At 42.9% G+C, this 127,058-nt stretch overlaps 7 protein-coding genes and 5 gene segments (V, D, J or C); 8 read left to right on the top strand and 4 right to left on the bottom strand.

Moving 5' to 3' along the window:
• Positions 1 to 6,338: 6,338 nt before the first annotated feature.
• Positions 6,339 to 7,271, bottom strand: LOC101528401 (olfactory receptor 10G3). The gene has a single exon (XM_004584900.2). The coding sequence runs from the start codon at positions 7,269 to 7,271 to the stop codon at positions 6,339 to 6,341; it is 933 nt and encodes a 310-aa protein (XP_004584957.2).
• A 10,926-nt stretch (positions 7,272 to 18,197) lies between these two features.
• LOC101535763 (olfactory receptor 10G2) lies at positions 18,198 to 19,203 on the bottom strand. Its single transcript, XM_004584671.2, has one exon. It carries the CDS (start codon positions 19,153 to 19,155, stop codon positions 18,199 to 18,201), a length of 957 nt encoding a protein of 318 aa, XP_004584728.2. The 5' UTR covers positions 19,156 to 19,203; the 3' UTR covers position 18,198.
• Positions 19,204 to 25,830: 6,627 nt separating this feature from the next.
• LOC131480480 (olfactory receptor 10G2) lies at positions 25,831 to 26,794 on the bottom strand. The gene has a single exon (XM_058665397.1). It carries the CDS (start codon positions 26,782 to 26,784, stop codon positions 25,831 to 25,833), a length of 954 nt encoding a protein of 317 aa, XP_058521380.1. The 5' UTR covers positions 26,785 to 26,794.
• A 22,536-nt stretch (positions 26,795 to 49,330) lies between these two features.
• On the top strand, positions 49,331 to 50,257 carry LOC101528634 (olfactory receptor 4E2). Its single transcript, XM_004584901.2, has one exon. It carries the CDS (start codon positions 49,331 to 49,333, stop codon positions 50,255 to 50,257), a length of 927 nt encoding a protein of 308 aa, XP_004584958.1.
• A 3,221-nt stretch (positions 50,258 to 53,478) lies between these two features.
• LOC101528870 (olfactory receptor 4E1) lies at positions 53,479 to 54,426 on the bottom strand. Its single transcript, XM_004584902.2, has one exon. The coding sequence runs from the start codon at positions 54,424 to 54,426 to the stop codon at positions 53,479 to 53,481; it is 948 nt and encodes a 315-aa protein (XP_004584959.2).
• A 24,371-nt stretch (positions 54,427 to 78,797) lies between these two features.
• LOC131480579 (T cell receptor alpha variable 4-like) lies at positions 78,798 to 79,743 on the top strand. The segment is given in 2 exon segments: positions 78,798 to 78,885; positions 79,361 to 79,743. Coding segments are annotated over 2 exon segments (336 nt in total).
• A 7,015-nt stretch (positions 79,744 to 86,758) lies between these two features.
• On the top strand, positions 86,759 to 87,845 carry LOC131480573 (T cell receptor alpha variable 5-like). The segment is given in 2 exon segments: positions 86,759 to 86,922; positions 87,086 to 87,845. Coding segments are annotated over 2 exon segments (396 nt in total).
• A 3,525-nt stretch (positions 87,846 to 91,370) lies between these two features.
• LOC131480563 (T cell receptor alpha variable 5-like) lies at positions 91,371 to 93,439 on the top strand. The segment is given in 2 exon segments: positions 91,371 to 91,522; positions 92,042 to 93,439. Coding segments are annotated over 2 exon segments (579 nt in total).
• Positions 93,440 to 96,818: 3,379 nt separating this feature from the next.
• Positions 96,819 to 102,912, top strand: LOC131480481 (uncharacterized). Its single transcript, XM_058665398.1, has 3 exons — positions 96,819 to 96,976; positions 97,138 to 97,497; positions 102,569 to 102,912. The coding sequence occupies exons 1-3, from the start codon at positions 96,898 to 96,900 to the stop codon at positions 102,910 to 102,912; spliced, it is 783 nt and encodes a 260-aa protein (XP_058521381.1). The 5' UTR covers positions 96,819 to 96,897.
• A 3,968-nt stretch (positions 102,913 to 106,880) lies between these two features.
• Positions 106,881 to 108,314, top strand: LOC131480565 (T cell receptor alpha variable 5-like). The segment is given in 2 exon segments: positions 106,881 to 107,549; positions 107,708 to 108,314. Coding segments are annotated over 2 exon segments (444 nt in total).
• Positions 108,315 to 112,231: 3,917 nt separating this feature from the next.
• LOC131480482 (T cell receptor alpha variable 5-like) lies at positions 112,232 to 113,045 on the top strand. The segment is given in 2 exon segments: positions 112,232 to 112,481; positions 112,645 to 113,045. Coding segments are annotated over 2 exon segments (447 nt in total).
• A 3,070-nt stretch (positions 113,046 to 116,115) lies between these two features.
• On the top strand, positions 116,116 to 121,292 carry LOC131480483 (uncharacterized). The gene is made up of 3 exons (XM_058665399.1): positions 116,116 to 116,305; positions 116,432 to 116,896; positions 120,985 to 121,292. The coding sequence occupies exons 1-3, from the start codon at positions 116,203 to 116,205 to the stop codon at positions 121,290 to 121,292; spliced, it is 876 nt and encodes a 291-aa protein (XP_058521382.1). The 5' UTR covers positions 116,116 to 116,202.
• Positions 121,293 to 127,058: the final 5,766 nt, after the last annotated feature.

A 127,058-nucleotide genomic window follows, 5' to 3' on the forward strand; every position in this document is an offset into this window, starting at 1 on the left:
CAATGACTGGAGCTGAGCTGATCTGAAGCCAGGAACTTCCTCAGAGTTTCCTACATGGGTGTAGGGTCCCAAGGCTTTGGGCCATCCTTGACTGTTATCCCAGGCCACAAGCAGGGAGTTGGAAGGAAAGTAGAGCATCTGGGATGTGAACCAGCACCTATATGGGATGCCGGCATTATAGGAGGCAGCTTCACTTGCTATGTCACAATGCTAGCCCTGAGAAAGGGATCTTCCACTTGATGGTTTGCTCCCTAAATGGCTACAACTGTTGAGACTGGGGCAGATTGAAGCTAGTAACTCCATCTGGGTCTCCTAGCTGGATGGCAGGGGCCTAAGCACTTGAGTCATCTTCTGCTGCCTTCCCAGACAAAATAGAGGTAGATGGATTCGAAGATTGGTGACTTCACCCCATTAAGTCACAAAGCAGGCCTCTACCTGCTGCTTAGTAAAAATTTAAAAGCAGTGACCATGAAGGGCTCCAGTATCTTCCAGTCTCCCATCTCTTTCTTGCCAGAATGGAATGCATGAGAGAAATCTAACCCCTCACTCACCTCCATTCTGTTGCAAAACTGTTATGCACTAGCAGGCAGGAGTCTTACTGTCAGGAAGTGGCAGTGATGCAGGGTGGGTCGATTCACCCCGGTTGGCACCTTCCTTTTCTGGCATCATTCCAGTTGCCATCACCATTGCCACTGGTGCTTTACCAACTGACATGATTACTAAGTGAGAACAGGGAAATGAACCCAGAGGATATAATTAGCACAGAGCTTGCAAAGTACAGATTCCCTCATTTGTTCCATTCCACTTGGCATCTGGAGATGCTGGTCCACAGGGATGAGGAGAGGTATCTGACACATCTCCCTAGCATCTTCAGAAGCAATTCCATCTTGTGGCACCTGTGTGAAAGGGCCAGGAAAGGCACAGAGAGTGTCTCCCCTCCCCATCTGCTCCATATTTTATCCTTTCTAGAAAGCTGTTGGCTTTTAGAAGCAGTGCAATGGACTTGGTTTTAATTCTTAGAAAAAAAAAAAGATGGATTTTCAAACATTTTATTTATTTATCTATCTATTTATATTTGAAATGAGGGGAAGAGAGAGATCCTTCATCTGCTTATTCTTCCAAAGCCCACAACAGTCAGAGCTGGGCCAGACTGAACTAGGAGGCTTGATGGCTTGATGTCTGAGTCTCCTTTGTGGGTGACAGGAACCCAAGTACTTGAGCCATCACCTGCCGCCTCCCAGGATGTACACTGACAGGAAGCTGGATCAGAAGTGGAACCGACTTGAACACTGGACACTGGAACTTGGACACTGATGTGGGATGTGGGTGTCTAACCAGTAACTTAGAACCTATGTCAGAATTCTCCTGGAAAGTAGAAGCAACAAAACTCTCTCTTCTGCTTCCCCTCCCTCTCTCCCCTCCTGTCTCTTTAAATAAGTGTAGATAAACCAGGATGATTCTGTTGTGGGAATTGGTTCACACAGTCGTGGAGACTGAGAATCGTATCACATGCTGGAACAGCCTGGAGAACTAGGGAAGCTGGGGACTGCTCAATCTGAGGAAGGAAGGCCCCAACATCGGGGAGGTGGAATGTCACTCTGTGTCCAAACACAAGGTCAGAGGTGCTGAGGGACTATGGGGGTAAGTCCTGCTATTTGAAGACTAACAGGCCTGGAGTCTTCTCCAGGAGGAGAATGGTGTCCCAGGTCCAGGAAAGAGAGAAGTTGCCACTCCTCTGAGCCTTCAACAGCCTCAGTGTGTCTGGCTATGGTGGATACCTGCCACGGTTCACTAATTCAGACTGCTGTCAGCATCTCTCTTGTGATTGGCCAGTCTTTCCTGGAACTATCTTCACAAACAGAGCCAGAAATAATGCTTTACCAGCTGGCCCTTTATCCACTCAAGTTGACACCTAGAATTGATCGTTGTTGGACTTATGAGCTCATTTTCAAGTTTCAGGCTGGAAGGGACAGGCTCTTTGCAGTAGGTTTGATTCACTTTCTTTTGTCCTTTAAGTAGTAATTGCTTTTCTATAAGAGGAAAGATAAATAAAGCCGATTCTTATTGCACAACATATGTGAAAATAAATTTCAGATGGAATAGAGATATAAATGAGCAAAACAAAACTATAAAAATGTTAGGAGAAAATTTAAGACACAATAAAACATTAGGATGGGTGATGAACTTCTTAAGCAAGACAGACTCCTGGGCTCCATAAAAGGGAAAGATTAGTACACAAAAAAATCTTTGGATTAAAGAGACTTATAAATATAACAAAAAATGCAGGTGGAAGAAATATTTATACTTACATCATTAATAGATGAATTTTCTAATGTATGATGATCTATGAACTGTTAAGAAAAAGCTCAATAGAAAAATAAGCAAATGATACAGAAAAATTATAGAAGAGGAATTCTGAAAGGATAATAATTCTTTTTTTTTTTTTTTTTTTAGGTTTGCATGTTTTCCTTTATTTATTTATTTTTTAATAATCCATTTTATTGTATTGTTGTTGACAATCTTTACATAGTTAACTATAGTTGAAGGAAAAACAAGAAAGAGAGAAAAAAAAAAAGGTTCAGGGGGATAGGGAGGTGGGCAATGCTATTATGTCCATATTGTTTCCATCATGTATCTGAGGAAAAAGGGGATATTGAGGGAGAAGCCCCACCCGGTTTCCCACCCACCCCAAGTCCCGGATGTGGGGCATGCTCTGAGATATGTGCTCAAGTGGAGTTAATAGTTCTCCAGTTATGAGTCACTGCCAGTTTCGCTCGATGAGGTGGTCCACTGATTGATATGGTCCATCATGAAGTCTCCATTTGTCCCATATTTCGCTGCCAACATGTAGCTGAGATGAATGATTGTCCTATTCTGTCTTCTGTCTTTTCTTGGTTAGAATTCTGAGTCCAGCAGTTCAATTGGGGAGATCTCCAAAGATACTTTGAGGTATTCCCAGATTAGTTGCTTGTATGTTCTAGCAAGCACAGGGCCCGGCACAGTCCATCACCCCGATCAGCTGGTGGTTGCAATTGCTGTGTTGGTTCTGTTTTCAGTCCCGAGTTGCACTGGAACCAATGGGTGTTGCAGTCCAGTCTGGTTCGGCCCTTACATCAACCAGTGGGAGCTGCAGCCTAGTTGGGGCGACCCACAATAACCCCCACCAGACCGCCCCCTACCCTGGTTTGCCAGTATGTGTAGCAGAAGACCAATCTGTCCCCCATCCCATTTGGCTCTGGTACTTGTCAATGGGTATTGAAGCTTAGTTTTATCTAACCAACTCAACCATCCAGCCCTCACAGATGTTGTTGAGTACCTCTCTATCTAGCCATCCCAGCCCCCGTCCTAGTTTTCATGCCCTCCCACGGGAATAGTGACCCAAGAAGGGGGAACCCACTTTTTCCCTCCCAGGTCTCTCTGTCCCGGTTTATGCACTCTTTAGGTGGTCCTGTGATTTGACTCGACAGAATTAGTCCCCAGTGCCAGCTTCTGCCAGCTGATGCTGTGGCCCTGATCTTGTCCACATGCAGCGCACAGGTGTTGTAGCCTTGCTTAGTCGTGTCTGTCTCTATCCCAGCCAACACTCTCCAGTGGGAGTGGTTGTCCAGCGAGGGGACCAGCTCCTTAACCCCCCCGCCAGCTCTGCCCCTCCCTTCCTGGATCTCACGTGTGCTGGATGGGTGCTGCATTCATATCCAGTACAGGCAACCACGCCCTGGCGTTCCATAATGTGTATTGGTTTTGTCGCAACCAAACCCGGCCCATTCCACACTCTGTTCTGGTGATCGGATTTGCCAGAGGATGACATGAACTGATTCAGCCTGGTCTGCTCCTGACCCATGCCGAATGCGTGCCAGTGGGAAACTTTCCATGGCCTATTCTGGGCTGTTTCCAATCATGCTTCTCGCGCTTACCTGCAGGGACTGTGTCCTGCCAGAGGAGTTGCCCAGGCTCCTCCATCAGAACCCCTCCCAATGCCAGATTTTGCGCTTGCCAGGGGGTTCTTGAGCCAACCCTACTCAGTTCACCTCCTGTCCTAGCAGGAACAGTGGCTTTTCCTGGCTGGCTTTCACCCCATTCTGACTCTTGTTGTTAGATGTTTCAGCCCAGCCATGGCTCGTCCATACCCACATACAGCTCACACATGGCTCAGAAGGGGATTGAGACCCAGCCTAGTCAGTCCCACATCTACCCTGTTTCTCCATAACACCAGATGGTGCTGGGATCTGAACCAGCCTGGTGCATCCAATCCCAGCCCACACTAGTGCCTCGGGTGACTGCAACTGTTTCCTAGATAGAACGCAGCCCCCATTCCAGCACATACACCCCTTGGTGGGAACCTCATCCCAGCTGTGGCATCCCAGATTGGGACCGTTCCTAGCCGTAAATCACATACCTGCACGTGGTTGCTCCGAGGACCATTAGGTGCCAGCCTGCTACACAAGCCGGAGCTTATCTTTTACTTGATAGGTGTTCAAAGCTCAGCATTATTAAGGGATTGGAAGTTCTTCAAAGGAAGAGTTACTGGCATTGGGAATCTTTAGGATTGGCTGAGATCCCAGAAACAGTGGGGTCACTCTAGAGCTATCTCAGCAGCGATTCAGATGTCCAATACCCCAGAGCTCCCCGGCCGGGCGGCCAGCAGGCACAGCCTGGCGCCAAATGGCGAACTGGCCGCCCGGGCCCAGCCCGCCATGAGCCATGGGCACATGGCGGACTGGGTTCGGGATCCGAGCTAGACGTCCTCTCCCGCAGCCCTCGGCTCGCCTCTGGCAGCCGGAGGTTAAATCCCGCAGGCCCAAGGTTGCGCCCCTCCCCAATCCCGTTCACCCACCACCCAATGAGGGTGGTGGGTGGGTCCCGGACATGCCCAGTCACGGAGGCCTCCCCCCTCGGTGTACTCACCCCAGAAGGAAGCAGGCCTCGCACCCAGGCATGTCCGGGCCCAGCCCGCCATGAGCCATGGGCACATGGCGGACTGGGTTCGGGATCCGAGCTAGACGTCCTCTCCCGCAGCCCTCGGCTCGCCTCTAAGGATAATAATTCTTAAAAAATATGCTCAATTTCTCTATTATCCAGGAAAATTAAAACAGAAATGAACAGATTGGTAAAAATTAGTTGGTATGATTCAGTCTGGGAGGGCGTGTGAAAGTGGGATTCTCCCTCTTGCACACACACACATTCTACATTACATGACCATGCAGCTGTATGCATTAAGAGCATAAACTGATACAATTTCAGAAAAGTTGCAAGTATTGGCTACTAATATTGAAACTAGGTTCTCCCCAGCTGGAGGCAACAGCCTAGGCAAGTGTTACACTGCTGGGAGAAAAACAGCAAGAGCTAGTGGGCATTCTGAGTCTGGTTATTGCCAAATTTGTGTTAACTATACCTGTGTGGCAACATAGTTGCTTCTTTTCTTTTCTTTGCAGGCGGTGATGTCATCTTGCTGTGCCACAATGCTGGCTCTTACCCTATTTTTTTTTCAATGGAAAATTTCATATTGACTTTAACTTTTTGGTGTGGGGCAATTAATTATTTGCAAAGACTTGACTCCATTATTCCTTTGAGATTATTTAGTCCACTTTAGTTTGTGAAAGTGCCAGTTTAAGAGAAGGCTTGTTTTCTTTTTTCTTTTCTTTTTTTTTTTTTAAAGATTTATTTTATTTTTATTACAAAGTCAGATGAACTGAGAGGAGGAGAGACAGAGAGGAAGAGGAGCTGTCAGGATTAGAACCAGCAGCCATATGGGATCAAGGCGAGGACCTTAGCCACTAGGCCACACTGCCGAGCCCGAGAAGGCTTGTTTTCTTAGCAGACAAGTCAGGGTAAACCTGTTAGTTTCTCTTCACACACCCGTGGTGGCTTTAGGAAGTCCCCAAAGCCAGGTCTGTTAAGATGCATATAGTGGGCACCTGTAATTCCTTATTCAGCATTTGCTCCTGAGGCATGCATTGAATTGGAATGGGACTGAAGAACATTCCTCAATTGTACGAAGTATGGTTTATCACCAGTGAGAGTACAGAGGCTTGAGGGCCACTTGAACACCTCTGGTGTGCTAGTCCTTTGGCTGTGCAAGTGGCTGTCTTTTGCTGCTCTCTGGGTGGCATTAGTCTCTCTCTATTATATTGTAACATTTGAGAGCTGTTTATCTGCAGGGGATTGTAAAGCATCACTAGAAAGTCATGTTTTACCCTAACTGTATTTGATCTTGCCTTGATATGATGTGGCCACTTAAACGAGGAAAAGCAGGAAGAAAGAAGTCTCACTGAAATTTAAAGATTACAACAAATTCCAGCTGTGAAGGTTTCTCCACGGTGGACAGACACTTTCAAATCTCACTTGGTCCTTGAACCGCCCATCCTCCTCCTCAGAGCCAGCTTCACTTCCTGGTTCCGCAGCGTGTAGATGAGGGGGTTGAGGAAAGGCGTGATGGCGGTGGGGAACAGGGCTGCAGCCTCGCTCAGGGGGTTGTTAATCTCAGGCCTCAGGTAGACAAAGGCACAGGGCACGTAGTACACAGTGACCACAGTTACGTGGGCTCCACAGGTTGAGAAGGCCCGACGCCGCCCATCAGCTGTCCGGATCCTCAGAATGGCCCGACTGATCTGAATGTAGGAGAGAAGGATCAGGGAGAAGCAACTGGCCACCACCACTCCAATGTCCACGAAGGTCACCAGCTCATTGACTGTGGTGTCAGCACAGGCCAGTCTTAGAACTGCAGGGATGTCACAGAAGAAGTAATCTACTTGGTTGGGCCCACAGTAGGGCAGGCGGAAGGTGAGTACAGCCTGGAGAGCTCCATGAATGGAGCCAGCCACCCAAACCCCAGCTACAAGCAAAGCGCTCCGCTGAGCAGTCATGAGCACTGGGTAGTGCAGGGGCCGGCAGATGGCCAGGTACCTGTCATAGGCCATCAAGGTGTAGAGGAAGCACTGGGAGCTGCCCAGGAAGTGATAGAAATAAAGCTGGGTGATGCAGCCACTGAATGGGATGGGTTTGATGCCTGGGGTGAAGTTCATCATGAGGCGAGGGACGATGATGGACGAGATGCTCATGTCAATGATGGAGAGGACACCAAGAAAGATGTACATGGGTCGGGCGTGGAGCTGTGGGTCTGCCCAGACAGTGATGAGGATGATCAGGTTCCCCAACTGTGTCAGGATGTAGATGAGCAAAAAGAACACAAAGAGGAATGTCCTGAGTCTGAGCGGGTAGGGAATGCCGATGAGGATGAACTCAGTTAGCAGGGTGTTAGTGACGTTGTCCATGTTCCCAAGAGAACTGACCTATAGAACGGCCAACGTAAGTGTTAACGTAGAAGAAAGAGGGAAATAAAGAACCTCAGAAGGAGATTGTAGAATAGGGGGCAGTGGTAGAGAAACTTCTTTCCTTTTTTTTTTTTTTTTTAAAGATTTAGTTATTTTTATTGCAAAGTCAGGTATACAGAGAAGAGACAGAGAGGAAGATCTTCCATCCGATGATTCACTCCCTGAGTGAGTGCAACGGCCGGAGCTGAGCTGATCCGAAGCCAGGAGCCAGGAACTTCTTCCAGGTCTCCCACGTGGGTGCAGGGTCCCAAGGCCTTGGGCTGTCCTCAACTGCTTTCTCAGGCCACAAGTAGGGAGCTGGATGGGAAGCGGGGTGGCTGGAATTAGAACCGGCGCCCATATGGGATCCTGGGGCGTTCAAGGCGAGGACTTTAGCTGCTAGGCCACTGCACCAGGCCTGAGAAACTTCTTTTTAACATGGAGAGTTGCAAGTAGGGAGGAGCTATGTTCTACAGCCAGAGTTTTGTTAATAGAATCTTATTGGAATATAGTCACCCTTGTTTACAGATGTGTCTGTAGCTGCTTTAGTCTTAAAATGGAAGAGATGAGTAGCTGCATTTGGATTGCAAATAGCAGTTTACATCTTGGTTGAAAGTAGAGCAGTCCAGACTGAAACCAGCACTCTGATTTGGAATGCTAGTGTTGCAAGTGTCAGCATAACCCAATATGCTACAACAATAGCCTATTTCAAGATCTTTTTCATTTCCCCTTGTATCTCCAAAGGGATTGAAATCAGTATATTAGGCCAGAAACAATGGCTTCATTGGCTAATTCTCTCCTAATAAGTGCTGGGATCCCATATAGATTGTCCACAAGCTCCCTGCTTGTGGTCTGGTAAAGTAATGGAGGATGGCCCAAAGCCTTGGGATTCTGAACCCATGTGAGGGAGCTCCTGGCTTCAGATTGGCTCAGCTCTGGTTACTGCAGTCATTTGGGGAGTGAACCAGCAGATGAAAGATCATTCTCTCTGTTTCTCCTTCTCTCTGTAAATCTACCTTTTTAGTAAGAATAAATACATATTTTAAAAAAGAAATCAGTATGTCAGTACTCTCATGCTAATTTGTAGCATTATTTACATTAACCAAGCTATGAAATCCATCTTAGTATTCTCCAGTGGGTGAATGGATAAAGTACACATTGGGTGTATGCACAATGTAATGAATTCAGCCATAAAGAAGAAGGAAATCTTATCATTTGTAGCAACAAGGATGAACCTGGTGGGTGTTAAGTGAAATAAGTGAGGAACAGAAAGACAAGTGCTGCATGATCTCACCTTATGTATGGAATCTACAAGAGTCAAACTTCCAGAAATACAGACATGGCCACTAGAGGCTGGGATGGGGAATAGGGAGATGTTTACCAAAGGGTACAGAGTTTCAACTAGACAGCAGGAATGAGTTTTCTAGATCTATTGATGATCTGTATAATTAATAATTGTATGTTTCAAAACTGTTGATAAAGAGTTTAAATGTTCTCACTACAAAAATGTAGTAAGTATGTGAGGTGATGGCTATACTTATAGTTTGATATAATCCACAGTGCACATATATATCAAAGCATCACAATGTATTCCATTAATTAGATATAATTATTATTTTCAGTTAAAAATAAAAGTTTAAATTAAAAAAGAAATGCTAAGGAGTTTCTGAATAGAGAAAGCCCTCATAGCTTGAGGTGAGACAACAAAGAAAATGAGATTATTATTTTTTTTCCCCCTGAAATGGCTGCATTTACTCAAGAGCAAAGTGAAGCTGACAGGAAAGTCTGGAGCTCTTGAACTGGGAAGCAGTCTGCCCCGATCAGAGGACTCTGAAATAGAGGAAGCTGGCCACTCTTAAGTAGGAAGAGGACCTCATGCTCCTGCTGTGGCTGCAACCCCCAATGTGAATATTGCAGTGGATGGATCATCAGTTTGCCCCAATTATGGATCTGGTTGGGGCCAGCATTGTAGCAATGCAAGTTAAACCACCTCTTGAGATGCTGACATCCCAAGTCCGAGTGCCAGGTGGGACCCTGCCACTTGTGAGAAAGAACTCAATGGAGTTCTGGCCATTTGGCTTTGGCCTGGTCTAGCCTTGGTTGCTGACTGCAGCAACCAAGGTACTAGTGGAGGGAATATATCTCCCTCTTTCTGTGCCACTCTGATTTTCAAACAAACAAATAAACAAACAAACCTTTAAAAAATAATAGATGTGGTCATCTACTTGCCTCTTGGTTCTGAGTGAATCTCACAGCTCCTTTGTCTTTTGACCTCCTCACTGGGCATATGAGTGTGGGACTAATACCATGCACCCAATTCTGTCAATAGTGATCAATAATAGGTAGTTATGTTCAAGAACATCGACATTAGACATTAACTTCAAGCCTGCTGCATTCATACTCTATCCAAGTTTTGCTCTCATCATCTAATCATGCTTTTTATAAAAGAAAAAAAGGAATAAATACTCCCATTGCATGACATCCTATTTCAAATGAATGAAAGATGTATGGTGATTTTATTCAGATTTAAACATTTTAATCACAGAAAAGCAGTGATAGGTGAACCTGAAAAAGTTGAAGGGAATATTATTCCAGATGGTCAAGCTACAGACAATGGCCTCCCTTTCTTATTTCCCAGCTTCAGGAAGTACAGAGGTCTAGGTTCCCACAGTTGACACTGACTGACAGTTATCCTGGGTTGAAGGAGCTCGAGGTGAAGGTGGGGGATCTGCTCTGCCAGAGTTGTCATGGAATGCAATCATTTTCAGGGTCAGCAAGGTCTGATGTTTGACTTTTCAACCTCAGAAGTCTGATTTAGTTAGGTGTCCCTGGGATAATCATGCTCTGGGAGACCAATTCACATGATTCAAATACCTGAGAGAATGATTCACAAACCAAACAGCCAATTCATCAATCAATCTCTCACTCCCATGAGTGGTGGTTGTACTACCCAGGGTACCTGCTTGACAATGTCAAGGTCCCTGAAAACTAAATTAGGCATATGAGGTTTTTTTTTTTTTCTGAATTTTGAATCAGATCAAAGGGAATTTATAGAGAGCACACTTTTTGCTGTGATGGGTCCCCAGGAGCTACATCTGGTAAATCACAGGACATCTTTGTCTAAAGGGACACCTCAATTCTCCATTGAGATACGATAAGTTTTCCTTCAGGAAACATTGGGACATGTCAACATAGTTTTATTCTATTTTCTTCCTGAGTCTGAGTCTGAGTCTTTTTAAAATTGTTTTTGTGATTTCCAGTGGCTTTTAGAGAGAGGGAGAGATACCCGGGGAGAGAGCTCTTCCCTAAATGATTGCAATAGCTAGAGCTGAGCCAGTCTGAAGCTGGGAGCCTGGAACTCCTTCCATGTCTCCAACATGGGTGCAGGGCCCAAGAACATGAGCCATCCTCTGTTGCTTTCCTAGGCATTAGCAGGAGCTGGATGGGATGTGGAACGGCCAGTACATGAACAGGTGTCCATATGGGATGCCAGCACCACAGATAGAGGGTGCCTGCTACACCACAGGTGGAAGATGCCTGCATGAAAGTATACAAACCTCCTCCAATGGCTTTTTGATTATGAACATATTTTTTATAATTTTTAGAAGTTCCCTAATTAGCTTTTTGTCTTTGGTTTTCCATTTTATTTTCATGCTTGTGTTGGAGAATGTTCTATCTTGCATATGTTATTTCTTTTGTAAAATTTCTACTGATGAAAATTTCTATCCAGCTGTAGTGTGCTGGTTCATTTACTCAACAGAGAAAACAGTACTTCTTAATCTTGTCCTTGGATTTTGGAGTCATCTCAATGGGAGGAATGAGGGGAAGGAATGTAATCCTATCGATAATACTGAATGTCCTTACTATACGTGATTTTGTTCCAGTTGCAAGTATTCTTTCCTGTTTTTGCTTCTTTAACTTTTAAAATAAACTCTTTAAACAATTAATTTATTTAAGGTTGGGATGGGGAGGGAAAGAGAAAGAAAGATTGTAAATTCACTTCTCAAAGGAGAAGATGGAGTAAGCTGGAACTCAGGGTGGGTCTCTCATTTTGAAGACAGGACCCAATTACTTCAGCCCTCATTGCTGCCTCTTAGGTCTGTATTTGCAAAAAGCAGTCACTGGGAGTGAGTTAATTATTGAATTCAGCTATTCTGATATTGGAATTGTGGTGTCTTAACTTCTTGGCTAAATGCCTACCCTGTTAGTTACTATTAAGAAAATTTCCGTTTGTTTCTGGTCTGCTATGACCTCCCCCCACCCCTTTGCCACTGCCATTCTCAGATCTGCAAGCACGAAGCTTGATAGTCATGGTTGACCAGCCCTGCACTTACTCTTAGTCATTAATACCCCAGATACAGTTATGAGACCATTTAAATACATCTTCTCAAGAACAAAATGAGAGCGAAAGGAAAGAGGGAGAAAGAGAGACACACAGAAAGAATATGAAGAATCTCTAAAAGAGCAAAAATATGACAGTGATGATACATGAATGGACTCTAGCGATGTTGAGCCATATAGTAAGGATGCTAATTGCCTCTGTGTGATGTTCTCATGATGTTTAGAAGTTAAGTAGCAAGAATTCTGCAGCTGTGTAATGCTGGGTGAGGACTCCATGTACTTCTTAGGGCTTTCAGTTCAGTATTCTTTCCACATTTTATATTGCTACATTTTTTTCAATATAGTATTCTTTTTACATCTTTACATTTTACTGAACCAAACCAAAGTAATTTTATAAATCGTGATCTGAGTAATGAACTCGCAAATTTGAAGGGTCATTCTGTGAAAGATTTTATTTCAAAATACACATGTAAGAAGAGTTATTACAGGCTCTAGAATCAAGCCAGGTCAAAGTGTGCTACCATGAGCCTGTAAGGTTGCCCAACTTTCTTTGGTGTCTGACATTCTATGGCACTGAGTGTGATTTATTTAAAAAATCATCACATCATTGTGTGGTATCTTGGAAATGTTTTCATTTTTATAGTAATTTTGCCTGTACTGAAAGTATTGAGGCAATGCACTCATGATTTCTGATCTGATATCAAATATAAAGGTCAGCTTGTACAGGCATGCTTGAATAAGATATGGGAATTACTAGTGGATCATAGACAGAATAGAAATATTCATTTTTGATCATTAAGGAGTGTTAGTGGTTGATTTGTTGAAAGAATTAGAAAACTTTTTTTCTGAAGCAAAGAGCCCAGGCTTGAACCCATTTCAGTGGATTAATTTTGCTTCATTTTGGTTCAAAGCTATTTCAAACTGTACTCACCCATTCTGCAAATGATTATGTAGAAAACTTTAAGTACATTGATTTCTGAAAATCAAAATGAAGTGCACTTTCTTTTCTTTTTTAAAGATTTTAAAAATTTTTATTGGAAAGGCAGATCAGATTTATAGAGAAACGGAAAGAGAGACAAAGGTCTTCCATCACTCCTCCAAGTGGCCACAATTGCTGGAGATGAGTCGATCTGAAGCCAGGAGCCAGGAGTTTCTTCTGGGTCTTCCATATGGATGCAGGGTCCCAAGGCTTTGGGGCATCCTTTGCTACTTTCTCAGCCACAAACTGGGGGCTGGATAGGAAGTGGAGCAGCCAGGACGCAAATCAACATCCATATTGAATCTTGGCACCCTTTCACCATTGAGCCATCATGCAGGGCCCCACTTTCTTTTTCTTTTCTTTCCTTTTTTTTTTTTTTAAAAAAATAAAATTCATCTCAAATATTTGTAAAACAAATGTAATCTATTGCAATTTTCTAAATTTTACGGTAGGATATGTAAAGCTGAAAATGATCTGGGCCTGGTGCAATGACGCAATTGGCTAATTCTCCCCCCTCAAGTGTTAGGTTCCCATATGGGCACTGGTTCATGTCCTGGCTGCTCCACTTCCCATCTAGGTGTCTGCTTGTGGCTTAGGAAGGCAGCAGAGGATGACCTAAAGCCTTGGGACCCTGCATGTATGTGGGAGACCCAGAAGACTCTCCTGGCTTCAAACACTGTGACCATTTGGGGAGTGAACCAGTGTATGGAAGATCTTTGTATCTCTCCTTCTCTTTGTAAATCTGATCTTTCCAATAAAAATGAATGATTTAAAAAATAAACAAAATGAGCTAAATGTAAGGATGAGTAATGTTGAAACAAAAAACATATTCATATATGATCACATAAGAAGAGTTTGTAACAGTTCCCATTAAAATATGAAACTTTTACTAACAGCAGATTGTTTATTCTAACATACAAATCAAATCACAGCTTTAGTCAGATATAGTTTTCCAATTTTGGGCCAAGAATTTATTTTCTAGGGAGAGGGAATCTGGCAAGGACCAAGCAAGGATGGAGCAAAAGCAGAACCATGGCAGAACACTAAGATGTTTTTCATTTCTGGTTAAGTGTTAAAGCCAGGCAGTGAGTGAACTTCTGATGAATAACTTTGGAGGGAATGAATGTGCTGGAGAGCCAGTGTCACCCTGCTATGAAAAGGCTAAGAGCCTTTTCAAAACAATCAAAACAATTTCTGTGAGAGCAGAGAATCTTATTGAATATTTGTATTACAAAGATACTGAAAGTAAAATGACTGAGAGTGGAAAAATCTCTTATGTAGTATGTGGACCCAACATCAACTTGTATCTGAAACTGTGTCTGTGAGGCATGTTTCTCTTTTCAGCACCTCTTCTCATTAGTGATCACGCCCTACAGATGATGTTGAACTCTGGAAAGTGGGATTGGGGCAGTGGTCTGTGCTACATGGGGGAGAGAAATTCACCCTTACCTGCAGATGCCAGCATCCTCTGAAGATTTTTTTGTAATTTGAAAGAAGGAATCCAAATCTGTGGGGGGAGATTTTGATAGCTCACAGAGCCAGCAGGAGCTGTTGAGGAGCACTTGTGGCTGAAGATCTGACTAATCAATTCTGACTGGACCAATGTAGCAGATCCAATTGTTGGACACTTGACTGTACTTGTCTGGTTACTCCTAGAAATTCTCCTCTGGTTTTCTTAAGAAAAGGGAACCGAGTTGCAGCTTCTACTGATGGTAAGCACTCATGTTGATCTCTTCCTCCTTTTTACTTCCTTGGTTTTCCCCAGAGCCAACTGTATGTGTGAGACCTTGAGCTTTGGGAATATTGTAATCGCACCCCTGCGATAAGACCAGCATGCACAGTTCGCTTCCTGGGAGACTCCGTTCGTTTACAGCTTTTTTTTCCTTCCACTTTTGTGACATCTGGTGGGATTAAGTCAGGATCTGGATAACTTCAGATCAGTGGGTTTCTTTCTCTCCCAAAACAAACTTGTAAGAAAAGGGGAAAAGCTAATGGGATTTCTGTGTGTCAAGAGATGTTTTCTTTCTTTTTTTCTTTTAGAGAGCTGTTTTTATTTTATTTTATTATTATTTTTTAAAGATTTATTTATTTTTATTGGAAAGGCAGATATACAGAGAGGAGGAGAGACAGAGAGGAAGATCTTCCATCTGATGGTTCACTCCCAAAGTGAGCGCAATGGCTGGAGTGTAGCCAATCCGAAGCTAGGAGCCAGGAGCTCTTCCGGGTCTCCCAAGCGGGTGCAGGGTCCTAAGGATTTGTGTCGCCCTCAACTGATGTCCCAGGCTACAAGCAGGGAGCTGGATGGGAAGCAGGGCTACCGGGATTAGAATCGACGACCATATGGGATCCTGGTGCATGCAAGGCAAGGACTTTAACCACTCTGCTATCTTGCCAGGCCCAGAGAGCTGTTTTTTATTTTTAAAGTCAGAGAAAGGGAGAGAGTACTTGAATCAAACTCTCTGAAATAGGATGTGGTCACCCCAAATGGTGTCTTTAAAAAAAAACTAATTAATTAATTAATTGGAAAGTCAGACTTACAGAGGAGAGACAAAAACATCTTTCATCCGCAGGTTCACTCTTTTTTTCACATGTTATAATTTTTTATTATAATATTTTGACGATCTTTACATTGTTGTTTAGGGTAAAAAGTTACAAGGCCTAAAGGGGGTTCATTCTTCAAGTTGCTGCAACAGCCAGAGCTGAGCCGATCCAAATCAGGATCAAGGAGCATCCTCTGGTCCTCTCATGCAGTTGCAGGGTCCCAAGGCTTTCGGCTGTCCTCCACTGCCTTCCCAGGCCACAAACAGGGAGCTGGAAGAGAAGTAGAGCAGCCAGAATATGAATTGGTGCACATATAAGATCCTGGCGCATGCAAGGTGAGGACTTTAGCCACTAGGCTACCCTGCCAGGCTCCTAGTTGGTGTCTAACTGCTGTGCCAAGAGATGCTTTCTTATTGATACATTCGTATTTTGTAAAATACACAAGCTAGATCCTCATAGACCAAGTAGAACAGATTCCCAGGGTCAGAAGGACATTAAAGGTTATTCAATTCTATTATAATCTGATATATACATGTATATTAAAGATTTGATTACTTTGTGTTGTGTGTGTGTGTGTGTGTGTGTGTATGTGTGAGAGAGAAGGAGAGAGAGAATAAACAAAATCTCCCATTTTCTGGTTCAGACCCCAAATTCTTGCAACAATCAGGTCAGGGCCAGGCTGAGGCAGGAATCAGGAACTCTATCTAGGTCCTCCCCATGCATGCTGGAGTCCAAAGACATGGGCCGTCCTCTGCTGCCTTCTCAGGCACGATACAGGGAAGCAGAGCTCAAATGGGATGCCAGTGCTGCAGGAAGACCCTTAACCTGCTTTGCCACAGCATCTACCATATAAACCACACTTTAAGATGTATTTCATTGGTTTGGTTTGTCACTTCCAGCACAATGCTTGCTTTTGCCTCCTGTAGGAAATTGGGACCATTCTCTTTCAGATTTATTTGTTCATGTAAAAGGCAGAACAATAAACAAAAGAGGGACAGAATTAGAGAAATTGTCCATTCACTAGTTTACTCCTCAAATAGGCACAACAGTGAGGTCTGGGACAGAGAAAGTCCAGGAACCAGGGACTCCATCTGTGTATCCCACAAGGAAGATGAGAGCCCAAATACCTGGGCCATCTTTGGCTGCCTCCCCAAACACATTATCAAAAAACTGGATTAGAAGCAGATTTCGAGACTTGAACCAGTGCTCTGACTCAGAATGTAAGCACTAAAATGTGCTGGACCCAAACTTTTTTTTTTTTTTTTTAATATCAGAGCAAGGTTTTCTGGTTTCCCTGGCGATCTCAGCTCTTACTCTCAAATTTGTGGTATCCTGTTTTAGAATTTTTCGGTATTTTTACTATGCATACCACTACTATGATCAAGATGAAGATGTTTATTATTGTTTAGTGAATGCCTGATGTCTTTGGGATCATTACAATGTAAATTTATTCAATCCTTTTTTTTGGTCTCCCCCCCCCCCAATCCTTTTCTAAAAATACCAAGGAACATGGAAACTTCCTTATTTTACAGATGAGACCAATAAACTTAGTGCTTGTGTAAGACAAAGCTACATATTTAGGACGAGGCAGAACAGAGATTCAGAAGTGTGACTCTAAAATGTGTGTTCTTCTCATTCCATTCATCATATTTCTCTTATAGACATGAGAATTTGGTAAGAGAACACTTGGTTTAAATGTAGGGATATTTACCAGAAAAGATCTAGGTGACCCAAGTAAAGACTTTCTTTATTGTCTCTCCACAATGTGATGACCAAATAGCCTCCCAGTGGCTAGAAGCACCTAATCAGTTTCTTGATGATGCTAGCTGAGGCATTGCTCAGAAGGTGAACATTTTCTTAATGTGGATGAAAGAAAGAAAAAGAAAAGGAAGGAATTAGGGAATGGAAGAAATTTTACTTGAAATATGTTTCAGAAAGGAAATTGTTAATTTTAAGGGCCTACTCTTGTATATGGCAATCAGAATGTGTGTGTGTGTGTGTGGTGTGTGCGTGTGCGCACGCACAGGTACTTTGTGAAGGGAAGTAATATACAAGTTTGGGTTCATGATTGTTTTTAAAGATTTGATTATTTATCCAAAGGCAGAGCAACAGAAAGAGGAGATAGAAATAGAGAGGAGCTGAGTCACGTTGAAGCTAGGAGAAAAACTTCATCCTGGTTTCCCATGTACTTTGCAGATACGAAAGGATTTGGACCATCCACTGTTTTCCCAGGCACATTAGCAGGAAACCAGACTGCACCAAGTAGGACTGCACTAGGACTGGGTCAGAACTCCATCCCATTTTGCCACATGGGCAGCAGAGGCCCAAGGAGTTGGGCTGTCTTCTGCTCTCTTTCCAAGTGCATGATCAGGGAACTGGATTGGAAGCAGAACAAGTGCCATTGTTACAAACAGTGCTGATCCCTGGAGACTATCTTAATCAAAACCTCAGCGGGAAGAAAGTATGGAGAGTGTTCAAGGAATGGCAAATAAATTAATGGATCTGGGAGAGAAGAGAGAGGTAGAAATGTTAGGAGATAAGATATATTTGCATTAGATTGGTGGTGTGATGGTGAGAGTTGCTAACTGCAAGTTGAAAGTGAGAGGGTGGAAGGAGACACGAATAATTGATGACTCAAATCAAATGCAGGGGAGGACTAAATAGTAACACTCAGGGTAAATACCCTGGCACGAGCAAAGCAATCTTGATTGCAAAGAGGCTTGGGAAACCCAGAGGGAAGCAAATGAAGGAAGGGCATTGCTGTCCCACTATGCTAGTTTCTCCCAAATTTGGTGGGGAAATCCCCCATTATTAGGTAAAACATTCACTTTTCATGGTTAACATGGGCACAAGACATAGTTCCTGCTCAGATATGCAGCAGAAAGTATAAAATGGTTTTGTACAATTGAGACTGATTGTAACGCCACAAGCTTCTTCTTAGTAGAATACCATTCATTTCCACGTAAAGCAGCCTTTGCTAGCTGGATGTGAAAAGAATGGTGATGCAGCGTTTCCCTGAGCCTAGTGTTACTTTTTCTCATTCACAGCTCCTCTACCTGCTGCCATCCTCCTTAGAGCAGACTTCACATCCTGGTTTCTCAGGGTGTAGATGAGGGGGTTCAGTAAGGGAGTGACAACCGTGTAAAACACAGCCACTGCCCCATCCAGTGGACTCTTGGAGCCTGGCCGGAGATAGATGAAGATACAGGGGACATAATAGACTGTGACCACAGTGAGGTGGGAGCCACAGGTGGAGAAGGCTCGGCGCCTCCCATCAGCAGTGCGTATCTTCAGGATGGCATGGACTATGTTGGCATAGGAGAGCAGAATGAGCATGAAGCAACTGGCAGCCACCACCCCAATGTCCACAAAAGTCACTAGCTCATTGACAGTTGTGTCAGCACAGGCCAGTCTCAACACGGCAGGAATGTCACAGAAAAAATAATCTACCTGATTGGGTCCACAGTATGGCAGGCGGAAGGTCAGGGTGGCTTGGATGGAGCCATGGATGGAGCCAGCCACCCATGCTCCTGCCACAAGGATGGTGCACAACCTCCCATTCATGAGTACAGGGTAGCGCAGGGGTTGGCATATGGCCAGGTACCTGTCATAGGCCATCAAGGTGTAGAGGAAGCACTGGGTACTTCCCAAGAAATGAAAGAAATAGAGTTGAGCCACACAGCCCCCAAATGGCACAGCCTTGCTGGCAGGAGTGAAGTTTAGAAAAATTCGAGGAACAATGACGGAGGAGAGCCACATGTCCAGTAAGGACAGTACACCGAGCAGAATGTACATGGGGCGGGCATGGAGCTTGGGGTCAGCCCACACGGTGAGCAGAATGAGCAGGTTTCCCAACTGAGTGAGGATGTAGATGATGAGGAAGACCAGGAAGAGGAGGATTCTCAGTTTTGGAGGGTGAGGCAAGCCCAGGAGAATGAAGTCAGTTACCATGTTGTCCAGTGATGTGTTTTTGGTCTTTCCCATGTCCTTCTGTAGTCTCTGCAGAAGAGTGGTGAAGTCAGACCATGGAAATGACTCACACTGAAGGCACCAGAGAACACCTCTTAGTGACGATCAACATCTAGAAGGCAAACGGAATAGAAATAATTTGTCATCTTACATCTTAGTTTGCTTGGCAGGAAAATTCTCAGAGACTTGTTAGTTCTGAGCTGTGCTGAGGTGTTTGTTCAGTGGAAGGCACTACCCAAGTGCTGGGAAACCAGGGCACAGGGTGTCTACACAACAGTGTGAGTGTGTATGGTCTACGCCCCAAAGGAGATGCCTTGGAGAAATGGGTATTTGTAATACTGAGTAGGTTGAGCAATTTCTCCACCATCACTAGTGGTGTAATTGCGCTTTGGTTTACTATCCTTGGAATGCCTTGTCCTGTGCTCTACAAGAACTTTTTATGATGTGGCCCTTGCAAGCTGCTACAGATTTCCATCTTTCAGTTTCTTAGAGCTCCATGTCCTCCTCCCTTCTGGACCTGTGGGCGAACTCCATCACATTCACACATGGTCTTGCCTCGAGATTCACTTTGCGTGTCACCTGACTCAGAAATTGTTCTCCTCCCCTAGAAGACAATGTCCTGGGAAATAGGACTTGCGCGTTGTAAGAGGTGGTTGCTATTTGCTACAATGGAGCTGTTTCTTACATGTTTATTTCTTCTACTAGAGTTTAAGATGTTCCAAAGATATGACCAAGTCTACTTTGTTCTGTGCTGCATCCATAGCCACTGTCTCAGTACTTGGTAAGAGTCAGATTATTGGGGCACATTGATGGAAAGCATTTGGCACAGTGGTTAAGCTACTTCTTGGGATGCCAGCATGCCATATTGGAATGCCTGATTTGATTCCTGTTTTTGCTTCTGGTTCCAGTTTCTTTCTTGTATGTACTCTGGTAGTTCACAGATGACGGTTCAAGCGTTTAGGTCTCTATCACTCCTGTGGAAAGCCTAGGTGGAATGGTGGGCTCCTGGTTTCTACTTTACCTAGCCTGGCTATTGCAGGTATTTGGGGGAGTGATTGATGGACAGATCTCTCTTGATGTTCATGTCACCCTTTCTCTTTTTCTCTTAGAGTGTGTATTGTTTCTCTGCAGTTCAAATTGCATGAAAATAAATAAAAGATTTGAAAATACATGTTTTCTAATTGGCCAACTTTGTGGTTATGTGAACTCCTATTTACCCTGTGTCATTCTTGTTTGATCACGTTTGTCATGCTTTTGTGCCTCTTCATCACGATAGCAGGACAACGGATTAGCTTCCCATTTAAATCAGTGTGAGACTATACTCAGTGCGTATGAAGCCCAAAACTTCATGTATGCCTTCCATTTGCTCCAGAAAGTTAGTTACATTGAATAGCCTAAACTATTTCTTACTTTTTGTTATATGGATTAGAACTGCATTGATAATTATAGGAGTGGAACTTGAATTACGCCTTTGCTTTAATGGGCTTTATCTGCCTTCCATACTTGGGATTCTCACAAACCTATTCTCACTGTTAATCCTGCACCTGACCAGAATTTTTGGAGGTTTCAGCTATATAAATTGAGCAGTGAAACAAATTTAGATTCATCAATTAAAAAGATTTAAGTATTCACATCTTGGGTTATTTGACATAAGTTTTGAAGCTTTCTGCTTTAAATACTATTTAGTACTGATAAAGCTCCTCTTACACATCAGTTGTAATATAATCAAATTAAAATTGCATTGATTGTATTATGTTAAAATTATATGAGTAAGGATAATACAAAGCCAGTGGCATCACAAATAGAATCAACGTTTAAAATGGAGAATAATTAGATGCAATGGATTTAGCAGCAAAAATTCAAGGGAGATGCTCCTGGGGACAGAGTGGATGAGGGTAGAATAGAGAGGCGGGGTAAGGGAGGGTCAGATGGGAATTCAGTGGTGTGTTTGTTGTGTTCCCTTTACCAAGGAGGTGCATTCACTTTGAGCCCTTCACAGGTGATGCTTCTCACTTCGTAAAAAATGAGAGAGTGTAACAGAGGAGATTTGGCCTCTAACTGGCATGTATGCATGGAGCTGGGGATTTGTAGAGGACACCTAAGGGTTGGAGTCAACCCCATTTAGCACAGATATGAATCACCCAGCGTAGAGGGCTGAGGAATGAGCCAATGTTGTGTTCTTCATGCTTGCTTGCTTTCAAAGCCAGCCTTGGATTCTAGTTCTTTTAGTTCATTAAGTAGCCTTAGAAAGGCAGGACAAGCAGCATTAGCCAGATTTGCATCTTGGGCAGAGACAGAATTCACATGTTCTTTTTTGAATTATCCCAGTTAAGTATTCTTGCAATCCAAGTTAGAAGAAAAAGTATGTGCTTAAGAAAAGAAACTTGAGGGCCTGGCGGGATAGCCTAGTGACTAAAGTGCTCACCTCGCATGTGCCAGGATAGTATATGGGCACTGATTCATATCCTGGCTATTCCACTTCCCTTCCAGCTCCCTGGTTGTGGTCTGGGAAAGCAGTCAAGGGTGACCCAAAGCCGTAGGACCCTGTACCTGTGTGGGAGACCCAGAAGAAGTTCCTGGCTCCTGGTTTCAGATCAGTTCAACTCTGGCTGTTGCAGCCACTTGGGAAGTGAACCAGCAGATGGAAGATCTTTCTCTCTGTCTCTCCTCTGCAAATCTGATTTTCCAATAAAAAATAAAGAATAAACAAATCTTTAAAAAAAGACAATTGAAATGAAGACTGACCAGCCTTCAAGTAGGCTCAGCCTTTATGCTCATCACTGGGGAAGAAAGGGTCTTATTACAGAGAGAGCAGTGGTCAATCTGGGACAGCTCCTGAATTTGTCACCTCCCTCACATAGAAAAAAGCTATAAGAGAAGTCACAGGTGTTCAAAATTCTTCTTAATGTGAAGAAGAAAGTCTCCAAGTCTGGAGAAAGGTCACATTAATTTAAAATTAATATGCCCAACATGTTCGCTCTGGGAATAGAGGATGAGTTGAGGAAGGCAATGGGTAAAAAAGATCAACTAAACAGTGTTTTTGGTCAAATTGCTAAAACATTTGAGGTATGGGAATCATACATTTGCCCCTATTGTGTATGGACCCAGAATCAGGTACATTTTTCTTTGTGAACTCACAGTCACAGGATCAGCATCTCAGAGGATGTTCCGCCCTCAGGTGAGAGATTCCAGAAGGTGAGGAGGAAAGCGTCCTTCAGAAGATCCCCCTTGGCTTGTGGTAATGCAGTGCCAGATTGCTGCTGGATGGTAGAATTAAACTTCCCAGGGGCTCAGCTCATGGGCTGGTTGAAGAATTGATGAGTTCTCTGCTTCTTAGAGGCTATTCAGGCAATATGACTTCTCTGTTGCAGATCTTGAAAGGTTGTGATTCCCCTGATCCAGTTTATAGAAGCACTGTCAAGGGATTTGAAGAAAACTAACCACCTCCTGAGAGTTCTACCCGGGAACTTTTTCCCACATGAGAGCTATGCTCCCTAGGTCCTCGTTAATTTTTGCTTTGACAGCATGAGGAAGTCATTTCTACATGCCTAGAAAATGAGCCTGATGATTTGTTTAGGTGTCCTCTACTTTCTGTGATTGGCTTCTTTGGAGTGATGTGGAAATCATACGCTTTACCCATATTACACAAACAGGTGCATTGAAAAGGTCCTGATTTTCAACAATTGAGCTAACTTCCTTTATGTGTCCCATCCTCTCTGGATAATGAGAGGAAAAAGTTCCCGCAAATTTAGCTTAGTTGAGTAAATATAGTTATGCTTATTTATTTATTTAATATTAATTAATTTATTAAACCTTTATTTATGTACAGGTGAGAGAGTTACACAGAGAGAAAAGACTTTAAAATTTATTTGTTTTGAAAGTCAGAGTTAAAAAGAGAGAGAAATAGAGACATACAATCCATCCACTGGTTCCTTCCTCAGATGGTCACAATGACCAGTTCTGGTCCATGCTGAAGCCAGAACAAGAAATTTCATCTGAGTCTCCCACATGGATGATGTGAGACCAAACATTCGGGCAACTTTCCCAGGTTGTTAGCCAGGAGTTGATCAGCCAGGAGTTGGAGCAGCCAGGATATGAATCAGCACCCGTATGGGATACTTACCTGGTTTGCCACAATGCATATTCTTCAGTTTTTTTTTTTTTTTTTTAAGAATTTTTCAGCTTTTACCAGCATCCAACTAGCTGGAATCCAGCCAGTGCCTACTCCTAGTTTAGCCTCTGGTCCAGAAGCCACTGCACGCTGTAGTGGTGACTCTGCCTTGACTTCAGCTGCAATACTGTCTGTCCCCAGGCCTCTCTGTCTTCCTGAGAAAGTATACAGGCACATCTGATTTCCTTATTTCCAATTTCTGGAAAACCAGTTTTCTGTACTTATGTCCCTTTGTACCTTAAACTGACAGCTTCAGTTATCCTAAGGATTGACAGTCTCTCAAGCTGTACCCCATGACCCACACTGTTATCCCTCTTGACTTTGATTTGCTACACTTTAGGTTTGGTTTCAAATTTGGAAAAACTCAAACCCTGGTCTATAGCCAATCTCCTTCCTTGCTCTCCCTCTGTTTCCATTCTTTTCCCTTCACAATCCTCCAGGATTTGTACGGATGGGATTTTTCTGTTTTCACTTGATTCTGTGTGGAGGCTTGGTAGATTCTATGCTCAAGAATAGAATTGCTTGATGTGTTGCAGCAGGCGACTTGCTTGATGTGTTGCAGCAGGAGATGAAGTACCTCATTAACATATCCTGAGTTTTAATGCAGTTATCTTGTTGAAGACCTGAAAAGCTAATTTAGGCCACCAGCAGCTAAACAGGAATTCCTTCTTTCTTATTTATACCTACAGTAACATCTTTATCCTAGTCCTTCTAGCAGTACTGGTCCAGTCTTCCCAGAATATGGATACTCCCAGTGTCTGGGGGAAAGGTCCTGTTTGCAGATGTGAAAACAGAAGAGCACATCAGGATGTATACATGTGTTTCTTGTTTTCAAAGATAAACAAAAGGTTAGAGGAATACAGGGCTGTTTCCTTCTATGTCTGGAATCAGTCTAAGGAATTGATGGCTCATGTCACCTTGTGAGATGAAATATGTGGCAGCTGTTGAAATTTCCCTGTAATTGCTTTGAAAATATTCTTATTTCTCCACATACCCCTGCCCCATGGTCAATCCAAGGAGCCAAGGGTTTCTGGGTTCTTGAAGGTCAGTATAATTACTGCATTCTCTAGCAGAGAAAAAAATCTAAGAGTTTGGGTAGAGAAGTCTTGTGCTGCCAGGGTGATGGTGTCAGGATGGTGTTTTACCCTGTCTGTCTCAGTGCCCTGGGCTGGTTCCCTCCACGCCGTCACCTCCTGAATTGCAGGCATAGGAAGGGAAACTTTTCTCCACTCACTGTCACGGCTATGGTCATGCTTCCTTGTCACCAACACTGCAGCCTGGGCTGACATTGCCGTAGCTCCTTGGTGACCTTCTCAGTTGGAGGCTCTCCAATCAGCCCATATTACCCAAGAAAATTTATTTGATTTCCACTCCAGTCTCAAGCTGGCTTTTGTCTTTCATTCTAGCATGATTGACTTTTCTTTTGGGAGAACAAAAATAAATATATCATGTTATACATAACATATCTTATGCTCACAACAGCATTGGCTAATATTTTTTCCCTTTTCTTTTAAGTTTTTTGGTGTATATTCTAAGTTGCAAGCACATTCTGATCCTATTCAACCTTTTCATTTTTTTAAACAAATTACACTTGTTCTGTTTTTAAACATTTTCTTTATTTGAAAGGCAGTCAAAGAGAAAGAGAGAGAGAGAGAGAGAGAGAGAGAGAGAAAGAGAGAAAGAGAGAGAGTCACTCCCCAAATGCTCACAAATGCTGTGGCTGGCTCAGGCCAAAGCCAGGAACCATCCCTGTCTGGCTCTTTCATCTGGGTGGCAGTACTAGGGTCATCACTTCCAGCCTCTCAGGGTCTGCATTAGCAGGAAGCTGGATAAGAAGTGGAGGTGGGGCTTCGGCTCAGACACTTTGCTAATGGGATGGGGCCAATGTGAGGGTTGGCTTACCCACTGTGCCGCAACACTTGCCTCTGTATTCAACCTTTGATGAGACATTTTATTACTTCACAGAGTATTCAGAGATAATAGATGAAATATACTCATTTATTTCTAAACAAAAGATTGAACAAATGCACTAAGAAGAAAGGGGTAGAGTTTAAAAGCTCAGAAGTTTCTCCCAGGGTTAAATTCAACTCGCTTTAAATCAGTAACAGTTCATTGAACATTTACAGTCTACCATAGTAACTAAAAAGAACAATCATGTTGGTGATGTAGGGGTCCCTGAGCCTATAGTTACTTTTTTTTTTTTTTTTTAGGATTGGATTGTTTAGTTGAAGGACAGAATTACAGAGGAAGAGGTCTTCTATATGGTGATTTACTGCCCAGATGGCTACAATGGCCTGGGCTGAGCAGAAGCCAGGAGTCAGGAAACAGGGGCTTCATCTAGGTCTCCCACGTGGGTGCAGGGGCCCAAGCAGTTGGGCCATCATCTGCTGTTTTCTGAGGCAATTAGCAGGAATTCCCATCAGAGATGCAGCAGCCATGATTCAAGTTTGTGTCCATAAGTAATGCTGACCTTGCAGGTGGTGGCTTAATCCACTATGTCACAACATTGGCCCCTGCAGTTAGTTCTCATTCATAGCTCCTCTACCTGCTGCCATCCTCCTTAGAGCAGACTTCACATCCTGGTTTCTCAGGGTGTAGATGAGGGGGTTCAGTAAGGGAGTGACAACCGTGTAAAACACAGCCACTGCCCCATCCAGTGGACTCTTGGAGCCTGGCCGGAGATAGATGAAGATACAGGGGACATAATAGACTGTGACCACAGTGAGGTGGGAGCCACAGGTGGAGAAGGCTCGGCGCCTCCCATCAGCAGTGCGTATCTTCAGGATGGCATGGACTATGTTGGCATAGGAGAGCAGAATGAGCATGAAGCAACTGGCAGCCACCACCCCAATGTCCACAAAAGTCACTAGCTCATTGACAGTTGTGTCAGCACAGGCCAGTCTCAACACGGCAGGAATGTCACAAATAAAATAGTCTATTTGATTGGGTCCGCAGTATGGCAGGCGGAAGGTCAGGGTGGCTTGGATGGAGCCATGGATGGAGCCAGCCACCCATGCTCCTGCCACAAGGATGGTGCACAACCTCCCATTCATGAGTACAGGGTAGCGCAGGGGTTGGCATATGGCCAGGTACCTGTCATAGGCCATCAAGGTGTAGAGGAAGCACTGGGTGCTTCCCAAGAAATGAAAGAAATAGAGTTGAGCCACACAGCCCCCAAATGGCACAGCCTTGCTGGCAGGAGTGAAATCCAAAATCATTCGAGGAACAATGACGGAGGAGAGCCACATGTCCAGGAAGGACAGTACACCAAGCAGGATGTACATGGGGCGGGCATGGAGCTTGGGGTCAGCCCACACGGTGAGCAGAATGAGCAGGTTTCCCAACTGAGTGAGGATGTAGATGATGAGGAAGACCAGGAAGAGGAGGATTCTCAGTTTTGGAGGGTGAGGCAAGCCCAGGAGAATGAAGTCAGTTACCATGTTGTCCAGTGATGTGTTTTTGGTCTTTCCCATGTCTTTCTGTGGACTGGGCAGAAAAGTGATGATATTAAAAAGGAGTTGGCTCAGTAAAGTTGTAAGAGAATGCTTTCAGCTGACAACTGATACCTCTAATTAAAAGATGAATAGAATTGTTTGTAAGAGTATTTTTAGACAAATGGGTGATGTCACAGTAGGTTACTTGATTTACTTGGTAGGAAAATGCCTCCTAGGACTGGCTAGTTTTTTGACGAATGGAAATTCCTGTCCAATGGGAGACATGGACAGTAGGATTTGCCACATCATGGATCACAGGACTATGGTATGTCAGGGAAGGACCAATAATCCCAGTCAAAAGGGGCATCTGGTGAAGGTGGCTCAAGCAGCAGAGAAGCATGGAAAAGTTCCTGATAGACATTATCTCCAGTTTCCCTGCACTGCTATCATTACAACGCTTCCTCTTTGACCTCAACTAAAATCCCATCTGTTCACTGTAGCATGTGACATAGTCATCACCTGGATCTTATTTTGCATCTCATTGCACTCTTAGCATTGCTTGAAATTGTTCATGTTCAGATGCCTGGGTCTGCTCGAGGCTCTCCCAGTGCACACTCTTAACTTAGAACCTGCTCTGTGCCTTTTTTCCCCCCTCTCCCTACATTTGAATAGTGCTCACTTTCCTCCAGGACCCAGTGTGAGGACCTTCACCTTTAGGAAGTGTTCCCTGTTTCCTAAGGACTGTGCTTCTACTTTTCAGACCATGCCTCGTATTATGTTGCCGTTGTCTGCTTTCTTGTCTCCCCCATTAGTCATCCCAACTAGCAAGTAAACGTAATAAGTAACCATTTTCTGAATGGCTGATTGAATGGATGTTGCTAAATCTTACTGGTCTGATGGAATGTTTCTCTTAATCTTGTTTCTCTGTGTCCCTCTGGTTGATTTAGAATAGGGACCATCTCATTAATCATACATACAGATCTAGTTTCATCATTACAAACTTCATGGACCATCCATGCATCATTTGATTTATTGATTTATATGGTGCTTGTTTTCAGGTTGAAATTTTTTGGTGTGGTATAATAGGATTTTAAAAAGACTTTTTTTTTTTTAATTACAAAGTCAGATATACAGAGAGGAGGAGAGAAAGAGAGGAAGAACTTCCATTTGTTGATTCATTCCCCAAGTGGCCTCAATGGCCAGAGCTGAGTTGATCCAAAGCCAGAACCCGGGAGCTTCTTTTGGGTCTCCCACATGGATGCATAGTCTCAAGGCTTTGGGCCATTCTCGACTGCTTTTCCAGGCCACGATCAGGAAGGTGGATGGGAAATAGGCTGCTGGAATTACAACCAGTGCCTATATGTGATCCGGGTGTGTGCAAATCGAGGACTTTAGCCACTAGGCTACCATGCTGAGCCCGTAATAGGAATTTTTTATTGTTTATTATTACAGCATTGAGTAATAGAGAATTGGATCGTTAAGGTACTTATGTTTAATATGTATTTCTGCCTATTGAACAACAACTCTGTCTATGGACCTTTAAAGATTTTTAGATTTCTGAACTAGAAAAATGAAGGGAAGTATTGTATTTGGTTTATTCCTATTGTTGAATAGATAATGAAAATTTTCCCTTCACCCTATAGTGTGAGTTGCATTCATTTGCCACTTAACTGCTAAGTACAGAAATAATTTAAATGACTATTGGAAAGAAATCATTAAAATGATAATCAAGTCATTACAAATAGCAAGTATCAATATGTTTAAGTTTGTAATCTCTATCAGAAATTCCCTGGAGACTTTACCCTGATTTCTTTGTAAGACAAATCGATTCATATGTTAATGATAAAGAGCTAATAAAGTGATAATAATAATAATGAATAGACCTGGATCTTTAGGCTGGGTAGAAAGTGTTCAACATTTCCTGTGTCAATAAGGAAAGGAGACCAGATTTTCACTGTGTGAGCTTCAGACGAGCACCGAGTTTATTTGAATGTGGCTGGGAAGACTATTTCTTGTGTTTGTGCCTGGAACATAGAGAAAAGACAGAAATAGTTTGTTCTAAAATTATGCATTGAATATATATTATTGCTTCATCAATACAGACATAGAATACCTGTATGAAACTTAGCCAAGTGACAGAGTCATGAAATACCTTATGAAAATGATTTTTTGTGCATTAAGCAGACAGAGCTGTACTACTCGGCAATTCTTTAGGGGAGTTCCAGAATATGGATCTATGTATCATCAAAAGTGCTGTCTAAGAACCAACCTAGCATTGAAACCACCAGCTGATTGTGGTGACGGACTGTGCCGGGCCCTGTGCTTGCTAGAGCATACAAGAATCTGGCCTGGGAATACCTCAAGGTTTCTTTGAAGATCTCCCCAATTGAACTGCTGGACTCAGAACCCTAGCTAAGAAAAGACAGAGGACAGAACAAGTCAATCAACCACCTCAGCTATATGTTGGCAGCGAAATACTGGGCAAATGAAGACTCTATGATGGACTATGTCAATCAGTGGACGACCTCATCTAGTGAAACTGGCAGCGATTCGTAACTGGAGAACTATTACAACCATTTGAGCAAGGATCTCAGAGCATGCCCCACATCCAGGACTTGGGGTGGGTGGGAAACTGGGTGGGGCTTCTCCCTCAATATCCCCCTTTACCTCAGATACATGATGGAAACAATATGGACATAATACTATTACCCACTTCCCTATACCCCCTGAACTTTACCGTAATTAACTATGTAAAGATTGTCAACAAAAATACAATAAAAAAAAAGATGCCAAAAAAAAAAAATGTGCTGTCTAGTTTATCTATTTTGCCAGTCTGGTTTTTCCCTTTCTATTTTGTGTAAGTCTGGTTCCATTCTCCCCAGGCACCTGTAGGAAGAAAGCTCTTTTACCACTCTAGGTTTAGAGACCACATGAATCTGAGGTGGGTTTTACTGGTAGATTTGAGGACGGGTTATTTTTCCAGGCAGACTTGGCAAAGAATGATGCTTTAATAATTTGGAGTGTAGTGTGAAGGGGTTGTGGAGGAGGTCCATCTAGATTTTTAAAGTTGGATTTTTTTGTTGTTGTTGTTGTTGAGAAATAGAGAGTAGTGCTTGATGAGAGAGAGTCTTAGCTCAGATGAGGAGAAACAAAAGAAACCACACTTGAGTGCTTGCCCCACTGTTGTCCCTCATCCTCTGGCTTCCCTTGTCATTTCATGTTGGCACCTCAGCTATGGAAACTTTCAAAACCTCGAAAGCAGCTTTGGCACATTTACGTTGGCTGATTAGATCACCTAAACGTCCTAAAAGTTCCCTTGGCATAAACTGCTCTGATGTTTCTCTGTATTTGACGTTAACTAAAATCATCTTGTATAATGATCAGAGCTTACATGATCGAAGCATAGAAAAACAACAGGAGTTAAAATTTAAGATCAAAAGCATCACAAAATGTGAATTCTATGACATCATGTTTAAGAAAGTAGTGAACCTGGGCTCTCTAAGGAGCAGCTGAGGGGCTGGGCTAAAGGGATGGCACTCAGAAGGTCAAGGTAAGTGGGACAAGAACACCTTCCTGGGACTCTACAGTGCGATGGGCTCCCAGGCTGAGCTGCTCTCTTTGGAAGCCTCCCTTCACAAATCACAATAATTTGATGTGAGCACCTTTCTTCCAGTGCATTTTCACTTAGAGAATTCCAGGGGAACACAAACTGTATTGAGCAATTTGGAGCTTTGTTTGGATTTCTACTATGTTCTTTGGGATGCAGGCTCTAGGGAACAGTTACTTAAATCCTGAAGGTGAGGACTGGAGATTGGTTTGGTGCTGGCCTGGACATAGTAGAATGAGAAGACTCCTTGCCCTTGGGTCAAAACCCAACCCAAATCTGTTCCCAAACGCTTTGTCTCTGTCTTCATTGATTTGGAGTTAGACCTACTAGCAGAACCATGGCAGAATAGTGAGTAGAACTGAGATGGCCCAGACATATTCTAATCCAAAGGGTAGATTCTTGTCGCTCTAGCAAGGTGAAGTCAATTGAGCTTGTTTTGGGAAAGGAAATTGGGCCCCCTTCTCTGGAGTACACATCTGGTCTCTGTGTTTGCACAAGCACCAAAGAATCTTCCTTATGATCCCAACTCTGCCCAGTAGCATTTCCCTAATGAAAAAAGGTAAGAAAAAGAAATTAGCCATAGGTATTTTTTTTGGTGTTGTTTTCTTCACACACACACACACAAACCTCCAGAAGTTCGGAAAGAAGAAAGTTCATCCCAGTAGTTGGAGAAAGACTGGAGGAACAACATGGAGAGAAGAGATTACTGAATAGGAAAGTCTTTTCCATCCTTTTGTACTTACGGGGCTGCTAAGGCACGGAAGAGGCTGGCTGGTCTGACCAGAGTGCTCCAGTGTGTTGTGAGGTATTCCTGCAGTCTGCTCCCTAAGGGCTCTGCAATTCTTTCTGGGGCTGGTTTGGAGCACGGGTGTTCAGCTTCCCTGAGAGCATCAGCCTTACAGGACTCCTTGATAGGCGTATCCATATATCTGGAGTCATGTTCGACACTGTTTTCTTTTTTTTTTTAATCAGTTGTTGACTCTAAGCCTCTGATCAGAAGAAAATACATGTCATCAAGAGATTTGAAGAAAAATGCTAACCTCAAGGGAAATCCTATTCCGAAGCGTTTTCCTAATGAGGCCTTCCCTCCCCCGATCCTCATTAGTTTGTTTTGAGAGAGAACAGGAAACATTCCTAGAAAGTCCCAGGAACAGAGCTTGTGGGGACTGTCTCCTTAGTGTGGTCTGGGTGACCTCTGTCTGTTAGCATGCCTGTGAGATTGCAGCTGTGCTCATTTCCCTTAGAGTTCTCCCATGTGTCCTTGGCTTATGCTCAGGAATCACCTACTTGGTGAAGGTTCCTCCTTCCCCGACCCCAGCTGACTTTTCTCAGGAGTGCTTAACACCATCTGACTTGCTACATTTACTTGTGTATGGTTTGTCTCCCTTCACCAGAAGGTTGGCTGCAGGAGAGGAGGGAGTTTTGCTACTTAAGGACTCCCCAGCACAGTGCTTGGCACATTGTAGGTTCTCAATGAATGTTTTTACATCAATTAATTGGGAAAGTTGTCACACAAATCGGATGTAGTGGGGAGACCAAAAAAAGGGTGGTCCCAATATGAAACTCAAGAGTGGGCATTTGGTCTAGTGGTTGAGACTCCTCTGGAACCACATAAGTGGTTCACATGTGTCCCACTTTGGAGTGCCTGGGTTCAGTCCCCAGCACTTGCCTCTGATTCTTGGGATGCAGCAATGTGGCTCAAGTAGTTGGGTCCCTGCCACCCACATAGGAGACCTGGCTTAGGTTCTCAGCTCCTGGCACTGGTCCATCACTAGCTGTTGCTGGCATTTGAATTATAGGCTGAAGAAATTATAGGCTGTCTCACAAATGAAACACCATTTCTGGGGGCCTGGTGTCATGTTGTAGAATGTTGAGCCATCACCTGCAATGTTGGCATCCCAAGTGGGTGCCAGTTTGAGTCCTCCCTGCTTCACTTCTCATCCTGATCCCTGTTGATATTCTTGGCAAGGTAGCAAGAGTTTCACTACCTGTACCTGTGTAGTAGATCTAGATGAAGCTCCTGGCTCCTGGCAACAGCCTGGCCATTGCAGCCCTGGCCATTGTGGCCATCTGGGGAGTGAACTAATGGATAGAGTGCTCTCTTTCTGTGTTTCCTATTCTCTTTCTGTAACTCTGCTTTTCAAATAAATGAATAAATATTTTAAAATAAAGTTAATGATAATCTAAGTGTTACTTGAGAATTGTTTAGAAACGAAGAAATGAACACAAGAGTATACTAACCTTAGTAACCTCCATTGTAAAATGATGGTACTGGACAAAGATTGGATTTCTAGGTCTGATTTCTCTCTCTCTTTAAAAGTTTGCTTAGTTGAAAAGCAGAGTTACAGATAAAGGGAGAGAGAAAGAGAACCTTAATTGCCGATTCATTCCCCAAATGGAACCAGGTTGAAACCAGAAACTAGGAGTTTCGTTCAGGTTTCCCACGTGGGTGGCAGGGATCTAAATACTTAGACCATCTTCCATTGTCCTCTCAGGTGCATGATCAAGAAGTTTGGAAGTGAGCAGCCTGGTCTCAAACTAGTGCTCATATGGAGTGCTGCTGTTGCTGGCAGCAGCTTAACTGTGGGTAATAATGTCATCCGCTAAGACTGATATCTAAGATTCTTTTTAATTTTTTATTGTGATTGTTTTGGACTTACAGATAAATCTGGAGAAAATTGACATCTTAGTATGAACTCTTCAAACATACCAATTCTGTATACCTCTCTGCATTTGCTTAGCTATTACCTAATATCCTTTATTGATGTATTATAAATTATCAGTACACAGGCAGTTTTTGCTTTTGTCAGATTAGTCTCTAAATATTATCAAATTTTCATGCTTTTTTGTTAGTTCTTTCCAAATTTCAATTTGTAATTGTTGCTAGTAAATAAAAATACAATTGATTTATTGTGTAGCAATTTTGTATTTTGTAATGCGATTAAAGCGACCTCTTAGTGTCATACTAAAAATTTCCTTTTTAATTCTAAATTGCAAGAAAGAAAATATTTAGAGTTTGATGTGTGTATGTGTGTGTGTTTGGTATTTGTTAAGTTGCAACATATTGTGATGCTGTATCTGGCCACAAGATGACAGTATTCCCTTTATTAAAAACAGCTACTATTTCTCTTTTTTTTTTGAAAATTATTTATTTTTTTATTAATTACATTGCATTATGTGACACAGTTTCATAGGCTCTGGGATTCCCCCAACCCCTCCCCGTACCCTCCCCCCATGGTGGGTTTCTCCACCTTGTTGCTGTATTACATTTCAGATTCAGTCAAGATTCTTTCATTGCAAGCATATACCAAGCAGAGTCCAGCATCTTATTGTCCAGATAAATTCAATGGTTTCTTGGGGAGACCATCCCTGGTCTGAAGGTAGAGCTGGCAAAATATCATCCCAATCAATTTAAAGCCACAACATAGCATCAACAACAATTTACAACATTATGGAATTAATTGACATGGTACTGAGTAATCAATATGTTAAAAAAATGCAAGTTCTTAACCACATCCTGAGATTACTTCATTGACATTTCAATTTTAGTTTATATACTACCGACTTCTATACACCTTAAAATGGCTATAGGGTACTATTCAGCTGTCTCTTGTCTATTTTCTGGGTAGCTCCGGAGGCCCCCCCGAACACACACACACACACACACACACACACACACACATTAGAATAGATAGACAGAAACCAAAAAGGAAAGCTTAGAACCAGACAGGAAACGGTCAGCATGGACTCACACATACCTTACTAGGTAGGACACAAAGATTAGTTACTCCTCACTAAGGTATTGAAGATTTCTCTGCACACCCCTCCTAAAACTGTTCTGCACCTCAACTGTTGACATACGCCTTATTAGAGTTATAAGCCAGGTTTGACTATCCTAAAATCTGCCAAGTTCAGCAAAATTATGCTTCAACAGTACAAACTGCTAAATACTGAAAAACAGCTACTATTTCTTACTTCATGGAGTAAATAGAAGTAAATGCAGAGTGTTCATGAGTGATACAAATTAGTTCAGTACGGATAATATATGTGAGGCACTCATTAGTTTGGGAAAAAAATATTACACAAGCCTTAACTTTGGGAATAGTTTGAAATAGAGATTTCTTCCTCTACCTCTCCTTCTTGCATTCCCTTTTTTCCTTGCTTGTTCTTCCTTTCTTTCCTTCCTTTAAGCTTCAGTTGATATTTTAATTAATATCGGATTTCCTGCTATTCCTGAGATAAGCTTAGATGTTTGAAAAAGTCTCCCCTCTCTTTGTTATTGCCTCAAATAACAATCCACACCCACAAGTACATAACCTACCTCCAGCTGCACCTTTGCTTCTTTCTATCCGAGGAAATGCTCAGGCTGGGGAAACTGACCACTTTCACTTTCCTCTGTATGCCCATTTGTCTTCTCCATGTTTCCCACATACGTCTGTCCTTCAGTGTTGACCAGGGTTGCTGGGATTGCAAGGTGACGCTGGTTGAAAGTGTCCTGGAAAGAGATTCCTGCGAGGGAACCTGTGGTTGCTTAGTGGATGTTGATGGTCACCAGGGAAGAAAACTTTTCTGGGTTTTGCATCCACATTGAGCTTCCCTCCCTCACCCAACTGCAGGGTTCATCTGCTGCAGACTCTAGAAGATCCGTGACCACCCCAGAGGTAGTGTCTTGCCTGGAGTGTCCACAATCTGGAGTGTCCCGCCTGGGGTGTCCACAGCCTGGGGTGTCCTGGGCAGCTTTCTTTTGAAACATTTCTCTGATGATGGGAATTAACTCTCAATGGAATAGCAAACACTGGCAGGAGTTTTCAAAGTAACTGTTTCAGCTTTATGATTGAAACCTCTACATTGTAATGAAATAGCTCTGCCTATAGATATTTACCATATGTGGTGTGAATTATTACTAAATAACCAATAAGAACTGATGCAACTGCTATTTCTACAATCATTTATTTCTATCTATACAACTCTCCCATCGATGGCAGTTACACTATTTTAAAAATATTATTTATGTCCTTGAAAGGCAGGGTTACAGAGGAGAAGATGGGCGTGGGGAAACAGAGAGAGAAATCTTCCATTTGCTGGTTCACTTTCCAAATGGCAGCAATGGTTGGAGCTGGACCACTCTGATACCAGGAATCAAGAGCTCCTTTCAGGTCTCCTGTATGAGTGCAGGGCCGAGGACTCGGGCCATCTCCCAATATGTTCCCAGAAGCATTAAGAAGGAGCTGGTTCAGAAGTGGTCAAGACTTGAACTGGTCCCTATAACGGATGCTGGCCACTGCACAGGCCCCTAACGCTATTCTCATAATAGCAATGAACATCTAAGAATGCTGCTTAGATGACAATCACGAGTCTTCTCGACACAATACATGACAAAATGTCAAGCAGCTCACCGAGTTTAAGACCCTGGAAAGAGCCATTGTCCAGGTCAACTTCATGTACCAGACAGCTGGGTTCAATGGGCTGTCCTGGTCCCAGGACCATGAAGGTGGACCGTTCATGTGTCTCTCTTTCTGCATTCTGGATAGTTCGGAGAATAGAAGTCATCTTTCTTTACTGCTTAGTCACTTTTGATGCGTACCTAACTCTTTATGTGGGAGTCCATGTCAAGGACTCTGCCCCTTACCTCCTTGCTAAAACAAACACACTAAGTATAAGGTCCTCTTGGCTGCACCAAACCCAAATGACGAGCCTAGCAGTGAGGAGGTGTTTTATTTCCTCAGTACATGTCTGAAGTGAGTCATGATGGGGATGTTGTGATCACACTGCCACTCTTAAATGGGGCGGTCCTGAGCAAGTCACCTTCATGCTTTGGGTTTAGTTTCTTGATTCAAAATGGAAATGATAGTACCTACCTCACAGGGTCACTCTCAATTATGAATTAGGACCTGTATCTTTATTATTTAACAGATTAGAGTTGGCACTGGTAAGCTCTATGTAAGTTCAGTTATTTGACTATATACTATGTGGGAAGGGCTCTGGGGCTAGATCTCAGTGTTTCCCCACCCCAAGTTTTGCAGAAGGTAAAATTATGAAAATAACTGTCTTATGAATGGAAGGCTCCAACCTGGCATTTTTCCCTGGGATGGGTTCCTGGCTCTGCAAAAATGGTGACACTCAGGAACTCTGGAAACCCAAATGAATATACTTACGAAGAAGATGTTGAGTGTTTCAACTGGCTAAGTAAGACTGTCTTCACAATGTGCATTCCTGAGATGTAAATATGATTTTTATTATTTCCTGGAGGCTTGTAAGGCAGGCTAGAAATGAGGGTTAACGGCTTTAGATGCAGGAAATGTGTATATAAGCGAGGGACTCTAGAAAAGCTGTGAAAAAAGAATAAACAACACGGGGGTGACTCAGGGCAAGGAAGGAGAGCCAGGAGGGACTGCTAAAACAGACGCAGACCATGGCATTAAGTAACAACCAGTGGTCAATTTAAAATTTTTCTTTGTTTTCGACAAAATTCAGCACAACTTCCTGCTAAAGACCCTAACCAAGGTAGGCATAGATGGAAAAATCCACAACATAATCAAAGCAATATATGAAAAACCCAATGCCAGCATCATACTGAATGGAGAAAAACTGGAACCCTTCCCACTGAGATCTGGAACAAGACAGGGATGTCCGCTTTCTCCGCTGCTATTCAACATAGTTCTAGAGGTACTCGCTGAGGCCATAAGACAAGAAAAAGAAATCAAAGGAATCCAAATGGGAAATGAAGAAGTCAAGCTTTCACTATATGCAGATGACATGATTCTTTATATGGAAGAGCCAAAAGGCTCAACACAGAGACTACTAGAACTTATACGAGAGTTCGGTAGAGTGGCAGGGTACAAAATTAATGAACAAAAATCAACAGCCATAGTGTATGCTAACAGCCCCAAGTTGGAAAAAGATCTAACCAGCAAGATACCATTCAAAGTAACAAAGGAAAGCATGAAGTATCTGGGAATTAACCTAACCAAAAATGTAGGAGACCTATTCGAGGAAAACTACAAACTACTTAAAAAAGAAATTGAACAAGATCTAGAAAGATGGAGTAACATCCCATGCTCCTGGATAGGTAAAATCAATATCATTAAAATGTCTATACTGCCAAAAGCAATATATACATTCAACGCAATCCCAATCAAATTGCCCAAAACATTCTTCACAGAACTGGAAACAATGATTCAAAGGTTCATCTGGAAACACAAAAAACCACGAATAGCTAGAACCATTCTCAAGAACAGGAAGTTAGCAGGGGGAATCACAGTTCCGGACCTCTGGACATACTATAGGGCAGTGGTTATCAAAACAGCGTGGTACTGGCACAAAAATAGAGAAGAAGATCAATGGAGCAGAATAGAAACACCAGATGGGAACCCACAGAAATACAGCCAAATAATCTTTGACAAAAAGACAAACGACAACCCAGGCAAATGGGAAGGTCTGTTCAATAAATGCTGTTGGGACAACTGGTTGATAGCCTGCAGAAACAAAAAGATAGACCCACATCTCTCACCATATACTAAGATCAAATCCAAATGGATAAAAGATTTAAACCTACATCCAGAAACCTTCAAACTTTTGGAAGAAAATGTTGGAAACACACTGGAACACTTAGGGGTAGGCCCTCACTTCCTAAAAAAGACTCCAAATGCAGTAGAAATCGAGACCAAAATAAACAATTGGGACCTCATCAAACTAAGAAGCTTCTGTACAGCTAGAGAAACAATCAACAAAGTAAAAAGGCAACCCACAGAATGGGAGAAGATCTTTGCACACGACTTAGGTGATAGAGGGCTGATCTCCAGAATATACAAAGAGCTACAAAACAACCAAAATGTCAAAACAAACAAGCCACTCAAGAAATGGGCACGGGAAATGGGCAAACACTTCACAAAGGAACAAACCCAAATGGCAAATAAACATATGAAAAAATGCTCAAGTTCCCTGGCAATAAGGGAAATCCAAATTAAAACATCAATGAGGTACCACCTAACGCCAGTAAGACTGGCCCACATGAATAAAAGCACCAACAACACTTGTTGGCGAGGTTGCGGGGAAAAGGGAACCCTACTCCACTGCTGGTGGGGCTGCAGGCTGGTACAGCCTCTATGGAAATCAGTATGGAGAACATTCAAACAACTCAAATACAACATACCGTATGACCCGGCAATAGCACTCCTAGGAATATATCCAGAACACTTGTTTTATGAGAAACCAACATGCACTCCTATGCTCATAGCAGCACAATCAGTAATTGCAAAGACATGGAAGCAACCAAAATGCCCATCAACAGAGGATTGGATAAGAAAGCTATGGTTCATCTACTCCATGGAATACTACTCAGCTATTAAACAAAACAAAATGCAGTTCTTTGTGGCCAAATGGGCCAAACTGGAAACCATAATGCTAAGGGAAATGAGCCAATCCCAAAAGGTTAAATACCACATGTTTGCCTTAATTTAAGATGACACGATGTTATGTATAACAAGTTATGTTATGAATGTTATATGTTGTGTATAAACCTAAATTGAAATGTCAATGAGGTGGTCACAGAAGGTGGATAAGAAATCGCATTTACTTTTACCATATTGGTTACTTGTTACTATGTCAATTAATTCCATGGTGATGTAAATTTTTGCTGATGGTATGTTGGAGCTTTTAATTGATCGGGATGATAGTCTGCTGGCTCTGTCTTCAGACCAGAGAGTGTATACCTAAGAAGCCGTTGAACTTATCTGGACAATAAGATGCTGGACTCTATGTTTGGTATATGCTTGCAATGGGGGAATCTCAAGTGAACTTGAACTGTGGTTATGCAACAAGGTGGAGGAATCCACCATGGTGGGAGGGTTTGGGGAGGGGTGGGGAGAATCCCAGTACCTATGAAACTGTGTCACATAATACAATGTAATTAATGAATTTAAAATAAAATTAAAAAAAAAAAAAAAAAAAGAAAATGAAATCAGTATCTTAAAAATGTAAAAAAAAAAAAAAAAAAATAAAATTTTTCTTTGCTGCTTACTAATTCCCTTGTATTGTCTGAAAATCTTGCAGTGAAGTTGGCTAAATGTTAAGACCTAATGCTAAGCAGGTTTTGGAGAAAAAACCATTATCGTGGTTTGTCCACTTGAGATAAAGCTGACTCAAGCACACAAGCTTTGATTGTAAGTTATTCAGATGTCAAGAGGGGCAATCCCAAGATCATCTAAGGAATAGTCAGTCATATGCTACATATCTTCTGTATATTTTTTTTCCATTCAAAATTTATAAAATGAGGGCCAGCGTGATAGTGTAGCGGTTAAGGTCCTCACCTTGAACGCGCCAGGATCCCATATGGATGCCGGTTCTAATCCCAACAGCCCCAATTTCCATCCAGCTCCCTGCCTGTGGCCTGGGAATGCAGTCAAGGACAGCCCAAGACTTTGGGACCCTGCACCCACGTGAGAGACCCACAGGAGGCTCCTGGCTTCGGATTGGCTCAGCTCCAGCCGTTGCGGCTGCTTGGGGAGTGAATCATCGGAGGGAAGATCTTCCTCTCTGTCTCTCCTCTCTGTATATCCGCCTTTCCAATAAACAATAAATAAATCTAAAAAAAAAAAACCCAAAATTTATAAAATGAACTTTTGAGATGGAATTTGAATGGACAAGTTGAAGAACAATCTGACACTGTGAGTTAAGATCATTAAAGTGCTCATATTCCTCTCACCTGATACTTCCTTTTTTGAGCTCTCACTTAAAGAGATGCAGGTTAGAAATGAACTTTCGAAGCTTTGGAAGTTAGAATGTCAGGATACAATTAAATAGCAGAATGCTGGACTTATGAATATCTATGAAGGACTATACTATTGTAAAATATGGAGGAAATCAGTGTGGGGGGTTTAGGCAGGGGTAAGGGAAATACTGGAGTCAATGGGATTGTATAATAAGATAATTTAAAAAATATATAAAAATTAAAAGAATATAAAATAAAAAAGAAGCTTTGGAATTGGTGAGACTGGAGGTTTTATATGATAGTATTAATCACTTGGAGAATTTAAGGGCAACAATATATATGTGATGGACAACAGAATATTTTAAAGCTGTATTTTTTTTAAGGATCTGTTTATTTTTATTGGAAAGGGAGATTTGTAGAGAGAAGGAAAAACAGAGATAGAGAAGTCCTCCATCTTCAATAGCTGCAGTAGCTGGAACTGAACTGACCCAAAGTAGGAACCAGAAGCCTCCTCTGGGTCTTCCACATGGATGGAGGGGCCAAAGGCTTTGGGCATCCTAGGGTCAGCAGATAACTTAAATTCTGCTACCCACTAGTGAGACCCAGATGGAGCTCTGGGCTCTTTGCTTCAGTGTGGCCCAGCCCTGGCTATTTGGGGTACAAACCAGTGGATAGAAGATGTCTCTCTCTCTCTCCCCACTCCTGTGATGCTCTGCCTTTCAAATATATGAAAATATATTTTAAACCTGGAAATTTAAAAAGAGAACCAGCAATTACTTGTTAAAACATTTTCACGATAGCTGCTTTAACATCTTTGTCCAGTCATTTCAGTATCTGTCTGGGTGATGACAACAGTGGATTGTCTTTTCTCATTTATGTGGTGGTTTGTAGGTCTTGGAAAGAGAAGTGATTTTTGGAATTTGTCCCTTTATATTCTGAAACTCTGGATCCTACTTAGTCTTCCTTTATCAGGCTGTTCCCTTGTAGAGGTGTAAAGGAGGGCTGATGGGTATGTGCGTGAGTCTACTGCTGGGTCCCACTGACACCATCCCAGCCTAAGGGGCCACTGAGTCACATTGATCTGCTGCCTCTGAGTGGGAGTGATCAGCTCTTGACTGGGCCAGCTGCTACCAAGGAAGCTGATGAAGGAGAGGGCCTGATGGCTGATGCTGGTCCCATTAGCCTGTCTTCCTATTGTCCTGTGCAGCCACTGAGTGGGTGTGAAGGTTCAGTTCTTCATCGGTAGAGTGGAAGCTGAGAGTTGACCACACCACCTTACACTATCTCCTGATTACCTGGTTCAGGGGAGGCCATTCTCAGGGCTAGGCACTACCTTGTTGGGGAATAGGAGCACCACCTGCTTTTGCTAGATGAGGATTTGAATATCAGCTGCTGCTTCTTCTAAAGGTTTATTTATTTATTTGAAAGTCAAAATTAGAGAAAGATAAAGATGGGCGAAGGGGAAGAGAGATTTTCCATCTTCTGGTTCACCCTCTCTTCCCCTGCTCTCTTCTTTCCAAGATGGACTCTGTGGTTAGCACACTGGGCCAGGCAGAATCTAGGAGCCAGGAGCCTGGAGCTTTCTCCAGGTTTCCCACATGTGTGGCAGGAGACAAACACTTAGGTCATTCTTTGCTGCTTTTCCCAGGCTGTTAACTGGGAGCCTGAGGCCACTGTTGCAGGTGGCAATTTTCCTGCTATGCCACAACACAGACTTGTTCAGATCACTGACACTGGGTGGGAAAACTACAGGGCAGAACAGCTTGTGTGGGGAGAGGAGGAAGTGAGAGATCCACTTCCATGCTCACAGTCTGAAGCCTGCAAGTTGCCATGGTTTCTGCCTAGAGGGAAGGTCTGAACTGAAAGATTTTCTGGGCTTGGGCCACCACTTTTCCTTGCCCTTTATAAGGATCAGGCTCCCAGGAAATTTTAAACTGTGCTGTTGATGCCTGTGTTGTGGGGTCTTTTTTAACGTTAGCATGTTATTTTATTTTAAACATTATGTATGTATGTATGTATGTATGTATGTATGTATGTTCATTGTGGCCAAAATGGCCAGAGCTAGCTGATCTGAAGCCTGGAGCCAGGAGCTTCCTCCTGATCTCCCATGCGGGTGCAGGATCCCAAGGCTTTGGGCTGTCTTCCACTGCTTTCCTAGGCCACAAACAGCGAGCTAGATGGGAAATGGGGCCTCTGGGACATGAACTGGTGCCTATATGGGATCCTGGCATGTATAGGGCGAGGACTTTAGCCACTAGGCTACAGTACTGCCCAATTATTTTAGTTTTAACCTGTGTCTTTGTAATGAAAGTGAATTGCTGTGGGCAACATACAGCTCAGCATTTTCAAAAGGTAAATTTGACAATCTCTGCTTTTAGTTAGAGCATTTATATTGTTTAGATTTGTTAATATAAATATTTCTTGAATATTTTTAATTTCTTGAAATGTAACTTATATACAGTGAGATTCACCCTCTTGAAATATACAGTTTTGTGAGTTTTAGGAAAGTTATAGAAGTATACACCCATAGCCACTACCTACTTTTAGAAAACTTCTCTAACTTCAAGAAGAAACCTCATATCTGTTAACAATTATTCTTCCCTTCTCTTTCCAGCTCTAGAAACCACAACTCATAGCTCACTTCCAATGTGTATAGGTTCGTTAATTCTGGACATTTCATAGAAATGGAACCATACAAAAAAGTGTGTGTGTTTGTTTGAGATAAACTTGAGGCTCAAGTTCTCTATATGGGATTTGGAAGTCACAAGCAACATGCTAGTTGCTCAGCCAAACACCTACCACTGAGTTTTTATCTTGTAGTATTTTATTTCACCTCCACTTCTATTAGCTACAGCACTTCATCTTATTTGATACATCAGCATTTATAGTATTCATCTTTAATGCAGGATACCTTCCTTCTAGTTAATATTAGCCCATTGCCTGTGTAATATAAGAACTTTTCAAATAATTGTTTTCCTCCTTTCAACTTTACATTAATAAAATACATTTTAATGTATTTTATTAATTCCAAAGTGTATTATTATTGTTTTTGCTTTAACTTGTCTTGATTGTCTTTATTTATAGAGATCACCCCATGAAGATGAGAAAGTATGGGGTATATTTTTGGCTTTGGACACTTGCTCAAGTCAAGCCATAGAAGAGACAGTTGAGGATGTGTTGAGTCAGATATTTCTGGAAACTAAATTCCAGGCTGTATATTAGTAACCCTGGGCACCCACTGACTGGTACCAATTTACTTGATATTCTTGGAAGAAGTTTCACTTGGCCATGGGTGTTTGAGTCCCTGGTGTATCCCTGCTGTAGTGGTTGGTACAGTGGCTGCACAGACTGAAGTCACGCTAATTGCCAAAGGGTTGACTCTCTAATATTTAGAGGCTACTGGATTTATAGTCCATTGACAAAATTGCTAAAAAAATGAGACTAATAGCAGGAGATACATTGAAACAGAAAAGTTTTAATAATACCTCTGAGTATTCACTGAGGGCAAGTTCAATTATAGTCATTCAAGGTTCTCTTCAAAAATTCTATGTCAGACTGATAAAAATTCCAGGGCTTTCCAAGCCTTAACATCACCCTGTGCGGACTTTCATACTCTGGGATTTTATATCCAAGCATCTGTAACAGGATATTAAGAGGACACTAAGATCTTCAGAGAAGGTACGGGATAGATGGTAAGTTTTTGGGGTCATTTGGAACATGTTTTAAGCAAGCAAAGCAGTTCTTGTCTACAAATGTTACTGCTTTCACATTGAAAAACATAACTCTGGAACATAAAAGAGATAGAATTATCACAACTACTGGGTTGATTCTATTGACCTGATGATCCCAAGTTTTCCTATCTTCTTGCTGCTTCACCTACATAGAGATATAATGATTAGTATTACTCAGGTGAATGTTGAAGCAAGAAAGATTCAGTAGGCTCTTCAGGGGAAGTTTATCTCCTGAGAATGACAGATGAACAGTGGTCGTCCTTATAAACTTAAACTGCATTCCATTCTCATCTTTAAGATCATTGCAAAAAAAAAAGATAATTGTATTAGAACTAGATAGCTATGGATCTACACACATTTGTGTACATATATGTAAACATCTGATATGTCAGATGCAAAAGATAAGCCCATACACATACATACATTCAGAAAGAAAGAGGTAAAGGAAGTTATTTTAGATAATTGGCTCATGAAATTATGAGGCTGTAGGATCTAGTAAGTGAAAAGTCTGCAGAGTAGACCTGTAGGCTGAAAATTTTACTATGAGTGGATACTGCAACCTTGAATTTAAGGTAGCCTGCAGGTAGAATTTTACTTTTTCTTCTGAAGAGTAATCAATTCACTAACTACTCTACAGAGAGACAGAGAGAGTCGGGGGGCAAGCTGTTATCCACTGGCTAATTCCCCAGATGGTCAGATGAAAGCTAGAAGCCCTGAACTCCATCTTCATCTCATGTCTGGTGGTGGGGATGTAAATACTCGAGCTAACACCTGGTGCTTGCCAGGCATGCTAGCAGGCACCTGAGTGGGAAATGGAGTATCCAGCACTTGAATCGACATATATGGGATGTGGGCATCCTAGGCATCCTAAGCAGTGGTTTCATTCCTGTGTCAAATGCCTGTTTTAGAATTCTTTATTTTAACAATGGGATATGAACTCAATCTGTACTTTTAGGGCCTTCTAGTGGTTGGATGAGCCCATCCAAGTTGTGTGGGGCTGTAATTTTTACTCAAAGTGTCAGTATTTAAAAAGTTAACATCTAAACATATTTTCATAGCACCATCTAGACCACTGTCTGACCAAACAATTGGTTCCCATGACCTAGCCAAATTTTCACATCAAAATTAACCACTACAGACAAATATAATTAGGAGAGAGGATTATAGTATTTTCACCAGAAAGAAATGCAAATATTTGATGGGATAAACATGCTTATTTTGACAGGACACTAAAAAATGTATTCACATATTGAAACATCATGTGGTACCACATACATACAATTTTTAATGTCAGTTAAGCTCTATTTATAAAAAATTAACCATCATAATAATTAAGGGAATCAATGTTTATATGCTTTTCATAACAAAAATAAAGGTGAGTGACTTGCCCAAGTGTACCCAGTGATGTGATACATTAGTTCAAAAAGTATAAAGAACCAGAATCCAGAATTTTAGATGGGCCAGCTCATGGTGTGAATTCACTTGATTACTAGTTCACAGGGACAGCAATCAAACCTAAGGTTAATTGCTCTTGATTTGACACAGAGTCCTTTAAAGCATTTTTTTTTGCATTTTTATTTTCTAAATACAAAAACTTAAGCTTAATTTTAGTATTAGGTCATACTCTCCCTAGTAAGTGAAAGGTCTGCAGGGTAGACCAGTAGGTTGGAAATTTTAGCATGAGCTAGAAATAATTACTTTTCCTCTAAAAATTTTTGTTGAATGAATGATCTTTGAACACAGGATTTTAGGATGTTTTTAAATATAGTTGTATGTTTAGATACTAAGTTTTACTTTAATTGGCTAGAAGTAGGTAGGAGCTTTTGGAATGTTATGAAAAGGATCCAGGAATTAATATTGAAAGGGTGAAACTATTCCAACAGGAAACTAACAGCTTATGTCCAAATTAGAGTGTATTTTATTTGTGGTTTTTAAGATTTTGCTTTTTCCCTTTTATTTCAAGAAAGAATCGTGAAAAAGTGAATGAAGAAGCACTGGCGTAAGCTAACAGTGAGCTGTATCACCCTTGCATAATTGCGGAAAACTGGTAAGTTTTGAACTCTTAATGTGACTTCTCACTCTATTCTCATTCTAATATTTTCTTGTGCCAAGAATTTGATTTAGAGTCACTTCCTCATGGAGAACCATTGTGCTGTTCTTAGAAGACTCTCTGGCTTCCTGCCTGATGAGCAACAGCATTCTGTCTCTGCCTTCTCCTCACAGGAGTGTGAACACAGTGAGGAAACACCGGAATCTGCAGGCTTGAATACAGAGCTCATCACTCCTGCAGAAACACAGTGTGTATTTAAATATATAATTTATCTGTAAAAATTAGTCCTCAAAATACTATGCTAGGAAACCTTTTGTTCCATGAATGATTCTGTTTAAATTGAAGCATAACAAACATAAAGTGTGCCAAACCAAGCTATATTCCTTGGTGTATTTTCCTAAATAAACACATGAAATCCACAACATAAAATAATGTATTTTTAAAATAATGTTTTTATTGAAAAGTCAGGTATACAGAGAGGAGGAGAGACAGAGAGGAAGATCTCTGTTTGCTGATTCACTCCCCAAGTGGTTGTAATGGCCGGAGCCAGGAGCCAGGAGCCAGGAGCCAGGAGCCCAGAGCTTCCTCTGGGTCTCCAACGTGGGTGTAAGGTCCCAATGCTTTGGGCCGTCCTTGACTGCTTTTCCAGGCCACAAGCAGGGAGCTGGATGTGAAGCAGGGCCACCAGGACACAAAACAGCACCTATATGGGATCCCGGCACTTGAAAGGCAATGACTTTAGCTACTAGGCTACTGGGCCCAAATCCACAATATAAAATATTCTAAGTAAGGGACCAGTGTTGTATTATAGTAGGCTGGAATGTCTGCATCCATGTGAATGTCCATTTGAATCCTGGCTGCTCTACTTCCTATCCATCTCCTTGCTAGAGTACCAAGGAAACAGTGGAAGATGGCTCGCATGCCTGATTTTTACATAGGAAGCTTGGATGGAGGTCTTGGCTCCTGGCTTGGTCTGGCTTTGCACTGTTGCAGCCTTTTGGGGAGTGAGCTAATGGACAAATGATCTCTCTTTCACTGTCTCTCTTTATATATGGCTTTTAAATAATTAACATTTTAAAAGATTTATCTTATTTTAATTGTAAAGTCAGATATATAGAGAGGAGAGACAGAAATATCTTCCATCCAATGATTTACTCCTCAAGTGGCTGCAATGGCTGGAACTGAGCTGATCTGAAGCCAGGGGCCAGGAGCTTCCTGTGGTTCTCCCATGCGAGTGCAGGGTCCCAAGGCTTTGGGCCACCCTTGACTGCTTTCCCAGTCCACAAGCAGGGAGCTGGATGGGAAGTGGAACAGCCAGGACACAAACTGGTGCCCATATGGAATCCTGGCACGTGCAAGGAGAGGACTTAGCCACTAAGCTTTCCTGCCAGGCCCTAAATAAACAACTCTTTAAAGGGACTGGCACAATGGAAAAGAAGGCGAATCCTCTACTTGTGGAATCCCATATGAGCATTGATTAATGTCCTAGCTGCTCCATATGCAATCCAATTCGCTGCTCATGGCTTGGGAAGGCAGCAGAGGCTGGCCAAGTCCTTGGGCCCCTGTACCCACACTGGAGACGCAGAGGAAGCTTTTAGCTTTGGATTGGCTGAGTTCTGGCAGTTGCTGCCATTTGGGGAGTGAATCAGCCAGTTGGAAGCTTCTCTCACTGTCTCTCCACTCTATAAAATCTGCATTTTGAATAAAAATAAACAAATCTTTAAAAAATAACTTCATAAAATATATTTTAAATAAACACTCTGGAAATTGTCATTCCCTTGCATGTCAATAATCCATAAAAAGTTAACCATAATTTTGCTTTCTATTGCTGTCAATGGTTTGCACCTTGTTTGAATGCCACTCATAATCAGTCACAAAATATCTGTGATTTTTTGTCTCTTGTTTAAAAATACATGTCCTTCCTACAATGTGGGATGGAAGAAGCCCAATTCCTCCTTTGAAGGATCCAGGGTCATCGGAACGACAACCAGGATCCCTGAGCGGTCCGCAGAAACAGAAGAACAGTAAACTTCCATCGGAACTAGGGAGAGGAGCTTTCTCTGGCCCTTGCATGCTTCCAACTTTGGGTCCCCACCCTCTTTTGTAAGGACCATCAGGATTGCTCCAGAAACCCCTCACAACAAACAAACATGAACAAACAAATTAGAATAGATAGACAGAGAACAACTAGGAAAGTTTAGAAACAGACAGGAAGCGGCCAGCTGGGATGCACTTATAACTCACTGGGTGGTACACAAAGATCAGTTACTCCTCTCTGGGGTGTTGAGGATTTCTCTGCACACCCCTCCCAAAACCGTTCACCTAAACTGTTGACATTTGTCCTGTTAAAGTTATAGAGTTAGACTACCCGAAAAACAACCAGGTTCAGCAAAATCATGCTTCAATGCTATAAAATGCTAAATACTAACATAGAAATAGACAAGAGACAGCTGAATAGCAATATATAGCCATTCTAAGGTATATAGAACATGGTTAAATATAAACCAAAATTGAAATGTCCATGAGGAAGTCACAGGTTGTGGCCGAGAACATGCGTTTCTCTAGTAACATATTGGTTAATCAATACCATGTCAATTAATGCCATAATGTTGTAAATGGTTGTAAATATTATGTTGGGTTTTTTACTTGATTGGGATGATACTCTGTTGGTTCTACCTTCAGACCAGAGATGGTCTCACCAAGAAAACTTACCAAGACAATAAGATGCTGGACTTTATGATTGGTCAAAACCTCCAATAAAAGAATGTTAACTGAATTTGAACTATGGAAATGCAACAAGGTGGAGTAATCCACCGTGGGGGTGGGGGGAGGGTTTGGGAAGGGGTGGGGGGAATTCCAGTGCATAAAAACAAATGTGTCACATTATGCAATGAAATTAATAATAATAAAAAAATTGCACACACAAAAAAATACATGTCCTTGAGGTTCATTTAAATTGTTGAGTGTAGTAGTAGTTTATTTTCCTTGTCACATAGTATTTTAGGATATGAATTTCCTACAATATTCTATTCTACTTTGCTAGACATTCCAGTACTGAGCTATATAAGGAAAAATGTTCAGGGATGCAATTGGATAGAAGGAGTTACTTTTAAAAAAATTATTTATGTTTGTTTGAAAGGCAGATGGGGGTGGAGTGAGAGAGAAAAACAGAGAGGATCTTCCATCTGCCGGCTCATTCCCCAAATGGCTGCAATGGCCAGAGCTGAACTGACTGAGTCAGGAGCGTCTTTCTGGGTCTCCCATGTGGGCGCAGGAGCTCAAGGACTTAAGCCATCCTCTGCTGCCTTCCCTGGCCATAACATAAACAGGGAGCTGGATCAGAAGTAGAGTGGCTGGGACTCGAACATCTGCCCATATGGTATGCTGTTTTGTTGTGAAAGGTTTAACCTACTACTCCAAACTGCTGGCCCCTTAAAGCTGAATGATTTTTTCTTTTTTCTGTAGAGTTCTTTGGGAGATATCACTGGATGGATGCTGTAAACCAAACAAGAGTGGCTGAGTTTATTTTCTTGGGACTCACTGATAATGGGGTGCTGGAGATCCTGTTTCTCACAGCATTCTCTATCACTTATGTGCTAACTCTTCTGGGCAACAGTGTCATCATTGTGACCATAGTCTTTACCCTACGCCTCCACACCCCCATGTATTTCTTCCTAAGCAACTTATCCTTTATTGACATCTGCCACTCCTCTGTCACTGTGCCCAAGATGCTGCAGGGCTTGCTTTTGGAGAGAAAGACCATTTTCTTTGACAGCTGCATCGCACAGCTCTTCTTCCTGCATCTTTTTGCCTGTGCTGAGATATTTCTGTTGACCATCATGGCATATGACCGCTATGTGGCTATCTGCACCCCGTTACACTACCCCCACGTGATGAACATGAGAGTCTGTGTGCGACTCGTCTTTGCTCTCTGGCTGGGAGGTACTGTCCACTCTCTTGTGCAGACCTTCCTGACTCTTCGCCTCCCATACTGTGGCCCTAACGTGATCGACAGCTACTTCTGTGATGTGCCCTCTGTCATCAAGCTGGCCTGCACAGACACGTATCTCACAGGAATGCTCATCGTGTCCAACAGTGGAACCATCTCCCTCGCTTGTTTCCTGGCCCTGGTGGCATCTTACACAGTCATCCTGGTGTCTCTTCGAAAGCAGTCGGCTGAAGGGCGCCGGAAAGCCTTGTCCACCTGCTCGGCCCACTTCATGGTGGTGGCACTTTTCTTTGGGCCATGTATCTTCATCTACACTCGGCCGGACACCAGCTTCTCCATTGACAAGGTGGTGTCTGTCTTCTACACGGTGGTCACTCCTTTGCTGAATCCCCTCATTTACACTTTGAGGAATGAGGAGGTCAAGAGTGCCATGAAGCAGCTCAGGCGGACACAAGTGTTTTCATGATGGGCATTGGGATTACAAATGTAATTGTGATCACAGAGTGAGAAACCCAAAGAGACAAAGTCATTAGATAAAATGACCCTGGGGAGGGCAGATTTTAGACTTAAAGAGAAAAACTCAACAGCTATGACATGTATGTGGAATTGGGTTAAGCTACTACTTGTGATGGCATCTCATAAGGGCACCAGTTTGTATCCATGCTGCACCACTTAGCATCAAGCTCCCTGCTAATGCACCTAGGAAAGCAGTGGAAGATGGCCCAAGTGTTTGGGCCCCAGCTATCCAGGTGGGAAACCCAGAAGTTCTTGGCCACTGGTTCAGCCTGGCCCAGCCCTGGCCATTGTGGACATCTAGAGAATGAACTTGTGGATGGAAGATCTCTCTTTTTCACTCTCTCGCTTTCTCTCTGTAACTCTGCCTTTTAAATAAAATGCATCATAAAGGAAATCTATTACATGTATAAAGGAAAAGATCATGTTGGGATATGTAAGGAAATAGAATCCGTGACAGTTTCCTGAAGGTGCGTGGTTTCACCAGTGTAAATACAGAATTTGGGGCCTGTAGCTCAGTTTGTTTCAGAATAGGCACAGCTGTGGGAAGCTCTTCCCTGACCCACTCTGTTTTGGCAACTGTTGACTCAGGGAAGCTATGCATCACATTTGGGCTTTTTGCATTGTTATTTGATCTTGCTCTCAAATATATTTTCCACACATTAAACAAGCTTTTATAATTTATATTAAATTAAACTCTTGCATTTAAATGTGATTCTTTCATTATGTCCAGGTTTGTTTTGCACTTTTGTGACACTTACATGTTTATGGACCCAAAGATACATCAAGAATTTATTTAAAAATAAACTTTTTGTGGGGGAATCCCAGTCTACATGATGTACCACAAAATCCAAAATAAAAATATAATAACAAACTTAATTAAATTGATTATATATGTGTGTGTTATATATGCATATATGTTATAACATAGCACATATCAATCTTGCTGTATAGTTTGACGAAGGTTTAAACATATTTGTTTACTTATTTTCATTTTATTTGAAACGCAGAAAGAGATTATTTCTCATCCACTAAGTTCTCTTCCCAGATGCCTACAACAGCCAAGGCTGGGCTTCTACAAAAAGTCTCCAGTGTGAATGACTGGGAGGAAACAGGTATTTGAGAAATCATCTGTTGCTTCCAAGAATATGCACTAGCAATTGTTTGTTTTTTATTTTTATGTTTTTGAAGCTTGTTTGTTTGTTTGAAAATCATAGTTACGGAAAGAGGGAGGGGAAGAAGCAAACCCAGTTGACCATAACGGGCAGGGCTGAGTTAGGCTGAATTCAGGAGTCAGGAGATTTATCTGGATCTTCTTTGTGGGTGGAAGGAACCCAAGCATTTGGGCCACTTCTGTTGCTTTTTCCAGGCACTTAGTGGATCAGAAGTGGAGCTGCCAGGACACGAATTAGTAGCTGTATGGAATGTTGGCATCACCGGTAGTCACTTTACCTCCTCAGTACTACAATGCCATTCCCTTCACCCAAATAGTGTCTTTTAATTTCTTAAAGATTTATTTAAAAATTTTTATTGGAAAGTCTAATATACAAATAGGAGGAGAGACAGAGGAAGATCTTCTGTCCATTGATTCAGTTATGACAAAAAGTTCATTTTAGGGGGATGATACAGTTTTTTTTTTCTTTAATTGAAAGTTGGAGTTATATAGCAAGAGGGGAAGAGTTGGAGTAATGGCTTAACACACTGTGCCACAACTCTGGATCCTATTTACTTATTTTTATTTTACAAAACATTTTATTTATTTTTTTTAGTTGAAAGGCAGATTTACAGGGAAGGAGAGACAGGGAGAAAGGTCCTTCATTTGTTGATTCACTCCCCAAGTGGCCACAATGACCAGAGCTGAGCTAACCTGAAGTCAGGAGCCAGGAACTTTTTGTCTGTCTCCCACATGGGTGCAGGGTTCCAAGGACCATTCTCTGCTGCTTTCCCAGGACACATGCAAGGAGCTGGATGGGAAGTGGAACAGCTGGATTACAAACCAGCACCTAGATGGGATCCCGGTGGTTGCAAGGTGAGGATTTAGCCTCTAAGCCATTGCACTGGGCCCATCCGGTTTACTTATTTTAAGAGTCAGAAAGACAGAGAGAGAGAGAACTCCCACCTGTTGATTCACTCTCCAAATGCCCTCAGTGGTTACATCTGGATTGGGCCAAAGCTGGGAGTTATAAACTCAATCCTGGTGTACCACACAGCTCAGAATAAGAGCCCAGTCACTTGATTTATCATTATTGCTTCCTAGAGTTTACACTGACAGGAAGCTAGAGTCAGGGGGCTAGATTTAGGTATTGGAGCCAGCTATTCTGATGGGGGATGTGGATGTGGCCATTTTAACTGTTAGGCCAACTGCTGTTCTTCCTTACTATTCTTGATTTAGACCCCATTGATGGAAAATGTTACTTAAATTCTATCACTGAAAATTTCTACACCCTGAAGCCCAAATAATTTTTCAATGGCATCTTACGACGTTTGGGACTGGCATTGTGGCACAGGAGGCAAAGCCATTGTCTGCGGTGCAGCCATCTCATATGGGCACCAGTTCAAATAACACCTACTCAAATGACCACATACACAGCTTCCTGCTAATGTGCTTGGGAAAGCAGCAGAGGATAGCCAAACTCCTTGGGCCCCAGAATCCATGTGGGAGGCCTGGAAGCAGCTTCTGGTTCTTGGCTTTGGACCAGCCAAGCTCTGGTTGTTGTGGTCACTTAGGGAGTGAACCAATGGATGGAAGATCTGTCTTTCCTTCTTCGTTTAAATCCGTCTTTAACATAAATAATTAACCTTTAAAGAAAAAAATTTATTATGGTTATATCACTTCCATTTTAATTGGAGAGTAAGTGAAAGTCAAATGAGACAGTAAGTTATAATTAAAAGACACAATTCCAAAGCACAAGCAATCCACATGTGAATTAACTCCTCAATTCAAAAGTATGGATTTAACTTTTTTTATAGGAAAGATTTTTTTTTCATCTTAAGAAATGAAAACATGAGTCAATCTTAGGTCTTAAAATTGTAAATATACAAATAACTATAGACAGAAAATGTCAGTCTGGTAAGGAAGATGCAGTTTATTTTCAGCAAGTTCAAAGTGCAGCAAGTCCTTAAGTCCGTACACTACTTTCCTAGATGTGGAGCATCCTGAGGGCTTAGAGGTTTTCATTTTCCTGCTTTTCTCTCCTGCCTCCCCATTAACTTGATAAAGGCATTCTTCATGTCTTCATTTCTAAGGGTGTAGATGATGGGGTTCAACAAAGGTGTGACAGCAGTGAAAAACACAGACACCACCTTGTCCTCTGGGAGGCTGGTGGATGGGCGGGAGTAGATGAAGATGCAGTGTCCCAGGAATAGTGTGACCACGGTGAGGTGTGCCGCACAGGTGGACAGGGCCTTCCGCCTGCCCCCTGAGATCTGCTGCCTCAGGTTCACCAGGATGACGGCGTAGGACACCACTAAGACCACAAAACAGATCACGGAGATCAGCCCACTGTTGGAGACAATGAGGATCTCAATGATGTGGGTATCGATACAGGCCAGTTTGATCACCTGAGGGACATCACAGAAGAAATTGTCAATCTTATCAGGACCACAATAGGGCAGCTTGATAGTAAGGGAGGTCAGGGCTATTGAGTGGATAGTGCCTCCTGTCCACAGGGCTGCTGCCAGGAGTGCACATACCTTCCAGTTCATCACTGTCATGTATTGCAGGGGTTTACAAATGGCCACATACCGGTCATAGGCCATAACAGTGAGCAAGAAGATCTCTGAGCAGGCAAAGAGGTGCAGGAAGAACATCTGGGTCACACAGGCACTGAAGGAGATGAACTTCCCTTCTGACCAGGTGTCTATCAGCATTTTGGGGATAGTGACAGTGGAGTGGCAGACATCGATGAGGGACAGATTACTGAGGAAAAAATACATGGGGGTATGGAGTCTGCGGTCATAGATGATAGTTATGATAATAAGGATGTTCCCTATCAAGGTCAGGACATAGAAAAGGAGAAACACAGAAAATGCAGCCATCTGCACCTTCTGATTTACAGATAAACCTGTAAGCTGAAAATATGTCACAATGAAAGTTTGATTGAGAAGCATAGCCTCTTCCATGTTCTTTGTTGGACACACCTGTCAAAAATTAGGGAAAGAAAAGTCACATTACAGTTTAAAAAAATCTGCCTTAGTCATTTGGCTGCTTCATTTGTGTGCTCATGACTTTTCTCCAACCAGATTTAATTTTTCAGATTCCCATTCTTCATTTGAAATCATGCTATAACCATAGTGGGTTCTACTCACACATTTTTGTAATAATGGAATTGAGAATCTTGGTTCACTTACAGATGTAAAATAGCTATGAAGCAGGAGAAACAATTTTACCTTGATTGTAGTGTAGCATTGCTTAGACTTTGGTTGTAGATTTTTTTTTACAGGAGAAGCAACTAAAGTTCTCTTTTCCAAATATTTTGTCCAAGGTCACTGAAATCTGGGCCTTGAACATAGCTGTTGACTGCATTTCTCACTTACCTAACCTATTTACTCCCTTGCTGGCATTGCCACGGTGCAAATCTTCCTGAGCTAACTTTCCAAAGGCAGCAACTTTTCACCACACTGCTTGACAATTGATAATGTGATGTCCCTTTGAACAACTCTTTTGAGGAGGCTGAATAAAACCCTGGAGGTCTTGGAAAATCCATGGAATGTGGAGGAAGGCTTGCTTCTCCTGAAGCCCTCAGCAAGGGCAGAATTGCGTACCTTTAATCTGGATGCCAGTTCCAGGGAATAGCGTTGCTATCTTCATCTGCTGTGTTTTGCAAAGTTCTATTCTGTTTTTTGGCTTACTGGTCTTTAAGACATGCAGAAGAAAAAAAATTGTTTTAAATTAGCTTATGTATGTGGGAAGTTGGGGTAGAGGAGGGGATAGAGAGATGTTGAAAAACAATTGGATAGAAAGAATGAATACTCGTGACACAACACAGTGGGTGAAAGTGACTTACAAGAACCTGTTGTATATTCTATGAAAAATTAGAAGAGAGTATCTCAAAGGTTCCAAAGAAACAATAAAGAAGAAGGAATTGCTAACTATCTTGGTTTGATCAGTAATGCTCCATACATGTGTTGAAATATAATACTGTGCACCATTAATAGTACAATTATCATGTTAATAAAAAATGCTTAAGGGTGAAAAAACACAGCATAACCAGAGGTAGCATATCTATGAACTGATCATTACTGCTTCTTTCCCTATAAACAAAGGGCATGTCTCATATTGAAGCACAGTATATTAGCCCTTAAAGGAACATATTCTCATTTTATAAATTTTTATAGAACATGAGGCAAAGCAACTTGCTCAAAGTTAGGCAGAGTTGGAATTTGAGCTGGCCTAGAGCTCCCATCTCCTGGGCTGGCCGTTTTCCACCATCACTCTGATGTGAATCCTTGCTGCATAATTGGGGAGTTAAGCAGAGTGTGTCCTAGTGATCCCCTCGCTCCCCTAGGTGTCCTGAGCCAGCTCAAATGAAGGGAAACGTGGGATCTCTTTTTGAACTTGGCTCCTAGGTCCTGTCTTTGTCTCCATGCACAGCCTCCCAAGGGCCGCCCACCTGAGGAGATAGTCTCTTTTGATTCGTTGGGTCTTACTGTCTTGTGCTACCTCCTTCTTATCCGGGTCGCTGTAGGTGCTTCTTTCCCATCCCTCAACATCAGGCTTTGCTGGACAGATGAGTCAGTTCCACATGGCCTGTGATTATACACTAGAGAAATTGCCTCTTCTGCCCAGTTCTCTTTCTTCTCAAACTCACTGTGTGATGTCTAGAAACACCATAATGTAGCCACGGATTAATTTTACTATTCAGAATTTCTTTCTTAAACCCTTACTTAAAGCTTTTCCTAAAAAACCAAAAAAAACAAACAAAAAAAACTATTTTAAGGTTTAATGATTTGCGTTAGACTTCATTGTTGCAGAATTAAAGTTGAAGAATTGACCCAGGCTGGGATGAATGGGGTTGTTTTTAAGTTCAGCATGGGAAATTTCTGTTGCACAGGCAAGAAAGGCTGCGCAGACTGAGAACGAATCTTCAGCCGAGGATTCCATTCTCTCTCCTCTTGGGCTGTGGATGTACCTTTTCAAGCCTTTTCCATCATCATTGTTTTTTCTCTATGTATATGAACCCACAGAAAAGTCATTCTGAAAAGTGTGGCTGTGTCCAACTGCAATAGAAATTTAGCATTCAGTTGTCAAGAGTATGGTGCATAAGACATATCCACCACAGCATGTCAGGAGAACAAATGGCAATGATTAAAAGCTAAAGTGACAGAAATATAAAATATCTGTAAACTCACCTTGGGTTGTTCCCAATGCTCTGAGTGTGTCCAGAAGTTACTGGGTTTTCAGTCCTGTAGTTTAAATACCAGGAGTGCTACCTTCTGGTACAAACTGTAATTTAGTTGAAGCTGAACAACTCCAATAACCCCATTTACCTTGATTTTTCCAAAACGAGGTTGAGAGCTTGGAATCCTTTTGGTCTTTTTCTTAGAGGATAGTCACAATAGATGTACTTGGTGATATTTTCTGGTGATAGGAAACGTCTCAAGATTTTTACAAAAATCATACTTTTACATCCATCTTATCATGTCTTTTATCAAGATGTCAATGCATGTAACTCTGCAGCAAGCTTTTCGATGATTGATTTCAGATAACTCAAGCTATGGGACAGGAATGGTAATTTTTTCCCCAATTTTCCAAACTGTAGCATTGAGTAAAAGGGCCTAAAGCCACAATACATTTGCAGACTATTGGTTTATCAAGGCATTTCTAACATAAAACACGACCTGATTATTTAAACAATCCATGTGGCTGAAACCTCCTGCTTTCTTTGCAGCATGTTCTTTAGGTGCAAGTTTTATATTGGTATTTTCAGATGAATGATTCTACATTTAAGCACCAAAGGGGGAATCTGCAGAAAAAGAAAGCAACTGGAGTGTTGGCATTGTCCTACCTGATTTATATAGGGTAAATGTCCTTGGGAACTTCTCAGCCATGACATCAGCCTGCTGCAGTCACTGGTTAGAAAAAGTTAATTCCATTGGGGTGAGGAGAGGCGCGGAGTACTGAAGTTACTTTGCAATAGCCAGTGACCAAATTTAATTAGAAAACAGGATTTATTTATTTATTTTTTGAAAAAGATTGATTTATTTTTATTGAAAAATCAGATATACAGAGAGAAGGAGAGACAGGAAGATCGTCCCTCTGCTGATTCACTCTCCAAGTGACTGCGATGGCCGGAGCAGAGCCAATCTGAAGCTAAGAGACAGAAGGTTCTTCAGGGTCTCCTGCATGGTTGCAGGGTCCCAAGGCCATCGGCTGTCCTCAACTGCTTTCCCAGGCCACAAGCAGGGAGCTGGATGTGAAGCAGGGCCACCAGGTTTAGAGCCAGCCGACATCCTGGCTCATGCAAGGTGAAGACTTTAGCTGCTAGGCTACTGCGCCAGGCCTAGAAAACAGGATTCAAACACCCAAATCTTTAAAATAAATGTAAGTATGATGAAATGAACTACTGTTTTTGACTGTCTACTATGTGTTTAGTATTAAGAGATGTCCTTTCATATTTTCTTTAATTTGTGTAAAAACATATAGATGAAAGGGGTCGCTAAATTGAAAAATTTTTTTTTAGATTTATTTATTTTCACTGGAAATTCAGATATACAGAGAGGAGGAGAGACAGAGAGGAAGATCTTCTGTCTGATGATTCACTCCCCAAGTGACCATAACGGCCAGAGCTGAGCCAATCTAAAGCCAGGAACCAGGAACCTCCTCCAGGTCTCCCACGCGGGTGCAGGGTTCCAAGGCTTTGTCCGTCCTCGACTGCTTTCCCAGGCCACAAGCAGGGAGCTGGATGGGAAGTGGAGCTGCCGGGATTAGAACCTGTGTCCATTTAGGATCCTGGTGCATGGAAGGCGAGGATTTAGCCACTAAGTTATTATGCTGGGCCCTAATTTGAGAGTTTTAAAAAAGGATTCATGAATTTATTTGAAAGGCAGAGTTAGAGAGAGAGAGAGAGAGAGAGAGAGAGAGAGAGAGAGATCTTTCATCTGGCCCAGATCTGGTGGCAGGAACTCAGGCACTTGGCCCAGCCTTTGCTGCCTTCCCAGGCACATTAGCAGGGAGTTGGAGCAGAATCAGCTGTGACTTAAACTGGTGCCCATATGAGATACCAGCATTATAGTAAGCAGCTTAAACTGCTGTGCCAAAATGCCAACTTCTAAACTGAGACAAGTTGTGACAATGATCAAGAGCTTCAACTCTAGAACCAGATTATCCAGGTGCAAGTTCTAATGTCCTGAATGTGTGAATTTGGGAAAGTTGCTTAACTAACCCCCTAGCTGTCAATTTTCTCCCTTGAAAAAAAAAAAAAGAAGAGCAATCAATTTTCCTAAAACTCTTTGAATTCTTTACAAAATATGTAGCACTTAATAACTGTGTTATCTATATGAAGCAATCATGTAATATGCTATTCCACAGCAACAGCCTACCACCAACTACTTTCTCTGTTTTGATATATGAAATTGACAGTTTAAATTGCCAAAGAGAGGAATGCAAAGAAGAGGGATAAAGATTATATTCTGAATTTGAGTTTCAACATTGAACAGTCATTTTGGGATAGATCAGATTTTTTTTTTTTAAAGATTTATTTTTTTATTTTTATTACAAAGTCAGATATACTGAGAGGAGGAGAGAGAGAGGAAGTGGAGCTGCTGGGATTAGAACCAGCAGCCATATGGGATCAAGGCGAGGACCTTAGCCACTAGGCCACGCTGCCAAGCCCAGATAGATCAGATTTGATCAGCAAAAGATGTGGAGTAGAAATGAACCTTTCGGCTGACTTTCCCTGCCAGTGTAGGAGGGAGTACACTACTGGAAACACTGGGGGGAGTTTACCAAGAGTTAGTACAAATGCTGGATCCCCACACCTTCTGCTTGGACTCTTGTTCCCCAGCTTTCCTGTTAGTTTGATTATCTTTGCTCAAAGACCAGTTTTAGCTGCACTTGTGCTTTCAGATCTTAAAAATATTGTTTTTTGGCCAGGATGGGACTTGTGTTGTCATTATAATATCCTTGAAAATCAGGGTGCAATTTAAGAAGAGAACTAGGCTAGTTATGCTGATTCTTTATGCCTTTGTTGAAACGTCTTTTTATAGGCCTGATATACCAAGGGCAGTACAGCAAGCGATGTCCAGCTGATCATGAGGCAATCACGTCACCATTGAAACTGGTAAAAGGCAACACCGAGAAATGCAGCTTCGGCCTCTTCACATGAGTCTCTGTTCTTTCTCCTTATCTCTCGGTAGCTTCTCCCTTCACCCCACCTGGCACACTTCACTAGGGGTCTTTATGCTACTAATCTATGATGTTTGATTGATGAGTTTAAGCCATTTACATTCAGGGTTAGTACAAATGGGTGCTAATTTGGTCTTGTCATTTTAGGAATGGGTTATTCATTGATTTAGTCTTCTGTTGTCATTTTACTGGGATGTTCTTTGCATTTGCCTTTGGTTTTGGTGGGCGCTATTCCTTTTCTCTGTCAAGAAAACATCTTGAAGCATCATTTGTAGGGCAGGTTTGGAAGAGGCATATTGTTTTAACTTTTCTTTACCGTGAAATAATTTTATTTTATTTTCAAAGACAAAAGAAAGCTTTGCTGGGTACGTTATTCTGGGTTGACATTTTTTTTTTCTTTTAGAATCTGGAATATGTTGCTCCATTCTCTTCTTGCCTACAGAGTTTCCTGTGAGAGGTCTCCTGTGAGTTTAATTGGTCTTCCTTTATATGTCAGTTGATTTTTTTTTCCTGTGCACATTTAAGGATCCTTTCCTTATGTTCTATTGAAGAGAGCTTGATTATCATGTGTCTTGGTGAAGATCGCTTTTGGTCAAGCCTGTTGGGAGTTCTGTGTCCCTCCTGAATGTTGTTTCCCAATTCTTTCTCTAGGTGAGGGAAATTTTCCCTTATTATTTCATTAAATAGATTTTTAAACCCAGTTTCTCTTTCCGTAACTTCTGGGACTCCCATAACTCTTATATTTGGCCTTTCAATAGTGTCTTTCAGGTCTTGAATACTTTTTTTGGCCTGATTCAGTTCTGTTTCCAGCTTTTTGTTTGTTTCCGCCTGGTGACAGGAAATATCTTCCAATTTTGAGATTCTTTCTTTTGCTTCCTTCATTCTATTTTCGAGACTCTCCACTGTGGTTTTAATTTGCTCCACTGTATTCGTCATTTCTGATATATGGGTTTTCATTTGATTCATTTCCAGTGTGACATATTTCTTGAATTCCTTGAATGCCTGCTTTACGTGCTTCTTGTTCTTGATAAGAAGTTTTATAACAAGTGTTTTGAGTTTGTATCTCCTATTTTCTCAATGTCTTCCTCAGTGAACACTGAGGTTGGTAAAGGCTTTTGCTCCTTTGCAGGGGAATCTTCAGTAATATTCATTTTGCCTGTGTGTCTTCTTTTGCTCTTGGTCATTGTACTTCTGGTTAGCAGAGCCTTCTCCTTGGGGCAGGTTTCTAAGCTGTGTTACCCACATGTCTACGGTTCGATTTTACTTATTGCAGTTGGTACACGGATCTTTGTTTGTAGTCACTTGTGCCACTCCCTCCAGCAAGATCCAGGTCTGGGTTCTTATGTTAGGTTACCACCATGGCCTCCATAGCCCCAGTCCTGGCTCCTTACAATGAGGGGCCCATACATAACAGATAACATGGAAGGCTCAGGCAATGGGAGGATTTTAGACAGGACGTGTTAGAGAATTTGTGCTTATAATAGATTATCATGAGAGGGTTCAGGGAAACAGAATTTTTTTCCTGGGGAGAATGCATCAGGAAGTGGGGATAATTCTACAATTGAGTGTTTTAATGATAGGAAGAATAGAAAAATATTTAACTGACAAAAATTAATGACTCATGCAGCTAGGATATGGGTGTATGTGGCTATTTTTGTGGTTTGAACATAGTCTTGTATCCATGGCCAGAAGGTCTATGGGAGGTCTTGTACTTGTCTTGCTCCATTATGGCACAGAGTGGCCTTTTCAGACATGACTTGTCTAAGAGATTGAACAGAGATGATCAGGGCCTACCTGTGATAACATATTGTTAAATTTTTTTAAAAGACTTTTTAAGATTTTTTTTAAAAAGATTTATTTTTATTGAAAGGCAGATTTACAGAGAGAGAGACAGAGAGACAGAGAGATGGAGAGATGGAGAGAAAGATCTTTCATCCACTGATTCACTTCCCAAATGGCTGCAATCCCCATCTTATTTTCTCTTGTTGTACCCACCTTGTTGTTCCTTGTTGGCTTTAATCTTAATCTTCAGCTCTGTCTCTGAGCTTTTCTGCTTCTAATTATATGCCGTTATCCTGCTTTACCCTAGTTCTTGCTGCACAGACATTTTCTTTCCTGTAGATGGTTTCTTCACTGTCTTGATTCCTATTTATTTATTTTTGTTATACAGAAGCTTCTCAGTTGCAAAATCCCATATTTTTCTGATTTTGTTTTTCCTGCATATGCTTTTGGGATCTTATCCTGAAAGTCTGCGCTTATACCAATGTGCTGACTTGTTTTCCCTATGTTTCCTTATAGCTGTTTCCTAGTTCATGATCTTATATTCAGGGTCTTTGATCAATCTTAAGTTGATTTTTGCACATAGAGAGAGGTGGAGACCTGTTTTCATTATTCTTCTACATATGCATGTCCAGTTTTGCCAATGCTATCATGGAAAAGAAGATCTCTTCTATTTAGATTCTTGGCACGTTTGTAAAAAAAAAAAAAAACAGTTGGTTGCAAGTATTGTTGCGAGGTGCAAGTGAGATCACACCAGGCATGTCTAAGGTTTATTAAGGAGTCTTTATTAATCATACTTGGAGACAATAGAGCACAACAGCAAATCACAAATCCATACAGCAATCCACCCAATCATAATCCAATCAATCATAATCCTTAAGTCCATCCATTAAGCTGAAAACCTATGTCCCAGCTTTCCCAACAATACAAGTTATCCTAAGAGACATGCAATGAATAACCTGGACACACTCACAAAGAACCTGGACACACTTACAAAGCTGCAGACATTCACCTTTCCTTGGCTTCTCTGCCCACATTCCACTACTGCTAGGCCTCACCTCTCCTGGAACTCCTGATAGCACACAAACCAGTAACAACATTATTATATCTGTTGTCCCATCGAAGCAGTACACAGGGACCATGCTCAGGGGATTACCTGTCCTGGGTCAGCCAAGAGTCAAGGTGCCAGAGTAACAGAAGCACCTGGCTAGAAAGAGAGTGAGAGCCCCTGTTTCATGGGCCCTCTCAGTTGATAGGTGAGTCACAGATGGGCAGGAGCGAATACCTAAGTGTTGTGGACTAAAGAGTTGATTAGTGCTCATTAGGAAGAGCAGGAACAGGAAGTGGGTTTGTAGCTAAAAACGCCTAGACTAATTGGACTTCCAATATCCTGTCTCATTTAGGAAGTGGGGGAAGTGGTTGAGGATGCAATTACCATTCCATTGCCGTTAGGACCCACCTTCAGGACAGAGGTTGGGGGACACAGCCAAATTTCATTTGCCCACTGTCAATGGGTGCTGGCTATCACAGGCTGCACCCCATAACAGTATGTATACTAACTTCTGGGTTCTCTAGTCTGCTCCATTGGTCTCTGTGTCAGTTGTTATGTCAGCTGTTTTAGTTGCCAAAGTAGCTAATTTTATTTTGAATTTTAGTTTCATTTGTTCACTTTCCTCATATTCATGTATAGGAAAATTTTGAGTTAAAGGTGAAGATTTATGGAGTTATTTCTAAGGCATTTTAAAATCAGAGACTAACTCAATATCAACCTTCAAGATGAGGGCAGGCAGATGAGGGCAATTAATTTACTTATCAAAGCTGATTTAAAAACTTCTGGGTGAAGCTCAAACTTGCAGGGTAAGTTTAAGGATTAGCTAGAAAAACTTACATCACAATATCCAGTTTTTTTTAAATAAAATAATGGGTCATTTAGTTATTTGTTTATTAGAAGAAAAAGAAACAGAGTACATCCAAGTGCTGGGTTACTTCCTAAATGCCCTTGCTGGCTTGACTGCACCAGGCCTGATGCCAAAAACTGGGAATATAATCCAGGTCTCCATGTCAGTGACAGGAATCCAATTACTTGAGCCATCACTGCTTCCTCTTTGGGTTTGCAGGAAGCTGGAATCAGGAGTCATGGCTACAGATCAAAGCCAAGTACTGGTGTGAGATGTGAGCATTCCAACTATCAGACTAAGTTCATAGTTCCAATGATCAGCTTTTTTAATATTTAATTTTTATTTATTTGAAAGGCAGAACTACAGAGGCGGGGGAGGGAACGAGAGGAAGAGGGAGGTGGAGAGAGAAAATGAAAGCGAGTGAATGAGATAGAAAGTTGACTTTTTCATCTGCTGGTTCACTCCCTAAACGGCTACAATGGCCGAGGCTGTGCAGGCCAAAGGCAGGAACCCAGAGCTTCTTCTGGGCTTTTAAGGTGGATGTAGGGGCCCGACAACTTGGGCCATCCTTTGCTACTTTCCCAGGCATATTAGCTGAGAGCTGGATAGGAAATGCAGCAGCTGGGAGTTGAACTGGTGTTTTATGGGATGCTGGCATTATAAGCAGTGGCTTAATCTGATATGCCACAATGCTGGCTTCCCAACTGATCAGTTTTTCAAAAAGGATACAACTATTAGTAAATAATTTTGATTCAGGAATACCCAATGGAGGCTCTTGGTCTGTGCAGATGTGCATGGTTCCCTAGTTAGGTGAGCAGGCACAGGCTTCTTCTTTGGGAAAGGGAAGAAATGTAGCTGTAGGTAGACAGCCTAAGTCATGAGTAGTGATGTGTGAAGGGAAAGAAGCAATCTTGCCTGCTGAGAAACTGAGTGATTTTTGTACAGCCTGAGGCACCATTAAGGTTAGTGTGAATCCTGCAACTGATTTACTTAAGCTTTGTGGTCTCTTGGCACATGTCCTAGAGAAAAGGCAATAAGCCTTGATGAGTTGCTTGTATTTGTATTGGTATCCCCAAGACTTGTCAAGACTTCTCACAAATCAGAAAGGAAAAAGAGCTTGTAAATCTAGAAAACTGACAGGTTTTGTACAAGCTCTTGTGCTTAATAAGAATATGCTACTTTTGCTTGTAAATAGCAGTTAAGGTGGAGAAGAACTAGTGATCTATCTCCTTTGAGAGGGTTTTCATGTGAAACAGGGATTCAATGGCTTCAGAAGTCTCCAGTGATAGAAGAAAATGGGAAAAAAGCTTAGATTTTTAAAGATACATTTTATTTGAAAGATGAGGGAGAGAGAGGGAGAGAGAGAGAGAGAGAGAGAGAGAAAATGGAGTTGAGCTTGCCCAAGTCAGGAGCTTCTTCCAGGTTTTCCATGTGAGTGCTGGGGCCCAAGAGCTTGAGCCATCTCGGGTTGGCCTCCTATACCACTGCACCGGCTCCTGAAGCTTAGATTATAATGTAATTGTTTTATTACTCAAGGACAGAATCATTTCTTGTTTGGGAATGAAGAAGAACAGTGGATTTTTAGCCAAAACCTGAACTACCATTGCTTGTAATACTTTCTTAAGAATTCAATCATGCCAGCCACCTTGGGCATGTGGTGAGCTGTCCCTGGGCGGAAAGCGCGCCATTTGGCACGCAGCTCCACCTGCTGGCCGCCCGGCCGGGAGCTCTGGGGTTTTGGTTCTTTGAATCGCTGCTTAAGATAGCTCCACGTTGAACCCACTGTGTTTCTAGGATGTGAATTAATCCTAAAGATTACCAATGACAGTAACTCTTCCTTTGAAGAACTTGTAATCACTGAAGAATGCTGACCACCGAACACCAGTCCATGCAAAAGCTAAGGCTCGGGGCTTATCCAGCAATATCATATCCTATTAGCTGATATGATGATGAATCAGGAGACAGGTCACATTAAGCAGGGACATGACATTAACTAGCACACGAGAACCATATCCGGGGGTAGATTCTGTGTGGGAAATATGTGGGCCAAACCCTGTGATAATTCTAGACCCACTGGTTAGCTCAAGAGCTGGGGTGGTGATGGACTAAGCTAGGTGTGACCCAGGAACCTGCCATCAATCACAGGTAAAGGAACTGACAACAGTCTGGACTGGTCAATGCAGCAGCACCCGAATGTGCATCCTAAATAGGGTGTGTGGTGGGCCGGGCTACAATGTTCATCAGCTCATACAAGGCCAAATGGAAGGCCAGACTTCGCTGGCCACTGACCTAAAACCCAATGGCATGTATGAGAACTGGGTCTGGGAATGGATCAAGTGGAGGAACTTGGGAAACTCCCTGGGTGAGTCATAGCTCCCGCTGGTGAACATGCGGTCCAGACCTGGGGGTCGGACAGGCTGGGCAAAGTAGATCCAACAGCTGGCCAATGTTTGAGTTGGTAATGGAACGGGGTTACCAGGCAGGACTGAGCAAACCTTAGTCCATAAGCGAAACTAGAAGCCAGGATGGAGCACAGGTCATGCTGAGCTAGGCTCACATACCTGCTGGTCTGTGTGAGCCAAGGACACTAAGGCAGAGGTCGGGACAGGTGAAGGGTTGAGCCAAGCTGAGTCAGAGCAACCACTGCCATGCATGTGATCTATGACTGGGAACAGGCCCGACTGGGGAGCTAAGGGGACAACCCCAGCTGTGTTGAAGTTCCTACCTATGGCTGGAATGGGGGCTGCAGTCTGATCAGGAAATGGTTGTCGTCTCCCTTGGCACAAGTGTGGACTGGGACTGGACATACCAAACCTGGCCAGACTCCAATACCGTCTGGTGCCCTGGAGGACCAGGGTAGATGTGGGAGGGACTAGGCTAAGTCTCAACCCCTACTGAGCCATGTGTGAGCAGTATGTGGGTATGGACGAGCCGTGGCTGTGTTGAAACATCCAACAGCAAGAGCCAGTTTGGGTTGAAGGCCAGTCAGGAAAAACCACTGTTCCTGCTAGGACAGGAGGTGAACTGAGTAGGGCTGGCTCATGGACCCCGTGGTATGTGTGAAATCTGGCATTGGGAGAGTTTCTGATGGAGGAGCCTGGCCAACTCCCCTGGCAGGACACAGACCCTGCAGGTAAGCGCAAGAGGCATGATAGGAAACAGCCCATAACAGGCCATGGAAAGTTTCCCACTGGCATACAATTGGCATGGGTTGGGAGCAGACCAGGCTGAATCAGTTCACGTCATCCACTGGCAAATCCAAGCACCAGAAGAGAGTGCCAGTCGAGCCAGGTTTGGTCGCAACAAAAACCAGTGCACAATACGGAATGCCAAGGTGAGGTTGCCAGTACCGAATGTGACCACAGCACCCAACCAGCACACGTGAGAACCAGAAGGGAGGGGTGGAACCGGCAGGGGAAATATGGGGGTTACCCTTGCTGGACAGCTACTCCCACTGGAGAGCATGAGCTGGGAGGGGGGCAGACCAGACTAAACAGGGCTACAACACCTGTGGGCCTCATGTGGACTAGATCAGGGAAAAGCCAGGCTGGGCTGATTATTCCTACTGGTGCAAACAAAATTAGAGTGGGTGAGGGTTGTTTGGGCTTAGCTGCAGCATCAGCTGGCAGAAGCTGGCACTGGGAGCTGATTCTGTCAAGTCAAACCACAGAACTACCTGAAGAGTGCATAATCTGGGAGTGGGAGTGGCCTGGGAGGGAAATAGTGGGCTCCTCCCTCTCGGGAGGGCACGAAACTCAGGGGCTGGGGTGGCCAGACAGAGAGACACCCAACAGCATCTGTGTAGGCTGGATAGTGGAGCTGGTTAGATGGAACTAAGCTTTAACACCCATTAACATGTATGAGAGCTGAATGGAATGTGGGACAGACTGGACTAGTCCGGTACACATACTGGCAAACCAGGGTAGGGGGCGGGCCTGGTGGGGGTTATTGTGGGTCTCTCCGACTAGGCTGCAGCTCCCACTGGCTTATGTGAGGGCCGAGTATGTGCTGGGCAAAACCAGGATAGACTGCAACACCCATTGGTTCTAGTGAAAGTCAGAGCTGAAAACAACCAACCCAGCAATTGCTACCACCAGCTGATCGTGGAGATGGACTGTGCCGGGACCTGTACTTGCTAGTACATACAAGCATCTGGTCTGGGAACACCTCAGACAAAGTTTCTTTGGAGATCTCCCCAACTGAAATGCTGGACTCAGAACCTTAACCAAGAAAAGACAGAAGACAGAACAAGTCAATCAACCACCTCAGCTGTATGTTGGCAGCGAAATACTGGGCAAACGGAGACTCTGTGATGGACTATGTCAATCAGTGGATTCTTCAACGACCTCATTGTGCTTGGAGTGGTGAGATTGGTAGTGATTCATAACTGTTGAACTGTCAAAACCACTTGAGCAAGACCCTCAGAGCATGCCCCACATCAGGGACCTGGGGTGGGTGGGAGACTGGGTGGGGCTTCTCCCTCAGTATCCCCCTTTACCTCAGATACATGAAGGAAACAATATGGACATAATAGTCTTACCCACTTCAATAGCCCTTGAACCTTTTTACCCTGATTAACTAGGTAAAGATTGTAAAAAATATAATAGAAAACTTGAACACCCCCCCAAATTCAATCATTATTTGGGTGTCTAGAATGGATTATTAAGGGTCTTTGAACCAAAGCATTGCATGAAGGTAAAAAATACCCCAAATGTAAAGTACAAGTGGATATTCTGAGGTGAAAGACTTATTTATGCTTTAAAACACAGGTGTGGACATTTGTAATTTTGTTATAAGCTCAGGAAACAGAGACGAAAAAAACTGGCTGGAAGCTTCCTAATAAGGCAGGCGAGTCAGTGAAGGACCTGATATTTGTTGAATGTATTCTATGTGCCACAGCTCCTTCTGTGCAACTTATCATTTAATCTCACATTTACTTACAGGCAGCTACTGTTATTGCCTCTTACCTGAAGCTAAGTTATGCTAAGTTACATGAATGCAGTCATTCTGTCTCAGATCTGGGATTAGATTTGAGTTCTGAGCCTGCATTCTTTAGTATACCATTTTGCTTTCCTGAGAAGAGAGGTGACCCTTAAATACTTAAAATTTTCTTCCAAGCCTGGTTCAATGATTCAATGGCTAAATCCTCCTCTTGCCAGAGAGCATTGAATCCTAACCACTAGACCACCAGGGAGGTGCTAAATCCTCCTGTTGCAAGTGCAAGGTTCACTTGTGGACCCTGGTTCATGTCCTGGCTGCTCCACTTAATAGCCATCTTCCTGCTTGTGGCATGTACGGCGGTGGAGGATGTTCCAAAGCCTTGAGACCCAGAAGAAGCTCCTGGCTCCTGGATTCAGATTGGCTCAGCTTTGGCTGTTGCAACCATTTGGGGAGTGAACCAGTAGATGGAAGCTCTTTCTCTCTGTCTCTTCTCTCCATACATTGTAACTGCCTTTCCGTTAAGATAAATAAATCTTTAGAATTTTTTTCTATTGTAGAGAATGCATAACAGATAAAAAAGAGAATCTGTTGCTGTTTAGGCATAAATACATTTATGAAAACATGGGTTATGAGCTGAAATTTAAGCCAGATTGGAAGAAAATTTTAAGTATTTAAGGGTCACCTCTCTTCTCAGGGAAGTAAAATGGTATACTAAACAGTACAGGCTCAGAGCTCAAATCTATTCCCAGATTTCAATTACTATATTGCTAACATAGAGAAAAAAATGGTAGTGATAGATGGGATTAATAATCTTAAAAAATAAAAGGGGGCATGCTAGAATTTTTTTGAGATTTCAAATTTCTATCTAATGGCACACATTTTAACAATACCAACAACAACAACAACAACAACAAAGAGAATTTGAAACCTGGTTTGATATACTTCACCAAGTCTTGTGATGAAATTCAAGATTAGAACATAGTTACTTTGCTCACAAGGTATATCTAAAGGAAGAAACATGGGTAGGTGTTATGGCATAGCAGATGAAGTCTCTGCTCAGGACACCCACCTCCTATATTGAAGTGCCTAGGACCAAGTTCTGCCTGTGCTTTCAATCCAGCTTCTTGCTAACGCACAAGGAGGTAGATGATGGCTTAAGTACTTGGCTCTCTGCCACCATTGTGGGAAGCTTCAAATGGCTTTGGTTTGATCCATATTGGGGGCATTTGATGAGTGAACCAGTGAATAGATGGTCTCACACTCCTTCCATTCTTCCCTCCCCTCATTCTGGCATTGTCTTTCAATGCCAGAATTTCAAAACAAATATTTTAAGAATCCCATTTTAAAATGACATTAAAAGATCAGTTTCTTTTAATTTTGTATACATAAAGGCAAGTATGGGAAAGGTAGCTCTGCATGTTAGGAAACATATGAGTATGAATCCCAAGGAAGATTAAGAGATACTGTAAGAATGCCTGTCAATTTGAATTATTTGCGAGTCACAGGTATGGACAGATCAGATTCCAGTGTGTTGGGTTTCCTTACAGAGGAATATTTTTTTGGTTTTCTTTGAAAACTCCAGGAGAGCAAGAGAGATGTTAAGAATATTAGAGGTCAGGAAAAGAACTCAAATTAAAAAAAAAGTTTTAACCAGAAAATGAGAAAGCAATTAGTTCAATATCAATCTCTTCTGTATTTCTAATTTTATGTAATAAATTTATTTTTATTTTTGATGATGTTTACATAATTGAGAAAGACTGTTGATCACTGATTAGGGTGGGAAGGGTCATTTCGCTGGACCCCCATTATATATTTTAAAAACTTTTCAGGAAAAATTTGCTAGAATTTTGGTTGAATTAGTTCAATTTCCCCACAGCCTTTAAAAATTTCTTCTGGAGTGTGTTTTAGAATAGTTTGCCGTAATTCTAGTGGAACTGATGGTCAATCCTAGCCTAGTCTATATAGGTATAAGATGACATCTCACACTCAAAGACAAGTATATAAATCCTACTGCTCTATGCCCATCAGTCCATTTTTGTTGCCTCCATAGATTTTAAAACTGTGGTACAGGGAAGCCAGGAAGATGAAGAATGGTATGAAAATGAAGCAATGTATAAAGCGATTTCAGGAAAAGGAATATTTTCTTTATTTTTTCAGAATTTATTTTTATTTGAAAGGTAGATTTTGAAAAAATTAATTACATTGCATTATGTGACACAGTTTCATAGGCTCTGGGATTCCCCCAACCCCTCCCCATACCCTCTCCTCATGGTGGATTCCTCCACCTTGTTGCAGTATTACAGTTCAAATTCAGTCGAGATTCTTTCATTGCAAGCATATACCAAGCAAAGAGTCTAGCATCTTATTGTCCAGATAAATTCAACAGTTTCTTGGGGAGACCATCTCTGGTCTGAAGGTAGAGCTGGCAGAATATCATCCCGATCAGTTAAAAGCCCCAACACAACATCAACAACATTTTACAACATTATGGAATTAATTGACATGGTATTGGGTAACGAATATGTTAAAAAAATGCAAGTTCTTAACCACATCCTGTGATTATTTCATTGACATTTCGATTCTAGTTTATATACAACCAGCTTCTATACACCTTAAAATGGCTATAGAGTACTATTCAGCTGTCTTGTGTCTATCCTCATTTTAGTATTTAGCGGTCTATAGCATTGAAGCATAATTCTACTGAAATTAGCAGATTTTAGGATAGCCTAAATTGGCTTATAACTCTAGCAAGGCATATGTCAACAGTTGAGGTGTAGAACAGTTTTAGGAGGGGTGTGCAGAGAAATTTTCCATATCCTAGTGAGGGGTAACTAATCTTTGTGTCCTACCTAGTAAAGTATATGTGAATTCACGCTGACCGTTTCCTGTCTGGTTCTAAGTTTTCCTTGTTGATCTCTGTCTATTTATTCTAATTTTGTTTGTTTGTTTTTTTGGGGTGGGGCTCTGGAGCGACCCTGATGGTCATTGCAAGAGAGGATGGGGATCCAAAGTTGGAACTAAGGACCAGAGAAAGCTCCTCTCCCTAGTCCTGAAGGGAGTTTACTGTTCATCTGTTTCTGCGGACCACTCAAGACTCCTGGCCGTTGCTCCGATGTGAAAGGCGGATTTTTACAGAGAGAGAAGGAAAGACAGAGACAGAGAGATAGAGAGCGAGAGAGCAAAAGAGAGAGAGAGAGAGATCTTCCATCCACTGGTTTACTCCCAAATGACTGCAGTGCCTGGAGTTGAGCTGCTCTGAAGCTGGGAGTCAGGGGCTTCTTTCTGTATTTTCCACATCGGTGTAGGTCTCAAGGATTCAGGCTATTCTCTACTACTTTCTTAGGTCATCAGCAGGGAGCTGAATAGAAGTGGAGCAGTTGGACTTTCAGTGCAATCTTGATCAAGTTACTTAAATTGTTTCAGCATTAGTTTCTTAAGCTGTTTACTGTGTGTAGTAATAATGTCTGCATAATTGCACCATGGAATTGAAGATGAACATAAAATGCATATAAAACCTTAGGATAGTCATAGCACATACTATGCATTCAATGAATGTTAGCTTTGAAAAGTTCAGAATGTATACTGCAGAATACAGAATTATCTATTATCTCTCTTGCTCTAAAATCAACTGAAAAAAGTGGGAAACATCTTTTTTAAACTGAAAATTTAATAGTTTAAATGCTCAATTATGCAAAGATGATTTACTTAGTGCATTTGGGACTGAATTGGGATAAAGGACAGTGCCAGGAGAGGATGGCTACATCATAGTCTGGATGGAGTCCAAAGGGCATAGATTCCGCACTGGGGCCAATGATTGGCTTCTCTCTGGGCACACAGTCAGGAGTAGCTGTGAGTCCCTATAATATGGTTGGCATTGCCTTGTGCATAGACAGAACTGAATGGGGAAATGATAAATACATCAGCTTTGTAACAATGCTGGATATGGAATAGACTGTGCATGGCAAGCAACTCCATGGCTATTTACCTTTGTTAACCAGTGAGAAGAGACAGTCAAATCACTCTGCAACTTAGATGCAAATGTATTCCATCTGAGGCTTCACTAGCTTAGGACATTTCTGTGGAACCTTTCCCACAATGTCCTCCTGAAATATTATCCCTGCTGGAAAAGATGAAAAAGATCTCTGTCTTTCATTGCCTGTCTTCAATTCAGTAAAAATCCAACTTGTTTTGTATGTTGACATGGTTATCAAAACAAAGTAGGGTATGCACTGTTCAGTGAAAGATATCTGGAATAATGATGACAGTAGCACAGAAATAAATGCTGCTGTGTATAATTATCCGAGCTATGATCAACATGAGAGTACAGGTCAATGAGTTAGATAAATTGCTTTGGAGTCATTGAGTAGAAAACTAGGGCAATAATCTAATTAGACCTCCTACCTTGCCTACTACAGCATAGGGAATTATGCAGAACAATGACAGGTTACAATCACACAGTTTACATTTATTTGCTTTTTAAAATTAAGTATATTTTTATTTATTTGAAAGGTAAAATAGCAGAGAAATAGAGAATCTTCCATCTGCAGGTTCACTCCCCAAATGGCTATGGCTACTAAGCTGAGCCAGGAGCTTGGAGCCTCCTTTGGGTCTGCCACACAGGTGGCAGGGCCCAAGCACTTGGTTCATCATCTGCTGTGTTCCAGGCATATTGCAAGGAGCTGGATTAGAAGTAGAGCAGCCGGGACTTGAACCAGTGCCCATTTAGGATGATGGTGACTTAGGAGAAGGCTTAGCTTGCTATTTCCCAATGTTGGCCCTGCAGTTTATATTTATTAAATGTGTTGTGACACAGTTTTTCTTTTAGGAAGATTATGTAGAAGTAGTATAAAGGGCATATTAGAAATAAGATGACTGGAATATGGATTCCAAAGCAATGAAATGACTGTATTGTTACATTAAAAATCTCCCCTACTCAAGCATGCTTTCTCTTCATGATGAAGGATTCTGTACCCAAGGGAAGAAGGTGACAGGATACTAATTTGCCTCTACTCTGCTGGGTCAGAGGATACTCAGGAGGTTAGGTGTTTGTGACAAAATTCATAGAAAGTTCTGGGAAGGAGGGAGCATTGAATGCAGTTACTTTTGATAAGTTACAGTTCAATAGGGACTGCCTCTTGAAATGACCCAGGGGAAACTGCAACTTTTAAATTGATCTCCTGTGTATCTCTGGTCCATGCCAACATCATAAGTAAGACAGAGGATGCCTCCAGTGATTCATTAAGAGTGTTATTTTCATTGATGTCTCTCTGGACGTTAACTGATTCTCTTTAGTAAAAAGAATGCTTAACAAAGAGAGCGGAGTTTCCCAGTGGGCTTTATTAAAACTGCTGTGGTTATGAGGTGATTAATTTATGTAAAAGCGTTATGAACCAAGGCCATGAACCAAGCTGTGCACACAGAGCATGTCCATCAGGCAGAGAATCAAAGTACAGTCCCATTCAGGAGTAAACTGTTAAAAGATCTTTGAAGAATTTGCACGTGTTGCTTTAGAATAGATTTTTGGAACAAAAGCAAAAAGGCATTGCCTTTAGGGGAAGTTGGTCAAAGGGCTGTACTAGGCTACTATTGTACACTTGTTGGAACCACATCCTACTTGCAGGCAGGAAGCCTCACTGATTCCCATGTATATGCTATTTGGTAATTTTAAAGGCAGATTAATTTTGTCCCACAGTGTAGAGTAGATCAGAACAAAGTTTCAGTCAATTTAAAATCTAGCAGGAGAAGCAGGAATGCTGGGATGTGATCGGCAGGAAGGGAGAGGGTTGTGGTGGGAGAGGACAGGAGTGATGAGGGTGGTGGGGAGGAAGATAGGAGAGGAGAGTGGACAGTGGTAGGGGTTATCCTTGCAGTCTTCACTGAGTAATGTCATTTCAAGGACTCTGGAGTGCAGGGGTGTTGTAGGCTCAAGTTTTGAGTTGTGTTTTAGTGTCCTGGGCCTTTTGAAAATGACTTTGAGCATATTCTTTACCCTGTTGTGGATGCATTTCACTTTTAAATATTTCTGAGACTGGCCAGCAGATTTCTGATAGTCTGAACAATGCAGAAATGCCTATGAATACTTCACTGTCCTATTCTGGCATCAGTGTATCTAACTTTATTTGGAAGTCTGTCTGTCATTGGTGGAGGGGTCCAATGCTGATCACAGGTGTGGTGGTCTGGCAGTTTAGGTGAAAAAGTTATTGCATCGTGTTACAGCTGAGATACGAACCCCAGGAACTTGCGCTATTGATGATGATATATGAGGCCAATGAACAAACAAGAAAGTGAGTTTAACAAAAGGGTTTTATTGAAAGCACAGGAAGGGAAAGACATCCATTACATTTTTGTACATCACACGATTTCCTACAGAAGGAAGAAAGAACCTTTTCTTCGGACCTGTCTAGGGAGCTGTTTCTTTTCACCATGTACCTGGAACTGGTCACAAATAACTAGTCACCATAAGTTGGTCACCAGCCCTTTGGATTGGTGTTGGCACCAGGGTTTTGTTTTTGCTGATTAATTAATAAAGTACTCTGCATTTCTTTTTTCTTAAATTTATTTATTTTTAATTGGAAAGGCAGATATACAGAGAGGAGGAGAAACAGAGAGGGTTTTCCATCCGATGGTTCACTCCCCAAGCGATTGCAATGGCTGGAGCCGAGCCAATCTGAAGCCAGGAGCCAGGAGCTTCTTCTGGGTCTCCCATGTGCGTGCGGGGTCCCAAGTCTTTGGGCCATCCTCGACTACTTTCCCAGGTGACAAGCAGGGACTGGATGGGAAGCAGGGCCCCTGGGACTAGAACCAGCACCCATATGGGATCCTGGTGCATTCAAGGTGAGGAGTCTAACCGCTACACTATTGCACCACACCCCTCTGCATTTCTTTATAGCATTAGGCTTATTACTCAGCACACTCCTGTTTCTCAGTTAGGTTAGGAAAACTCTCCTCATTGCCAGTGAGGCCCTTTGCTGCCCTCTCTGCTTACCCAACTTTCCCCACTCTAATTATCTCATTTTAATAACATGGGGATGGTGATGATCCTGGGGAGCAGGGGCACAGTAGAGGTGTTAGGGACAAGACAGAGTGACCCAAACAAGGGAAGCCTGAAGAAGAACAGGGGAGGGAACACTTGTGATGATGGGAGGGAACTACTTAGTGATTTAGTACAGTCTAAGTTCTGTAGCTCAGGGCTGGTGCTGTGATGCAGTGAGCTAAGCTGCCATATGGAATGCTGACATCCCACATTGGAGCACTGGTCCAAGTCTCAGCTGCTCTGTTTCAAGATCAGCTCCCTGACAATGCGCCTTGGAAGGCAGCAGAATTTTGTCCAAGTATTTGAGCCCCTGCTACCTGTCCAGTACTTGGACTCCTGCTCCCCATGTCAATCATCACTGGGTTGCTGGGTTTAGCCTGGCCCAACCCTGGTTGTTGTGGCCATGTGGAGAGTGAACCAGCAAATGGAAGTAAATAAACAAATAAATCTAAAAAAAGGATATGGAATCAACTTGTTTCCAACAAAGAAATTATAGTGTTTTAGCTAGAAATCTTTTTTCAAGATACTTTAAGAATTTTTATTAATACAAAGAGAACAGATTTAATGTAGTTCATAGGTACAATTCTTTTTTTTTAAGATTTATTTTATTTTTATTGGAAAGTCAGATATACAGAGAGGAGGAGAGACAGAGAGGAAGATCTTCCATCTGTTGATTCATTCACTCTCCAAGCAGCCACAATGTCCAGAGCTGAGCTGATCCGCAGCCAGGAGCCTGGAGCCTCCTCCGGATCTCCCACGTGGATGCAGGGTCCCAAGGCTTTAGACCATCCTCGACTGCTTTCCCAGGCCACAACAGGGAGTTGTATGGGAAGTGGGGCTGCCAAGATTAGAACCTGCACCCATATGGGATCCTGGCTTGTGCAAGGTGAGGAGTTTAGCCATTCAGCTACTGTGCCTGTCCGCATAGGTACAATTCTAAGAAAATAATCATATTTTGATTCCTTCCTCAATCCCCTTTCTTCCTTTTTTCTTTTCTTTTGTTTCTTCAGATTTTTTAATAACATACTTTATATATATGTGTGTGTATAATGTATTTTTATTTATTTACTCCTTTTTTTGTTGTTGTTTTACTGTTTTAGATAATGTTTCTGTAGTTGATCAGGGTGGGAAGGATCTAGGGTTAGCGAGAAGTGGGTGTGATCACTGTTTCCAAACTTTGTATCTCTTCTTCCCATTTCTGGGAGGAGGGGGAGATAAGGAGATAGGCCATAACCAATCTCCCGACCATCCCAGTATCTGAGGACTGGGAGAGGCCACCTGATATCAACCCAGGGTCATAATGTGGTGGATGCTCTGAGGGTTCAGCCCAGGTGGATGCGACAGTTTTGAAATGCTGTTGATCTTACCCATCTATGGATGAGGAATCCCTTCCAATGTCCATTGGCTGACACAGTTGACCTTAGAATCTCTAATCGCCCAGATATTTGCGTCATTGTGGTTTTCCATATGTTCTGTTCTCCATTCTCTGCTATGGTACTAGATGTCCTCTGTAGGCCCAAATGGGCTACTGTGTCCTCTATGGGCACCATGGTCTGCCATCCAGCATTCCATTGTCTACACTGAGGAGGACCTCATGGACCTTGGCCAGGTGACCCGGGCCAAGCAGGACCTCCAACCCTGGGGCTCATGGACATGGACCCCCTTGCAGGTGGGCCCAGGAACCTGAGCCAGGTGACCCAAGCCAGATCGGGCCCTCTCCTCATGGGGTTCTTGCGCTTAGCACCCATCTCACAATCAGGCCCTGGCCATGTGACCCAGGATCTGCTGGAAACTCCCCTGGGTCTCACAGACCTAGCACCAACCGCACACGTGGGCCTGGTCACCTGGGCCAGGAGACCGAGGCCCCTCTGGATCCCCCAATCTCAGGGGTTCATGCATCCCACACCAACATCACAAATGGGCTGAAAGTCCTGGGTCATATGACCCGCTGTACTCCCCGCCCCTGGGGCCCATAGACCCAACACCCACCATGTAGGTGGGTCCCAGGAACTGGGTCACATGAAAGCCTGCCAGACCCCCACCCTCGGTGCTCATGGATCCAATCCCCACCTCACTGGCAGGTCAAAGGGCCCCTCCATTCCTCAGGCTCATGGACCCTGCACCCACAGCTCCCACACTGGCATGGCTCATCTCACCTCAGCATCTACTGGTTTGATTCAACCTGCCCCTGGTTCCAGCTTATGCTGGTTGGTGTTACAGCATAGCCTTGCCCGATCAGTTGCTAGACTCTATTAGTATTCATTGATTTTTGCACAGGAAAATGGAAATACTCCTCAGAAAACTTTTCACAATCTTAGATGTGTAAGAGGCTCTTTTCAAACATTTACAGTTTTTCCATTCTGGTATTGCATAAATAAGGAACTCAAACATCACCTTGCTGTTCCAATATTAAAGTGAGCACCTTGCATGTTTGGATGACAGCATTTGGCTGACCCAGTTAACATCTTGTTGTTTTTGGGAAATGGCTGTTTTTCATGCGTAGCTGTGTTATTTATTTATTTATTGGGGCTTAAAAAAAAGCTTTGTGTTACTGTTACAGAGTTCCCACTGCATTGTTAAAAAATTATATGTATTTTTCAAAATCACATCAACAATCCTATGCAACTGCTTTGTTGAGCCCACAGTACTCTACATGTGATTCAGATGAGAATGCAGCAAAGGGAAGGAGCAATATTTGTCAGTCAACTAAATGTCATGGGCTGCCTTTGAAATGATGAGTTTGGTGGCCAGTTTCCAGATGAGGAAACTGAGGCACTGAGGGGCACCCAAAGTCGTGAAGTGGCAGAGCTGAGGTCTGGACTTGGGTTTCTGTGATTCTGAACTCTACCTTTTCTTCTCACTTCAATTCTTTCTGGATTAGGTGAATGATTCTACAGCAAATGTGTCAGTGGGCACTAATGAGGGTCAGCTTCCCCATTTAACAGCTGTTACATGGGGAGATGCTGATGGTAGATGCTGGCTCAGTGGAGTCCTAAAGGACAGCAGGTGCTGGGACATTGGAAGGTCTAGTTCAGAAAACCTTCCCTGCTCTCTTTTGACCTGAAAGCAGGACTCTGGCTTATTGTGGCAATTTAAGGATCCATTGAGCATTTCAAAGCATGCAGTTCTGGGTCAGAATGCTTATCACTATACATGCTCATGCATCCATGAGTGTCACACTGACTGAACAGGTTACCATTTTCTGGGGCTGTGCGAAGTGGGCAGAGCAGGAACCTCTCCCAGGTCTGCCTCATTTCAGCCAAATCTCGAGAGGGTTAGAGCTCAATGAAGACTCAAAGCGATTCTGAAGTGGCTGTGTTCTGCCAGCTTTTGTTCTGCTTCCTGGTGGTGCAGCTGAGCTTGGAGCAGCAGGACCCCTGCGAAGAGCTGCACCTAGCCATTGGCTGTTCTGGGGACAGTCCCAGAGTGGCAGGTGCTAGGGTGCTGTGGTGGTTGCTGCTGCTTCCTCACTGGCTTCAGTCCCAGACTAGAAGTGGACTCAGAAAGCAGGCCTGGAGCCTGGGCTCAAATCTACATCTTGACTATGAGAGAACTGACAAGAGTGACTGTGCTCCTGGTCTTGGGTGAGTTACTTTCAGACTCCGAGGATGAAGGCTTGAGGATGCTCGACAGGGGACCTGCATCCTTGCCTACCAGCAGTTGCTTTTTTTTTTTTTTTAATCTAGAAGGTTCAGAGAGAGCTTGGGTGTTTTTGTTTTCTCAGGCAGCTTCTAAGCCTCTGTGTGAGCTGTGTCTCAGGCTATTTAAGATGTTCTGCATCACAGCCTCATGGGTTCTTTCCCCAGGAGAGATAAAACAGATTTTCCACATGTATGTGTGTGTGTGTGTGTGTGTGTGTGTGCTGGGTCTGCCTTAGAATAAACAAATTCAAAGTACATATGTCCTGAGGCACATATAAGAAGGAATTGTTTAAGTATATGGATGGAGGGAGGCATAGGGGTGTATTTGATTGTGGCAGACAGCCTGGGGTTGCAGGATGGGCCCTTCCAGTTTGTCCTGATTTTAGGATCAACACTAGCATTGTGTTTACTCCCACAGGCACTGTGAGCCTTGCGAGGACCACCCAGACAACCTCTACGGAGGCATTTGAAGGACAAAATGTGAACATTTCCTGTAGCCACCCTGACATTGCCACAAATGAGTATATCTTCTGGTATCAGCAATTTCCCAACCAGGGACCACAGTTTCTTATTCAAGCATATAAGGTAGAAGTGGAACATGAAGCGACATCTCTGTTCATTGCTGCCGACAGAAAGTCTAGCACCCTGGGCCTGTCCCGACTTTCCCTGAAGGACACCGCTGTGTACTACTGCACTGTGGGTGGCACACAGTGATGCACAGTGGTTTGTACCTGTGCAGTATCCTTCCTGTGGTGGGCCAGGGCTCACAGCCTGGAAGAAACCTAAAAGCAATGACTTCTATGGCTTCTATGACTTTCATTTTATCGTTTCATCTTTAGATTATACTAGAAAATTTTTGAATTCTATTGCTATCTTAAAAATATTTCTCAGATGATGTAAAAATATTTAGTAATTTGAAAGCAGAGTTACACAGAGAGAGGGAGAGTCAGAGATCTTCTGTTACTTTACTCCCCAGATGGCCACAATGACCAGGTTTGGACCAGGTGGAATCCAGGATCCAAGAATGTCTTCTAGGAGTCCCAGTGGGGACCAAGCACTTGGACCATCATTTGCTGCTTTTCCCAGGTTAATAGCAGGAAGCCGGATTGGAAGTGGAACAGCACTGGTGCCAGTATGGGGTGTTGGTGTTCAGGTTGTGGCTTTAGCTGTCTCGTCACAATGCTGATGCCATTTGGATTGGATTTATTTTTAAGTAAATATGTATGTGTCCTAAAATTTGGAAAGTATGGAAGGACATGGAATGCACTGCTTTCGTCTATCATTGTTTCTGACTTCCCGGTTATTCAAAAGAGGATGATCTCTGGGGTTTTGCTCTTGCAGCTCATGGGAGTTCCTCTGTCTCTGTGATTAGATAGATGTATGTGTGCACAAAACATACTTGCTATGCATTCTTCACATCCACACCAATAGGTAATGTAGCCAAGATACACCTGAGTTTTGACAAAATAAGCCCCAAATGTCAGCGTGTCATTTATCGTCCCATGCATGTTTGAACATTTCCTTACCATTTCTATCTCTACTAGCTGGTTTTCACTCCTTCTTCCTCGCCACCCCTCTTGCCCGATTGTGGATTAAGTAGGAGGGAGAACAGAGGTAATGTAGAGAAGGAGCTGGGTAGAGATTTTGATTCCCGATTGACCTTGTTGACTCTATCTGCGACACTGAGCCATCATTCAGGACTCCCTGGCGGGAAGTGGGAGTGCAATGCTTGAGTGATCATTGTTGCCTGGTTACTGACAAGCTGGCCTCAGGAGCTGGATCCAGGGATTAGCTCAGGCACTCCGACCAGGAACAGGGGAACCTTTAATTGCGAGGCCTGCTCCAGCTTTCCTTTTCTTGTGTTGGCAACATCTTTGTGCTTTGTATTTTAGCTGTCATGATGCTCCATTCTGGTTCTGTCCAGTTTCATTCCCCAAACTAAGCCTGGGTTAATCCTTATTTCCAGGCCCTTGAAATGATTTTGGTGCTTGCAGTGGAGTGTGTTAGAGTGACTGAGACCTTTGTGCTTGTCCAGTCCTCTTTTCTGAATAGTCTGTTAGTTTCTCCATCTATTTATGCCTGTGATGAACTGTAGGGACCATGAGGGTCACCGTCTTGCCCACTAAGGAAGGAGGAAATGCCCAAACAACTGCAAATCATATCTCATCTCTAAAATCATAAGAACCACAAAAACTGTGCCTCTGTGGATGGTATGACTAGGTGTGGCTACAGATGGTTCCAGGAGAGAGGGAGCTACTCAGCCCCCTCCTTTCTGAATCCCTCCCTAGTGATTTCTGAAATGGCACAACCCTGAGTGAAAGAGCCCCGATCCCAGCCCCCTGGTCCCCAGGAGATCTGGATTGCAGCTGGACTGGGAGTGGGGCTCCTTGTGCTGCTGCTGTGGTTGGGCAGGTCTCCCCGACACAGCAGCTATGCGGCAGGTGAGTGGGAGTCCAGGTCTGGACCCAGTCACCCCTCTGATCTTCCTTCAGGGTCTCTCTGCTCCATGCCATCCCCACTTAGGGACTCTGGCTTCTCCAGGTGCACAGGGTGGAAAGAACCTGCTCTTAGGTATACAAAGTGTTGCAGCCAGATTTTTAAAAATTAATTTTATTTGAAAAGCAGAAATAGAGAGAAAGGAGAGATAGAGGGAGATCCTCCAACGGCTGGTTCACTCCTTATGTGGCCATAACAGCCATAGCTGAGCTGATCCGAAGCCAGGTGCCTCTTCTGGATCTCCCACATGGATTCAGGGGCCTAAGGTCCAAGGGCATCTTCTGCTTTATTTGCAGGCTATAAGCAGGGATTGAATTGGAAATGGAACAGCCAGGACACGAAGTGGTGCCTATGTGGGATGCCAGCGCTTACAGCTGAAAGATTAGCCTACCATGCTAGGATGCTGGCCCAAGAGGCTGGATTTAGGAACAGGGATACCCCCTCCCACTGAGAAAGCCTTAACTGTGGGGTTTTGGTGACCAGGTGCTACTGGAGGATTCTTAGGATATTCCATGCTCTGTGAGGACATGTGTGGCAGTGGACACTCAACTGCTTAGCTCCTGTGCAGACAGGTCTCTCCTAGCTCTTCTAAGAGTCAAAAATTCTTGAGAAAAAGTCACTTCATGAGATCAGAGAACTGTCTGTCATGGACTGGGAACTGCATCTGCTCCACGTATCGCTGCAAAGGGGATGGTGTCAGGTCAAGTTTTGGGTGGAGATGGCCCTGCCACCTGCGACCAAACAGGCAGGGATGGGTGGGTGCAGCTATGACCTGCGGTGTCGACTTAAATCCATGAGGGGGCGTTTTAAGTCTTGGGCTCTAGAGCTTGTCTTCAGGTCCCAGATGCTGGGTTGTGAGTCATAACTTTAAAAAATGGATAGGGGAAAAAATGAAAGGGAAAAATGAAGGTTAACTCCAGCTACGGCAAGGAGCGGAAGAGTGCATGATCATGTCAATCAGTGAGCACGCAGAGAGACTTTTCAACTGCTTGCTGCTGTTCTTTTCTGAACTCTGCCGTTTTAGCTTCATCTCCAAAAATGCCAAAGTTGAGATCTGCGTTTGACCACCGATGGCTCAATGCGGAACACAGTCCTCGAGTCACACTGAGGTTAGGAGTCTGTATCTGTGTCTCTCTCCTCTCTTTAGATTCAACTATAAAACATATATTTCTTTATCCATATCCTAGGTTTGATAACTAGAAGTGCTTGAAATGAGCTTCTGTGCTACCCCTCTAGACATTTCTTCAATATTCTGGTGAAATTCTTGTCCATAACAACACTGTGGAAAAGGGAAGAAGAAATGGTGAAATAAGGAACAGAAAGGGGAAAGAGGAGAAAAGGAAGAGGAATAAGAAAAGATTGCAGGAAGAGAAAAGATGAAGCACTTGGTGTGAATCGCAAAAAAAAGTCTGACCTTTCCTTGTAATCACAGAATAGAGGTAGCATGTGGCTCGGTGGAGGGCATGCGTGGTGCTAGGAGGGAACGGGGTGAGACCAGGGTGAGTGTCTTTCAGAAGTCCTATTTCCTTTTTCTCCAGCCAGGTCTTATTGTAGGTACAAGTTCATGTGTAAACATAGGCACATTTACCAGTTAATAAAATCATTCAAATCTCTCTTGTTTGTAGACACATTTTGAAAAACACAACTAATAAATAATGTACCATGAAACTGTATTCCTTTGTTGGACATGTCATATAAACAACATGAATTTTGCAGTTCTTTGTTCAACAGCATGTCCTGCTTAGAGACTGTGACTCATGAATGCAGTGACCCAGGGGAAGGCCTGGATTGTGTCCTTGCTATGCTCTCACTCTTCTTACCTTCCATGCAAGTCTCCAGATTCCTTGCCTAAGCCATTCTCAGAAAAAAGACTTTGAGGGTTGGAGGTAGTACCTCTTCCTGCTCCTACCTCCCCACAAACCTAAATCCGCCTTCCTTCTTCAACACACACACACACACACACACACACACACACACACACCACATCCACCTGCTTTTTCTCTTCACAGCAGAATTTCCTGTGTGAGTGTGATTGGTTCTTGGGGAATCTATTGATTGTAAGAAGAAGTTTGTCTAAACCCAAGATTTAGTACTCCTCACAGCTGGCAGTCAGCAGGCAAACAGCCATGAAAAGGAGACTTGGAACTCTTTTGGGACTTCTGTGGATCCAGGTTTGCTGTGAGTTCGGGCCACCCCACTTGGGGATTTGCACAGCTGATGGTGGGAGGGAACGAAGTGAGAGCTGACGTGGGTTTTCTGCACTGTCTTCCCCTCTCATGTGTGCTTCCTGGGACATGTTACTCTTTGGAAGCCGTGTCTCATTCCCCTATGACATGCTCTGTGTTTTCTTTCTCTACCCATGCAGGGGTGAGGGGGATGCAGGTGGAGCAGAGTCCTTCAGCTCTGAATGTCCAGAAGGGAGCCAACTCTACCCTGCGCTGCAGTTTTTCTGTCACTGTGACAAGCATTCAGTGGTTCCGACAGCATCCTGGGGGTGGCCTGGCCAGTCTACTTTTTCTGACTTCAGAAACGAAAGAGAATGGAAGGTTCAAGTCAGTGATTAACTTCAGGGAGCGCTACAGCAGCCTCCACATCGCAGCTTCCCAGCTGGCTGACTCAGGCACCTACCTCTGTGCAGCGGATGCACAGTGCTCCCAGGTCACCTGCTGCTTGCACCCAAACTGCAGCTGAGCCTGCAGCCTCAGCCTCTGCCATGCAGAGGATTGCACAGCAGCACTGCACGGCATGGGGTTTCCTCATGTATGCTGGCAATGTTTTACCTGCTTCCCTTCTATGAGGATAAGTGCAGAATGTTGACACAAGTACTCAGTGTTTCTAGAAATACGGAAGGTGTCAAGTCCATGTGCAAGTAGCCTGTGGAGGAGTCCAACTCAAGGTCAATGGTAGAATGTCAATGAGACTGGCCTTGAGTAGACGACTATGGAGAGACATTGTATGAAGTTGCTGCTGGGATAACTTACCTGTTAATACCAGTGTATAGATGAATTTTTAAGGAAGGTGAAAATCCATGTTTGTATTTATGACCTTTAGTGCAACATAGTTCTGAAAAAATAATAGCAAGGTAGCTAATGTTTAGTGGACACATACATGCGATGAGCACAGTACAAACTCCTTGGTGTGATTTAATTTGCACAACATGTAATTGGGTGGAAACTGTGGTATCTTTATTTTTTTTCTTTCTTTTTTAGGACAAAGCAAAAAAGCTCACAGAAGTTATGTAATTTCTCAAGGCCAAATTACTAAATGTCACATACAGTATTGAAAAGTAAGAGCTTGTATTTCTTAAAGTTTTCTTTTCTTTTTAAGATTTTTTTTATTGGAAAGTCAGATATACAGAGAGGAGGAGAGACAGAGAGGAAGATCTTCCTTCCATTGAATCACTCCCCAAGTGGCTGCAATGCCCAGAGCTGTGCCGGTCCAAAGCCAGAAGTCAGGAGCTTCCTCTGGTTCTCCCATGCTGGTTCAGGCTTCCAAGGCTTTCTCGACTACTTTCCCAGGCCACAAACAGGAAGCTGGATGGGAAGCGGGTGGCTGTGATTAGAACTGGCGCCCATATGGGATTCCGGAGTGTGCAAGGCAAGGACTTTAGCTGCTAGGCAATCCTGCCGAGCCCTTAAAGTTTTTTATTTTATTTGTATTTGAAAGGTAGAGGGCAGAGTTACAGAGAGAAAGAGAGAGAGAGAGAGAGAGAGAGAGAGAGAGAGAGAGAGAGAGAAAATGTTTCATCTGTTGATTCACTCCCAATATGACCACAATAGTCAGATCTAGACCCCATTAAAGCCAGGAGCTTCTTCAAGGTCTCCCACATAGATTGAGTGGTGCTAGGTCTTGAGCCATTTCTCAGCTTATTTCCCAGGACATAAGCAGGGTGCTGGATTGGAAGAGGAGTAGCTGGGGTGAACTGGGACCCTATGGCATGCTGGTCCTCAGGTAGCGGCTTAGCTTACTATGCCAGAACACTAGCCCCGGAGCTCATGTTTTTACATCATTAATCTTTGCACTCTATTGTTTTTTTTAAAAACTTATTTATTTGAAAGGAGAATTGAAGGAAGAAGATTACAGAGAGAGAAAAAGAGAGATTTACCTTTCATATGCTGGTTTACTCCTCAAATGGCCACAATGACGAGGACTGGGTCAGGTTGAAATCAAGAACCAGTAGCTTCTTCTGGGTCTGCAGTGTGGGCTCAGGGGCCCACATGCTGAGCCATCCTCTACTGCTTTCTCAGGCATGTTGTCAGGGAGCTGGATTAGAAGTGGAACAGCGGGGACTTCAGCAGGTACCCGTATGAGCTGCTGGCACATCAGGCATCATGTTAACCAGCTACTCTACCATGCCAGTCCCAATAATGCTTCCTGCTTCTTAGCCCCCACAGACACGTTGTTTATGGTGATACAGCTGCAGAATGGTTTCATAACAGACAATGAATGAAAAACAATTTGAAAGTGATTAATTCATTTATTTAAATCACAGAACCACACACACAGCACAAGAAAGACGGGCTGATCTTCCATATACTGGTTCAGTCTTCAAGTGGCTCTAATGGCTGGGGCTCGGTCCGTCTTAACCTGGGAGGCAGGAACCTCTAACAAGTCTCCCATGTGGGTAGCAAGTGCCCAGGTACCAGGTCATCCTCTGCTGCTTTCCCAGGCACCCTAGCAAGGAGCTGAATCAGATGTCTGTATTCCAATTTGGAATGCATGGGCTTCTTTACTTGCTTACTCTAATTGCAGCTTCTTGCTTATGCACACCCTATAGCTTCAAATTCACTTAAAGGGGGCCAGTGTTGTGGAGTGATGGCTTAAGTCACTGCCTGGAATACTAGCATCCCATATGGGCACCTGTAGCTCCACTTCTGATCCAGCTCCCTCCTAGTGCACATGGGAAAGCAACACCCAGAACCTACGCGGGAGATCTGGGTGAGTCTCCTGCTCCTGGCTTTGGCCTGGCCCAGCCCTGGTCTTTCTCTGTCTGTCTCTTTCTCTGTAGCTCTACCTTACAAAACAAATAAATCTTAGAAAATTAAAGCATGTTTAGAGATGATGAAGTACAATTTTGAACCCATATGAAATTAATTGTGTTTGCATGATGCTAATGTTTATCCTTCAGATTTGAAGATAAGCTTGGATCTTTGTTTTTGATTTGTTGTTGGTTTGTGTCAGCTCCCCATAGATCAAAGCTGGTGGAGGATCTGGTAGGTGGTTTAACAGTTGGGAATCTGACCACAAGAGGGCAGAGCGTCTCTGTTGATGCATGACAGAACAGGCTTTTTGTGGTCGATTTCTTCTGGAGCAGGCTCATAGCAGAAGCAGACGCCTGGGCAGTTTAAGAAACCTCTGCGCTTTGAAAAGAAGGAGGGGACAACTCCTGAGAGTCCTAGCTCGCCTGTCTGCAGGTGCCGCTGGGCAGATCCATGAGGACGCTTGCTGGACGTTTGCTTCTGTTCCTGTGGCTGCAGCTGCACTGTGAGTTGGGAGCATGGGAGGAGCAGGGGGCTTAGGAAACGTCTGTTAGAAGGTCCAGGATGGGACTGACCTCTTCCAATTACTTGAAATCTTTGTAGAAAAACAATGCAAATACCGGGGAGTGATGATCTGACGAGTGTGTCTGACTTCTGCCTTTGCACAGGTGTGAGTGGAGGAGAGCAGGTGGAGCAGAGTCCTGCTTTCCTGAGTGTTCAGGAGGGAGACGACTGTGTCATCAACTGCACTTACACAGACAGTACCACCACCTACTTACACTGGTATAAGCAGGAACCTGGAGAAGGTCCCCAGTTCCTTGTAAGTATTATTTCTGCTCAGGACAAGAAAGAAGACCAAAGATTCACTGTCCTGATGAACAAGAAGGACAAGCATGGCTCCCTGCACATCTCAGCTGCCCATCCTGTAGACTCAGCCACCTACTTCTGTGCAGCAAGTGCACAGTGTTCCCCCTGCACCTGCAGCCTGTACCCAAACCTGCAGTGGGGCTGAAGACAGGCTCATCTCTGCTTGTGCTTTGAGTTATGGATTGTTCTATGTTTGATTGCTAATATGTGGACATGCTAAGCCATCTTTTATGAAAGTCAGCTTGTAAATGCGTCATCAATTGTTAGAACATTGTGAATGAACACCCCCCTTTTTTGGGAGTTAGTAATCTTTGGTTAGAGCAAAAGGCTTCAGGGTTGAACTTACTGTTGCAATTCAGAATTGTCCTTTCCTGGGGACATCCTAAGGTCCATTTCAGAGACATTCTTCTTAGTGGTGAGCTGTCTTTTCATAATACTACTTATGGAATTCTTCTGATTATGGAATTATTAACTGCACCATATGTGAAATCAGCGAAATGTAACAAATTAAATTGTCTTGTAATCTTTCATACAAAGAAATCTTGACTAATATTTAGTAGTCTCGCTTAATTAAAATATAATTAAATTGAGATCATACACACCAGTATTTTGTCTTACTTCCACTTAATAGCATATCCCATTTTGCCCATTTTTCATTTGCTGAATCTTTTAAAAAACATTCATTTGAAAGACAGAATTAGAGAAAGAGAAAGGAGAGAGAGAGAGGATATTCCATCTGCTGGTTGAGTCCTCAAATGGCCTCATCTGTTGGGCTGGGCTAAACTGAAGCCAGGAGCCAAAAGTTTTGCTGGGTCTCCTATGTGGGTGACAAGAGCCCAAGGATTTGGACCATCTTAGGTTGCTATGCTGGTACATTAGCAGAGAGTTGGACCAGAAGTGGAGCATCTGGGACTTGAACCAGAACCCATATGATATGGCAGTATTGCAAGAGACTGTCTAACTCGTTATGTCACATACTGAACCTCTTCTTTCCTCTTCTCTTCTTATGTTGTTGGGTTTTCTTTTTTTGTTGTTGTTGTTTATAGTTCAATCTTTTATAAAAATATTTATTGATTTAATTGAAAGGCATGGTGAGAGAGAGAGAGAGAGAGAGACAGACAAACAGACATTGTTAATCAACTGGTTCCCTCCCCAAACGGTCTCACCAGCCAAAGCTGGGTAGACCAAGCTGGAAGCCAGAAGTCTACCCCTATGTGAAACATGAGTGGCAGGAGCCCTAGTTCTTGGGTCATAGGCCCTGCTTTCCTAGCCACAGTATCAGGGAGTTGGATCAGAAAGGGAGCAATTAGCATTCCAGCTGACACTCTGATATGGGATGCAGGTCACAAGCAGTGGCTCAAGCTGTTGTACCACAATGCCAGCAGCTTGAGGAATCTTAAAACCTGACCTGATTCAATGCCATGGTATAGTATGTTAAGCCTTTGCCTGCAGTACTGGCATCCTATATACGTGTTGGTTTGACCTCACTTCTAATCCAGCTCCCTGGAAGAACAACAGAGGACAGCCCAAGCACTTGGGCCCATGTGCCCATGTTCGAGAGGCAGTGGAAGCTGTGGTTTCAGTCTGACCCAGCTCCAGCTGTTGAATCCATTTGGGGAATGAATAGGTGGGATAAAGAGCTCTCTCTGTCTCTCTCTCTCTCTCTCCTTCTCTCTGTAAATCTGCCTTCCAAAGGAAAAAAAAATTTTAAATCACTGATCTTCACTGGTTTTGTGTGTCATTGCTATGTTACTTCTGCAAGCACTATCTTGTATTTGTGGTGAAAAACCATATTTTCCTGGTCTCAGTTGTTAATTTCAATCTTTTCCTACATTTTTAATGCATAAGATTTAAAAATTTTCCTGCTATAGGAACTATTTATTTATATTTAAATAATATTTTAATATAATAATATATAATATAAAACATAATAAAATAATACAAAATATAATAATATTTTTTATTTTTATTGGAAATTTAGATATACAGAGAGGAGGAGAAACAGAGAGGAAGATCTTCCATCTGCTGATTCACTCCTCAAGTGGCTGCAATGGCTGGAGCTGTGCCGATCCGAAGCCAGGAGCCAGGAGCCTCTTCCAGATCTCCCACGTGGGTGCAGGGTCCCAAGGCTTTGGCTGTCCTAAACTGCTTTCTCAGGCCACAAGCAGGGAGCTGAATGGGGAGTGGGGTTGTCAGGATTAGAACCGGTGCCCATATGGGATCCCAGTAAACACTTCAGCGCTAGGCTACCCCACTGAGCTCAGAGCAATTTATTTCATTAGTCATGTGTCCTCTCTTCAGTTGTCTTTCCGTTTTTGAGGGCTGCATGTTCTTAGGGGTCCCATACTTCTTCCTCTGTGTGTGTGTGTGTGTGTGTGTATCAAACAGGTAGGATAAAGTCTCTTTGAGCACTAATGATAATGGGTTTCTTAGAAATTCCCCAGCTGCATTCAAAGCTGTTGGGGTTTAGTGGAAGCATTTGTGAAGCCCAAGGCTAGGATGCATGGTGCTATGGGAGTGTGTATTGACACATAGGAGTGTGTGTTGACACGCCAGCTGGAGCACCCCCTGGAGAGCCTCCCATGGCTATCTGGTTCTGGGCCTCAGTAGTTCTCACACTTCTATCTCCTTATGTTACTGCGTCACTGTCACAGTGAGAGAATTTTCTGACTAGGATTATTGGTGTGGTTTGCTAAGAATGACAGGGGTGCTATCTGGCATCCTTTCAATATGTAGTATACAAGCAAGTCATTTTGCTTCTGAGAAAAACACTTTAGTAGAAAACCAGATGCTGACTTTCTGAAATGTCTTGTAGATGTTACCCTTATGTGACTTCATTCTTGTGATTTTTAGTGTTATTATTAAATTACAGTTTCATACAATAAAAAATGTGTGTATCTTAGGTATCCTAAATGTGTTCTGTTATGTAGACATATGAAAAATATGCAGGCTCTCTAGCTATCAGGGAAATAGAAATAAAAATCACATTGAGATTCTACCTAACTCCAGTGAGATTGGCTTCATTTAGAAATCAACTAACAACAACTATTGACATGGATGTGGGGAGAAAGGTACCCTCTTTCACTGTTGGTGAGAGTGTAGGCTAATACTGCCACTATGGAAGTCATATGAAGAATGCTAAAAGAACTGAAAATCGATCTACTGTAGGACCCAGCTATCCTACTTTTGGGAATATATCCAAAGGAAGTGACATCTGCATGTGAACAAGGCCTGTAATTACAATGCCTGTAATCCTGTATTTATAGCAGTGCAATCTGCAATATCAAGGACATGGAAACAACCCCAATTCCCACTGAAAGAGGATTGGATAAAGAAACTGTTGCACATCTACTCTGTGGAATAGCACTCAGCCATTAAAAAGAATGAAATTCTATCATTTACAACAAAATGGTCCCAACTAGAGACCTTGATGTTCAGTGAAATAAACCAATCCCAAAAGGACAAATGTCATATATCATCTCTCTCTGATATAAGACAATCTTCCTGCAAAATACAAGACCAATAGATACATACGTAAAAACACATATAAATATAAATACATGTATAAAATATAATGTATATGAACACATATATTCACTTACAGGAACTGTATAATAGAGACTAACATACCTAGAAGTGAATACATATTGCATTATACAACTCTACTCCTGATATAAGGTTCCCAACGAAATTGTTAAATATATTTTGACAATAAGACATTGGAATTTCTACCATTGTCTAGACCTACAATGTCAGGATGTACTTAGCAGAATGATGGACTTGTGACTGTTGTTGAAGGACTTAAACTATTGTAATAATACGGAGAAGAATGGGGTATTGGGATGGGGAGGGTGGAAGGTGGAATCCTCTGAGCCTAACAAACTCTATCATGAAAACAAAACAAAAACAAACAAAAAAACAAAACAAAACAAAACAAAAACGGAAAAAAAAAAGTCCTGTGTGTGGTTTAGCAATTTGGGATATGACCACAAGGGGGCATAGCGTTCTTGCTCCTGCAGGGCGTGGGACTGATTGTTTGGGGTTGACTTCTGTAACAGCAGGCTCAAGACAGCAGCAGAAGTCTGTGCAAGCAGCTTAAGGAGCCCCTGCGCTTAGGAGGAAAGGAAGAGGAACTGACAGTAGACGTTTTGCTCCTGGCTGGAGACTGCAGGTCCCGATGGGCAGACCTGTGAGGACCCCTGCAGGACTTATCCTCCTGTTATTGTGGCTGCTGCACTGTGAGTTGGAATTTTAGGGGAATATTCATTAGAAATCTGTGTGTGTGGGAAGGAGTGAGGGAGGAGGTGTGGCGCGATAGCCTTGTGTTTAAATCCTGGCCCGCAACCACCTGGATCACATATGGGTGCAGTATGTTTCCCAGCTCCTGCACTTCCCATATAGCTCCCTGTGTGTGGCCTGGGAAGCAGTAGAGATTGCCCCAAAGCCTTGGAACCCTATGCACGTGGGAGACTAGGAGGAAACTCCTGGTTCCCACCTTCTTAAGGGCTGGTCCAGCTGTTGCAGCTGCTTGGGAAGTGAACCAGAGGATGGAAGATGTTTCTGTCTCTCCACTCTGTAATCTGTCTTTCCCAGAAAAATAAATAAATAAATCTTAAAAAAAAAACAAAAAAACAAAAAACCCTGCAGTCTCAGGGGAGACTTGTGTCTTCCAGACTGCCTAACATTACTTTGAGAAATCAGTGTTACCTCCAGGGAATGTGGGCCTGATGATTTTCCTGACTTCTGCCTTTGCACAGGTGTGAGTGGAGGAGAGCAGGTGGAGCAGAGTCCTGCTTTCCTGAGTGTCCAGGAGGGAGAGAGCTGTGTCATCAACTGCACTTACACAAGCAGTGGCTTCTTCTACTTCTATTGGTATAAGCAAGAACCTGGGAAAGGTCTCCAGTTTCTTATAAACATTCTCTCAAATATGGACAAGAAAGAAGACCAAAGACTCACTGTCCTCATGAATGAGAAATCCAAACACTTCTCCCTGCAACTCTCAGCTGCCCATCCTGCAGACTCTGCTGTGTACTTCTGTGCAGCAAAGCACAGCCCTGCACGGGCACCTGCAGCCTCTACCCAAACCCACATGAGGGTTGTTTCAGCTGTTTGGGGGATGAACCAGGAGATTTCCCATACTCTGTCAGTCTCTGTCTCTGCCTCTCTTTTGTTTTCTGAACATTATTCTTGCATTTGCAAAAAAAAGAGCTACAGAGTGGAAGACACAGACACTCACACAGATAAATTTCTATCTGCTGGCTCACCCCCTGATTAGTGCAGTATCGAGGTCTGGACTAGGCTGAAATTGGGAGCAAAAAGCCTCTATTTTAGTTTCCCTCTTGCGCAACAGGAACCATGTTATGGACCTTCACAGGAGCGTCAATGACTCTGAAAGAAGTGGTGTGGTTTGAGCTGAACTGACACTCTGATATGGGATGCCAGTGTTTCACAGAGTGGCTTAACATGCTGCACCACAATGCGGGACCATTGAACCTAATTGTTACATTGCACTATTTTATTTCTCCTGCCATTATCCTCTTGTTTTTGTAATCAAAGGCAGTATTTCTGGGTTCAGATATGACCTTTACATCGATAGCTTGTGCAACGTAGGAAGCAGCAAACAGATATTATAAGAAAAATAGATGTTGACTTTCTAAATGTCTTATAGAGAATTATTGATGTTAACGAAGTTACAATGGCCTTGTCTTACATTGTAATTGTTGCTCTTATTACAGGCAAACAGCATGTATTAATTTGCATATTCTCTTTTTCTTATAAGTGTAATCACAAAGTATTTGTTCTTTTATGTCTTGCTTATCTCCATCTGCAGATTATTCTCATGGTATGGTGTTTTAGCATGTATGAGGTTTTCCTCCTCTTAAAAATGACATTCATTGAATGGCTATATGACTGTCTGTTTATCCACTCACCAGTTGCAGATGGTCAGTGTGTGTGTTTGATCTGAATAGTTTGCTTTGTAAATAGAGATAATATGAGAATTGTACAGATCAAGTGTATTTGACATGCAAAATTGGCCTTAAAGCTGGTTGAATATCTATTCCAATGAGTTTGGTATCAGAACATAGGCATTTTGAGAACTGCTAAATCAAAGCCAAATGGAAAAGCAAGACACTGTCATTATTGGAAATGTAGATAAGCAAGCCCACCACTATTGACCATCAAATCCATGGGTGTGGTGGGATCCACCAAAGAACCATTGAAAAACTTGAGATGGAGGCTGCTGAGATGGCAGAGGAATCCCTAAAGTACATCTCGGTGCTAGAAACTGAAGGATGAGAATAAGCATGGCAAATCCGTGTGGAAATGTGAGGCCCGATCACCTCGCCAAAGCAACTATCAGGGTAAAAAGCACAGGCAAGGATGTGGAGAAAAGGCAGCACTTCACATTAGGGCTGGGAATGCAAATTGCTACAGTCATTATGAAGAACACTGTGAAGGCTCCACCAAAAACTGAAAAACAGATCCTGTATATCGTTCAGGGATCTCAATTCTTAGTACATTTCTGAAGAAAAGAAAATGGGCATATCAAATGGGCACATGAGCCACCACATTTACAACAGCACAATTTACAACAGTCAAGATGTGAAGTCAGCTTAAGGGTTCATCAAGGGATGAATGAATAAAGATCAGTGAAACAGGCACATGATGGAATGTTACTCATTCACAAAGAGAATGAAGTCTTGTCATTTGCAACAAGATGGATGCAAATACAGGACATTATGTTATGTGAAGCAAGAGACATAGAAAAGCAAATATTGCATGTTATAGCCAAGATGTGTTAGCTAAACAAGTCAATTTGAAGGCTTGATGTAATAGCCTAGTGGCTAAAATCCTTGTTTTGCATGTGCTGGGATCCCATATGGGTGCCAGTTTGTGTCTCAATTGCTACACTTTCCATCTAACTACCTGTTTGTGGCCTGGAAAAGCTGTGAAGGATGACCCAAAGCCTTGGGGCCCTGTACTCATGTGGGAGGCCTGGAAGAAGCTCCTGGCTTTCCATCAGCTCAGCTCCGGCCATTGCAACCACTTGGGGAAGTGAACCAGTGGAGAGAAGATTTTTCTTTGTGTCTCTCCTCTCTGTAAATTTGTCTTTCCAATAAAAATATATAAATCTTGCAAAAAAAGTCAACTTGAAGGAAGTATGGATCCAGTATTATTAAAGATTAGAAAGGTAGAAGAGAGGACAGTAGGAAGTTGGACAACAGGTAACAAAACAGAGTCAGAGTGAGTTTTTGTTCCAAAGCACAGTAGGGTAACTGTAGTTCACCATAATGTAATACATATTTTATGTAGAACTAGAAGAAAGATTGTAAAGGCTACAGAGAGAAATAAATATACAAGCTAATTATCTTTTCATCTGTACCTGCTGTACACATGTGTAGAAATCACATTTCCTCCCATAAATATGGACAGTTATGACTGTTAATAAAAACAAAAAGTTTAGAAGTTCAAGTCAGTGCAGGAACAATCCAGCAGTGTTGAGTTAGGATAACTGACTTGGCAATTATCTATGCAGAATGAATGAAGGAGTCATAATTTTATTTTATATTGTTGTTTACTTGAAAGATTAAATGACAAAGAGAAAGGTGTAGAGAGAAAGAGAGATATCACATCTTGTGGTCATTTTACAAAAATGCACAATAGTTAGATCTGGGCCAGATCAAAGCCAAGAGCAGAAATTCTGTCCAGGCATCCCTCATGGTGGCAGGGACCCAAGCGGCCCAGGGTGTGTGTTAGCAGAAAGTGACTGAAAGTGGTGGTGAGACTGCATCCCAAGAACACGAAAGGGCTGTTATTGTCCCAAGCAGGGGCTTAACCACTGTACCACAAGGCCCATCCTGAATAATAATCTCTAAATGAGAATATTTGTAAGTATACTTAATGTATGCATCTATGTTGTGAATTTTGAAATGTGTACATTTCTTTTTATATTAGGAATGCAAATCGGCATAATTAGTATGTTGGGATATTAAATTTCCATATTTAATACATGAACTCCAATCACTAGGAGGGAACTTTTGCTTCCAACAACAGGTGATACTGGGTTTTACTGAGGGTAAATCTTTCCTGGTCATATTCTCATGTGCCTGTTAGACTCACAGGCATTGACTTCTCCTTGCCCAGATCTATTGTTGCTGGAATGACCCTAAAGACATGAGATGTTGACACAGGGGAGACTCAGTTTGAAGATTATTCAAAGGAATACAGGGTGTCATCGTCAGTAGACATTTCATACAATTATTTCAGACACTGGCTGTGGAATCTAGAGAAACCAGAGTGCTCACCATTCCCAGGAGGGGTAATTCCACTGCGGACTGTTCAGTGGTTGCTTTTGAGGAGAGCTCACTCACTGATGTTACGACACACAAGAGCACCTGGAGGAGACTTCCATTATTCTCCCTTATATCAACCTGCAGCCTGATGTTTCTGCGAGTGTCTACTGTTTTCTGTCAATTCTTGCCAACTTGTAAGCTACATATCCATTGCCTGAGATAATCTATTTTCCCGCAAGATGGAATTTCCAAGTCTACTTCAGACTTCTCATCACAACCTACAAGGCTTATTCTTCCCTTTGATTGCACCAATACAATTTACACATGCAAACCTATCGCCTCTCTAAACTTTTTCTCTACGAAGTAGTCATTTTTAGTAAGGAAATATTCCTCCTTTGATACATGGCATCATTTCCTGGGAATGACAAGGTCAGGGCAAGGCCAGAGTTGAAGGAACAGAGACTGCAGTGTGTATATCTGACATATTTAGCAAGGCTGTTTCTTTCATTGCAACCTTTGTGATTACAAACCATCTAAAGATTTTCCCTGCTAGACTGAATCAAGATGATTGATTTATCTCTGCTAGACAGAATTAAGATGGTGGATTTGTCTGAGGGAATCTGTGTCCAGTTTAAATAGTAGGAGCTGTTAGAGCTGGAAGGATTTTGCTTTCCAATTGGCTCACGGATCAAGCATTTTTGTGATCACATAGACTAACCCTGTTGCTCAGTAAACACTGCTAACAAATTCATTTCAATTGTTTCAATTGTGTGCTGAGAAGATGAACAATTTTGAATCCCTCATTTTCATTGTGTTTGCTCTCTGCCAAACTGAATTTCTGATTGGAGACACATTTGGATTTTGTTTTTTATTTGATTCATCGGTGCTTCCTATTTTCTCACAAAGATGCCTATTGGGATAAAAGAGGACCTTGCAAGGTGGTTTAGTATTGGGGGTCTGACCACAAGAGGGCAGCCTGTCTCTGCTGATGCACAATAGAGAACAGGTTTTAAAAAAATTGTTCAAATTTTTTTCTCATTGAAAAAATAGATTTATTTATTTTATTGTTTTATGATACAATTTCATAGGTTCTGGGATTTCCCTTCGCCTTCCCTTAATTCCCAACGTTCCCTCCTCCCCCATTGATTTCCCCTGTATCATTAAAATAGTATAGTCTCTCACAGTCAGAACAGGCTCTCTTTGGTAGACTTGTGTAAGAGTCTAAAAATAGGAACAGGTGCCTGTGTAGGCAGTTTCAGAATCTTCTGTGCTTGGGAGGAAAGAAGCTAAGCCATAAGAGACGTAGCTCGCCTTGCTGGATGTTTCATGTTCTGATGGATAGAACCATAGGGACACCTTCTGGACTTTTCTTCCTGTTTCTGTGGCTGCAGTTGCACTGTGAGTTGGGAGCTTTGAGGAAACAAGAGGCTTAATATATGTTCATTAGAAGACTGAGCAGAAGGCTGGCATTTTTTAGGTTGCCTGAAATTATTGTGGAAAATATTTAGGGAGGAATGATGATATGATGATCATAGTCTTGTCTGACTTCTTTTGCACAGGGTTGAGCAGAGGAGAGAAAGTGGAGCAGAGTCCTGCTTTCCTGCATGTCCAGGAGGGAGACAACTTTGTCATCAACTGCACGTACACAGACAGTACCTCCGATACCTTGTACTGGTATAAGCAAGAACCTGGAAAAGGTCTCCAGTTGCTTATAAATATTATTTCTACTCGGGACAAGAAAGAAGACCAAAGAGTCACTGTGCTGATGAAGAAGAAGGAGAAGCAGGTCACCCTGCACATCTCAGCTGCCCATCCTGCCGACTCAGCCACCTACTTCTGTGCAGCAAGTGTACAGTGCTCCCCCTGCACCGGCAGCCTGTACCCAAACCTGCAACAGACTCCTGCAGTCATTTGGGGGAGTGAACCAGCGTGTGTAACATCTGTCTTTCTATCTTTGCCTCCTCCTGCCCCCTTTTAAAAAGATTATTTATTTGAAAGACAGAGTGACAAAGATTGATAGAAGACAGAGAGAGTAAGGAGAATGACAGGCAGATAGGTAGGTCATTTATTCAGTGGATCATTCCCGAAACGGTGATAAGAGTTAGAGCTTGGTCGGGCTGTTGCTAGAATCTAGCAACTCCATCCTGGTCTCCCATATAGGTAGCAGCAGTCCAAAGACTTGGGCCATGTTTTCAGCCTTCCCAGGCACATGAGCAGAAGCCGGATTGGAAGTGGAGTGGTTGGGACTTGAACTGGTTTTCTGATATGGGATAGTAACACAGTAAGTAGTAGCTTCAACTGCTGTGCTACAATTCCAAACCCTTTGACAAATAAAAATCAACAAAAAGAATAAATGGGAACATCTTCAATGGAATCTGAATATCTGCTCTGCTTTTTGACGTTTGAGCCAGGATTTTTGGCATTTTGTTTTCAACATATGGACATTTAAAAGCATTTGAAAGAGATTCAATTTCAAAATGACCCAGTACATGCTAGATCATTTTGAGTGAATTTTTCCTGAGAATTAGTGGTCTTCAGTTAGTTTCAGAGCTCCAGGGTTGACCTTATTTTCAAAAATGAATTTTGTCCCTTCAAGGACACGTTGAGGTCAAGGTTAGTGAATTCATGGAAGATCTTTATCCTTTAGTAATATATGTATTGACTTTTCTGATGATGAAATTATTAATGCATGCTATGGGAAAAACAGTATGGGAGAACAGTTAAATATAAAGTAAAAAGTAAAAACGCCTTTTAATCCTGTCATACAAATAAATCATGTCTGGATAAGCAAACAAATGCATGCATATGCTGCTTACAAGAAACAGACTTCCACTATGGATACACATAATCTGAAAGTGAAAGGGTAGAAAAAGATATCCTGCAAATGAAAGTCAAACCAAACAGCTGCAGTTACTGGCTGAAATAACAAATAGATCATTTGCAATATTTGGTGTTCCTTCTTTGTTAACTTTTATTAAAAATTAAGATTACATGATTGTTTTGAATTATTTCCACTTCATACTATATTCTAAATTGAGCATCTTGAATCTGCCAAGTCTTACAGATCTTGATTGTTACAATTCCCCATTGTATTTCTTCTGTTATCATCCTTTTATACTTGTAGTGATGGATAGTGTTTCTGAGCTCTGATATTATCCTCTTTATTATTTGTTTAAAAGGTAGAGTTACAGAGAAAGAGATGGAGAGATATAGATCTTCCTTTTGCTAACTCACTTGTTGAATAGCCTGCAGTAGCTGGGACTGGGCCTGGCTGAAGACATGTCTAGGAATGTCTAGGAGTGAAACCAATGTCTGTGTCTCCCATGTGAGTACTGGGGTCTAAGGACTTGAGTTCTCTTCTGCTGCTCTCCCAAGAGCATTAGCAGGTGATTTTCTCCTAATTCCAGCTTATTGCTAACAAACGCCATGAAGGCAGCAGGTAACAACCGAGTAGCTGGATCCTTGAGATAACATCTATTTAGGTGGATTATTGTAAGCACAAAAAGCAACATGTGAGGATGTAGTGAAAAGAAAACTGTTATACACTCTAAGTGGGAATATACATTTACGTGATTGTTAGGCCAGAGTTGAGCTGATCCAAAGTCAGGAAATCAACTCTTAAAACAGTACAGATAAGTCATTTCTAGAAACTAGAAATAGGAAGAGGGCAGGGAGAGAATTCAGTGGAAATTGAACCACAGGTAGCAAAGCACAGTGAGACAGAAATCAGTGTTCCACAATAGCAGAGTGAGGTGGTAAGAGTTCACCACAATGTAACACATAATTCATGAAGAACTGGGAGAGAGGAGCATGATGGCTTCAAACAGAATGGAATGAGATAGTAACATAAATTCCTCTTTTGTTTGGTACTTGCTGTACACGTGTGTCAAACTATCTAAGTGTCTCACACAAATATAGACATTTATGGTTGTTAACAAAGATTTTTTTAGTTCTGTATAAAAGGCAAAATTGAAAAGAGAAATGGAGAGGCAGAGAGGGAGAAAAAGATATTCCGTTCACTTGTTCCCTCTCCAAATGGTTGCAATGGTAGGGTCCAAGCTAGGCTGAAGCCAGGGTCAGAAGCTCATCTGGATTTGTCATGTGCATGTCAGGACCCAAGTACGTGGGTCATCTTCTGCTGCTTTCCCAGGTTTATTAGCAGGGAGCTGGATCAGAAGTGGAGTAGCCAGGACTTGAACTGGTGTTCATATGAGATGCCAGTGTTTCAGGTGACAGCTTGCCAATGCTGGCCCCCATGAAAAATGCTACAAATGAAATTTCGAAGTAAGTGCAGGAACCACGCAGCAGGGATAGGGCAGGTTGAGTGATTTGCTAGTCATTTTCCATGGAGAGTGAGTCAGAGAGTCACTTTGTGTGTTTTAATACGTGAACTCATTTTATTTTCTAAAGGTGTACAGAGAGAAATGAGAAACAGAGTGCAAGAGAGAGCGAGAGAGAGAGAGAGAGAGCGAGAGAGAGAGAGAGAGAGAGAGAGAAATGAGCGAGAGTGTACTCTTCCGACCCCTGTTTCACTTTCCAAATGCCTGTAACCTCCAGGGCTGGGCCAGCTGCAGCCAGGACCCTGGGCCATCACCCTGCTGACCCCTAGCACTAGCAGGAAGGGATCAGGGTCCGGGGCAGGACTGGATCCCAGGCTCTCTGAATTTGGTTGTTCTAAGCAGCAGTTTAGCTGCTGTTCCACCACCGCATCCTGAATTATAATTTTACAGTAAAAATGTCATATATGCATTGAATCTATACACATCTCTTTGTCTTTTGAAATATGTACATTTCTGGTTAGGAAGGGTATTCTTAATAATCAGAGTTTGGGGATACACAAGGAGTACAACATGGATGAGAGATGATAATAATTTTCTGTATTTCCTCAGGATGTATGGGTTTAAACTATGGGGAGAGATCTTTCAAGACAGATAGATAGCAAGAGGTCTTCCATTTGCTGATTGACTTACCAAATGAATGCAAGAGTGGGGCCAGACTAAAACGAGGAGCCAGGAATTTCTTCTGGGTCTCCCACGTGGGGTGCAAGGGTGCATGCACTTGGGCATTTTCTACTGCTTTCCTAAGTGAATGACGCTAAATCAGAAGTGGAGCAGACAGAATTTGCCAACATGGAATACTGGCATTGTAGGCAGCAGATTAATGTGCTATACCACAATGGTGACCTTGATTTATGTCTAACAGTGGATCAACCTAGGTTCCATTAAGGGTAGCTTCCTCATGGCAGGTTCCTGTGTGTCTGCATCATTAACAGATATTGACTTTATCCTTGCTCTGGTTTATTTTTGCTGGAATGAACCAAGATAATAACAGAAAGGAGAATGGTAGGAGAGAGAGCTTTGGAAGTGCGGAAGGATGTTGTCATAAGAGGTTATTCTAAATGGCGGTTGGTGACACAGACAACACCATCTAGGAAAATCTGAGTGGTCAGTGGTCAAGAGGAGGGCGAGTGATTCTGCATGGTATTCAGTGATCATTTTAAAGGACAGACCATGAATTTTTTTATTTACTAAATTTATTTTGTTTTGGATGATGTTTACATAATGGAGATGAGTGTATGCCTATGTGGATCACCAATTAGAGTGGGCTGGGTTGAGGAGTGGGGGAAAGTGGACGAGACAATTGCTTCCAATTTTTTTCTTCTTGAATGTAGCGGAGTGTGCTGCTTCCAGCAACTTCGCCACATCAGTACCTAGGGATATGGAACTGTCACTCGATGTCATCCTAGGGCCCCCAGTCTGGAGCATGTTTTGAGGGTACTGCTTAAGTGGTTTCAGTAGTTCTGAGATGCTGTTTATTTCATTGTTCCAAGCTTGAGGAAACCCTTCCAAGGTGTCATGGCTGACACAGTCCACCTTAGAGTCTTGAATCACCCAGATACTTGCTGTCAAAGCTTGGCCAGGAGAGCTGTCCAATTTGTTCTGCCCTCCATCATCTGCCATGGTACTAGATGTCTTCTGCTGGCCTCAATGATCTGTCATGTCTCCACTGTGCATCTTAGGATGCCTTTCACTGCTCAGGCTTTGGCAACCAAAGAGGACCAGTTCTGACATGTGTACTCTACTGTCAGACCACAAATCCTGTGATTTTCCCCATTGTTGGAGTTCTGAGTCCAATGGTCCTCAAAGAAATCTTACCTGAGGTGACCCCAGATCTGACTCCCGTGTGCCAACCAGTGAGGGGTCCAGCTCAGTCTGTACACATCCTGGTGGTTGCAGTTTCCAGATCAGTTCTGTGCTCAGCCCCATGCCAATTGCAGACTAATGGATGCGGCAGCCCAGCCAAGCCATGCCCATCACACACTTGGCCCTCAAGCACACCAGCAGGAACTGCAGCCTAGTTGGAACGAACCCCAATAGCCCCCATCAGGCCTGTCCCCAGCTCCAGTTCCTGTGCATTTCCCTGGAATTTACTTTGCTTGACATGTTCATGTTGCCTCTCCCCTCCCTTCCAAACCCTTTACCCTCCCCTCTCCTCTCCTTTTCACTGCTCTTTCCTTTCTCTTCCCTGTAATTTTCCCAAGAGGATTGTGAAGATGAAATCCGATTTGGACACAGTTTGGCAGCTCACATCTGGCCACTAGAGGGCAGAGCGTCTCTGCTGATGCACCCTGTAGGACAGGCTGATTGCAGCTGATTGCTGTAGAAGGGGGTAAGTCAGAGGCAGATGCTTTTGCAGTGTGTTAAGACATCTCATCTGGGTCCTTTGGGGGAAAGGAAGAGGCTCTCCCGTCTGGAGACCGCAGGTCCTGAGAGGAGAAGCCATGAGGACGGTTGCAGGACGATTCCTTCTGCTCACGTGGCTGCACTGTGAGTTGGGAGTTTTGGGAGAAGAGGGTGTTTACTAAATCTTCATTGAAAGTCTGAGTAGGACAGTGGCTTTTCCCAGACTGCTTAACTTTAGTTTGAGGAATCAGTGTTACCTCCAGGGAATGTGGTCCTGATGATTTTCCTGACTTCTGCCTTTGCACAGGTGTGAGTGGAGGAGAGCAGGTGGAGCAGAGTCCTGCTTTCCTGAGTGTCCAGGAGGGAGACAGCTGTGTCATCACCTGCACGTACTCAGACAGTGCCACCACCACCTTGTACTGGTATAAGCAGGAACCTGGAAAAGGTCTCCAGTTGTTTGTAACTATTTTCTCAAGTATGGACAAGAAAGAAAAGAAACGATTCACTGTCCTCTTGAACAAGCAGGACAAACTACTCTCCCTGGACATCTCAGCTGCCCGTGTTGCCGACTCAGCCACCTACTTCTGTGCAGCAGAAGCACAGTGCTCCCCCTGCACCTGCAGCCTGTACCCAAACCTGCCATGGGGCTGAAGACAGGTTCATGCATTGTTGATCGCTGAGATGGGAATCTTCTGTGTTTTAAAATCCTATGGATGCTCCAAGATATCTTTCAAGAAATTCACCTTCCAAATGACCATAGGAGAGTTAGAATATTTTGAATGAAACTGTGTTGAAAGTCTGTGGTTTCACTTAACTCGTGTGGCCCATGGGTTAACATTATGGGTGCCATCAAGGTTTCTCACCTAACCCCCTTGGACAGCGTGACATGAAGGGCTGAGAACCTGGTGGAAGTTTTCCATCTTTTTAGAATAGTGTTTACTGTTCTCCTCTTCTTTTCAAAGATGTATTTGTTTTTATATGAAATATAGATTTATAAAGAGGAGGAGAGACAGAAACAGAGAGAGAGAGAGAGAGAGAGAGAGAGAGAGAGAGAGAGAGAGAGAGATGGGTGGAGAAAGAGAGGGGAGAGATCTTCCATCATTTGCTAGTTCACTCCCAAGAGGCCGTAATGACTGGAGCTGAGCTAATCTGAAGCCAAGAGCTTTTCCTAAACCTCCCTGGTTGGTGCGGCATTCCAAGGCCATCCTCAATTGCTTTCCCATACCACAGATAGGGAGCTGGATGGGAAGTGGGCAGCTGGGATATGAACTGGTACCTTATGGGATTCTTGCAAGGTGATGACTTTAGTCATTAAGATACTGTGCTCGGTCCTTGCTATTGAATCTTTAGGGAGAGTTAGAGACGTGTGAGGTTAGATCCGAGGCTTTGGGAGTGTATTATGTGCTCCTGTGCTCCAGATGCTCCTAAGCTGTGCTCTGCTGCCCCTGTCAGAGACTTGGGTGCAAAAACCATAGCTCTCCTGGGATTTTACTCTTTGTGTGTATGTGGCTCATTCATCTCTATGAGATTTTGGGCCAGAATCTTATCTACAGTCTAGGAGAAAAATTGTATTTAATGAATGATGTTAAATTTGGATTTCAGGCTAGGTTTTCAGGTGATTGCATCAGATGGTGAAAAGTGACATTGGAGGCTGATGTGGTCCTAGGAGACATGGTAGAAGTTCCTGGGTTCTGCCTGGCCCAGGGTTGGCCTCTGGGGGCATATGGGGAGTGAATCAGCAGGTACAAGTTCTCTCTCTCTCTCTCTCTTTCTCTCTCCCCCCTATATATACACATATATATGTATGTATATATATATATCTCCTCTAAAATATGTAAATGAATTAAAAAGCCCACCATGTCTGTGAATGTGTACTGTAGGTCTGCATATGCTTGAAATAGTGATCAAATGAAAACATTTTCTTTTCTTTTGTCATATTGTCAGAACTGCCCAATTTAAAAATCTGATATTTGCTTTTCAGTTTTTCTTGGCAGCCATAATGAGGCTGTCGGATACATTGTATTTTGGCAAATTTCAGGATTGTAATGATTGTTGTTTGGAGAATAATTTGACAGTGTTTTTAAAATAATTATTTATTTGGAAAGTTGGAACGAGGGAGGGAGAGGGAGAGACGAGAGAATGCAAGAGGGAGAGCGATTCCATCCCCCAGTGTCCCCTAGTTCACTCCCCAGATGGCTGCAACTCGTGCAGAGCCAGACTGAAGCCGGGAGCCAGTGGCTTTGTCTGTGTTTCCCACATGGGTGGCAGGTGCCATCTTGTACTGCATCCCCAGGTGCATTAGCAGAGAGCTGGATCAGAAGTGGAGTAGTGCAGACAGGAGCTGGTGCCTATAATGGATGCCTCTATTTGATAGGTTTTACATGGTAGCCTCCATTTGATAGTTTTTACATAGCAAAACAGCAAAACTAAATCTAGAAAGCTGAAAGACTAGAGCCTCCCTCATATGAGGGGAGATGGTGATAGCATTCTTTTTTTTTTTTTTTTTTTTTTGCCAAGACAGAAAATACTTTATTTTAGGAGGACAGTGTAATGGGGTCTGAAATGAGATTGCAACCCACCCAGCAGTAAGGGTTCCATTTTAATTGTTGGGGAGAGGGCCTTTTGTTTATGCAGAAATCCACATATACCACAATAATGTAGCTCTGAATGTGCTCAAAATCCCATTGGCAGTTGTCATCTGAAGTTTTCTATTTGCAGAGTATGATTCTGTCTGTGTAGCGTGTCTCAGGAGAAGCACTTGAGGAGTTCATACTGGGCATTGATGGAATACTGGGCAGTAAAATTACACCAGGTTTTAGGTCTAGGTGATAGCATTCTTAAATTCATTCCACCCTGGGTTACTCCAACAGATGAATCTCTTTACGAGTGTATGTGCACGTGTGTGTGCTTGGTTTTCTGTGTCTCAGTTTTCAAGCCTTATGGGACCGTGGGAAATGGGAGGAAAAGGAGAGAAGGTGAGTGAATGAATCTGGGTTGATATGTGATGGGCACTGAACGACTGCCAGGTGGTTTCACAGATGACCTCACTTGAATCCCAAATGCTTTTACTAAGTACGGTAGTGTTTGAAAGTTTGGCTGCAACCAATGAAACTAATTCTGGCTCATATACTACAAAGTACCCAGATTAATAGTATGTTTTAGATTTGGCTACCTATAATGACTAAACGATGTTGGATTAACTGACTTACACTATCAAAACAAACACATTTGAAAATGCCACTGGAAGACTCTGGAGAGTCACTAGAAAGAAGCATCAATTGGGTGGATGTGGCACGTGGACAGAAACATACTGGGTCAGGTCTGCAGGTCAGTGCATGGCACAGGGCAACTGAAGCACAAGTAGGGAGTAGGTGACCGGGCTGAAGAGTCAGTGTTTGGAGTTTGCTGTTTCCAGAGTAGCTGGACTAGACAAGGCATCATGAAAAAGGGGTTCACAGTTGGAGGAGTCTTGAAGTCTTTAGATACCACCCTCTTATCTATTCCTGAAATTACATGTCAGCATGAGACTCTGAGAAAGCAGGTGGAAAACAACAATTAGAGGGATGAGAAAGAAGACACATTTTAGCAACTCCTCTCAACTAGATAATGTTTGGAATTCAAGTTCTGCCCAATGAAGCAGGTTTGATGAAGAACTTGGGCTTTCTAATGAGATGTGAGAGGTACCACGCCTTGAGGGGAAGCCGTCAGGTGCAGCAGGAAAGGCACCACTTGGGATGCCTGTAGCCCATATTGGTGTGCTGGGTTGCAGCCTACTCCAGCCTCCTGCTAATGTGAGGACTCACGTGACGGTTCAAGTGCCCTGCTTGCTGCGACTGATGTGGGAGATCTGAATTGAGCTGTGAGTTTCTGGTTTTAGCCTGGCTCAGCCATGGCTGTTGCGGGCATTTGGGGAGTGAGTAAGGAGATGAAAGATCTCTCTCTGTCTCTGATTTCTTTCTGCCATGAAGATCTTAGCTATTGAAACAACTGGGACATGGCTTGGAGAGAAACTTTAATAAAATGAGTGAAGGTTGTTATCATAGGTCCTCAAGCCAAACAATGATTAGAAACACAATCTAGGAAAAAGTTTAAGTCTGGACTCTGAGTTAGCAAAATAGAAAACAAAGCAGAACAAAACAAATAACCCACCTCTCTTCTGCCGAACAAGAAAGGGGTGTATTACAGATTATTCTGTAGTAGTGTTTGAGGGCACTCACTTTGCTATTATGAAATACAAACATATCTGAACAAGTGTACTTGTTTACATTATATCTACCTGTAGACTGATGTTTCCCAAAAGTCTGTAGATTTAAATCAAATGCTGGCAATAACCCAACCACACACACAGAATCCAGGCAACCTATTCTTCCAGGACAAATGATTTTACGGACACACCAGATTTCTCATCACATTCTGCAAGCTCATCTCCTTCGTTGGTTACACTAATACTGTAAACTCACCATAGCATAGCCTCCTGTTGTCTACTTCATTCTGTAATTTAGTGTTTTTTTTTTTTTTTTAAGCTACAGGAGCGTTCCTCTACTGATCCCCGCCACGGCCGGTTTCCAGGATGGGAAGAGGAGGAGCTAGCAGGGCTTGCAGGTGCAGCGCTTCAGCAGCTCCCTCTGACATACATTGTGAAACTGTCTCTTTTACCAGTCTGTGTGTGTACACATCACCTGTGCAAAGAGTTTTCCTGTATTAGAGCTGAACCAAGGTGGTCAATTTACAAAGCAGGTGTGGGTGAGGATTTAGCATTTCTATTGCTTCATGTATGCATTCCTATTGTTTTCCTGATTTCAAATAGGCCAATCCTGTGGTTGAATGAATGTGGAAAGCTTATAATGTCAAATTAATTAAACATCTCTTTGTAGTGTGCAATGACACAATGAAGTGGAATACTGAACCTTGATTTACAGTGTGCTCTATCCGAATATTAGTAATTTCTGAGGACACACTTAGAAGTTACTGTATTTGATCTCATGCTGCGTTCATTTAATGTGGAGAAGACAGGCCTCCTGATGAAATCTGTTTTGGCCCCAAGGTTCAGCTGTTGGTGTTTGACCACAAGAGGGCAGTGTGTGTGTGAATAAGCACCATATAGGGCAGGATCCACGTTCAGCAGAGGCAAGAGGCTGTGCAGAAAGCTTCAGAAACTTAGTGTCTGAGGAAGGAGGAGCCTCACAGAATGGATGGGTATCCAGCCTGGGGCTTAAAAGTGATGATGGGCAGAACCGTGAGGACGTTTGCTGGACATTTCCTCGTGTTCCTGTGGCTGCGGATGCACTGTGAGTTGGGAGCATGGGGGGAAAAGGAGGTTGTGCAAATGTTCAACAGAAATCTGAGGGGAGGGTTCCCTCTTCCAGATAGCCGGAAATTACTCTAAAAAACGCATTCTAGCGGGAGTGATGTTCTGACGATTGTGTCTGACTTCACCTTTGCACAGGTGTGAGTGGAGCAGAGCAGGTGGAACAGAGCCCTGCTTTCCAGAATGTCCGGGAGGGAGACAGCTGTGTCATCACCTGCACGTACACAGACAGTGCCACCAGCTACTTCTATTGGTATAAGCAAGAACATGGAGAAGGTCTCAGGTTGCTTATAAACATTCTCTCAAATATGGACAAGAAAGAAGACCAAAGAGTCACTGTGCTGATGAAGAAGAAGGAGAAGCAGGTCACCCTGCACATCTCAGCTGCCCATCCTGCCGACTCAGCCACCTACTTCTGTGCAGCAAGTGCACAGTGCTCCCCCTGCACCTGCAGCCTGTACCCAAACCTACACGAGGGCTGAAGACATACTTGCTTCTGTCCTTTGAGTGAAGAATTGACCTATGTTTGACTTTTATTTGTGTAGTTCAAAATATGCCCTTCTTGAAAGTCAGCTTCAAAGCCACCCAAATGAATTTGAGAATGTTTTTGGTGAGCTTCTGAGGACAGTTACTGATCTCTAGTTGAAGTCTAAGACTGTAGGATTGACTCACTGGTGATATTTCTACACCCTGATATCAAAGTCAGTGAATTCTGTTCTTGATGAAAGGATTCTTATCTTTTTTTTTTTAAACATAGGATGCATTGCCTGTATCTGATGATAAAATTATAAAGTGCATGGTATGGGAAATACAGTAAATAGAAGGTAGACAATTAGGTAGTCTTGGGTCTGGTGCAATGATTGATTGCATAATCATTCCCTGTCTAGTGCAGGGATCCTACACGGGAGCTGATTTGTGTCCTGGCTGCTCCGCTTCCCATCCAGCTTGCTGTTTGTGGCCTGGGAAGGCAGCAGAGTATGTACCCATATGTAAGATGTGGAAGAAGCTCCTGGATCCTGATTTCATTTAGGTCAGCACTGGCATTTGTGGCCACTTGTGGAGTGACCAATGGATGGAAAATCTTTCTCTCAGACTCTCCTCTGTATAAATTGGCCTTTCAACAAAAATAAATAAATCTTTTTTTCTCAAAGAAAGTTAGGATGTCTTGTATTCCTGCTATATAAAATAGCATGGCTAACATTTGACTTTCCTTCTTATTGAGCTTTATTAAGATGAAGGTGACACAGACTTGCATTTTGAGGTCAAAATTTCCAGCTAATTTGTACACTGATCCAGGCATACCACATTTGCTGAATATTGTATGACCTTAGTTTTACTAACTTGTGAGTCACTATTCTATTTCTTCTGCATGCATCTCATATTGGTGAAGACAGTTTACTCTGGTCTCACATGTTTCCTTTTACTCAGTTTTTTATGTGTAGTCAATTCCCAATGTTCTCCTGCTCCATAAGCATTTCATTCCTCAGTCTCCTGCTCTCTCCTCAGGTGAGGAGAGAGGTGTTATCAATTTCTCCTTCCTTGAGGTGTTATCAATTTCATAGGTCACCACACTTTTCCATTTTATTCAAGAGACACTTGTGAGTTTGTAACCTGAGAGAGATTCTCTGATGTGCCTGCAGTGAGGTCAGAGTTGGTCTAGAGACATTTGTGAAGCCAGGGGTCAGGGCATGTGTTGCTGCAGGAGTGCTGTGTTGTTTGTGCTGCGAGTCCAGTTGGAGCACTTCCGGACAGGCTCATGCGACTGTCCAGTTCTGGGCCTCAGTTGTTCTTGGACTTCCATCTCTTTACATGTTCCCTTCTACAGCACTTTGTGAGCTAGGCTCACTGGTTTGCCTCCTGAAGAATGACATCTATTTGGGACTGGTGTTGTTGTATAGCGGGTAAAATCACTGCCTGAAACACCAGCTTCCATTTTGGCATTGGTTGCTCCACTTGTGATTCAGCTCCCTGCAAGAGACCGGAAGAAAGCAGTGGAGGATGGCCCAAGTGTTGGGCTCCTGCCACCCATGTGGGAGACCCAGATGAAGCTCTGGGCGCTTGACTGTGGCCTGTCCCAGTGGGGGCTGTTCTGGTCATCTGGGGAGTGAATCTAAGGATGGAGGATTTTCTGTCTCTCTTTCTCTCTTTGACTCTGACTTAGAATTGATATATAACTTTTTAAAAAAAATAAATGACACACATGGTTTTAGATGTTTCTTTAGCAGTATGCAAACAAACCATATTTTGCTTCCAAGATAAAGTAATTTATAGAAATAACAGTTGTCAACAATCTTAAATGTCTTACAGAGAATTGTTGATGATAGGCCAACTTACATTTTTTCTGTTTTTAAAGACAAATGGAATGAAGAAATTGATGTAGTCCTGGTATCTCATGTAAGTTAAGCCTCAAAATATTTGTTGTTTTGTGTCAGTCTTATTATTTCATTTTGCATATCAGTTTCAGCATATCCATGTTTTGTTACTTATTAAAATCTTATTTATTTTAAAGACTGATTAAATTATGTTGTGTGTATAACCAAGATTTGTTGATCCGTTCTTCACTAGCTGGAAGGTCTGGGTTGTCTGCATTGTGGTGTGACCACTTTGCTTTGTAACAGAGATTGTGAAATAAATATATAAATCCAGCAGAGTGAACATGTATAAAATCAGCCTTAAAATTTTCTCTAGAGATTAAGAAAGATATTTTTTTTCTAAAAGTACAAAATTCATTTAGTCATGAGGAAGAAGTTCAAGTGTTCTTTTGGACAAGATGGTGACCATAGTGAATAACAGTTTACTGTATGATTAACTATGCCGCAGAGAATTCTTCTTTTCCCTAAGATCAATGATGACCATGGAAAGCAATGTGTGTGCTCATTGGCTCCCTTTAACCATTTCACAACGTGCATGTATTTTGAAGCATCATTTTGTATAGTATAACAAGATAAGAACATTTTCAATGTTCAAAATAGATTAAGGATCGAGATGCCTTACAATTAGTTGTGATTGGGCCCGGCGGCGTGGCCTAGCGGCTAAAGTCCTCGCCTTCAATGCCCCGGGATCCCATATGGGCGCCGGTTCTAATCCCGGCTGCTCCACTTCCCATCTAGCTCCCTGCTTGTGGCCTGGGAAAGCAGTTGAGGATGGCCCAAAGCCTTGGGACCCTGCACCCATGTGGCAGACCCGGAAGAGGTTCCTGGTTCCCAGCATCGGATCGGCGCGCCCCAGCCCGTTGCAGCTCATTTGGGGGAGTGAATCATCGGACGGAAGATCTTCCTCTCTGTCTCTCCTCCTCTCTCTGTATATCTATCTGACTTTGTAATAAAAATACATCTTAAAAAAAAAAATTGTTACTTTGAAGGTTTTGGAGAGCCAGAGCTATTTAGGGTTAGAGTCTTGAGTATTGGGGGTATGGCATGAGCTGGCCCTTGTTCTCATCCACGAATTGTCCCCTGTTGTCCTGCAGACACAAGTGCGCTGTGGTCACTGCTGTCAGAGTGTCCGCTCCCGGCTGCCCACACAGTTCATGCCTCTCCCTGACCACTAGGCAAGAATGTAGTCTATGGGCCTGGTGCTGTAGCCTAGTGACTAAAGCCTTTGCCTTGCATGCACCGGGATCCCAAATGGGCCCCATTTTCTATCCTGGCTGCTCTGGTTCCCTTCTAGGTCCCTGCTTTTGTACTGGGCAAGCAGTGAAGGACGGCCCAAAGGCTGGGACCTGTACCTGCATGGGAGAGCCATGAGGAAGCACCTGCCTCCTGTCTTCATTTCAGCTCAGCTCTTGCCTTTGCAGCCACGTGGGGAGTTAACGTGTGGATGGAAGATCTTTCTGTCTCTCCTTCTCCCTGTAAATCTGACTTTCCAAATAAAATTTAAAAAATATATATATTTTTAATAAAACATAATCTCTGTTTTAGGAGAGAATAGTACTTGACTTATGATATTACACCTGAATTTAGGGTCTGTTTTTTCGTAATTGTTCATTGCACTGAGTTAAGATCATGGCTGTGAATGAACATGCCTTGTTTCAGATTCCACACTTCTTTTATCCAGAGAGGAAATGCACTGAACCTTCTAAGCCTCGGTTTTTCCATCTATTAAATGGGAATAAACAGTGCCCTTCAAGACTGCCGGCTGATTACTGTTCCCCTTTGGTAAGTGGCCAGGGAGGCTAGCCCTGGGTTTTCTGCTTCAGAGCTGAAGGAAAATGATGACAACATTGGCTGAGTGAATCTCTAGCCTATTTTAACAGTAGGGGAGGTCTGAGTAACAAAGAGTGAACTTACAATTACTTGGTGAAAAATATATCAGCATATTTTTGTTTCAAATATGCAATCCTTTTGTTAAATGATCATGGAAATAAAATTAAAAATCTCTGATTGATTTAAAATCTCCCAGTTGTTTCTTGAGAAGATGAAATGAAATTCTGAACCCTACATTTACATTAAGTTAATCGGCCTCATTTCCCTGGAATTTACTTTGCTTGATATGTTCATGTTGCCTCTTCCCTCCCTTCCCCTTCTCTCCCCTCCCCTCCAATCCCTTTCCCCTCCCCTCTCCTCTCCTTTTCACTGCTCTTTCCTTCCCTTCCCTGTAATTTTCCCAAGAGGATTGTGAAGATGAAATCCGATTTGGACACAGTTTGGCAGCTCACATCTGGCCACTAGAGGGCAGAGCGTCTCTGCTGATGCACCCTGTAGGACAGGCTGATTGCAGCTGATTGCTGTAGAAGGGGGTAAGTCAGAGGCAGATGCCTTTGCAGTGTGTTAAGACATCTCATCTGGGTCCTTTGGGGGAAAGGAAGAGGCCACGGAGGATCGAAGTAGCTCTCCCGTCTGGAGACCGCAGGTCCCGAGAGGAGGAGCCATGAGGAGGGCTGCAGGACGATTCCTTCTGCTCACGTGGCTGCACTGTGAGTTGGGAGTTTTGGGAGAAGAGGGTGTTTGCTAAATCTTCATTGAACGTCTGAGTAGGACAGTGGCTTTTCCCAGACTGCTTAACTTTAGTTTGAGGAATCGGTATTTCCTTCAGGGAATGTGGTCCTGATGATTTTCCTGACTTCTGCCTTTGCACAGGTGTGAGTGGAGGAGAGCAGGTGGAGCAGAGTCCTGCTTTCCTGAATGTCCAGGAGGGAGAGAGCTGTGTCATCACCTGCACGTACTCAGACAGTGCCACCACCACCTTGTACTGGTATAAGCAGGAACCTGGAAAAGGTCTCCAGTTGTTTGTAACTATTTTCTCAAGTATGGACAAGAAAGAAGACAAACGATTCACCGTCCTCTTGAACAAGAAGGAGAAGCAGGTCACCCTGCACATCTCAGCTGCCCATCCTGCCGACTCAGCCACCTACTTCTGTGCAGCAAGTGCACAGTGCTCCCCCTGCACCTGCAGCCTGTACCCAAACCTGCCATGGTCTATAGACCTCCTTTGTTCTTGCTTGATCTTGAGTTTGGGATTTTCTCCAAATATGTTTTAGCATGTGGGCATTCTAAATAAATACTCCATTATGGGTATCTCAAAATTGAATATTTGAGACAATTCTGGCTGGTTGTGAAACCATCAATCAATATATTGTGGTTCAGACTATAAATACTTCACATGATGATGTAAATATCAGATAAATCGCATTATCATTACCGTAAGCTATCATCACTATACCATTCTATGTAATGTGAAGACTTTGCGATTTCTTTCTCAATGTGTTTGGTATCTTTTATCCAATCTTTCTGTATTACTCCTTTACCCATCTCTCAAGCCTTAATAATTACTATTCTAAAAACAGAGAAACATTTTTTCTTTAATTTTATGTCAAGGTTTATTTATTTGAAGAGCATAATTACAGAGGGAAAAGGAAAGAGAGAGAGAGAGAGATCTTTCATCCTGTTTGTTCCTTCCCAGTTGGCCACAACAGCTAGGGCTGGGTAGGCTGAAGCCGGCAGCCAGGAGCTTTATTCCGGTGTTCCCCGTGGGTGAGGACCCCAAATACTTGTGGAATCTTCTTTTTGCTTTCCCAGGTACGTTAGCAGGGAGCTGCATCAGAAGAAGAGTAGCCAGGATTTGAACTGTTGCCCATATAAGAAGGCGGTATTGCAGGCAGAAGCTCAACCCATTCTGCCACAAGTTGGCAGATTTATTTATTTGTTTAATTGTAGTTGAAATTCAGATTCTACAGAGAGATGGAGAGACCGGGAGAAAGGTCTTTAAAATTTACATGTTTTAAACTTAATTATTGCAGGCAGAAACCATGGGTTTTGAGAATAAGCTTCTTGGAAAGGTAACCCATGTGGGAGACCCAGATGGAGCTCTGGGCTTCATTTATGACTGGGTGTTGCTGCCTTTTGGGGTGTGACCCAGTGGATGGAAAACGAGATTCCTTAAAAAAGTCGCCAGGAAGAGGCCCATGCTTGTCCTGACTCAGCCCTGTCTCATTTGGGTGCACTGCCCCAGGCACCACCTTCTATCCTATGAGAGGATGACCCTAACCTTTGGTAAGGGCACTTCACTGCATCCCAAACTGCTTCACACCGCCTTGAGTGTGCACTTTCCCTCCATCCTTTATTATTTTATTGGTATAAAATGAGCAAATTTCATGTATTTCACAATGTGGTTTTAGGAGCAGAGTGGTATTTGTCTTTACTTTAAAAGTGGCAGTTTCGTTTTGTGAAGTTGCAGAGACTCTGAATGCCCTTCCAACTCTTGCTTTGCTGCACGTCTCTGTTTACGTCTCCCCACTGATTGTTTCTCACATGGAGACAAGAGCTTCGGCCATGCCCAGCTGCAGGTCTTACCCACATTGATGCCACCTTGAGCTGACTCCCTGCATCTTCCGGTCTGTGGACCTGCCTCTGCCCTGCAGACTCCCAGCTATGACACCTGCTGTCCTCTGGGAGTTGACAGAGCTGGTGACTGGATGCCCATGACGATTTGCCGGAGATTTGGAGAACCCACGGGGAACTGCTGGAGGGCGTGGATTGTGTGGGACAGAGTTCTGAACTGAGCAGCGGCGGGAGAGCCCTGGTTTTATTCTCCTGGGGCTGCTGATGGTCTGGCTGTGGGTGTCTCCTGAGATCTGAAAGTCTCGGGTTCCTCTGACTGTGATGATGCACACACACACACACACATACACACACACACACACACACACACACACGGGTTTGCAAGTTTCTCTCCACTCTGAAGTTCAGACTCCTATTTTTTCAGAACAGAAACCACACATCCCAGAAGTGTCCTGAAGAATACTTGAGAACAAGGAAACAAGATTTTTTTTTCTTGGACAATTAATTCTGCCCATATTCTGTGACTAAGCTAGACAGTTTGAGAAATAGATAAGATTCAATATCTTCCTCTTGAGTACAAAAAAATAATTCTATTGTCTAGGGGAAAACAGCCTGAATATTTTCAGATCTTGTAAACTGAAGATCAAAGATGATGATAATGATGATGATGATGATAAGGACTGAATTTTACCTATTTCTTCGCAATTTCTCATCTTGTGACAGGATGGCCACATTACTCTGAGCACTTGTGTGCTATAAGTCAGGGGTATCACAAGATAGATTTAGGGACCTGTTACTCATTGGATGGGGTGAGTGAGTTAAAAACCCCAAATGGTCACAATGGCCAGAGCTGAGCCAATCTGAAGCCAGGAGCTAGAAGCTTCTTCCAGATCTCTCACATGAGCAGAGAGTCCCAAGGCTTTGCACCATCCTCTACTGTTTCCCCAGGGCACAAACAGTGAACTGGATGAGAAGTGGAGGAGCCAGGACACAAACCAGTGCCCATATGGGATTCCTGCACTTGCAAGGTGAGGATTTAGCCATTGAGCTATCAGGTCAGGTCCTAAATCCCTTATTTTAGTCATAATAGGTACAACAGAGAAAGCTGGGATCAGGGAACTATAGCTCCTGGGTCATAGGCACCTGGGATATATCAGAGAAAAGGCGAAGCCTACCAGAGGAAGGGGACTTACAAGTTATTGGTCCTATGGAGAAAGTGTACATGTCCTGTGATGAAGGGACGGGTAACGGTCTAGGCTAAAGATAACTGTGGCATGAACTAACGTCCAGGGATGGATATTTAGGAGCCTATATTGAGTGGCATGTTGGGAGTGTAGGAAATGATGAGTAGTACAGATCTCATGCATAGTGGCATTGTAAAAGCTGATCGTTCCTGCCTGCAATCATGTGTTCTAAAACACACATTACCCTCTGTCTACATTTACTAATATTGTAATTTTGGCCTTATTTATTTTGAATAGACATACGGTAGTTTTACAATGCAGTATTTATATACGTACATACATTGATGCCATTGAATAAATCACATCAAATGTTTATGGTTTCTTTGAAGTAAAACATTCAAAATAACTCTTAACTCTTCAAGTGTATTGGAGATGGGACCTGGTGGTGCAAGCTGCAGGTGCTCAGACAAACCATAAGAGGGCGCCCCTTCCTGCACATGAGGTTTATTTTCCAAAGGGCATAGAGGGTTTGACGTGCTAACTTTGCTCGTTCTTCACTTGTACTTCAATTGCTGCAGAGAAAGAAGGCTCTCTTTCCAAGGAAGCGACAACTCTCCAGAAGATTCTACCTAGACCCAGGTTCTGGAATAGGAGCTTCAGCCTGTTGTCTGGGATGTGCCCAGGGCTGTACTCTGCCCTTTGTCTTGCCCAGAGCTCAATAGCTATGCCCCTGGAGTTTTGGTCAGTGGGCCTGGTGGTCCTGCTGCTCACGCTCGGTGAGTGATGTTCTGCTTTTAAGTGATTTTTAATTCCAAGATCTGATTGATGGTCTCTAGCCCTGCTCTATCCTGGGGACCACCTTGTCGATATATTTCTAAATAACAAAACCTTTATTATTTTAGGGAGGACCCATGGAGATTCGGTAACCCAGACAGAAGGTCTTGTCATCCTCTCCGAGGGGGCACGTCTCATCCTGAACTGCACCTACCAAACCAGCTACTCGGAATTCCTTTACTGGTACATCCAGAATTTCAATCAAGCTCCCCAGTTGCTCCTGAAAAGCGCCACAGACAACCATCAAGTGGAGCATGAAGGTTTCCAGGCCACCCTGGTTAAGAAGGACAGCTCCTTCCACCTGCATAAATCCTCAGTGCGGGTATCAGACTCAGCTGTGTACTACTGTGCCATGAGAGGCACCGTGAGAAAAAGCACCGGGGAGCCAGAGCACAAACCCGGGGCCAGCAGGTGGCACCTGCGTATGGCAGCCCTGTGTGGGGAGAGTTACAGCTTCTCTCCAGAGTCAGGATCTAAACTGGGGACAACTGGAGGAGAGGGACAAATTCCAGCTTTGGTGCCTCACAACCCATGTCCCTGGTTAAAGCAGGCATGGGGCTAGGATTCCAAGGGAACACCTGAGTTCCACTTCGCAGCTATCTCTGTTTAAGTAACTGTGCCTTGAGTATTCCACCAGGTTGAAAAATATCCCCTGGTATTTGGTGAAGTTCCCTGTGACTCCTGTGCCAAGAGGACTTGTGGATGAGGTCTGAGATAGTCTCACGGTGCAGAATGAGACATCTGCTTGGATCTCATCATGTTTGGGGAAAATATAAGGCAGATCAGATGTGATATCCGCGATGCAATCCCACTGGTGTCGGCAGTAATGTGAGTTGCTCTTTTCTCACCTTTGCTCATAGAAACTCCTTGCCCTGTTCCTGGACTCTTCATGTCCTTCTCCAGTTCTTTGCAGAGGTCTCTTCTCACGTCCGACTGGCCAGCCAGGAAAGGCTGAAAGAAGCCCTGCCCTCACCCTTCACGAGAGTTTCAAGCAGGAGGTTGAATCTTGGGTTTCGGTTGAGACTTGCTCCTGCTGTTTTGGAGTCACAGTTTCATCTGGGGATATGTCTTGCTGATTTAGGAGACTCTTCTATCGTTATTTCTTTTGTGTCTGTCTCTAGCCTGAAGGGCGAATCATCTCACAGGAAGCAAGTGTGTAGGGCTGTGGCTCCAAGACAAGGAGTCATAAAGAAGATACTCTGTGTTGGAAAATAGCTTCTGTTTGAGCCCAGGGAGCACATTCTGAATCGCTCGTTAATCAAACACCCCTCCACCTGTGACTCTTAAGGGTGAGCATGACAGCAATCTAGTAATGATTAAGGAAAACGATTGTGATAATATTCTATGTAGTAACCAGTCTGGGCCAAGAGAACTGGTTAACAAAGCTTAAAATCTCACATTTAGGGCCTGGCACGGTAGCCTAGTGGCTAAAGTCCTTGCTTGGAATGTGCCAGGATCCCATATGGGCACCGGTTCTAATCCTGGTCACCCCACGTCCCATCCAGCTCCCTGCTTGTGGCCTGGGAAAGCAGTTGAGGACAGCCCAAAACCTTGGGACCCTGCACCCATGTGGGAGATCTGGAAGAGGCTCTAGGCTCCCTGCTTCCGGACTGGCTCAGTTCCGGCCATTGTGGCCGCTTGGGGAGTGAATCAACAGATGGAAGATCTTCCTCTCTGTCTCTCCTTCTTTTTGTATATCTGAGTTTCCAATAAAAATAAAATAAATGGTTAAATTAAAAAAAATCCTCATGTCTGAAGGTGGTGTAGCAGGTTATGCTGCCTCCCAGGATGCCCACATCCCACATTAGAGCACCTCTGATGGAGTTCCTGGTACACTGCTTCCAGTCCAGCATCCTGCTACTGTTCTTAGGAGGAAACAGAAGGCGACCCAGATACTTGGGTCCTGGACATCTATTAAGGCACCTGGATGGAGTTCCTGGCTCCCGGCTTCAGCCTCACCCAGCTCCACTATTGCAGGCATTTGAGGAAGGAATCATGAGATGGAAGATCCAACTCTCTCTGTGTCTCTCCCTGCATCTTGGAAATTCTGCCTTTCCCATTATTCATAAACACAACTTAGAAATAAAGAAAACACATGTTTTCTAATGTAACTGTGCGTGGTTGCCTACCCAGATTCAGTTATTCAACAATTATTTGAATAGCTACCATGGTCCAGAAATTGTTTCATCTAGGAAATGTCCTCAATAATGTGTCTCTCTGTTTCTTTAAAAAAACATGTTTCACAATGTTTATACACTGGAGTGTCGCAGTCAAATCACCAAATGGTCTTGCCCCCTAAAGTGAGCAGATTCCATGTGATAAGGGCTTGTGCTGGGGTCCTCTACCTGTGCAGAAATTGGAGTGTGTAGCAGATCAGAACTAAAGCTGTTGAGCTGTTTTGTCTGCACATGTCTAATTTCACCCGAGAAGGTCAGTTTGATTTTGAGGTTGTTATCATAGTGACCTGAGTCCCCAAAGTACTTATAGACTCAGCAGTCTTGGTATTTCCAAATTAAAAATAATTTTAGGGCCTGGTGCAGTGGCTCAGGGGCTAAAACCTCACCTCGCACATGCTGGGATCCTGCGTGGGTGCCAGTTCATGTCCCAACTGTTTCCTTTTCCATCCAGCTCCATACTGGTGGTCTGGGAAAGCCCTGGGACCCTGCATCCAAGTTGGAGGCCCAGAGGAGGCTCCTGGCTCTTGGCTTCAGATTGCCTCAGCTCCAGCCATTGCAGCCACTTGGGGAGTGTACTAGTGGGTGGCAGACCTTTCTCTCTGTATCTCCTCTCTGTAGATCTGCCTTTCCAATAAAACTTTTTTAAAAAAATCCATTTTATATATATGTTAAATTTTCCCAAGTTGAGTTTCCTATTTCTGTGTGGCCTGTTCTTCTATAGTGTTGCCATCGCTCTCTATGGGATCCATAAGAATGTGTTACGAGTTCATGATATAATCTGGCATAGTCTGCCTTAAAAAGTATCTTACAGTGTGACCTTCTTTTTAAAATTTATGGTTACTTTCAGGCATTATTAAAATAAGTAGGCATATTTACCCATTTTTTTATGACTTAGCATTTGTTGTGAAAGGTCACTAATCTCAGTGCTGGCAAGGTGGCATAGCACGCTAATCTTCTGTGCTCTGGCATCCCATATGCATGCTGGTTCAATTGTTCCAATGCCTATCCAACATCCTGATAAAGGCCTGGGAAAGCAGCACAGGATGGCCCCAGGCCTTGGGTTCTTGCACTCCTGTGGGAGACCTGGAAGAAACTCCTGGCTCTCAGTGTCAGACTGGTCCAGCTTTGGCTGTTGCATTCATTTGGGTAGCAGACCAGCAGATGGAAAATCTCTCCTCATCCTAATAAATAATACCAGATATTCAAGAGTCTGATCTTTCTTTGACCATGGTCTTCTTACTGTCTGTAAGTTTGGCTCGACCTGTGCGGTAATTATTTCTCACGACTTCAGAAGGCTTTCTTGATTGTTCCACCTGATCTGTGAATGGTGAGACTCCAGCATGGCTGGTGGGCCTGGCATAATGCTGCCCCCATGTAAGCACCAGCTTGTGTACTGATTCCTGTAATCCTTTTGGCTGGTTTCCATCTGGCCTCCCACGCTTGTGCTGCTTGAGGTACTGAAGTTCTCTGCAGTTCTCTCTCGCTGCAGCTCTTTCCTCCCTGTGTTCTTGCAATTGTTTGCCTCCGTATCTCAGATCCAGACTGTCTCCTCCACTCACAAGGCTGGAAGAAATCACCACTGCCTCCTTACTATCACAAAAAGGATTTCTTTACAGAAAATCAAAATTTCAAATAAACAATCACAAATGAAGATAAAAATATTGTTGATTCTGAATTCAGAGTCTCTGACCCCTCCAGATTTACTGGACCCATAAACCTCTGGGAAAGGGAACACCCAGTCTCTGCTGCTTCACTCCCTGAACGGCTACAACAGCCAAGCCTGAGCTGGGCCAAAGCTAGGAGTGAGGAGTTTCATCCAGGTGTCCCATGTGGCTGCAAGGGGCCCATGCACCCGGGCCTTCTTTTTCTGCTTTCTCAAGATCATTAGTAGTGAGTTGGATTGGAAGTGGAGCACCTGAAACATGAATTAGTGCCTAGAGGGGAAGCTGATGTTGCAGGTTGCAGCTCCACCTTCCATGCTACGATGTCGGCTCCAAACTTCTTTGGTGATTCTGTTTGCTGCCACCAGATGACAGTGGCTCTTTCTCTTTTGGCTTTTGTACCTTCCATATCTTAGCAAATATGCATACATTAGGGGATCTTATTTCTGATTGGCTCTCAATGAGACAGAAAGGTCCTTTGGTTTCTGGATTGAGAGGGGGGAGGAATAAGACTTTTTGTTTTTACTGCATAATTTTAGGTAGTATTTCAGGTACTAAGACAAAGGGTTGAGATGGAGAAGAGGGACTCTGGGTTGATAATATTTTGGCTTCATCTTGGCTGTGAGTTGATGGGTTGCAGGATCTGGGAACCCCAGGAGATAGACATGAAACAGATGGGGGATAGAATCTATACTCATTTGACCTTTCTTGTTGGGGGACTTAGTCATAGGATTACGAAAAGTCTGAACTGACGTCTGTATACTGTGATATTGTTCTGAACAGGGCTGAGTGGAGAAAACCAGTTGGAACAGAGTCCTCGTTCCCTGGGAGTCCAGGAGGGAGATGCCACCTTGATGAGCTGCACCCACCAAGTCAATGGTCTTGGAAATCTACAGTGGTACAAGCAGGTTCCAGGGGAAGGTCCCAAACTCCTGTTTTTCATGTATTCCATTGGGGATGCAAAGCAGGAAGGAAGACTTCGAGCCACACTCTTGAAGAATGGCAGCAACTTGTCCATCACAGCCTTGCAGCCCGAAGACTCTGCCACCTACCTCTGTGCTGCCACCACAGTGCTCCCCAGACATCTGTGACCTGCATTTAAACCTGCAATGGGGCAAGGGCAGCCTGACAGAAGTGCTGGAAATATGGCATTCAGCCTGCAAAGATGGGAAGAACTAAGGCTTAGGGGTGGCCAGAGAGATGAGGTTTTGAAGGCCACTGCTCACCTGAGACCTTTTATCAAGCTTTCCTTCAAATCCTCTTGATGCTTCATTTAAATTACAGCCCTGACCCTCCCTGCCTTCTACAGGGGCCATCAGGGCAAGGGTCTGTTTTTTCGTATGAAGAGCATCTGCCCTTTTCTTGGCCTAGTGGGAGCACCTCTTCAAGAAATTTTGAGACTTGGCTTTCTCTTCAGTATTATTGGAAAGAAGAACCACGAATGGGAATATAGACATTTACAAATTACATGTACTAGTACACAGGCACTAAGATTGTCTTTCAGTATGTTCCTCTTTCCATAATTGAAATATATCTAATGATGAACGTTTATTAAAAATCTGCTAAATGTAACATGCTACTTTTTGTTCCCAAGGTGCAGTTATGCCTGATAAGAATATCAGACATATCAACATAGATAATAATAAGAGTGAGAACGAGAGAGAGAGAGAGAGAGAGAGAGAGAGAGAGAGAGAGAGATTGACAGCAAGGACTGTTGATACTTATTTGGGGCAGTGTAGCAGCCCTCAAAAACAGAACATATCTGTGTACTAAAGTCACATTCAATGAGGTTGAACAAGAAGTGTTTTAAGAAAAAAATTTAGAGAATCACATCAGATAGCTTTAAATATTAACCATTTGGAAATAATGATGAATAAACAGATTGAAATTAGTATGAAGTTAAACAGGTGTCCCCGTGGAAGCTGTATAAGGTTGCTGTTGCCTCTGCACACCGGGGTTCCAGCAGAGTCTAGCAAGTAACAGTGTGTAAGAATCTTCCCTTCATCATCTAGTTTTATTTATTTATTTTATTTTTTAATACATTTTATTATTGTTATTATTTTATAATACAGTTTCATATTCCCTTATCCCCTCCCCAATTCCCTCCCCCCCCAGTTCCTCTATATCATTACTAACATATAGTTCTTCATACTCAGTCATATGTCCATCATTGCGGGCATAGACACTGGCAGAGAGTCCAGAATCCTATTGTCAAGATATAGTAAACAGTTTCATTGTAAGTCCATCTTTGTCTGGAAGTAGAAACGCACACCACACTACATCCTCACGTCTGAATGTTAGTCTCAATTTCGCAGCTACTGTACATCTCCTTAAATGAAAAGTCATGATTCAAAATCAACAATAGAAAGAAGAAATTTACAATGCCATGAAGTTAAATGACATGTTACTGGATATGACAGTTTCCATTACACAGCTACTAAACATCCCCTTAAATGAAAAGTCATGATACAAAATCAACAATAAAAAGAAAAATAGAAATTTATAATGCCTGAAGTTAAATGACATGTTACTAGATATGACAGTCTCCATTACACGGTTGCTATCCATCCCCTTAAATGAAGAGCCACAAAACAAAATCAACATCTGGAAGAAAGAAGAAATTAACAACATGAAGAAGCTGAATAACATGCTATTAAATGACTAATGTGTAGCTGAAGAAATAAAAATCAAGAACCTTCTTGAAGAAAATGATGCCACTTCATGATCTATGAGTCATTGAATGATTTAATCAGAAGGAAGTGTTTTGAAGAGATGAAAACAACAGAAAACAACAAAACCCATGCAATATAGTTTCCGCTGATCTTTGTTGAAGTGTGTCTCCTCCAGACAATAAGCAGATGGGTTTGTTTTTAATCCAGTCTACTAATCTATGACGTTTGCTTGAGCTTAAGCCATTTACATTCAGAGTTTAATGTACATGGGTGTTACTTTGGTCCTGTCATTTTAGGAATGGGTTGTTCATTGGTTCAGTCTTCTGTTGTCATTTTACTGGGATGTTCTTCACATTTGCCTTTGGTTTTGGTAGGTGCTATTCCTCTTTTCTGCCAAGAGAACTTCTTGAAGTATCATTTGTAGGGCAGGTTTGGAAGAGGCAAATTCTTTTAGCTTTTCTTTACTGTGGAAGAATTTTATTTCATTTTCAAAGACAAAAGAAAGCTTTGCTGGATATGTTATCCTAGGCCGACAATTTTTTTCTTTTAGAAGCTGGACAGAGAAGCTGAGTTTGCAAATGTATTTAATGAAATAATAAAGGAAAATTTCCCTAATCTGGAGAAAGAATTGGGAAACAAGTTCCAGGAGGGACACAGAACTCCCAACAGGCTTGATCAAAAGTGATCTTCACCACGACATATGATAATCAAGCTCTCTTCAATCGAACATAAGTAAAAGATCCTTAAATGTGCACGTGAAAAAAAATCAATTGACATATAAAGGAATGCCAATTAAGCTCACAGGAGATCTCTCACAGGAAACTCTACATGCAAGAAGAGAATGGCATGACATATTTATTTATTTTTATTGGAAAGGCGGATATACAAAGAGGAGGAGAGACAGAGAGGAAGATTTTCCGTCCGATGGTTCACTCCCCAAGTGACTGCAATGGCTGGAGCTGAGCCAATCCGAAGTCATGAGCCAACAGCTCTTCTGGGACTCCTACGCGGGTGCGGGGTCCCAAGGCTGTGAGCCGTCCTCAACTGCTTTCCCAGGCCACAAGCAGGGAGCTGGATGGGAAGTGGGGTGACCAGTATTAGAATTGGCGACCATATGGGATCCTGGCACGTTTAAGGTGAGGACTTTAACCACTCTGCTATCGTGCTGGGCCCTGGCATGATATTTATTTCGAAGGTTGACAAAAGCAACTACATTTTTATTGTGATAATTCTCACATTTCTTTCACAATTGGTGAAAAGTACTATTATAGCAATTTCCATTGAACGAATTTCAGCTCCTAATATAATGTATTAGGGACTCTTTCTAGGCATTGGAGTACATTAGTTTTGAATGTAGGGGAGAAGACTCCATGGAGACCCTGTAATATTGCTGGATGCACAGGGTGGAAGTTGAGTCTAGCTGGGAGTTGGAGATTTATAAAAAATTGCACTTAAGGCTTGGGTTTTGTTTGCTTTTGTTATAGTTCTTCTTAGTCTTTCTTTAGTCATTCTTCTCATGGAAACATGGAGAAAGGTGCGAGATAGTTGAATGCTTCTTGAACCTTTGAGATAAGTGTTTGAAAAGCCCTCTGATAGTAGAGCAGTAACTGGGTTCCCACATCATTTGGAAGGAACTATCACATGGGTTTAGCACCACATGAACCTGGAAGGTCAAGTGCTATCGGTTGCCACAGGGGAAATAAATACAATAAAATCTGAGCCTTTATTTAACAGTAAAATTACAGACAGAAAACAAAATTGCAAATAATAATATGCTATTGAACAATATTAAGTCATTGAGCTTTATTTTACTTAAGTCTATAGTTTCTGGGAGCAAGAGTGGCAGATCCTAGGCATTCCTTGAGGGAGCCAGGACAGAACAGGCTCAGTGGGGTTTGTGAAAGCACAGATTGACAGGAGGAGCTCGGCTTCCTGCTCATCCCAGAATCCTGTGTTCCTAATGGTCTCCCTCTCTGGATAGGAGTGAGCAGCCCACAACTGGGGCCTGGAGCAGGAGGAGCAGCCATCGCCAGACCTGCAAACACTTTCTTTTCTCCAGGGCAGAATTCTGGGAAGGACCTGAGGTCCTCATGACTTTGAGAAACAAGGAGGAGCAAATGGCAGGCTGAGCTCTCTCATTATGGCCTTTTTAGAGTAGATTCTGGCATTACATCTTAGCCAAGACCACAGAGAATTCTTGAGGGTCAGCCTACATGTCTTACCTGTTCTCAGCCCTTGCTTTTGGAAAAAAATGTCAGTGCTGGTGACCACCTTAGTCTGGCTGCATTGGAATTGCTGGTGGCTGGCTGAGTCCTGGTGTGGTATGTGTGCAAGCTCCCCAACCTGCTGAAGTGCATATGATCTCTAGTCAGTGCTGAGACCCCTGCAGTCTCCACCCTGTATAGCTGGAGCTGCCAGAGCCTGTTACAGTCATGGTGCTGATGAAGTTGGCATGCTAGAGTGCTGTGACTGATCAGAGCAATCTGGGATGCCATAGGAAGCATGATTAACAATTGGAACATACACTGGGAGCTCCAAGCGCTCCAAAACATGGGAGTTGAGCGTGAGACTTGGCAACCCAACAACCAACACCCAATAGTTTCCAATCAGTAGAATAATAATGTTGACATGGTTTATTCCAAGAGTTGTGAAGATCAGGTACAAAAGTTTATATAAAAATGGTCTACAAACTTTGAACTTCAACAGAAACACAAATAATGACAATTAGCAAAGACTTCTTCCAAGACGGTTTGAAATTTAACCTCCAACAATTTGGTGTAGGTGCTGTATAATGTTTGCTGACGAGCCAGTGCTATGGTATAGTAGGCTAGGCTTCTGTGGTGTCAGCATTCCATATGGCCACTAGTTCATGTCCTAGCTGCTCCACTTCCTATAAGGTTCCCTGCTAACTGATTGGGGAAACAGAGGAGGATAGCCCTAGTCTGTGGGCCCCTGCAACCTTGTGGCAAACCTGGAAGAAACTCCTGGCTCCTGGATTCAGACCGGTTCTGGCTATCATGGCCATTTGGGGAGTGAACCAGTGGATGGACGATCCTTTTCTCTCTGTCTTTCCTTCTTTCTGTAACTCTGCCTTTCAAATAATAAAAAATTTTGAAGAAATTCATAAATAAGAGTTTAAGTGAAAACATAAGGTAAATATTCCAGATGCTGAGGAAGTACATGACCTGCTGTAAACTCCAACATGACAGGCTTGACTGTGAGAAGGGTCACTGAGCCACCCTCTGCCTTCCTTTATGTTCCTATGAAAAAGATGAATGAATTTGGACTCCTGCTATCTTTAAATGATGTTGCATTATTTGGGGCTATATAAATGTTTTTCATTTTATGCTTTCAGAATAGATCCTTCAATTAATTGGTTCATTTACCCTCCTGAATTCTTTCCTCCCCTCTTCAACACTAGTTAATTACTCATTTTGTCATCTAATTTTAGGGTGTAGGTATACAATAATTTATCTAAGGCTTTTTGAGCCATTAAGAAAAATCTAAGAGACTTACATAGCGACGGAGTAACTTGTTTCTGTGGTCTCCTTTCCTTTGCAATTGATACCCTGCTGTGAGACTTCACTTCAGGGGTCTACAAGCTAATATGGGTGGGAAGAAAAGGGTTCTTATTTCAGAACATCGGTCATGTTGTAGGGCCCCAAGAAACACTGTCTACACTACACAAGATTTGACTTTCATTCGCATAGCGCTGTTGCTTGCCAACCTCAGCAGATTTTACTACCAGCCTGCTCCATGACTTCTGTTCCTGGCCCTGGTCTGTCCTGATATTGTGTCCAGATTTCTAGGGCTTGTAAAAAGTTGCTTTTATTCTATCCTTAGTTCCTTCACAATTGTTTCTGTTTTGTTTTGCAACGCCTTTATCACCTCCTCAACTTTATCAGTGGATGCCAAACTCTACCTACATTGCTTTCATGGCATGGTTTCCATAACTGAGTGTTGCATGCGTCACATGCTGAGCAGGTGTTAATTCTACTCTCTGGTTTTACTTCATTGTATATTATTGTTGTTGATCTAAAGGACTGGATGTTTGTGATTCTGCTTGAAGTAGAATGAAGATGAAATTGTTTGATTTTTTTAAAGATAAGATCTTTGTTCTAGGTTGTTATTTTGTATGCTTAAAGTTACCTTCGCCAGCCAAAGTCATTGTCCCCACATCTCACC

Source organism: Ochotona princeps, chromosome 6 (assembly GCF_030435755.1).
Source record: "Ochotona princeps isolate mOchPri1 chromosome 6, mOchPri1.hap1, whole genome shotgun sequence".
Taxonomy (NCBI): Eukaryota; Metazoa; Chordata; class Mammalia; order Lagomorpha; family Ochotonidae; genus Ochotona; species Ochotona princeps.

Coding starts and splice junctions, on each gene's coding strand:
- LOC101528401 (XM_004584900.2), bottom strand. CDS start 7,271: ATGGACAACGTCACTAACACCCTGCTAACTGAGTTCATCCTCATCGGC.
- LOC101535763 (XM_004584671.2), bottom strand. CDS start 19,155: ATGGGAAAGACCAAAAACACATCACTGGACAACATGGTAACTGACTTC.
- LOC131480480 (XM_058665397.1), bottom strand. CDS start 26,784: ATGGGAAAGACCAAAAACACATCACTGGACAACATGGTAACTGACTTC.
- LOC101528634 (XM_004584901.2), top strand. CDS start 49,331: ATGGATGCTGTAAACCAAACAAGAGTGGCTGAGTTTATTTTCTTGGGA.
- LOC101528870 (XM_004584902.2), bottom strand. CDS start 54,426: ATGGAAGAGGCTATGCTTCTCAATCAAACTTTCATTGTGACATATTTT.
- LOC131480481 (XM_058665398.1), top strand. CDS start 96,898: ATGTTTCATGTTCTGATGGATAGAACCATAGGGACACCTTCTGGACTT. Junction 96,977..97,137: donor TCTGTGGCTGCAGTTGCACT/GTGAGTTGGGAG, acceptor TCTTTTGCACAG/GGTTGAGCAGAGGAGAGAAA. Junction 97,498..102,568: donor TCCTGCAGTCATTTGGGGGA/GTGAACCAGCGT, acceptor GCCTTTGCACAG/GTGTGAGTGGAGGAGAGCAG.
- LOC131480483 (XM_058665399.1), top strand. CDS start 116,203: ATGTGCCCAGGGCTGTACTCTGCCCTTTGTCTTGCCCAGAGCTCAATA. Junction 116,306..116,431: donor GGTCCTGCTGCTCACGCTCG/GTGAGTGATGTT, acceptor TTATTATTTTAG/GGAGGACCCATGGAGATTCG. Junction 116,897..120,984: donor TTTGGTGCCTCACAACCCAT/GTCCCTGGTTAA, acceptor TGTTCTGAACAG/GGCTGAGTGGAGAAAACCAG.